The sequence below is a fragment of the Micrasema longulum genome, unplaced genomic scaffold (genome assembly GCF_059751315.1).
Source record: "Micrasema longulum isolate JH-2025_06_02 unplaced genomic scaffold, ASM5975131v1 h1tg002342l, whole genome shotgun sequence".
Taxonomy (NCBI): domain Eukaryota; kingdom Metazoa; phylum Arthropoda; class Insecta; order Trichoptera; family Brachycentridae; genus Micrasema; species Micrasema longulum.
In genome coordinates, this window is record NW_028279492.1 from 1 (window position 1) to 144,179 (window position 144,179).

Genomic DNA, 144,179 nt, shown 5'->3' on the forward strand with positions numbered 1-144,179 from the left:
TCCCGGACACAAATGAGGAACTTTAGTGGTTTTTTTCTTATTTTTTATTTGTTTATGGACTATAAAACTAAGCGAATTAAAAACATATGTTTTCATGTATCGTATTATCAGCGCAACAAGTATATTTTTTTTTAATTACTCCACCCGTTACGTCACAAGTTCTCGTCAGTAAGTTTTGCGGACTGGTGAGTTGGCTTCCTGAAAACCGGAAATCCATCACGACACTCTATCATCGGTTGATTCGGAAAAATTTGTGACGTAGTTCGAAGTAGTTCGTTTTTATTTATGATTTCATAGATTTTCAAGAAAATTCGCAGTACAATTAAAGGCTCTGTATTGCTGTTTGCCGATGACATGAAGATTTTTAAAGTTATAAATTCCGTAAATGATTGTATGACTCTGCAACGTAATTGAGATAAAATGTTCCAGTGGTGCTCCACCAATAAACTACAATTAAATATTAAAAAATGCCACATAATGAGATTTTTTAAATAAAGAACCCAATTTTATTTGATTATTTGATGGGTAATATGCAATTAGGCTCAACTTCTGATGTGCGCGAACTGGGTATCGTTTTGATCAAAAATTATCCTTTATTAAGCACATAAATAATAATTCTAGTAAATCTCTAAAAATGTTAGGCTTCATGTTACGTGTGACAAAGGAATTAAAAAACATAGGCACTTTGAAGTTGATGTATACTTCATTAGTGAGAAGCCAGTTAGAGTATAACTCTACAATATGGACTCCTTACTACAACTTTCACCAAAATACTCTTGAAAGAGTCCAAAAAAAATTCTTACGGTATTTAAATTTTAATCTTAGAATCAGTCATGAATTTTTAAATTACGATTTTTTACTAAAAACATTAAATTTGTTAAAACTTAACGATAGAAGAAAAAATATATACCTTTAAAATTGATTCAAAATTGTAAATTCAATATGGGATTGCCCTGAACTATTATCTCTCATCAACTTCAGGGTTCCTGGAAGAATGACTAGACAGGTGTCACCGTTTTGTAGCAACAATTCATGTACAGTGTATACTTGTAATGCCGTATTAAATAGACTTCGTGAACTCGGCAATAGTTATTTCCGCGTATCTGATATATTTAGTGTAGGGTATTGTTCCTATAGAACGAACCTTTTGAACTTTTTAGAAGATGGTGAATGGTAATTATATTTATTTATTCATGCATTTCAAAATATATACAGTTTTTTGTTCACTTTGCCCAGCTGTATGAAACAGTACTTATGATTTTCTTGTTGTATTACTCCTTTAATCCTTTTTACACCGTTTTTCTGAAAGGTTTTTACGTTATCATGACACAAGTAGGCATTTCTGTTCCGATTCTAAACGTCTAGCTGGCGGTCGAAGAACGACTAAATACGGTACGCTCTGGGCATGTCTGTGTATTAATATGTCAATGGTTCTCTACTGTCTTTGCTTTATGTGATCATGCCAAAAGAATGTGTTTTTGTTTGATACATAATTCGAAAAATAAACGAAGATTTCGTAATAGAAACTTTGTTGAAAATATTTACATACAAGATGTCATTCGTCATAGAAAAGGAGACTGCGCAGAGTCAATTGTTTACAGGTGTGGTACAACGTACAGCATATTTGGTGAGAGTATTCATTGTTTAAATTTACATACGAATTTAAATAAATAACGAGAATTCCGCGCTTAATGTTTTTCAGTATGTTTGTTTTTGGGTCCCTATGTAAGAGTATCTACCTACGAAATGGTTCCGGGCATTTTCATTGCGAATACAGGTGGAACCTTTTTCGAAAACGAAAGTTCAGGGCTACGGGAAATTGAATAGAAAAAAAATCTTTCACGCAGTAAAAACTATAGTATTTTTTTAATAATACATTTCATAAATGGTACATGTTTTTTTATTCTGTACAAATCTACTTGTCTACATCCAGTAAATGTTATAACTCTCCAAAAATAGAGACTAAACTCTTGCGCTTGGAGAGTGACTTACACTGTTTTAGTTATTTATTTATTAGAATTTATATAATTTTGAATATACGAGTACATGAGAAAAAAAAAAATATTGGATATAAAAAAAAACAGAAAATAATAATACATTCATACTAATTGAAATTGAATGCACTTTTAACACTTTTCTTTAAATTTACTTTGAACTTATTTATTGATATATTAGTTTTAATAGTTTTTAGTTAATTGTGGAGATTATTATAATTTTTTACACCTTTGAAGACAAAGCTATTTTGACCGTGACTAGGAATTTTAATATTATGTTGGTATCTGAGTGACTTATTCATCTCAAATTATTTCATTTCTTCTTCTTTATAAATTTGTACAGTGAAATTTACTTTATAAATAGTGTTTACTGTATTAACTTTAAATAATTTATTTAGAATTTCCGTATTTCTTCTTTCGTTCTTTAAAATTACTTTAATAATTTATTAACCTTTTTTACTACATTAAGTGGGTTTAATATATTGGCATATGCACCACCCCATCCAACAATACCATATTGTAACAAAGATTGTACAATTGAGTAATAATCTATTTTTTAATTATTGATTTTTAAAATATCCTTTAATCGAATAAATATGTATATACATTTTGTAATACGTTTAACCAGTTCACTAATATGGTCTTTCCATTTTAAGTTTCTGTCTATGTATACACTAAGATATTTAATTTTATCTGTTGTATCAAGTACTGAACACGTTACTTGCAATTGCTTTGGTGAATAATTATTTTTACTACTGAATCTAAATTTGTTTAGTGAACTGTGAAATAAATAAATAAATAAAATTAAAATATGAGTTACTACCATAAAAACACACGCAAGAAACATAATTTTCTACCAATATTTATGTAATGACAAGTTGTGGTCCCGTGGTAACGTCTTTGACTCACAGATCAGCGCCAGCAATTAAAGGTTCGGACTCTGCTCTACCCATAGAATTAAGCAGAGTCCAGAAGGAGCGAAGAATCATATTTGAATACATCGGACTGTGTCCAATAATTCCCCCACTATGCCCTACTTTCGCCGCGCGCACTCGTGAGGTCGCAGCGTAATGTTGCTTGATGCGAAAAAAAATCATAACACAAATGTCAGGGAAAAAAAGCACTCTGTTAATATCCCTGAAATTTTATTGTGCACGCGGAAATATTGATTGACACAACAAAGTAAATAAGTAAAGAGTAATTTAATTAATGAACTTAAAATACAAAATAAATTTTATTTTACATAAAACGGATATTTTTATATCACGTTAAATAGTATTTGATGTTTTAAAGATAATGTCGGTCAAATGTCCACCACAGAGTTGTTTAATCCGAGGTCCAATTTTCGTTAGTTCTCTCATTAGATGACCAAAGTAGTGTAAAAAAATTTACTACCCTAGCAACACTAACGAAATTTCCATTTTGTTTCTTCGGCAATCTGACAGATGGAAAAATAATTCAATTTTTAAGTAATGCATTTGTTATATACACATTAATTTGCTAATTACTTAAAAAATGTGAGAGCATCCTGTTTCTTTAAGATCCTAGCAGTATTTCTACACTTAAAAAGGACACAACACGGCATAGTTGAATTTAAATCAGGAGTTGCGTACTGAGCGACGTCTACAAAGACACTAATGGAACAAAATGTAAACCTTCTCATTTATGAGTAGTTGAGTCGCCTTCTGTTTGATGTGCGTATGCGGTTTCTGGACTATTCTTGATTCTATGGCTCTACCATACCTTGTTTCCAATTTTCTGACGCGATTATTTACAACTCAAAGAAAATTGCAATATGCAATATGTATTCATAAATTAGCCACTGATGTAATTGTAGACGAAGAATTAAAACTTGAATAAAACTGTAGTAACAAGACACAATACAAGAATATCAGAAAAATATTATATCCAATCTTTTAAAACGAGAAAAGGACAATCGAGACTAATAAACCCATGGACTGAAATTATACAATAAACTACCAGACAAAACTAAACAAAAGACTCAGACAACCTTTACAAAAGATGTTAAAAATATTATTATTAACAGTAGAATGTGAATTTTAAAAGTGAAAATATTTTGTTAAATGTATGTAACCCGTAAGGGTTTATCAATGAAATTTAAATGAAAAAAAAAAAAAAAATCATAGGAACGCATTTACGAAATTTTATTTACGATTATAAGAGATTTGATGAATCCTTTATAAATAATAATAACAATAATAATAAAAATAGCAAAACTCTAAACTTCATTGTCACATAAAAAAAAAATAGGGGCTAGATATTGTCTATGCGCTCTGTAGTTGCAAGACGTGCTGGGATATTTATTTATTGTACAGCGCCCTTGAGGTGATTTCCCCGAAAATGGCGCTTTATCAATTATTCAAATATATTTCGCAAAGACAAATAAAGGTAATAAAATAATGGTTTACAATATATTCATAAACACGATCTACTTATAAGACTTTGAGCTTTTTCATGTCAATCCATATTCATCATTTAAAAAATGAAAGCGGGTTCCACAGATACCTATAAGCATTGCGGAAATATTTCTCTGCATTCCAACACGAGATAATTTGCTGACGCAACTGCCTTCAATACAAAAAGGAAAAATGGATATGAGCAACAATAATATTAGGTTGGTAGTTACCACTACAAATATCTACCTTTTCTCGCCTTCAAAATGTCGTCTAATTGGATGAAACCAAGACTCGAACAATGGAAATTATGCAACAATTTAAGCATTAAAAATAATGTGTTTGTTTGAATCCCGAGAAGAGAAACTTGTAATTTTCCATTTATTTAATGCCTTTCGCGTTTATTTTTTATACTTTATTAAGTTACTTCATCATATTGAAATTAAAATAAAACGGCTTTATTTTTAACCACTATTTTTTTTACCGCCCGGTATCGAAGGTACACAAGCTTTCTTGTCAGTAGCTTAATCACAAATAACTATCGACGTGCTTAAAAATATGCTAAGCATTTGAGCGATCACAATGAACAATAATGAACATGCTTAAGTTATCGCAGTCATAAGTCAACGCGTGTGTAATCTCTAAGTCAACGCTCATGTCGGTTTGTTTTTTGTTTTCCTCGTAAATAAATACAGTTCACTGGCGAAAAATCGGTATTTACTATAAAAAATAATACAATATTTTTCATTTGCAAAATACTAAGGAGTATCTAATACAAAAAAGTGAAAAATAAATTACAATTACTATGGCGATTGCTTTTCTTGACATTTGACTACTTGCCAACCGCCGGCTAAATGCAATAAATAGCGTGATAAATAAATAAATAAAAATAGCAGTTTTGGAATATTTTCCATATTTACACCGATGAAATTCAAATATGTGATTGCGCAGCAGGATTATACGTCGCGAAACGTAAATATTTTGACATTTAATATTAGGTGTTCACGGATGTTGCATTGTGATCGCGAGTACGATAAACAACCATGTTGAGAAATTGTTATCACTTCGCTTATTAACACGTCGATAGATATTTGTGATTGAGCTACTGGTTATATTTTACTGACGAATTTTATCCTATACACTCATTGAGGTATATAACTAGAGTAAACATGAGCGTTCCAAATATGTTCCCTCAACCTGCTGCCAATTGACATATTATGTTTGATAGAACGGACTTAAGTCTGTTGCGAGCGTTCACCGGCTACTTTTCTCCTCGCAATTGCTAAAATGCCCATATATACGCTAAGATACTGCACACATCGATTTGGAAAAGCGATGGTATAACCTTTCACCGGTAAGTAATGTTTTTATCTTAATCAATACTTATTTCAAATAGCTATTTAAATGTTAAAAAAACGTTTTATTAATATTTTACCAGTCGTGAGCTATCTCCTGTCTCTGTCTTGCTCGGTTAGTCGGGCGTATAGTGAAACGATAAACAAAGGTGACGCGTATGCGGAAGGGAGCGACATATTGAATAGAACTTACAGTGAACCAATGTAAACAGTCCGTGCTTTTTACTGTACTACGTGTTTTGCTTGTCAAAGTCGACGTGATATGACGTGACGACACTTACTCCTTCTACTGATCATTCCCTTTGCTTTGGGAACGACTTTTTAGCTCAGATTTATTTGAAGTAATTTCTCTTTATATTTAATCTCAATGTATGCACTACTAATATTTAGTAGCAACAACATTGTTAAAAAAATGATAATATTGATTAACAATGTACTCCTTGATAAGGAAGTTTATGTAGCTTCGAAACCGGTCGGTAAAAAAAAAGCTTTTAGTTAAAAACAAAGTTGTTTTATCTTTATTTTTAATTCTAATACATAACCACAAAGTAGTGCTTACAATATAAATTAAATTTTACTTCATAAGATTTTCAAAACATTCAATTTACGTCACACAAAATTTACAAAATCAAGAAAGGCTTGCTGTGTCGGTTAGGAGTTAAGACAGTGGAGCAAATGGACAGCTTAATAACAGGTAAACGATGCAAATGCTGATGGACATAGAAAATGAAGAAGAACGAAAAAGACATGGCGTGATCAAATTTAATAAATATTTGAAGATAGACATGTCATAAGTCGGATTTATCGGCGTGCGTGCATTAAAAATGCCTGTAAAAGACGCAGAAGAAGCGAGGTCTGTAAGCAAAGACAGAGTGATATCATCTCTGCCTACCCCTACGGGGAAACGGTGTGACGATTTATTTGTTTGTTCTCTTTCGTTACTAGAAATATTTGCTTATTTAAAGATGTAGCACACTTAAAAACACCTGTTATAAAATTATTTCACAGAATTATGTATGTCAACTTTCAGCATCTAATTATATATATATTTTTAAAAACATGTGTTTGGAATTTACTTATTGATTGTAAATATTTGAAATGTTGCATTAATGTTTTCTAACCCTGGAATATTTTAAGATGCTACCGAAGTCTATGAAATTGTGTGTTAAGAAACTTAAATTATGCTACGCAAATAAACCCATTCAAGAAACATTATTTTTACAGGTGTCATTTTATTATTTAATTACATACCAAGAAAATAGGTTAGGCAATAAACAATTTATTTGTACACGTCTGTATTCAATAACGACATATCAGCATAGGGTACTGCATGGGTGAGGGTTTTATTAATACACGGCATTTCTGCCATTAACAATGCATGTTGTTGAAAGAGTGCTTAAAAATAATAATACAATATGAAAAATTAATCTGTACCTTAATGGATGGAACACAACAGTCTACCCTTTGACGTTTTTAAGTTTAAAATGTAGAAATTATCGCAATAAGCCACTTTATACTTGAATAAAAGACCGAAGTAAAATAAACCGTAAAATACTGATTAACATCTTAAAAAGCATTGGTATAGGTGGCAACCTGATTGATGTTCTGAAAAACTATCTGACAAACAGAAAGGTTTTAGTTAATCTCAATAAAACATATAGCAATCTTAAATACACGAATGCTGGGGTACCCCAGGGATCCATTCTGGGTCCATTATTGTATATTACTTACGTCTCATCAATGTCAATAATTTTTAAGTATGCCAAACATTATGTTTACGCCGATGACACGGCACTTGTAATTTCTCACAGACATTCATCTATTGCGGAAAGTCAAATACAAGAATACTACAATTTCTTGCTTAAATGGTCGCATGATATGGGTCTTGTAATAAATGCAAAAAATACTAAAATTATGCATGTCAGATCCTCTCATGTACCAGCACTAAATCAAATAAATATAGTACCTCATAGTTTTAACTGTCTTCATAATAGTATTGTCATATTATGTAACTGTGAAAAAATCGGTATAGTTAATAAATATGTGTTTTTGGGCATTATTATTGATATTTTTTGGAAATGGGATTAACATATTACCAAATTATATAAAAGATTAAAGACAGTTATAGGCAGCATGTTTAAAATAAATTATTTTGTACCGCTAAAAACATTAAGACTTATTTATCAATCATTAGCGGAATCAACTATTAGGTATAGTACTACTAGTTGGGGCCTTTCTTGTAAAACCAACAAAAAAATCAATCTTTACCAAACTCGGCTCTTAAATTAATTAACAGATCAGTTAGAATTGATAAGGAAGAGGTACCCGGACTTTTTAAAAAGCCTGTCCGTAAATGCTTTACTATAGCTCAAATTTGTTACTAGATATCGATTTGATAGTAACTACCAGAAAAGGTATATGCATACTTGCATACAAATTTTGTGTAAAAGATACGTATGCTTTTAGTTCTTTATAGTGTTTGTGTTATTTTTTTAATTTAAATTTAAAGGAAAAAAAGAAACCTGCCGACAACCGGTTTCGCAGATTAGTGGGTTTCATTATTTTTCTGTTTATGTTTACCTTCTTAAATAAAAATAAACACAAAAAAAAGTAAACTTCCATCAAAAAAAAAATTCCTAAGGTCGCAAAAATATTCTAAATTAAAATCATCATGTAGCACCTTTAGAACGAAAACGACTTAACTCAGAAAAAAGTTAAAATGAGTCAAGATCATAAAACGATTTCAATGAACATTATCCATCTTTCTGCATTTAAAAAAACGCAACATTCGGGTGGGAATAGGCCAAAACCGTTACATCAACTACCCATGTCTAAAAATGTTGCACGAGAGAGGGAAAACGTTTTTGATGCATTTATTTATGAACGGACATTGGTTTAAATATTACAATACAAGAATAGTTTAAAACATAAAGAAAAGAAGCATTGACAAACACAAGGGACATCAAGACAAGATCTGGACTATTTATTTAGTGCTCGTTTAAATCGTTGTAAACTTAAACCAAAAAAGTCCAGATCATGTCTTGAGTTAAAAATACGACAAAGACGGGTCATTGGAGAATTATGGCCATAGTTTGTTCTATGCTGATCGATGAACAGTACTTCATTGTTTCTCAACTTACGAGTCGGAATATTGAATTTTACTTGTCCCAGTAATGATGGAACATCGATTATACCATTTAGTATGCCGAACACATATATGGAGTCAATATTAGTTCTACGTTTTTGTAGACTAGAAAACATTGACTCTATATCAGCATAAGAATAATTACCTCTCTCTAGTCCAAGCATCCACGCTACTTTTCGAAGCAAGCGATGTTGGACTGATTCAATGTGATTTATGCGATTGACATATAATGGAGACCAGACCACAGAGGCATATTCTAGAAGAGGGCGAACAGTTGAGCAATAAAGAGTTTTGATTGTACGGACATTAGTAAAATCAGAGGATATTCTGTTAATAAAGCCATGTAATTCAGTGATTTATTTACTGTATTATCTATATGCTCGTTGTATGTCAGTTTATAGTCCAAAACAATTCCTAAATCTCAGATGGACTTAACTACATCAATTTTGGAGGTTTTTTATAGGTACTCGAAGGAAATCGGTTGTTTTGTTCAATGAAATTACATTATTTTGCATTTTTCAATATTTAGTTCTAATTTATTGAACTTACACCATTGGTTAAAAGAGTTAATGTTTGATTGAAGAATAAAACAGTCTTGTAAAGTTTGAATTATTTTGAGAATTTTGCTGTCGTCCGCGAAGAGCCAAAAACGAGAGTAAGATAATGATTTAGCAACATCATCAATTAACAAATTGAAAAGCAGGGGTGCCAAATGAGCACCCTGAGGTACACCCGATGTAGCATTAGCACTGGTTGATAAATAGCTATTTATCCGAACATTTTGTTTCCTACCAGTAAGATACGATTCAATAAATGAAAGTAATGGATCTCTTATTCCCAAGGCATGTAATTTATATATGAGAATTTTATGATCTACTTTGTCAAATGCCTTAGAAAAATCTGTATAGAGAACGTCAATCTGCGGATGTTCAGGCGTTTAGATCGAAATAACTCCCTAGGGAGGAAACCAGCCTGTCTGCAAGCATTTGGACATACTCATACATTGTTGATTATCTACATGTATTTAAATTATGCGCAATTAATTTGACTGGTTATAGTTTATTGATCTAGTCTTAACCGTTAGCTGAATTCCTGGTAAGGTATGCAGTTAAATTAATGTTTAGTATCAGAATACTGTAATCTAGTTTATTTACTCGGTCCTAGAAGTTATTGCAATTGTAACATAAAGCGTCCTGGAGATAGAAAATCCATGATTTATTCATATGCGTCGAAGGCAATTATTTCGCTATCAAACAGGTTCGTAATCGTGCTTGATAAAGAAGAAGCATTTCAGTGTTTTATTTATAGGTAGTCAATAAAGAGATGAAGGAAGAGTTAAAATATAAATCATAAAACATGTTAATTTCTCTAGAATTCGATTTATCAAATCGTCATTGTCATTTTGATTCAATTTATTTTGCAGTATCAACTCAATAAACCAGAAGAGTTTTTGACGGTTGCAAATGTTGCAGTTAAAGGCTGCAGTCTGATTTAAAGTTAGAAAATCATTCGATTTTTCCTATTTCAAAACGCCGTTCTTTCAAAATCACGCCATTAAAAAAAAGGTAAATAAACGATAACCCCAATATTTTTTTAAGGTATTTCTGATTGAAAATATGCTTAAAAGTTTATGTAACTAAAATCTGTACCTTAAAGGATATACCAAGTATTTAAAAAAAATGACTTAGTTTGATAATCTATTGACAAATAAAAAAAACACTGAAATTCCTCATTGTAGGATTATATAATTATTTATGTATTTCACAGTTCTAAAATGTACAGAGTTTCACTGTTTCAGGTCCCGACTAGCTAAGAAATTCCTGTGTTTAGGAAGGACCTTCTTTTTTACATGCGTTTTTTTTTTAATTTCATTAAATGATGCTGAATATATTTAAAGAATAATAATAACGTCAAAAAGTTTAATATAAATATAAATTAGAAAACATGCAGGTAATAATAATAAAAATTAAAGAGTAAATATATTTTTATTTATATTTATAAATTAGAAAATATACCATTGATAGTTAAGAAATAAGACATAATTATTATAAATTAGAAAACACGCTGATAATAATAAAAATTGAAGCATAAATACAAATTATAAAATATAGCATTATTAATTAAGAAATTAAACATAAATATAAATTTGAAAACAAACCGATAATAATAAAAATTGAAGCATAAATATAAACTCGAAAATATACCGATGATAATAAAAAAATTAAAGAACAAATATAAAGTAGAGAATATACCATTTATAATTAAAAAATAAACATATCTGTAAACACTAGTAATAATAAGAAAAATAAAACAATTGTAAATAAAATAATGTAAATTATAAAGACAGCATAAAATAATTATCTACGGTAAAATATTTATTTATTGACGCCCCAAGAGCTTTTACAAATACAAATGTTACAAACAATATAAAAATACAATATTAAAAAATGTATAGTAAAAAAGCATATGAAAATGGGTACTGGAAACTGAATTATTATTCAGAAAATTATAGAATAATTGGTTCTTGAAGTTTGATGAAGTTATAGCAAATACATTAAGTTTTTGGTCATAGGTGTTGTTCCGGACGCGCATGAACGCCCATAGGAACGGCCACGTTGGCCGCATTATTTGTATAAATTAAATAAAATAAAATAAAAAATAAAATGTTGCTATCAATAAATATAGGGCCCGGCATAGCTGTAAGTCGAGTGCTGAACCCTTAATAAAGACGCAGTTGTCACTTGCGGGTTCGGCCTCGACCTATGCCGGGAAAATATATAGAAATTTATATACTGTCGATATTTGTTTTACTATGTATTATTGTAATATTTACATGCTTGTTTGGTTACACGTGCTTCGCTCGTCGTGGCTAGTAGCGAAATGGCCCGCGCGCGCATAACGCGCCCGTATTTACGCCGCTCGTGGCTACTGCAGGGCCGGCAGTGGTGGGGATAGCCCACCCGCGCCGCCTCGAGCCAATCTGCGCGGCGCTACGGGGCAACTCGTCTAGCGCGGCGAGCGACGCTTTATAAGCCGTGTAACTTGAAAGAATAGATCAGTTCTCTGCTGTCCTCCGACACGAGTGTTTTATTTCTGTGCTGTGCTCCCGAGTCCGCCGCCGCCTCCCGCTCGGTCTTCGCTCCTTGCTGTGGCCGCCGCCTTGATCGCTCCGACTGCGCTCGCCTCTTTTTACCACTTGGACCGGGTGGAAAGTCCTTTTCAGGACTACTGAGGTTGACCTAGCTTTCGGTGCTTTCATCGCCGCGTGCCGGGTTCCCAGGCCTCCCGTTTACGCCGGGTGGGCCGATTGCGAGGAACCAGGAAGACGAAGCCGCGCCGACCCCCCACGATATTGAGGGCTGTCGGATACATTTTGGTCCTTCGAGAGTCCGGATCGTCTCCTGCCGCCTCCAGTCACCATGCCGGTCGACCGATCTCCAGTCTCGACTCGCTCGACAGCGCGTCGGATCGCCGGTACGGAGCCTGAAGATCAACAGCGGGACAAGGACGGAGATTCCACTTCGTCGGCAGGTACCGTGACCTGTGGTACCCTGCAGCGACAGATGGAAGAAAACACCACAGCACAGCAGAGGCAGTACGACGAGCTGAGGGACATGCTCGCTGCCGTGACGACTGCCAATGCCTCTTCAGGAGAAGGGGCCTCGGACAGCACTCCCAACACCGAACCGCGGGCGGAGGCCTCCGCCGCGGCAAACCCCAGGAAGGACGACATCGAGCCGCTGGCGAGTGAACTCGCCGCGGCGCGCCGTGTGCTGATGGATCGCGACGTCTGCGAACCAGCGCATGTACGAGACGGCCATGAGCGGCCGATCGATGCCGCACCACTGAGGGATGACGTCACCGAGCCGCGGGCGAGTGCGCTCGCCGCGGCACGCCACGTACGCGAAGGCCGCGAGGAGCCTTACCGCTACACGTCGCTGAGGGATGACATCACCGAGCCGCGGGCGAGTGCGCTCGCCGCGGCACGCCACGTACGGGAAGGCCGCGAGGAGCCTTACCGCTACACGTCGCTGAGGGATGACATCACCGAGCCGCGGGCGAGTGCGCTCGCCGCGGCACGCCACGTACAGGAAGGCCGCGAGGAGCCTTACCGCTACACGTCGCTGAGGGATGACATCACCGAGCCGCGGGCGAGTGCGCTCGCCGCGGCACGCCACGTACGGGAAGGCCGCGAGGAGCCTTACCGCTACACGTCGCCGAGGGATGACGTCACCGAGCCGCCGGCGAATGGATTCGCCGCGGCACACCGTGGGCTGATGGATCGCGACAGTCGCGAGCCAGCGCACGTACGAGACGGCCGTGAGCGGCCGATCGATGTCGCACCACTGAGGGATGGCGCCACCGAACCGCGGGCGAGTTATCTCACCGCGGCACGCTACGAACGCGAGGGCCGCGAGCAGCCCTACCACTACGCTCCATTGAGGGACGGATTCGAGCCGCGCACGAATGAACTCGCCGCGGCGCGCTATACGCTGAGAGATCGCGACGGTCGCGAGCCGGCGTATAGGCGAGACGGCTGTGAACGGCCGATCGACACCGCGCCTCTGAGGGACGACTACCTTGAACCGCGGGCGGGTCACCCCACCGCGGCGCACCACGCGCTGAGAGATCGCGACGTCTGCGAACCAGCGCTGAGACGGGATGGCCGGGAGCAGCCAAACCACTACGCGTCAAGAACACCGGGGGGCTTATACCAAGACCCGGTGCAAGAATGGGTCGTCCGAGGGCGGCCTACAGCCTCGCAGCTACCGCGTGCCGGCGAGGTGCACGCCTATTCATCGCCGTACACTGTGAGGGATCATGCCCCGCGCTGTGCGGGCTCACCGCCGGACCTGCCGGCATTCAGCGGTCAGCCACTGGAGTGGCAGACGTTCAAGGCCTCCTTCGATCAGTCAACGGAGCGGTGGGGCCTTGGTGACGCTGACAACATTGGGAGGCTGCGCCGCGCCTTGGAAGGACGCGCGCGCCACATTGTAACGGGTTTACTACTACACCCTCGGAACGTGCCGGACATCCTCCGCCTGTTGGAGGCCAACTTCGGAAGCCCGGAATTCCTCATAAGCGGGGCCTTACATCAGGCCTACAAACTGCCCCGCCTCCAGAACGACGCCTCGGTGGAAGCAGTAATGGACTTCGCGATCGCCATCCGAAACGTCATCACCACCGTCGAAGGGATCGACCCCTACTACCTCGCCGACCCGAAGCTGCTATCAGAACTCGTCGCCAAGCTGCCGATGCCCCTGAAGTGGCTCTGGTTCAGCCACCGGATGAGCAGGCCTAGGAAGGCCAGCATTTACGACTTCGCGAACTGGATGGGAGAGCTCACAAGTGTAGTGCCGTCATCAGGTGGGCTGGACATGCCCGCGCATGGTCAGAACGCGCGAGCGGATAAGCGCGATAGGCGCGCCGAGAACGCCCGGAAGGACAAGCGTACACCGCAACGTCATGTATTGGTGACACAAGAACCTCAGTGCGTGTATTGTGACTCGAACCGCCATAGCTTGGTGCAGTGTCGCTGAGTTCGCGAAAAGGACATATACAGAAAAGTGGGCAATCGTGAGAGACAAAGCAGTGTGCTTCAATGCCTCGAGTCGGGCCATCGTTCGCCCGATAGTGTTGCTCACCAAAAGAGCCGAAGTGCCAATTACATTCAAGGTAGTGCTGCCGGTTACCTTAAAAGGCCCACGGGCACAATAAACATTCACGCATTGATGGATGAAGGATCATCCGTCACTTTGGTGGAAGAGGACATCGCCCGGGCGATCGGTGTAACGGGACCAAAGGAAGAGTTGGTTATCTCGGGCGCGAGTGGTGCAATGGACACTCTGTGTTCACAACGTATAAGTGTCACCATTGTGTCGGGCAGCTGTGAATTCAAAATAAACGCGCAAACATCAAGTCAATGGATCTACCACACCGGAACCGGAGTAGTGCGCAAGCTGCAAGGGAAGCCACCGTCAAGCCGAGAATGCTCATCGGTCTTGACAACGCCACACTCATCGTGTCCACCGGCCCGCCTGTGATAAGGGAGGATGGATTGATGACAGTGAACACCGCCCTAGGCCCAGTGACGTACGGAGGGACCGTACACCCGAATTTCCACGCCGAACACAGTCCAAACGACAATAAGCTAGAAGAACTAGTGAAACAAAAGCTTTGCAGTAGACTCATTGGGAGTCTCTATAGGAGAGAGACGCCGCGTCGTGGACGTGCGCGCGGAGGAGATAATGAGCAGTTCCACCAGACAGCTCCCATCCGGCCGATGGGAGACTGGCCTGCTATGGGCAAAGGACGGCGACACTCTGCCCTGCAATCGCCTAGCGGCCTTAACCCTTTGCGCTCCTTAGAAAGGAAGTTGCGCAAGGACTCCGGGCTGGCCAACGCCTATCGGGCCAAGATAACCGACTACGTAAACAAGGGTTACGCGATTCAACTCAAACCTGAAGAGATTGACGCGTATCATCCACGCAAATGGTACTTGCCGCATTTTGCGGTAACAAACCCGAATAAAGTGGGCAAAATTCGGGTAGTGTTCGACGCAGCCGCGCAATTTCAAAGAACGTCTCTGAATGAGCATCTTCTCACCGGCCCAGACCTGCTCTCATCCCTGCTGGGTAACCTGATCAGATTTAGAGAGGGCCGAGTCGCCATAGCCGCAGACATCAGGGAGATGTTCCTGCGCATCAGGATCCGGGAGGCCGATTGCCACTCCCAACGGTTCCTGTGGAGACTAGAAGAGGATGAGGACCCATCGACGTTCATGCTCACCTCGATGATGTTTGGGGCCAAGTGCTCCCCGAGCAGTGCCCAGTTTGTGAGGAATCAAGTGGCACAAGCCCACGCCGCGGAATATCCAGAAGCCGCCGAAGCCATAGAAAAACGCATGTATATGGATGATTACTTGGATGCCGTGGATAGCGAAGAAGCCGCCGCACGGCTGGTACAGGACGTAACCCTCGTACTCAGCCGTGGGGGATTCCAGCTCACAGGGTGGGCCTCAAACCGGGCGGCCGTCCTGGACAACGTGAAGCACGAAGACCGCGCCAACACCGCCATCACGATCGGCGACGAGATCACAACGGAGCGTATCCTGGGAATTGTCTGGGACCCTCGGAGTGACAACTTCGTGTTCAACCACGAAGAAGGAATACCTGCAATACCACGGAGGCCCACGAAGCGCGAGATGCTGAGTGCGGCCATGAGCATCTTCGACCCGGTGGGCTTCATAGCCTGCCTTACGATCCGGGCGAAGATACTGCTACAAGCCGTATGGCGATCCAATACGGGATGGGATCAACCCCTGACGCCCGACCACGTGGAGAAATGGCAAGAATGGCTACAGCTCCTGAGCGAGAACGGTTGTGCGATCCCGCGCTGCTCATTGCGCTCTAAAACGGACCCCATAACCCTACACGTATTTTGCGACGCATCGGAACAAGCCTGCTGCACCGTCGCGTATTTTACGAACAACGAGTCAGCGAAATTCGTAATGGCAAAATGCAAAGTGGCTCCGCTGAGACCACTCTCTGTGCCGCGGCTAGAGTTACAAGCCGCGCTGCTAGCGGCCCGTATGGCCGCCACCCTGAAGAAAGAAAGCCGGGCCAACATTACGCGCACCGTGTACTGGACGGACTCCAGCACAGTCCTATGTTGGATCCGGACTGACCCCCTGAAGTACTCCACCTTTGTGGCCAACCGCCTCGGAGAAATCGACGAACTGACGAACCTGACGGAGTGGAGATGGGTCCCAACGAAAGACAACCCCGCTGACCTGGGGACCCGAGACAAGGACCCTCCCGACCTAGGGCCCGGTGGATTGTGGTTCAACGGCCCACGATTCCTACGCAGCCCGGAGGCCCAATGGCCTAAGGAGAAAGCCCTTATCAAGCCGTCCGGGGACCAGTTAGAGGCAAAACCGACGCGCCACTTCGTCGGTCATGCGAATAGGGAAGAGGCCCTTCCCCGGCCGGAGCGTTTTTCCTCCTGGATAAAACTCATCCGGACCACAGCATGGATGCAGCGATTCATCGCACGATGCCGCCGCACGGTCCCCGCAGCACAACCGGGCGGGGACCGCGAGTTGCGCGCCACCGAGACATTAGCAGCCGAAGTAAGCTGGATCAGACGATCACAAGAAACCGCCTTTCGAGAGGAGCTCGAGATGCTTAAAACAAAGAAACCCATCCCACCGGGAAGTCGCCTGCACGCGACTTGCCCTTTCCTAGACGGCGAAGGCATAATCCGAATGGGAACCCGACTGCAGGCCGCAGAGGGCGTCGCGACAGGAAGCGTCGCGCCGCCCGTTTTAGATGGCGATTGCCAATATGTGCGCCTCCTCATCTCGCACTACCACACGACGGGTGGACACCCGGGCGTGGAGAGAACCCTAGCGGATATCAGAGCTCGGTTCTTCATATTGAAGCTCAGAAATAGGACGAAGAAGATAGCGCGTGAATGCCCCGCGTGCCAAGCGGCACGCAGTAAACCACGCGCGCCACTCATGGGTCAACTGCCTGAAGCCAGGCTAGCGTACCGCATGCCTCCGTTCACTCACTGTGGCCTAGACTTCTTTGGGCCTATGACAGTGACCATAGGCCGCCGGCGAGAGAAGAGATACGGCGCCCTATTCACGTGCCTAACGACGCGAGCAATACACATCGAGCTCGCTTCATCCCTAGAGAGTGATGCGGCTATCATGGCAATCAGAAGGATGGCCGCCCGAAGAGGCTGTCCCAAGGTGATGTACTCAGATAACGCCACTAACTTCCACGGGGCCGACAGGGAGCTCCGTGAAGCCGTGGCCGAACTTCTGACGAACCCCAAGCTGCTCACTGAAATAACGAATCGCCAAATGGAATGGAGGTTCATACCTGCTTCATCACCCCACATGGGGGGAGCCTGGGAAAGGCTCATAAGGTCGGTGAAGAGAGCTCTACAAGCGACGCTAAAGGAGCAGACGCCTCGCGAGGAAACGCTCAAGACCGTACTAGCGGAAGCGGAGTATTCGGTCAATAATCACCCCCTGACCCACATTTCAACACAGGCAGACGACGACGAACCGCTCACCCCAAACCATTTTTTACTTGGAGCCGCCAACACACAGCCGACGTTAGCATATTTCGACAAGTCGGAAGAAGGAGCCTGTCTCCGCAAACAGTGGCGTATCTCGCAGCAGATCGCCGATATGTTCTGGCGTCGCTGGCTGACAGAGTATCTACCCACGCTAGCGCAACGCAAGAAATGGCGTGATCCAGCGCCACCCCTTCAGGTGGGAGACCTGGCGATTATCATCGACCCCAACTTGCCGCGGAACCGATGGCCCCGAGGAAGGATAACGCGGGCCGACCCTGCCCGGGACGGGCAAGTTCGTGTGGTGGACGTCAAGACAACAAGCGGGACTTACACCAGACCAGCTGTGAAGGTAGCAGTTATTCTACCTAACGAGGGACCGCGCGGCCGGGATGTCCACAGTGCAGGCGAGCTGCACGGGGGGAGTGTTCCGGACGCGCATGAACGCCCATAGGAACGGCCACGTTGGCCGCATTATTTGTATAAATTAAATAAAATAAAATAAAAAATAAAATGTTGCTATCAATAAATATAGGGCCCGGCATAGCTGTAAGTCGAGTGCTGAACCCTTAATAAAGACGCAGTTGTCACTTGCGGGTTCGGCCTCGACCTATGCCGGGAAAATATATAGAAATTTATATACTGTCGATATTTGTTTTACTATGTATTATTGTAATATTTACATGCTTGTTTGGTTACACGTGCTTCGCTCGTCGTGGCTAGTAGCGAAATGGCCCGCGCGCGCATAACGCGCCCGTATTTACGCCGCTCGTGGCTACTGCAGGGCCGGCAGTGGTGGGGATAGCCCACCCGCGCCGCCTCGAGCCAATCTGCGCGGCGCTACGGGGCAACTCGTCTAGCGCGGCGAGCGACGCTTTATAAGCCGTGTAACTTGAAAGAATAGATCAGTTCTCTGCTGTCCTCCGACACGAGTGTTTTATTTCTGTGCTGTGCTCCCGAGTCCGCCGCCGCCTCCCGCTCGGTCTTCGCTCCTTGCTGTGGCCGCCGCCTTGATCGCTCCGACTGCGCTCGCCTCTTTTTACCACTTGGACCGGGTGGAAAGTCCTTTTCAGGACTACTGAGGTTGACCTAGCTTTCGGTGCTTTCATCGCCGCGTGCCGGGTTCCCAGGCCTCCCGTTTACGCCGGGTGGGCCGATTGCGAGGAACCAGGAAGACGAAGCCGCGCCGACCCCCCACGATATTGAGGGCTGTCGGATACAGGTGTGTTTGTTCCCGAGACAGTGAATTCTCGGGAACAGAGAAGTGCCGTCCAAAGGTAAAATTAACGTAGTTATGCAGAAAGCAGCAAGCCACAGAAAAGGGAAACTGAGATGATAGCACTTTTATGAAAAGAGTCAATAATCAAATCTACACAACAGTTAGAATGCTTTTGACTTTGACAAATGATGAACAATGAATACATTCGTTTTTTATATATTACAAACAAGAATATTATTATGTATTTGACCAGCTTTAATGATTTTTAAAGAACATTTTATAATGCTGTGGGTGTTTTCTACAAACTGAGAAATGCCGTTTTTGTGATCGACACTATTTTCAGAAGGTGATTATTACAGTTTTTTGTATGGAAGCGGTCTGGCTGTTTTTAGCGGAACATAGAATTGACCTTACTGCACCCGATAAAACCAATATCTAATTTTTCAAAATTGTGGACTGGCTGCTTTCTGCATAACTACGTTCAAATGTAGGTGCCTCATATTGAGGGGTATCCGAATCACCCCATGTATGTATGTATTTTTTGTAGTTTTCGAGATATGCTTTGTTTAATGGGTTTTGAAAATTTTCGACCGGATCGGTTTTTTATTTCTTGCATGTTTTTTCAGGATTTTTAATTTGTAAATCATTTTTTTTTTATTATTCTTTCACGTGATAACTACAAAAATTTGGACTTAAAATGCCGAATTTAAGTTTGAGTGAGTCAGATTTGAACTTTCAACTTAAAATAAAAAATCTAAAAAGGACATTTCTTCGTTTCGTAGTAACTTTAAAAACTGCGCTAGACTCTAAGCGTTCGTAGTAAAAAAAAAATAGAACATGATGGGCCATTATTCACTGAAATCAGCCTTCAAAGATACTAAGGCAGAAAATTCCTGTCTTTTTGACCTTGTGTTTACTGCTACTCGTGTCGTTATTTTATCTCTAACAGTTTTTTTTGTTGATTTATAAACTTTACATCATTGGCGGCCTCCGTGGTGTAGTGGTCAAGACGCTTGACTCACAGACGGAAGGTTCTGGGTTCGATTCCCGGTGAGAACACAAAAATTAAGTGTGATTTTTCTCAAGCCTTGGTATTCTGTGATGTAATTCACCGCTGTAATTGGGCCTCCTGGCCTGTTGTGGTGCAAAAATAAAATAAAAATAAAATAAAATAAAATAATTATTTTCAGGATTTTTCCACCTCAGTACCTTAGAAGGGTGATTTCAGCAAATAGTAGCCAATTAAGTACATTTTTTTTGTATTGCTACAAAAGTTTAGAGTCAAGCGCAGTTTTCAAAGTTATTTAGAAACTAAGGAATCGCCTTTTTAGATTCTTAATTTTATGTTGAAAATTCTAGTCTGACTCGCTCGAACTTAAATTCTGCATTTTAGGTCAAAACTTTTGTAGCTTTCATTAATGTCATAAAACTGATTCTGATTACTTTATGCGTGAAGTAAAACAAATACATTCGATGAGTTTCAAAGAGAATCCCGAAAAAACTTCTTAAAAATTAAAAAATAAATAAAAAACCGATCCGGTTGAAAATTAAAAAAAAGTCATGACTCAAAAACTACGCAAAACATACATGGGGATGATTGGGATACCCCTTAATATAAGGCACCTACATTTTACCTTTGTACGTCACTTCTCCGGCCACACTGTTTATACATATATGTACATCTCAATAAAAAATATATTTTGCCTTACTAGTAAAAAAAATGACAATTGAAATAGATACATTTGACTAAATCAGTAACATCAAAAATATTATTTACAACTTTATACTTTTATTGTAGCATAATCTAAATAAAGTGCGCCCCTGTTATTCTAATAGCAGAGTTTGACATTTGCAAAAATAATTCTGAATTTAAAAAAATGTTAATTTTATCCTTTGGAAATGCACCATAAAAAAGTACATTGATACCCACTTAATTTCAATATTTGAGTATGAATAATTTAAAGTTTTGGTATTCAACCATTAACAAGTACCTAGGTACCTACTTATCAATGGAAAGTCTATTTCAAAGCTAATAGCAGGCAAGCCAACGTTCAGGCAGGATAACGTCTGTCGGGTCCGCTAGTATGTTATAATAAGTTACAGTACATAACTCAATAACTATTTTAATATTATATGAACAGTTAAATGAGAAGAGAATAGAGAAAAGCTTCACCTATTTACTATTTATTTGATTGGAGAGATTCTCTCCTGTGGCCCTTTTTAATGCAGCTGTTATCAATTTACTCCATTAATTTGATTTTTGTCTTCAACGTTTTTAATTTTAATAATGCTATTGGATACGAGTAGATACTCGTTTTATACATATGGAAAATATGTACGGCGTTTTTGAAACATGTTAAGAACTTTCGACAAAAGTAAGAGTGACAAGACAGCCTGCTCAAATACCGGTTTGTTTGTAAATAACATGAATTTTAAATGCAGAGACGCGTGAGTCACTTCCATGTGTGTTTTCCTTTGTAAAAAGAAATAGTATATTGAATTATGTACATTGTATAAGCAAGATATGTAATACTCAATAAAAAGGCTGAATGATGAATGTTACGCAGCGTGAAAAGTGGCCCCTCAACTGGCCAATGACAGGTCGTAAGCCGGAATATTACGGAATAATCGGTGCGCGTGCATGAGATCATATATGAATTTAGAGGAAGCGATGTTTGCATACAACATAAGTTTCTATCCTCTCTGTCAGCTTCTTCGGGGAAACAGCGTGATGATTTGTTTGTTTAAAATTATTTTCACAAAAAAAATCTTTAATTCGGAATAATACCAAAGAGTATAAAAAAATAACTACCCACAGAGCATGCGCGATCCGTCCATAGCTGCACGGAACTAATGCTTAAAAAATCAGTACCTACCAATTTTTTTTTGCAAAATAAAGCGGTAAGTTAACCAATCATTTAGCATTTTCAAGAAATATTTTTAATTAGTTTGTTGTTAATCTTAGTGATTTCAAATAGGTTCAATGTTCATTCATTAACTTCTTCTAAAAAATTGCGATAAACCCACTCCTCACCTTTTGCCTGCGCAGTCATGCACGGACTGAAGTAAAATTCACTGCCCTCCGTCTAATTCTGAAATAAGGAACTGCGTAAGTCTGTTGGCTCTAATGAAGCGGTCGCCTAGTACTGATTCATAAGTCTGCACATGCGCAAATTGAGAGCTTTAGTAGTTCTTTGGAAGCAATTATATATTTATTGTAAATTGTAATTATTTTATAACAAATTTACCAATTAAACCGTTGACACGGTGGTATTATGATATTAAACCATGAAATAATAACTCTTTTATTTTGAAATTATGGCAAAAAATTGCTTTGTTAGAATTAATTCGAATTACTGTGTTAGTAATATTAGGCACATATATTTTGCCTATGTACCTACCTAGCAGGGGCGAACCGTGTATAGAAGCGATTATGCCCAGCTTACCATTAAATTTGAATATCCATAAAAATGTTTTACAACAACTTTTTTTACAGAAAAACAAATATACATTGCCACCATTAGTATTTTTCTCCAAATAAAAATATTAATAAATCGCGCCCAGCGCCTGCAATGAGCCAAAGAGCTAGCCGATTACTCCAGCTTATTTCTTCATACAAATAAGTCTACTATATTTTGAACATCTCAAACCCGGGGGGGGGGAGGATTTTTCTCTTAGAGTAAACTTGCAGATTACATAAAATTTTTGAAGATTCTCGATGTGGGAAACAGTATTTTTAACCATTATTTTTTAAGGACTATTTTTCTTTGAGATGATGCTTTTGACATATGACTCGCAACACATGTGGCGCTCGACGCGGCCGTTTTTGGCATTATTCATTTCTAGAACAAATCGGCCAGTTGACATTTCAATCTTAATGAGAATACCTAATACTGACTGAATTTACTGTGATATTTTTTTTATCTTTTGTGTTAAATTCATGAATAATATAGCTACACAATACAATATATCACAAAGTTACGTCGTTTGAATTGATTTCATGGATGGGAGTTGTTGTACCACCACGAGAACAAAGAACCTGCTAAGAACATCGGAGATGGTCCTCAGATCGATTACCGGAAACACTCTGCGTGACCGGGTCAGAAATGAATTTACACGAGGTACGTGCGAAATCTAAGATATAGTGCACTGAAGCAGATCCCGTAGAAGATTCTGGAGAGACCTCATAAACAGAATGAGAAGCGATAAAACTGGTGTCTACAGCAGCCAAAGAATTGCCTGATGGAAGAATAGTTAGGCCTCATCACAGGAGACTGAGTAGTCTAAGTAGAACGGATCGTCAGATCTACAAGAAGACAGAGAAGAAGAAGAAAAACTAATAATGGGTTGAAATCCAGTCCTTGTTTACAAAAACTTTTTTTTTTTTTTTTTAAAAAAAGAAATATTTGCGTTCTTATGATTTACCCAAATATTGAATTTTGAGGGCCATTTTCAACGAGTTGTAAATAACTCACTATTAGAAAATGGAATCAAGTTGGGGTAGAGTGGGATTCGAACCACAAACCTTTGGTCCGTCAGTCCGAGACACTAGCCACAGGACCACAACCCGATCTTAACTCGTAAAAGACTGTCGTAAATAATTCCTTTGCGCGCGGTGATGAAACATCGTGTTGCCTCAAGCAGAAGACGGAATATTCTAAAGTTCAGACATTTGAAGAAAAAAAACATGGAGACACACTGTTCAATAAGTCTTTTTCCAAATTTCATAAAAGTAAACTTATAATTTAGCCCTGTTTTAGAAAATAAATTAAAAATCATAAATACGCCGTTCATCTTACATGCGTGCGTCCCCCATCACTGTCAACAACCGACTGAATATGTTTTACCACCGAACAGCTTATCTTCGTGCTTTCTTTTATACAGATGTATTGCTGTATTGGTGTGATGGCGTCACGAGTCACACTAATTATTTTACGGAGTTGTACAAATTTTACTTTCCAAATCCAGTCCAAAAACTTCAATTTGAAGATTGCATGAAATACAACTTCATCATTTAAAAAAATAAGAGAGATAAAGGCTATAAAAAATGGATAATGGAGCAAGGTAGAAGTAAAACGGATTGTCTCATTTGCTCAAACCAATATTGAATCAACTGCTCCACAAATGTATAGTTTATGTTATGTTTTTGTTCTTTAATTGGGCGTTTTGTAATAATAATATAGATGTACGTAAATTAATTATAAACATAAATTCGTTGTGTTTAAAACTGTCTGTACATTTTGTTAATTATTTCTGTTTATTGAGTTAGTCTTCTTTGTTTATTCTCAAATGTGAAAATATTTAAAAACAAGTTTATTGTTAAGGGTCCTCGGCACGGGAAACTCCAGTGAGGTCATATTATGTTAATTATTTATTAGGGTTTAAAATAGAAAAAAATGAATAAATAAATAAAAAAATAAATAATAAAACAATTAAAAAAGCGGATAATATTAAGTACCTAGGCATTATAATTGATAGTAATTTGAAGTGGAAAGTACAAATAGCCACTATGGTCAAAATAATTAGGAAACTTATTTATGTATTCATTAGACTAAGAAATATTTTATCTCTAAAACTTATAAAAACAGTATATTATGCTTTAATACAGTCAATTATGCAGTATGGAATTAAAGGCTGGGGAGGAGCTTATAGGACAAACTTAAAATCACTCTCTATTATTCAAAAAAAGATTGCAAAAATAATTCTTAAAAAGCCCAGAACTTACCCATCAAAACTAGTATTCGAAGAACTTAATATACCAACAATTGAAGAAATTTTTAATAAAGCCTCTATCTTACAAACTTTTAAAGAAAAAACAATTGAAGTGCAAAATTCAAGTAACTCTAGATTTTCTAATAATTTAATTTTGCACAGATTTAAAACAACAGCAGCGTTATACCATTATACGTACATAGGTAAGAAAAACTTTAATAAACTTCCGGAAAACTTAAAATCTATAAAAAATTATCAAACTTTTAAAACTAAAATTAAAAAACATTTAAGACTCACCCCTTCCTAGACTCCATACCAAAGAATGTTTATTTTTTATTTTTAATTTACCTTGTTTATTTTTAATTTTCATTTGCTTTGTTTTAATTTACTTTGTTTATAAAAAAAAAAAATATGAAACGAACTCCCTCTCTAAACACAAGTATCTACTTTATTAGAGAGGTAGAAACGTTATATATAAGATGTTCTGTATATTTACCTATTTTGTATTTCAAAAATGTATTTTGTAAAAAAAAAAATATTCAATAAAAAAAAAATATTCAATAAAAATCAAGTCTAGTATCGCATGTAGACTAGTGTGAACCACACAAGAGTTAAACAAACGCAAAATACATATGTTCTATGTAGGCACTTTTGTGATTACTTCCGCTTAACTGGTATCTACTGCCTATTACCTATTCACCTCTAGTCATAATTGCAATTTTTGCAATATCTACCTATTTCCTGACATTTTTAAGACTAGATAAAAAGATACAACCAAGAAAACATGCCTTACCAATTAGTTTCAATGCATTGTCGTTTCACAAAACATTTTTAAAAAAAAGAGACTTAGAAAAGAAGATTTCCTATTCAATGTCTTCTAAGAAGATTCATTTATGATAAAATAATATAAGATGTACAACACGAAGAGTTACAAAACCAGGTAATTAAAAATATAAATGGCTTTGATCCCTTTGGTTTGCCAAGGTTACCTTTAGCATTTGATTGGATTTTTATCTGTTTAGCGATGATTCCGCCTACTTGAATCGTGCAGCAAAGATTAAAAAACAATTTAGTTGTTAAAAAAAATATATTTTACCCAGTTAAAAACCTACAAATAAATAAAATTTTCTGTGTTATTAGGCCGAGTGTCTTTTGTACTATTTACCGACGTTAATCATCGGGGTTGAAGTTATTTGTGTAGATAGATGTGTAAGGTTAAGTACACTGGATTTGTACCGTGTCTCAATCATTGCTGTCTTGTCAATTTGAAATCTCTGGCGCTTCACAATCTACGTTTTTATGTGACTTCTTTATAACTGAGAACCAGGATAATTTTAAACGCATCCCATAATTTCTGTTTATATTGTCGGGATGTTTGTAAATCTCGATCGCCTCTTTTACCAATCGAGTTTGGTGACTCTTTATAAAGATATACTTATTATTTATAAATCACCAAAAAGCGTAGGCTGTGAAGCACCTCAGATTTCTAATTGACACGCTGTATACAGCAACTACAAAAACAAAAATGATTTATTTTACAGAAACAAACAGTTGACAATGACAAAATAAAAACGATACGGTTTAAAGACAGACCAGCGAAGTTTGTAAATAAAAATCATACATATTAAATTGTGGTACAACAAAAAGGTTTGTTTGTGTGTATTTTTATGAGGGTAAGTGTAGAGGTGTGTTTGTGTGTATTTGTGTGGGAGTAAGTGTTCATGTGTGTGTGTAAGCGTGAGCATCATTAAATAGCAAGCGGGAGCGTATCGCAGCCAGAAGGAATGAGTCTTAATTTATTTTTTTTTAAATTCAGGGGGATGTTGAATATATCAAAAGATGAAAAAAAAAGCATTATAGTTTATTTATTTATTTATTCAACTATTTGTACATAATGTTATTTGTACATTGGCGGGCTTATTGCCAAATGGCAATTTCTTCCAACCAACCAATAAAATACAAGTTTAAGTTTAAGCAAGAACGATAGAGGAAAGAGTGTTGTGCATAGTTAGTGCTACAGACTGGCAGGTAGAATAAAGACTTATTTCTTGTCACACGAAAGGGGACATTAAGATTAATTTTGGAGAGTAGGTTAAAAAAGTCTACTTTATTATTTAATAATTTATATAAATAGCATAATTTAGATATAGTGCGTCTATTTTCAAGGGTAAAAAATCCATTTTGTTTCGAAGATTGTCTGTACGAGCAGTGTTTTTTGTTTTTATAATCTGGTGTTTAAAAAAAATTTTTTGAACATTTTCAATCCTTTCAATATTTGTTATGTATTGTGGGCTCCTCACAATGGATGCAAACTCCAAGTTACTGCGTAAAAAAGTGTGTAAAAAAATTTAAGTCCAGTAATAAAGGTCATCACTGTTAACAATTAAAACCTGGAATTAGTAGATGAATTTTCTTGGACAAAAGATAATACTGGGCAAAGAAAATCGAACGGCAGAGCTGCAAGAAGAGTAGGAATGAGTTTTGGCAACTTTTGGAAAACTAAGACACGTATTAGATAGTGAAGAGAATCTAATTCTTCTGAAAAGGAAAACATGAATCGTGCATACTGCCAGTGACTACATACGCATTGGAGACCATAGACCTCACAAAAAGAAATGTAGAAAAGTTCGAATGCACACAGCAATCCATGGAAAGATTCATGCTTGGTATTAGCCTAAACGACAGAGTAAGAAATAAGTAAATAAAAAAAAACAGAATAGCGGATATCGTGGATCGCGTAGCAAGAGAAGCAAGTAGCAATGGGCAGGACATGTTGCGAGACAAGACCCCTCAAGATGGACCCAATTTTTTTTAATTGCGACCTTGCGAGAATAAGAGAGGCGTTGGAAGACCTCAGGGGGGTAAAAATTGGCTGCGAGCAGCAACCGAACGAAAGGAATGGAAGGATATGGAAGGGGCCTATATCCAGCAGTGGAGGACAGAGGGCTGAAGAAGACATCAACAAAAAGAGGGTACAACCCGCTAAGCCCCTATTTTAGAAGCTTGTCAGCAGGTTGAAAAGAGAGGACATTGAAGGAAGTTATGAAAATTACACAACAATGCCAAGACCAACTAAGCAAAAATCTTTCTTGGATTTTTTCTTGCAACTGGCGGAAATTGAACCCGCGACGCTAGTTTCACGGTTGGTCGTCAGACCAACTGTATGCATTAGTAATGATTTATTAGCCACGGTAAGAGATCACTGCTGCCAATTTGCTCTTATTCAGAATAAGCCAACTTCACTTACGCTTCACTTTATATCTCATAAAGAATAATCTTCGTAATTACACTTTTTTAACATTTTTACAGTAATAAGGGTCTATGAAAAAATATTTTTATATTTGTAATTTTTAATTCCCCCAAAAATTATCATCGTATTGGCCACGCCCCTAATGCGTCACGATTCATGTAAATTTTCAACTTTGTTCCAAATTATTCCAATTTGTATAGAACATCGTCACGAATCTTGACGTCACATGTTGCGTTTTTTTTTGTGACATTATTTTCAACATTTTCTTTTTTAAAGTAATATACGAAAACATTTCTACACAATATCCATATTTATTTGCAAATACAATTAATTATTTTAAATCCATTTAATATATTTTTATCGGTATTCGTAGTTCGTGATATTTCCCTGTGGGTCGATTGGCCACTTTGCGACATATTAATTGAACCAAAATTTGCAAATCATTGTGTTTTTAAATCTTATTAGCCAATGATAGGTACGTTTATCGCTTGACTGCTTGGTTACCTGCTTGAATAAACTTTGCGCCTGTGTAAAATAAATTTTTTAAAAAAAAACGTCATCATTACACCCATATCTGTATAAAATGATGCTCTTCATCAGTAAATAATTATCAGTAACAGCGCGGATGAAACAGAAACAGTATCTTTCTGTACGTGAAACGTAAAAAAGATATCCTTGACGAGTGTTTATACTCGATGGGTGTTCTCAGGTAAAAATCCTTAAAAACAAAATAGATTGGAGATATGTCGGCCTTGTGGTTTAGTAGTTGATGCATTAGCCTAACATGCTCTAAGTCTCGGGTTCGATTCCTGACAGAGTAAACGTGAAATACTTGTTTTAAAGGTGGTTTTACACCGCAATGTATGATTTTTCCTGGACATGAAGCGTTAGACTGATCACCTCGCCTTTGATGTAACAAAAAGGACTGAGATGCGCTACAGTAAGGTAGTTCAGTAGTTTGTTTTGTTTTATTTTATTTGTTAATGAACTATTAAATTTATTTAAAAAAAAAAATATTTTTATGATTTTTTTATGTTTTGCAATTTTGAATTTAAGCCGCCCGCAATGTCACGAGTTCAAGTCAATGAATTTTCCTGATATTTAAAAGTAGAACCCCGTACCCATCAAAACACGCCTTATATTAAAAAAAAAACATAGCTACCCGGAAACCAGAAATCTATCACAACGTCATAATTGATTAGTTATTACTCAGGCGAACCTGTGACATATGAAAATAGTTCTTTTTTTTTAACCATTATTAAAAAAAAAATATTTTTGAGAAGCTTCGCTTTACAATTAAATGCTCCAATGTTTTCCATCCAATTTTCCGTAGCACTAAACTTCCTCATTAGAGTGCTACCCTATACACCACTGGATGCTAATATGGTAGTGATGATGATGTATTAACATAGTTTCAAATGTGATAATATTTTTTTCGAGAAAAATCTTTTTTTTTTTTTTTACCAAAACATAGACTGCAACAACCCCAGAGGCCACGAACACACTGCAACAGAGGAACGTCCTCACAGCAGGCTTCATCATGAATACCAGATTCAACTGCTTCGTATTCTGGTCTTCCGCATCCTCAATCCCAAACGGGCACCACTCCTTCCTGAGCTCCTGGCACCATTGAACAAAAACTATCACCAAAACCAATTATCACGTCGAAGCAGACACCTTTCAAGGTGTCTCTGCCGCCAATCAAGAAATCACTCACACAAATCACGGATTCGATGTCGCCAATAACGAAGCCACCGCTAATTAAGGAATCACTAGCTTCAAATTTATCAGTGCCACCATTTAGGAACTCACTGAAATATTTGAGCACCTTTTGATACAACGCCACAATGACAATGCGCATAAGAACTAGTACTGCAGCAAATTAATTCATATCCCTTTTTCAGATTGCACAAGTGGTAATAATTACATCTGAACCTGTTTTTCCGATCGAGAATTGGTCAATTGCTTTGTCATTCGAAATAAATTTTAAACGTTAAAATTTAATGAAATACGTTGATAAAACCACGATTTACACACGTTACTACGTTTAAAATTCAAACGTGTATTTTCTTTAAAACTTTTGCGTAATATTTTGCTGGATTCAAAACAAGTTTCGCATAACCTTCACATTTCTCAATTATTGTTTCACTGTTTATGGTTGCTTTAGCTTATGGCACTAAGGGTCTTGCTTCCAATGTTTGTTTTACATTTTCGTCGAGTTTTCGTTTGATTTTGGTTTCGTCGGTTCACGTTTCGATTCGCGGTTCGAGTCTCGCCCACCGGCTTCTTGCGAGGAATAATGACGACTGAAGCAGCTAAGTGTTCTTGTCCGATGTTGGAGTAATGTTAGCGTGCCACTCGCGGTGAGATCACAACTGGTGGAGGTAGTCTTGAGGTAGAGAGGTGGTAAGGAGACAGAGCCGGCATTAGAGACCTTCGTGCAGAACTTGATTGTAGGAACAAATCAAGCGAACACTTCAAATGATCAGATTAATAGTGCAAAGATAGAAAGTTTTACAAACGCCGACTAAATTTATCATTTTGCTATCCATATTTTGTCTTCATAATATTTATCTTGTTTTGAAAATTATTACCATAATACAATTTGTAAACTTAAGAAATGTTTTAATCAAATTTTCGAATCAAGCGCGCAAGGGGGTAATTTTTAGCATATTTCGTAGTGCCTGTTTTTGAGTGAAGAAGATTAAGAATTACATGATGGCACTTTAAAAAAATGCATTTGATTTAAATATAAATCAACAATATTTTGAGTTTGCCCAAATTTTTGTAGACAAGGACTGGATTCAACTCCCTGGGGAGCTGTTAATATTAACATATTACAACAGAGATGAAGAACATTTTAAAGACGGTAATATAGAAGTCTATGCATCTACAGGGCTTATATCCTGTCATTAGCTGATTTAAATGGTCACTTTACACACTGTGTAACATTCACCATTCTGCCCTTATTTAAACATCTATATCCCTTCAATTCTTTTTTCTGTTGATGTTTGATTTTCAGGCGTTGCCTAGTATGTAGGTGAAATAATTCAATTACATGAATCTCACCCGCATAAATAAAGGTTTCAGCTCTGTAACTTGACGAACATTGACAGATGAAAGAATTGAAGGGATACATATTATGTTCAAATATGGACAGAATGATGAATGTTACACAGTGTGTAAAGTGGCCACTTAAACCAGCCAATGACAGGTCATAAGCCCTGTAGATACCTTAACTTTTATGTTACCTTCTCTTAAATGTTCTTCATTTCTGTTGTAATATGTTAACATTGTATTTTTCCTATTAAACACAACCCCTAATCCAAAACGGATTTTTTTTTAAAGTTTTTTTTACATTTGTTTTAAATTTGATAAAACCTTTTTTAAATCAACAGCCTATATATTTTATATGCGTTTGTGTAAGTTTTGCGAACGCGCCAGTTCTAGTTAATCGATACAGGAACAAATGAAAGCTAAAACAGGAAAAAATCACAGGTAAAATTGGTATTTTGAATACGTGTCACCGTTGCATTGTGGTCAACAAGACGACTGAATTGAATTGAAGAAAACTTTTTATATAGATCCTTCAATCTCCGTGGTCCTTAATTCGCCTCTGTTCGCTAACTGCTATTACCAATTTGGTATTCATGCCACCTTACCAAGTTACCGAGTACACAATGGTAATGTATAATCATATCTTCGTCTCCAACTTCAACCTTCTAACTACTGCCTGTGTGCCAGTGTTAGTGTACACCTATTCCCCTATCTACAAAACACACACATGCGTCCAACCTGCACGCCTATCCGCGCACATGTCCGAACAACCGTATTTTCTTTCACTGTTATACGCAAATACCGTTTTTGTGACTTGTGACTTGTGACGTCAATAAACACATTTTTTAAAACTAAACAACACGTGGCTAAGCTTCCAAAGTTGACAGCTATCTCAACAGAGAAGAAGAAACTTTTATGGAAACTCATTATATATTTTTTAATATGTATATTTATTTATTAGCATAGAAGACCTGCAATTCTTGGTAACGAAAGTCTACGATGTATGCAAGAAAGGCGATTTGTGATTTGAATTGAAAGCGATGGTTTTTGAAAGGGAAGAAAATATAACTAAATGTGAGATTTGTTTTTTTTTTTCACTTTATTAACTTTATTCACTTTATTCTCTTTATTAACTTTAATCACTTTATTCACTTTGTTCACTTTGTTCACTTTGTTCACTTTGTTCACTTTGTTCACTTTGTTCACTTTGTTCACTTTGTTCACTTTGTTCACTTTGTTCACTTTGTTCACTTTGTTCACTTTGTTCACTTTGTTCACTTTGTTCACTTTGTTCACTTTGTTCACTTTGTTCACTTTGTTCACTTTGTTCACTTTGTTCACTTTGTTCACTTTGTTCACTTTGTTCACTTTGTTCACTTTGTTCACTTTGTTCACTTTGTTCACTTTGTTCACTTTGTTCACTTTGTTCACTTTGTTCACTTTGTTCACTTTGTTCACTTTGTTCACTTTGTTCACTTTGTTCACTTTGTTCACTTTGTTCACTTTGTTCACTTTGTTCACTTTGTTCACTTTGTTCACTTTGTTCACTTTGTTCACTTTGTTCACTTCTCGTGTATTCGTTTTATTCGTTTTATTCCTTTAATTCGTTTTTTTCGTTTTATTCGTTTTATTCATTTTATTTTAAACAAAACAGTAGGTACAAAAATATTTTCTCGGAATATTAGTGTAGGACACAAAATAAAAGTTCAAAAATATTTCAAGGCTTTTAAAAGGTTTTGTAATTATTTCGGCGAATAAATCAAGTACGATGAATTGAATCCCATTCAGTGAAGGATTTCCTTCCCTCTTTTCCTCAATCGAATGGAAGTACTCGTTTGGCAACAAGAAATTTTTCCTTGTAGATCCAATGTTCAAAACTCATTTTTCCATAGTAGCCGCTCCAAATTTAACTTACCTACATATGTTCTCGTTCAGATAGTTTTAATAGGTACGTAATTTTACGTCTTAAAAATAATGTTTTATCTGTTTAAACATGAACTTTTAAATATGTTTACGTTATCCATAAGCCCTTTTCACACATGCCACGCCAATCCATCCGGCCCGGTAATTTTACCGGGTTCAACCTACAAAAGGTGTAGGTGACACATTTTGTATGCGTTTGTAGGATGTACGCGGAAACTTACCGGGCCGGGTGGATTTGCGTGGCATGTGCAAAAAGGGCCATATACTAATTTATTTGACAGATAATCTTGTGGCATCAATGCTCGAATATGATTTCGGGCATGTGGCGTAATCTGGTCGTCCAAGTTTCACACACGCTTCGCAGTAAATCGGGCTGTATTTCTGCAATAACGCGTCGAATGTTGGCTTCCAAGTGCTCAATTGTTTCCAGTTTGTCGGCGTAGACGTGCAATTTTACATATCCCCTGAGAAAATAACCTAATAGCGTCAAATCACACGAGCGAGGCGGCAAGTTAACAGGTCCATTTCGTGAAATTAATCGTTCGTCAAATGTTTCTTTCGCTATGTGGTATATGTTACCGCCCTGTTGAAACCACATGCCTGCATTTGCAACATTAATGCCTTCCAATTGAGGCACGTAAAAGTTAGCAATCATGTCTATACCGCTCACCGTTGACTGCAACGTTCTGACCATCATCACCAATATATATGGATCAATGATTCCACCAGTTATCATAAAAAATCAAACATCTTCATAAATTTTAACCACTGCGCGTTAGTGTTAAATATTAACAGCAGGTGTCATATTAGCACGTTGGTTTTATATTTTTGTGCAATTACTACTATGGTGAGGTGTATCAGTGGGATTTGCATGTTAATTCAAGGCTTTATATTTATTTTTATATTATGTTAATATTCTACTATTTAAATTTTTGTATTTATATTTTGTGTAAAAAATACGTATGCTTATCCTTTAGTTCTGAATATTGTATATATTACTTTTCAAATTTATATAATTTCTTCAACTTTTTTCTTTGTAAAGGAAAAAAAATAAACCTGCCGACAAGCCGGTTTCGCGGTTTACTGGGTTTCATTATTTTTCATTTACACATTTTAAAAATTGACAAAGGAATTTAGTGCATTCATGAAATTTAAAAAATAAAATAATAACAAGAAGTATGATTAGAACACGTCTTGCAGCTACTAACCGTGTGGACGGTTGGAATTCTAGACCCATTTACAAAATTTAGGTATTTTATAGTTGACTAGCGGACCCGATAGACGTTGTCCTGCCCGAACGTTGGTTTGCCTGCAATTAGCTTGGAAAAAGACTTTTCATTGATAAGTAGGTACCTAGGTTCTTGTTTATGATTTAATTCCAAAACTAAAAATTATTAGTATTCAAATTTTGAATTTAAGTAGGTACCTAGGTACTTGTTTATGGTTGAGTTCAAAATATAAAATAATTAATTTTCAAAATAAAGAATTATTTTTGCAAATCTCTCCGCACTAACAGGGGTGCACTTTATTCATAAATGTGATTTTAGAAAATGTATTGAATGTCGGTTAATATAATTTCTAGCATTGCCAAGAATCCATTAAAAAGAAATAAATAGGTATAAATTATAAAGAATTTAAGGAAATAATCTTATTGGTATCCATAAAAAACTAAACATTCGAAAACAAACTTTTCTTACACTAAAAAATTAAATCTTCCCATTTTTTTATTATATGCATTCTTGTCGAATGCAACCCTAATGATGGATAAAAAAAACATTTCAGCTCCCAACTTTTTTTTACTGAATAAATTGAAGATTTGAATAGCTATAAATACGCTCATTGCAAAGATCTTCATTTCGCTGAAAACCGCACAAAAATCGGTTAAACAGTTTAGGGGGAGTTTAGTGACATCACACGTCCAGAAGAATTACATATATAAAAAAAAAGATAACATTTAAATATGGACGCTAGATTACCAACCATTCATTATTGACTAATTATAGTAGGGCCAATTTAATACGTCACATTTGACACTTCATCAAAATTCAACAACATAACCTTGTAAGGGCGGCTATAAAATATTATTTATTTTTTCGAATTTAGAACTGCACAATTGCTTGACTTTTTTCAATTACAATTACATATTTATTGTAATAATGACAAAAGAAGGTAATTTTACGATTTACTTTCACTAATAAACGATTCTAAACATAATATTTTTTTTCTGTTCTTAACGTCGTTACAATGTTGCATCAGTGGAACCTTTTTCTTTTTAAACACTAGGGATTTTACCCAGCAAAATCGAATGTTGATAATTTTGTTAAATTATGTACTTATCTTATTTTGTTCCTTAAATTTACGATAGAACTTAATAATGGGACAGGGATTTGACTTATGATTTTAAAAATAAAATTACAGTACATATAAGTACTTCTTCATAGTAACTGAATTCAATTCACATATATTATGTTTGAAGTCCGAATCGATTCATTAACTTTAATCGATGTTTTTAAGCAGGTCACCTCACTATGAAGCTAAAACCGACAAATGTCAAATGTGACCTGTTAAATTGGCCCTACTATAGTTGTAATTTTTCTTGGTTGACATTTGGATAAAAACGGACACAGCTTGTACAATTATTTAGTAACAATTGACTACGAGTTAATGCTTAATTAATAAAAAATACGTGTATCTGTCTATGACGTAATGGTGAAACATCTACCAGGAAGCTAACATAATCACTGTATACAATAGCAGTAAAAGTCGGTGAAGAATCTCACGCTTCTCCGAAGAAGCGTGCACGAACCAGTTTTCTGTTCAAAGTTTCCCTTTCTATCCACAATGAGAGTGAGAGACGGGAGGGACGAGGAAGGAAGAGATGACAGTACCTACTTGTACATATATTGGTTGCTTTTTTTAGTTGGTCTCAGGTCTCAGAACAGAAGTGCGGATCTTTTATTGGGACGGGTCATGGTCGCGGACGTCATGGTTGATGGTTGTCTGTCAAGTAAAGTGGTTAAATTTATCTGGCCTAAACGTTTTTATTCTCAATAAAATAAATATAAAAGAAATTTTATTTATTTTTACCAATTATTAACCGGTTTCAAAGCTACACAAGCTTCTTAATCATGGTAAGTACATGTAGTTAACTTATAAATTCTATCCTGTTTTATTTTAACATCATCATCATTTTTTTTTATTTGCAACCCTTACGGATTATTAAATTCATTTTACTAAATTCATACATCATTTTTTATTCATATTTTGTTGTTGATAATTATATTTTTTTACGCCTTTAGAAAAGTTTGTCTGAGTCTTTTGTCTGGTAGTTTATTGTATAATTTCCGTCCCTGATTTATTAGTCTCGATAGTCCTTGTCTTGTTTTGGAATTTATTCATTTATGTTATTTTATTTGGGATTTGTACAGCTATTGCATAAAACAATAAGTAGACATACATTAACAATATTAGAGCTAACTAAAAAATCAACTGTAAATCTAATAATACAAGAGTTATTACGTTATTGTATGTGTGTGACGTTTGTATTCATGTGTGTGTGTATATGAATGTGTGTGTGTGTGTGTGTGTGAATGAAGGAGGGAGAGGGTGCGTGTGTGTGGGTACGTAAGTATGAAAATATAAATAATTCAAAACTTGTAATTATATTGAAAAGTGTACAGGAAAGAGATTGGTTAGAAGTTTGATTATAAAAAATAAAATAAAAAACTAATAATTTATGTTTACTTTCAAAACCTTTTTGTAAATATTTAAGTCAAGAAATGTTTTTTTTTTTAAACTATGGTAAATTTTGAAACCTTGTTCTGAAAAAAAAGCATTTTATTTTAAAATTTAATTGATACACACTGAATGAATAATGTGCAACGAGTCCCATACAATACGAGTACGGTAGGTAACCACAAAATGCAGTGAATACAATGTGATGTCAACAATAAGACATGGTAGGTATGACAGTACGCGTACGTTAATTCAAAACGAACATACAAATACATTTATGGACCTACATAATATATAAATAAGAATAACATATAAAAATTGATAGAAATGATTTGAATTATAAAAATCAGGTGGCACAAACAGTTGGCTCGCAGTACGGGGATACATAATTATGCTAAAAGATCGTCTCACTATAAAACTTATATATATTCAGGAACAGGGAGAAACGGAGATGAGGATCCTGACAAAGACAATTTGTTACCTATGGCAGTTTTGATAAATTTAATATTATTTGTAAATATATCTATGTCGTTAAATTTCCTGTTATAAGTATCCATAATACGGTTAATCGTAGCGTTTTTTTGTAAAATTTGTTCTGCATTTAGGTACGTGGAAAAGTTGTGTATAACGCGTTTGTCTCTGTGGTACCTTAAGATGAATGCGGGTAATCGATTCAGGGGAATCTATTGTATTAGATATTATGTTGGTGAGTAACATTATATCAGCCGTGGTTCGTCTATCAGCGGGAGTTTGAATATTATGAAAAATGCAAGCTTGGCGATAATCTGGTAAATTGAGATGTAGTCTACGGTTCAAGTTTTTTATAATCATTTTTTGAATTCTTTCAATTTTGCAGGAATGAATTTTATAAAAAGAAGACCAGACAGGGGAAGAAATTTCAAGTAAACTACGAACATAAGAAAAATATAATTTTTTAAGAGTATCGGTATTTTGAAATGGTTTGCCTGTGCGTTATATAAATCCTAGTGTTCTAAACGATTTTTCAGTGATACTATCGATGTGACGATTAAAAGTTTATTTTTTGTCTAGGAGGATACCTAAATCACGTACCGTTTCGACAGATTTAATATTCGTATCATTTAATTTGTAATTGAAAACGATAGCACTTGTCTTTCTTTTGAATGTTATTTTTAGACATTTTTCAGGATTAAACGATAGTTTATTATTTTTACAATACACTGACAGTTTAATGAGGTCCTCCTCCATTTTATGACAGTCATTGGTATTTCTAATATTAAAGTATATCTTCATGTCGTCTGCATACATAATGCATTTAGGGTTTTTTAAAACAATCACCTATATCATGAACATAGACATTGAATAAAAAGAGTCCTAGATGGCTACCTTGAGGGACGCCAAATGGAAGCAAGGAAAAGTCAGAAGAGTGCCCGCCAACGACGACTGCCTGACTCCTTTTACTAATGTAAGAACCAAGCCAACATAAAAGATCTCTATTAATCCCGATTGCCATTAACTTTTTTAAGAGGATTGAATGATCAACACGATCGAACGCCTTTGAATAATCAATGTAAATAACGTCAGATTGTAACCCCTTGGCCATATACTCAGCAATATTGGTTGTAAAGAGCGTTAGATTAGAGACTACTGATCGTTTCCGCATAAAACCGTGCTGTTCATTTGGAATGTGTGAAGCCACTTCAGATAATAAGTGATTATAAACTAACATTTCAAATATTTTGGTAACACCGATTGAGACCTGTCAATAATTTTAACTTTATTTTTTTGGCCACTTTTATGAATAGGAATGATGAGTGCTCTTTTCCCGTGATCTTGAAAGACTCTGAAGATATTTTAATGAGTTTAAATATTGTTAATATAGATTATTTCTTAAAAAATGAACGCTTTGAACTCTAAAATTCATCGAATTTTATAATTAAGATACCAGTCTAGAAAATGTTGCGAAAGCGATGAAATCTGTCTTTTATTTCTATGATAAATTAATTTTCTTTATTTTTTGTAATTTAAAAAAAAATATATATATTTGTTTATTTTTCCATACACATATTATTTACATAGAAATATAATTACAAAAATACACTTTAGAAAAATACATCTTAAAATTAAGCTAGAACATGAATTGGAAAAAATGCCCACAAAGACTACAGTGTCTGAGCTTGGGCCATTCCTTTTTTAATAATCAAAAAGTTTATTGCACATATGGTATGACAGGATCGTGAAAAGAAAAGAAAATAAAAAGAAAAAGAAAAAGAAAAAGAAAAAGAAAAAGAAAAAGAAAAAGAAAAAGAAAAAGAAAAAGAAAAAGAAAAAGAAAAAGAAAAGAAAAAGAAAAAGAAAAAGAAAAAGAAAAAGAAAAAGAAAAAGAAAAAGAAAAAGAAAAGAAAAACCAAATTAACATATGCTGAAATTACAAATATATGATTTATTTGCAGTATGCATTTATTTTTAATTTAATTTTTTTTTTTTTAAGAATGTGTCTATCTGCTCCTTCCATGCTAATCCAAAACTTCAAACCTACTTTAAACTGTACCAGTGATTTAATGTTTTGTAGTTCCTTGGGTAGAAGATTGAAGGATCTTGGACCAACATGTAAGGAGTGCCTCTGTGCGAACTTAGTTCTGCATCCTGGAACTGACAGTACACTATCAGATCTATTACTAATACGATTTAAATTATTACTAAACAATTCACTATTCAAGTAAACATATTTCAGGCACTGAAATAAATACAATTTTCTAAAACTAAGGAGTCCACTTTCTACGTATAAGTTAATTTAATTAAACCATAACTTGTAAAATTAGCTTCTAGGTACGTACTGGAAGGAAAATAAATGGTTATTTATTTACTACACCTCAATGTAAAGTTCAAGTAAGACAAGTTTGCGTTGATTTTATGCCCAAATCTAGATTTTATCGCACGGCAAGATTTTCCCATGAAATAATGTCGACCTCGAGCCAAACTACAATCATTAAAAATAATGTTTAATATTGTTTGGGTGTGAGAATAATCATTGTTTTATTAATTTAATAGGCAACACTGCTGATTTTAAAAGTTATTTTTAGTAAAAAAATAGCACAATTTGTAACCACGCATAACATGGAAATTATTGTTCCAAGTATAAGCTAAGCTTGAATGGTCATTTGCGGGACATGTTGCCAGACTAAAAGACCAAAGATGGACTCAAAGGGTAGTAGAATGGAGACCTCGCCGAGAAAAAAGAAGCAAAGTGAGACCCCCGCACTATGGCCCCGATTTTTTTTTTTCTTTTAATAAAGGAGTTGTATATTTTTTGCCTTGCTTATTATGTACAAGGCTTATATTAACTGCAAAAGGTATGTTCCTTCTAATTTTATTTTTTTACTATAGTGTGAGGATCTGGTGGTGGAAACTTATATAGGAGAAGCCGGACTATTGACGGGCATAAGCAGATCTTCCGTTCCACTTTGAGGGCGTTCGGCATTTCGTGTCCTATTTTTATTTATTTCAACAATCACCTTTACTATTTTTACCATGTATGATATTACCTCATTCGATAAGTCCTTATGACTTATTACTGTTACGATATATTCTAGGTCCTCATCCAGACTTCTGCATCGAGCCTCCAGCTACGTTCGCTCTAAGCTGAAAATGACACAGTGCATTAACAAATGAGGGACATCTTGGGTGTCTCATCATCACATGGACAGCTATTAATTTCTGAGAGCTTGAAACGGTGAAGGAAGCTCATAAAACATCCGTGGCCTGTAAGGATTTGAGTCAGTTCGTAGCCAACTCGCTGCGTTTTCTTGAAATCGAAAGCATGAAAGATTGTTGGAATTTTTTTTTAGTTACCTGTCCAGTATTTTCACTTAAATACTGGTCGTTCCAGAGCTTAAGAGTTCTACCTCTTATTTTCTTTTTGGCAAAACAGGAAATCTGTCAAAATTAGGAGCTGTTTTCTTGAGAGTAGCTTCTCGAGCCTTTTCCCCGATGGCCCCGATTACAATGGGAAGTTAACATTTATCTTCAATTTTATCTCTTCTTCTTCTTCTGGCGGTGCCGTATCAGGTCTCCCGACGTTGGCGATCACTATAGCGAAAGCATCACGGTCCTGCGCTACTCCGAGGCCAGGACAACTGTGGATTGTGGATGTACTCGCCATAGTGATTCCTGGGAAAAGACAACCAGAGTGGTTTCCCGTTGCCTTCTCTGGAGGATTTTTTCGTCGGGGCTACTTTCCTTAAGCTGGTTGGTTCTGGTTTGGAGGCGCCAGAAACTCGCCTTTCATCCTTTCGTTTTCTGCTGTGATCACACCGTTATGAATTTTATCTACAAAGTAAAATTAAGTTTTCTGTATGAAAAGCAGAATATGCAAAAATTTTTTTTTTTTAAACATGTTCAATTATATGTTACAGATAAAGATACATTAAAGGTTCATGCAAATATACTCATTTTCGTATACAAATATAGATTTTTCTTTATAGACAGTCGAAGATAACTCTGTTTACTTCCCATTGCAATCGGGGCTCTGATTATGTTGACTTCTATGACGTAACACGAGTCTGCGTAGGAAACAAGACTTAACATATCGCTCTTATTTATTCAAATGATGAAGTTGTATTTTTTGTGATCTTCAAATGGACATTTTCACACCGGATTTGGAAAGTAAAATTTGTATAAATATGCTGCTATGCGAAGAATGATTATACGAATGAAAGTAATGCCCATACCACAATAAATACAGACCACGAGAATACAAAGAAGACATAGACGCTGTTCTGTGGCCGGTATTTGTGAGAAAGACACGAAAACAAAAGAAGAAGTCCATTTAATCAATTGTAAGTTCATTTAATCAATTGTAGGCAGTAGGTAAAAGTACACGCTAGTTACATGACCGGCGTTTTAATGATTTTCAATTTATTTTGCTAAAACGGGCTTATTTATAATGTTTTTTTTTAAATTATGGCAAAAGAATTATTTAACGGAATGTCCCCATGTTTTTTTATTTTTCAAATGTCTGAACTTTAGAATATTTCGTCTTTTTCTTGTGGTAACACGATGTTACATCACCGCATGTAAAGGAATTTTGTAGTGCAGCCTTTTAAGAGTTAAGAGAACTGCTGGTGACTGGATGCACAAAGCCCAAGACGGGAATATTTGGAGGAATTTGAGCAAGCAGTGGACAAAAAAAAATCAAAATGGTATATCTCTGTGGCAACGTCTCGGAACAATCTTTTGTCGTGCAAATTCCTATTTACACGTGGACAGCGGTCGAGTCCTGGGACAAAACAATATTGTTTCAATATGAGATCAATCTTTCACTCAGCTTTTTCGACTGAAATAGGTATATTATCTTAAAAAATAAGATATTCAATTGGGTTTGCAAGATATAAATAACACAAAATGTGTTTTTTATAGGCAGGCGAAAATTTAGACGCTTAACTGGTAAACTTAATCGATAAACATCCAACTCGACCAACTCGTATTAATCAAACAATATGATTCACGAATTTGGCATGTCTTTAGACGTCGTAAATGGTATAACCGGAAACACCATTAATAATATATGGTCTGTGAATTACCTATAGTGCTACCTGTAGTGATGGCAGAACGTATTATTTTTTTATTTACTTCATCTTCTTTCTTCTTCAGCCTTATTTTCTCCTTCTTCTTCTAGTGCCTTGCCGGGTCCCCCCGACTTACGCGATCACTACTGCGAAAGCTTATGTATCTGTCCTGCGCTAATTTTACATTTCGCAGCCAGGTCGATTGCTTATTGACGTACTCGCCGTAGTGATTCCTGGGAAAAGATGACCAGAGTGGTTTCCCGTTGCCTTCTCTGGTGGATTTTCTGTCGGGGTTACCTTCCCTTAGCTGGTTGGTTTTGGTTTTGAAGCGCCAAAAACTCGCCTTTCATCCTCTCGTTATATGCTGCGATCACACCGTCATGAGTGTGATCCCATTGCCCGGGGTTCGCGACGTGGACGCTAACGAGTTGGACTAGTCAGTAGTGTTGCCGGTGGAATGCAACTGGGCGTTTGCAGCATTTTATGGAATCACATCCTCCAGCAAGATGTGACTCACTGCGACCCTACTGACAGTTCGAACCCCCGTTATTTTCTCCACTGCTGGATAAAGGCCTCTTTCAAACGTCTCCATTTCATTTACTTATAAGTAGTACATTAGTATTACATTTTTCGAGACATAAGTCCCAACTCCATGGAACTTAAAGTCCTGTGTTATACATACTATAGTTCTTAAATTGAACATGATCAGAATGACAGTTGTCAGAAAAAGTGACGACATAACTTTGTAGTAACGTCAAAGGAGTTATTGACACACGAAAAATCATTTGTATCTGGCGTGATAATTTATTTTTTTCAATACAATGCTTGAAAAATGAACCAACATTACTACTACTACCATCACGCCATTTCCCCGTAGGGGTAGGCAGAGAGAATGGACCGCCACACACGTCTATCCTGGCATACAATCCTAGCCTCTTCCACATTCATACATCTTGTCATACATGCCCTTCGGTTCTGTCTGCTTTTGACATGACCAGACTTAAGATTTTGGTTTATCTGATCATGCCACGTCTTCCTTGGTCGTCCTCGTCTCACGTTGCCGTTCATTTTCGCCATATATACTTGTTTTACCATTCTTTCGTCGTCCATTCGTTCTACGTGACCAAACCATCTCAGAGACCCTTTCTTAATCTTATCAATTATACTTGACTCAGATTTACACTCTCGCCTGATTTCATCATTCGTAACCCTGTCATACATTGATTTACCACACATTCGTCTAATAGATCGCATTTCAACCGCGTTCACTCGGCTTTCATCCTTTCTCTGCCAGTTCCATGTTTCACTTCCATACATAAGTGTTGGGACTAAAACTCCGTTGTGCACTGCCAGTTTAGCTTCGATTGACATATTTTTATTAGAAATTCCTGTGCTTAGTGCTCCGTTCATTTTTTTGCCCGCATTCACTCTTCTTTCAACATCTTTTTCTACTCTTGCATCTCTTGAAAACATGCTTCCCAGATATTAATATATGGAAACAGCTTTAAAACTAAAATAAGCCTAATTATTAACGAAGTTCTTACAAGGTTACATCATTTTGCAAAAACGTTAGAGATGGGACAAATTGATCAATGTAAATTGATCGAATAAAAAAATAATTCGATTGATGTTGTTCATGAAAAAAGTATAAATGTCTCATTTTTGGTGAATAATTGTGTTAAACACACTACAATAGGCTTTTTTTGCGTTTTTTATATCAATTTTCGGAAACTGAGTTTTATGATTGCATGAAAAAACTGATAAAATCGATTTGATCAGTGATCAGTTTTTAAAAAATATTTTTATTTATTTATTTTATTTATTTATAAGGACTTAAGTATATCACCACTAATATTAATATTATAATATTATACTCGAAAAATAGCGTGGATGCTTGGACTAGAGAGAGATAATTATTCTTATGCTGAAATAGAGTCAATGTTAAATATTTCTAGTCTACAAAAACGTAGAACTAATATTGACTCCATATATATGTTCGGCATACTAAATGGTATAATCGATGTTCTATCATTACTGGGACAAGTAAAATTCAATATTCCGACTCGTAGATTGAGAAACAATGAAGTGCTGTTCATCGATCAGCATAGAACAAACTATGGCCTAAATTCTCCAATTCGCCTTTGTCGTATTGTTAACTCAAGACAGGATCTGGACTTTTTTGGTTTAAGTTTACAACGATTTAAACGAGCACTAAATAAATAGTCCAGATCTTGTCTCGATGTCCCTTATGTTTGTCAATGCTTCTTTCTTTTTTAAAAAAATGTTTTAAACTATTCTTTTATTGTAATATTTAAACCTTATAAACTGTATACATGGACAATGTCCGTTAATAAATAAATAAATAAATAAATAAATATTATATTGCATCAGAAACATAATTAAAGAATTTAAATAACGAATTGAAATACAATATATTACGCACTTGATACTTGTCTATAACACAATTAATTTAACGTCATCGGTGATACAACAATTTTATTTCTAAAAAGATGGAGGCCAGCCATTGCACTGTAGGTTTGTTCGTAATTTTGTAAATGACAATATAATGAGGATGTGTTTACATGGTATGATCGTTTGGCATATGGCTCAAGTCGGAAGAGCCGTTTCTTCATATTCCTGTCCTTATTTTAAACACTGTGGGAAGAATTATGATGCAAAATGATAAGACTCAGATGTAGATAATAGCATCATTTTACAGTGTACATTGTGCCACTGACAGTGCTAAAATGGTGACCAAATTAGATGGTAAGACGGTGGGACCATTTTTAATCATTTTATTAATAAAATAAAATGGTTTTACAACAACGACGACAACAAACCATCATGCCGTTTCGCCGTAGAGGTAGGCAGAGATGACAGAACGCCATATCACTCTGTCTTTACATAAAGACCTCGCTTCCTCTACATTAATACATCTACCGTATTGTATGGGACTCGTTGCACATTATTCATTCAGTGTGTATCAATTAAATTTTAAAATTAAATGTTTTTTTTTCGGAATAAGGTTTTGAAATTTACCATACATTTAAAAAATACAATTTAAAACATTTCGAATACAATTTATAGCAATAAAGGTTTCGAAAGTAAGTATAAACTATTTTATTTTTTTAATAATCAAACTTCTTACCAAGTTCTTTTCTGTACTCTTTTTAATATAATTACAAGTTTTTTTTTCTTTTATACTTACACACCCACCCACTCATTCATTCACAAACACACATGCACACCCTCCCTCACTCATTCACACATACACACATTCCCATACACACATTCCCATACACACACACGAATACAAACGTCACACACATACAATTACGTAAACTCTTTTCTTATATATTATGTATTATTAGATTTACAGTGGAATTTCTTAATCAGCTCTAGTATTGCTAATATATTTCTACTTATTCTTTTATGTACTTAATAGCTGTAAAAATCCCAAATAAAATAAAATAAATCTTAGCCGATTATTCCTACTTTTGTTGGATTTGGTCGTGCCATATCTTTCTTGGCATTTCTCGATTTCTGCATCCATCAACATTCGCATCGTAAATCTTTTTAGCCGTTCTTTCGCTGTCCATTCGCTCTGCTTGCCCAGTGCCCAGACCGACGCAGTACTTCTTTCTTGATTTTGTCGATAAAGCTTAAGTATCTCGGCCTTACATAATGTACGGATCTCGACATTTAGGCGGTTGGAAATTAAGAAACCCGTTTTCTGTTGAAATGTAAGTCAGTTATTATTTTATAGTTAATTTCATTTATATTGTAATTGCCTTTAATCCGCCAGCGCCTAGAATCTTCTTGGGTTATCCCCGATCGCTGGACTACGCAGTTTTTATCAGGTCATGGTATATTTATTCAAAAATTATTTGTTTTTAATATTGTTGACTCCCCTTCGTGCTGCTGCGGATATCCTAACCAATCTTCTGAACACATCCTGTGATCTTGTCCCTTTGCCCTTCTTTATGATTACCGAATGGAGCTTCTCGCTACTATCCGTGGCCCCGTTATAGGTCCTGTCGGATATACAGATCTGGTGGCTTCCAAAGAATTTCAAGGCTTTTAAAAAGTTTTGTAATCATTTCGGCGAATTGATCGTGGCCAATCAATTTAATCCCCATCAGTGAAGAATTCACTTCCATCTTTTCTCAATCTAATGAAGTACATATTATGTACTTCTGGATTACTTTCTTTCAGCACAAAGATGCTAAGGCTAAGGCAACAGAGAGGGAAAACATTTTTGAGAAGGGAATATGGAAGTCTAGGCATTTTCAGAGCTTATGACCTGTCATTGGCTGGTTTAAGTGGCAACTTTACACACTTGGACAAATGCTCGCAGACTGGCTGGATTTTCTTCTTAGGGAGTTATTTATATTCAAATTTATTGCAACAGAGAGCGAAAACATTTTTGAGAAGGGAATATGGAAGTCTAGGCATTTAAATGGCTTATGACCTGTCATTGGCTGGTTTAAGTGGCCACTTTATACACTGAAAAATGTTTTCCCTCTCTGTTGCAACGATATAAATATGAATAACTGCCGAGGGAGGAAATCCAGCCAGTCTGCAAGCATTTGGACATACTCAAACATTGTTGTTATATTTTATTTAATGTTTGGTCGCAGTGGGCAAATTATAAGTTACAATACATTATTCATCTTACTGAATATACAATTTATTGTCATCGCGTAGGTACAGAGAGTATTGACAAACTTCAGTGGAAAAATATACCCATAGTGTGTGGGTCTTTCAGCCTTCTCCAAGAACAATAAATAAGTGATGCTGATGGTATTGTAATTACTTCGATTTCATCAATAATAGAAATATATTTTATATTAAATAATTTTATTAGTATTTAAATATTTATTAAATAATAATTTTAAGCAAAATAATTTTATATATTTATTAAACTTATTTTATTTTATTTTTATTTTATTAACATAAACGGAAAATCTGCCTTTTACAAACATTTATAATACTAACATATTTGGCTTAGTATTTTTTTTTTTAAAACATAAATTTCCTTATACCCAAGATTTATAAAAAAAAAATAAACCTTAAAATTATACAAGATTTATATTAAAAACAATAACTTAAAAATTATACAGCATATTCATTAGAAAGTTTAAATAATAAAACATTCTACAGTAATGAACAAATTGAAACTATAACTGCAAAAAATAAGCGCTTAATACATTTTGTATCCCACTTAGAAATATACTTAAAGTCCCGGACATTTTTAACGGACATTGTCCATGTATGCAATTTATAAGGTTTAAATATTACAATAAAAGAATAGTTTAAAACATTTTTAAAAAAAGAAAAGAAGCATTGACAAACACAAGGGACATCGAGACAAGATCTGGGCTATTTATTTAGTGCTCGTTTAAATCGTTGTAAACTTAAACCAAAAAAGTCCAGATCTTGTCTTGAGTTAACAATACGACAAAGGCGGGTCATTAGAGAATTTAGGCCATAGTTTGTTCTATGCTGACCGATGAACAGTACTTCATTGTTTCTCAATCTACGAGTCGGAATATTGAATTTTACTTGTCCCAGTAATGATGGAACATCGATTATACCATTTAGTATGCCGAACATATATATGGAGTCAATATTAGGGACATGAAACACCTATACCATGCACTGGCAAATTCTGTGTTGACTTACGGTCTAATTGGTTGGGGAGCTTGCGCAAAAACCGCCCTTGAACCTGCAGCAATTGCACAGAAATCTTTAATCCGAGTAATTTTTTAAAAAACATTTCGTTATCCAAGTGACTTGCTCTTCAAAGAATTCAGAGTACTGAATATTATTCAACAGTATGTATTGAGAACGGTAGTGGTTACACACATAAATAGAGACATTTACCCAAGCGTCAACCACAACCATAATACAAGATACTCTAATAGGGATCTGATACTAAGTGAAGGGGTCAACACTGTTCTGGCATCGAGATAACACTATTACGTAGGCAAAAAGGTCTATAACCTTTTGCCAGAATCATGCAAAGACGGGAGTGTTATCAAGTTACGGAAGGTGTTGACCTCGCTCTTTCATGACATTGGTCGTAGAGAGTCAAAAAAGTTGATGCATGCCACGGATTGGAGATTCTTACTGGATGTCGAAAATAAAATATAAAAAATTAAAGAATAATTGAAAAAAAAATATTTATAGATGACAACCATGAAGTTTTGCATAAATACATTGTCCATGTTTTTATGAATGTATGTGTTTGCGCATGGATGTGTGTACGTGTGTGTGTATGTACATGTGTATATATGTGTATATATACATATATATGTGTGTATATATGAGCGTGTCTGTATTTATATGTATCAAAATGTGTATACGAATAAGTTTATATTTTGTTTGTCTGAGCTCTATATTAATTTGTTAACTATTATAATATATTAAAATGTAATTTCCTAGCTTGGAACGGGGTATGTACCCTTGTTAGCTGGGCAAAGTGAACATGGAATTGTATTTTGATAAAGAGTGTAAATAAATCAATAATACAACAAGAAAATCATAAGTACTGTTTCATACAGCTGGGCAAAGTGAACAAAAAAGTGTATATATTATGAAATGCATGAATAAATAAATATAATTACCATTTACCATCTTTGAAAAGTTCCAAAGGTTTGTTCTATAGGAACAATACCCTACACTTAATATATCAGATACGTGGGAATAACTATTGCCGAGTTCATGAAATCTGTTCAATACGGCATTACAAGTATACACTGTCCGTGAATTGTTGCTACAAAACGGTGGCACCTGTCTAGTCATTCTTCCAGGCACCCTGAAGTTGATGAGAGATAATAGTCCAGGGCAATCCCATATTGAATTTACAATTTTGAATAAATTTTAAAGGTCTATAATTTTTCTTCTATAGTAAAGTTTTAACAAATTTTAAACGATTTTAATAGTACAAATAGCGCGTTCGCAAAACTTACCCAAACAAATTTTTAATGTACATAATATTGATTTTAAAAACATTCAAATTCAATTTAAGTCAAATGTGTAGTGTTTTTCAAAAATTCCTTTTGGATTAGAGAAAAAAAACAATTCAGGTGAGTTCATATATTTATTTAAGAACGTGTCGCTCCCAAAAAAATCTGCCGAAAATGGCGACAGAAAACTAGCCTGTTTATTATTTAGGTCGTCAAAATGATGAACGCAACATATTATTATAAATAAATAATGGACTTGTGTAAAAATAAATGAATATATTACATTTTATTAACCCATCGTATTTTTTTTCATATACACAACCCTCTAATCTAACACAGATTTTTTTTAAATATGGCATATTTTGTTAAAATTTAATATAACCTTTTTAAAATCAACAGTCTGTAGATTTTAAATGCTTTTGTGTAAGTTTGTCTAAGTACTGCGTAGGTTGAGCAGAAAAGCTACTTTATTATTGTAAAAATTCTCGAACGGTAGCTCAATACTATTCATTTATGAATAAAGTGAATATGCCTCATATTCTGATATATTTCATTTATCACTGCCCAACTACAAAATCAAAGTTACCAATATATTCTTTGCAAAAAGAGGAAATCAACTTCGATTGGTCGAATCAAAATAGTTATCATTTGTATAATGTAGTAAAATTTTATTAGTGATCATTATTTCTAAAATCGCTAAAATATAAAATACGCAGTTTTTTCTTTATGTATGTGATCATTGCATTATTATATTAAAAACACACTGAACAGAAAGTTCAGAGCTAAATTAATTTGGATATACAAAATCTTTTCTTACACGCGGTAAAAATTAGAGGGTTTAATTGTACGGCAAAGTTTCTCGAAAATGTATGAAAAAATTAATAAAAATAAACTACTTTGAATGACGTCACAAGTTCTTCTAAATCTACCAATGATAGAATGTTGTAATATATTTCCGATTTTCTGGAAGCCAATTCGCCAATCAGCAGAACTCACCGTAGAGAACTTATGACGTCACAGGCGGAGTAATTTCAAAACTACAAAACTTTAAAAAATCATAGCGCTGAAAATACGATACGTAAAAATAAAAATGAAAAAAAAAACACAGAAATTCTTCATTGGAGTTGTGTTTTTACAGGTTGATGTTTTTTTGTAATCATTTTTATGTTTTTTCATTATGTATTTTTGTATTTTTTAATTAAGTTACTCTCTTATTTGGCATATTATTTAGTACTTCAATTTCTTACTGTATAGAGTGAGTTTCTAGAAACCATATCTCAATTATCATTTCAATTATGTTTTTATATAAATATATTGTTTTTCTATTAATTTCAATAATACTATTATTTTGTTTTTTTTCAATACTACTATATTTTAATGTTATACTTTTATTTTGTGGATTCCAATGATACTATTATTTTGTTTATTTGAATATGTATGAATGTAAATTTGTATAATTTATATTTTAATATTTATATATGTATGTTTATCTTTTTTATATTGTATTCTTTAAAATGTTATTATTTATAAATTTTACTTTGTTTTTCTGGATTGTTATTCTATTGCATTACATGTCATTATAAATTAATTATAATTATTTTACTATGTATTTTTAATGTTAATTTTTATGGCTTGACACGGACACAGCCTAAAAAGCTTTAATAAGTTCATTAATATTTTGATGAGCGTAATTTTAAATGAAAGAAAAAATTAATAATAATATGTTTACCAACACAGCACTGTGTGCACAAAAATAAATAAATTGGTTGACAAGACAAACTGTAACATTGTAATGATTTGTAGACGGCTGTTATCTGCTAGTCGACATTATTATTTAATATACTTTCTTTGATTACTTACGTTATCAAAAAATAACAGAAAGAGTTCTTGGTGACATGAGACATAAAGTGTGTAAAGATTCGTGTGTATCTGTGGTAGGACGTGTTTTTGTATGAAAATATTTGAGGAAACCCTTACAAATTGATTATATTTTATACTACTGGTAAGAATATATTTATTTTACTGCTTATTTATATTACTGTCATACCTAGTTTGTATCATACAAAATATTACTTTGTTAAAATATTCTTAAAGTACTAAAAAGGAACTTAGGATTTATTCCCGTATTCAGAGACAATACTTAAGGTGAGGCAAGTACATTCTATTGTCTTCACCTTCGGGTTATTCTCTGCATATGAGATTAGAATGTAATTTCCTCACCTTTTATTATTGTATCGGAATACGGGTATTTGTCTCATATGCAGAGTTCATCGACCTACTTATATTTCACCCACTAGCCAGCAAATAATTCAGTCAGATGAATCTCACCTACGTCAATAAAGGTTCCAGTTATTTAACTTTTTAAAAATCAACAGAGGTGACAGTTGAAGAAATATGGATGTTGAAATATAAGCGAAATGAATGTTGTAAAGTGGCCACATAAACCAGCCAATACAGGTCATAAGCGCACAAATCACTAAAAAAATCGGGCTGTAGTTCCGTGGCTTATGTTGCGGATTCTCGGTTTAGAGGTCCGAGGTTCGAACCCCACCCTACCCCAACTTGGTTCCCATTTTCTTAGAGTGAGTTATTAACAACTCTTTGAAAATGGCCTCAAAAATTGGGTCGAAAACATTTGGGTCGATCATTAAAACGGATTTCTTTTTTAAATAAAAAAAAATAGTCCTGGATATTCGTTTTTTTTGTGAATGAAAATGTGTTTTTACAATATTTTTTTGGCGTAAAAAACGTATTAAGTAAAATTAATGCATAATATGCTATATTAGAGCCAATTTCCAAGGCGCAACGACGATATAACAGTAGCTCAATCACAAATAACTATCGACGTGCTAATAAGCGATAACAATTTCTCACCATGGTTGTTTATCGTATTCGCGATCACAATGCAACATTCATGAACACCTAATATTAAATGTCAAAATATTTACGTTTCGTGACGTATAATCCTGGTGCGCAATCACATATTTGAATTTCACCGGTGTAAATATGGAAAATATTCCAAAACTGCTGTTTTTATTTATTATTTATCATGCTAGTTATTGCATTTAGCCGGCAGTTGGCAAGCCAAATGTCAAGAAAAGCAATCGATATAGAAATTTTAATTTTATTTTCACTTTTTTGTATTAAATACTCCTTACTATTTTGCAAATGCATTATATTGTATTATTTTTTTATAGTAAACGCCGATTTTTCTCCACAATGAACTGTATTTATTTACGAGGAAAACAAAAAACAAACCGACACGGGCGTTGACTTATAGATTACACACGCGTTGACTTATGACTGCGATACCTTAAGCATGTTCATTATTGTTCATTGTGATCACTCAAATGCTTAGAAAATGCGAGAAAAATTGCAATTAATTTTTGTGTTCTTCCGGAAATCGAACCCGAAACCTTCCGTGTGTGAGTGAAGCGTCTTGACCACTATACCACGGAGCCTAGCCACCGTTATGCGTATATTTGTATTTTTTAAAATTTTGTTCGCTAAAAAACCTTGTCAAATGTATTTCTCGGCACGGGATTTCCCAGTGATTATAACCAAATCATGTATATTTTTCATCAACGAATTACTCAATAAATAAAAATAAATTATAAAAATTAAGGTAGAATCTACCTTGCTAAAAATATTTATTTATTCCTTTAGACTTCATTACTTTGTCGCCATTTTTTTTTTGTAATTTATTTTTTATTGGTTTGCGATTTTATACGTTTAAAAAATATGTATCTTTGTTCGTCCAATAAAGTCAAATTTACCCCATAAAATTCTGCCAGTGTTTGCCCCAAGCTTCCCAACGTTAAAGCTAGGGTTTCCTAGGACAGCGGTGCCCGTATCTTAACGGCCGTAGTGAACGGTGATGCGGTGGACAGCCGTCGTAGTGGTGACTAGAGAGTGGTTTTATTTTTTAGCGGTGTTATCAACACCATTTTTATAGGAAACCACTCTCTAGTCACCGTTACGACGGCTGTTAACCGCATTAATGTTCACTACGGCCGTTAAAATACGGGCACCGCTGTCCTAGGAAACCCGAGCTTAAGTCATACTTAGCCAGAGCGAAAAAGTATGTACGTTAAATATCTAAAGCGCTTAGTCCGTTTCGGTGGTATCGGACAAAAACGAACTGAAGCGACGATGGGCAATTATTTCATAAAGCGAGGTTTTTTCTTTATATTTCAGAATGTAAATTATGATGGTTGATTTGCAAAGTATATCTTCAGATCTGACAGAAGGCTTCTTAAGTCAGCAGCTCAGCAAATGGTTTGACAAAAATGTTCTCTACACCAAACATGAGGTATTTTAGAAATTTTAACAAAATGTGGTTGTAAATTATATACTGTATAATATTATTAGGAAAAGAAATTAGAAACAAAATATATATCAATGTTTTTTTCAGGTTTCCGAACTATCTGGAAAAGGCGATTCGTATTTGAGTGAAATTTATCGAATGCGTTTTCACGGGACAATTGTCTCTTCTGAATCAGATTCTAATGTCTTTATTAACGTAATTCTCAAATGCATTCCAAAGAATATAGGCCGAAGAAAAACTTTCAGATGCGCAGATTTCTTTCAAACTGAAATATGCTTTTATACTGAAGTGCTGCCTGTACTAATGAAATTTCAATCAGAAAAAAATATATCCGACCCTTTTTTAAATTGTCCAAAATTATTTGGCGCAAACACTGACGGAATAAACGATTTTTTAGCGCTTGAAGATTTACATTTTACTGGTTATAGAAGCGCCGTGAGACAAGAAACCATTAATTATTCGCATTGTAAGAAAATTTTAAAAATATTTGCTAAATTTCATGCGATGTCATTTGCGTTTAAAGACCAGCATCCGCAACGATACAAAAAGCTATCTGACAGTCTTCCAGAATCTTCTTTCGATTTGAAATTCTGGGATTGGTTTAGGGGTTTTTGGAATTTGGTTTGCATTTCTGCAATAGACGCCGTAGAATCCGAATATCCAAACACAGTATATTCCAGAAAAATAAAGAATTTTGCTACGGAGGCAACGTTTAAAAAAATGATCTCTACGACTAATCCTGATATTAAATCGGCAGTTATAAGCCATGGAGATTCTTGGACACCAAATTTTCTATTTAGGTACGATGATGACGAAAGTGCTCCGAAGGATATTATGTTCATAGATTTTCAAATGGCGCGATCTGCCTCTCCAGTTATTGACCTCTCGTTTTTTATTTATGGATGTTCTTCCGAGGAGTTGAGGAACAATTATTACGAAGACATGCTGGTGTATTATTATAAAGTTCTGTCGAAGCAAATCCAAGCAATGGGAAGTAATTCTGACGAAGTATATTCCTGGAACACATTTATAGATGAAATAAAAAAGCTATCTTATTTTGGAGTCGCTTTGAGTATGGAATCTACTCCGTTGATTGTTCTGGAGGCCGAAGAAGCTTTTGATGTGAACTCAATCAAAGTGAGTTAATCGAATAAGGCCCATTTCTTACGATCGTAAAAACCCACACCCCACGATTACTTAGGGTGGATAAATTAAAATTGTATTATTATACTGATACGCACTAATCAGAACATCATGGGGGCAGTTAATCTCCACTCTATTTTCGTTTGCAGGATTTTAACCTGAAAGCAGCCAATAAACCTTTTTTTAAATTAAAAAATAGTATAATAAACATCAATCCACCCTAATTTTACCGCGTCCTGTGGATTTAGACGAAACGTGTTAAATGGTCTTAACACGGAAAATTGCCTTAAAACAATGGATTCTAAAAAGTTTCACGTGTAAATTATTGCACACGGCAATATAATTATTTGTGATATTTTTATTTCAGGGGGAGGACGCTATTCGATTGGAGGACGTAATGAAAATAAAACCAATTAAAACAAAGCAAGGAAGAAAAAGAATGGCTTCTGTGATTAAACATGCTGTAGATTATGATTACATTTAAAAAAAGGTATACGAAATATAAATGTTTGTGAGATTGTATCTGATTTTAACGTCATATAAAATTATATACGCATGGCATCATAGAATTATAAATATATTATGATTTTATGCAAGGCACTAAATTTGTATAGTTAAAAGTCAAACGCGAAAGCTATAATGACTAGTTGTTCGTTTACCTAACAGAAGATTTATGCTAGTTTATTTTTTAACATCATAACGGGTATTTTTAGCTTTATTGTTTTAGATTTTGTATTTCTAGCGAAAACATGTACATTAAAAACAAGACAAGAATATATTTAGTATACTATTGTGTTATCGCATACCAAAATTATTATTTACAAAGTCATCAGAGAAGTATCCAACTAATAATATATTAAAAAAACGTTTTTTGTCACGAAGATCAAACGTCTCCCCTTTTTAACTGTCAAAATCATAATTTGAATCGCATTAAAAACAGTAAACATTGATAACCGGTCATAAAATAACAGATTTACTAATAACATATCGATTAGGAAGTATTCAGATGTTTAAAATAATCGGTTATTTTGATTACGATCAATTTATCGTACCTAATAATTATTACTTGCGTAAACACTAAAAAATACTATACCACGTCTGTTTTCGGACTTCAACGTTGAAACATAATATATAAGCAAAATACCCAAATTTGCCTCTTCTTCACACTTACGTTTCCTGGAAGGCTATCAACTGTGATCTTTCGGCTTTATTCGGCGGAACCAAGGGACGCAGGATTGAGGTGGAAGAAGGTGAGATTGCTGGCTGGCGATAGGGTCTCCTAGAGGCGTCTGGTGAAGCCCACATGCTCTGCTTAGGAACGTATGTGGAAATGAAGAAGAAATAAACTAAAAAGTGTTATTAAAGACCAATAATGTTGAATTTCCATAGATAGAATGTGGACACAAATCGCTCATTACAATTACTAGGTACTAAAGAAACATACGTTTAGCAATGCAAATAACGATTTTGATAACGCTTTCATCGGTATAAATATTATAATTAACCGAACAATGAACGACGTATACATATAATGGGGGAAGGGGGGGTCAGGGGTTCAAATTTTCAAATCATCTTCATCAAAAACTTGTTTACCATAGACATAATAAATTTTTAAAAACCTAACAGATACCTGTTATGAATTTTCGATCTTTACGTTAAAGTGAGATAATTTTTTTTAAAGGCTAGGCCAATATACATCGATGGAAACACTAAGCTCCTAAGGAGCCATTATTTATTTCTGTAGAACACCTCCCATGTGGAAGTTACAAATACGCCTGTGTGTACAATTGTTATACTTTATCTTATTGATATAATTTTCAGAACTGTGTTATATGTATACCCATGTTGTTTTTGTATTATTTTACAGTTTTGTAATAGAGCACTGTTATGTTTAATGTATATATGTTTATAAAATACATTTGTGCCGTGTACACTAATAAAATAAAATAAATATGATTAGTCTTTTCACTTCAAACCCATTTCAGGGACCGTGAAACTCACTCGTTAAAATATATTAATATTTTCGATTGACTTTACAGTGAATCTAACCCGGGACCTTAAACATTATAGGCATAAGTTCTAATCAACTATGCGGCCGACCAATCTCCACTTGATTTCCTTTTTTAGGATTTTTCTCATAGATTAACCATCCTGTCAAATGGTTAGCGCGTTTGCCTAACATGCAAAAGATCTTGGGTTCCCATTCCCCAGATGGAATATTAACAAAAAAAAAAGTTGAAGAATATTATTGGTCCCTAGACTGGCACCTGAAGTGAAGTACTGATCATTTTACTTTAAAGGATCATGATTGTAACAGACGCGGCGGATCACTGGCTTCCGTAGCAATCGCGCGTAGGCGGGCCTCGGCCGACGAACGATAAGCTCCGGGGGAGGTATCGCTGCCTAGAGATCCCTTGCGGGGTCGCTAGTGAGTAGCACTGGCGGCCGCAATCCTGAATCAGGCAACCGGGTTGTTAGGCTGGTATCTCTCCGTCGGCGGGAACGGCGGGGTGTGTTCCGGGGAAGTAGCCAAGGGTCCAAATTATCCGGGGTCCAAAATCCAATCCAAAGAGTATCCGAGTTCCAAGTCCAGGGGGTAGCGGTGTTCGAATATTCCAGGTGGCGATGAGGTCCGGTTTGAAGCGAGGCAGGGAGACGAGGTGGAGAGTAAAAGCCCTTAGTAGCGTGACGAGTTGACTAGTTTATTATTTGCTCGGTGGGGCTATATATACAATATATTTTGCCGTGCGGCGGCGGTGCTAGGGCAATAGCGGGCGGTACTAGGTTGACCAATCACGCGGCGAGAGAGATAGCGAGCACATTCGCCGGCTCTATCGGTCTCTCTCGCGCCACGTATAAGGGCCCCTCCCTCCCGCTACCCGGCCGCAGTTCCCCGCCGACCGCGCGGCGATCAACACTCATACAGAATAATCGATAATTTGTAACATAGGCAGACAATAATATTATTTACGATTCCTGATCTATATCTGCTTCAGTATGGCGATGACCACCCCCGAAAGCGACAAACACCGGTCTTTATTGGGGAGGTAGTACCTCGCTTACACAGTGGCGAATGCTCCTTATAATCGATTACATGCAGCTTACCATATTTTTTTGACATCGTAAGTAATGTTTTATAATACTGTAGTATTATTAGGAAAAAACACATCACCAAAAAAATATATTACTTTTCTTGGGTAAGTAAATTTATATATTCCTTTATTCCATACAGCGACCAGTTGCGCCTCTATTGGCCAAAATTATAACTACTGGATTACACGAGATTACTCTGCTCACTTTAAAATCACTAATTCAAATACGTCTTTAACCTAAAAGTGTAGAATCTCGTTCGAAAAATTACACTTGCGATTACAGTAAAATCTTTCAGCTTTCATTAATGCAATTTAGTCTTTCAATACTTTTTCATAAGGGCTAGTATTCTTTAAAATACATCAATTTGACTTACGACAGTCTAAGGGAGGTGACAATATACGCACTCGTTGTGTGTAAGAAAGAGATAACGAATATATTTTGTATGTCGTAAGTAATTTATCAATCTTATGTTTCGGTGGTTTGAAAGTAAATTTGCTTTAAAATAAATAAATATTTTGATATTTTAATCGAAACGAATTAATATTTTAATCCATAATATAGTATAAATCCTTTAGTGGGTTTTAAAAAACAAAGATTCGCTTATTGTTTTTTAATTGTAATTCGTTTTTGTGCATACGATGACGGTTGAATATTGTAGGTTATTCTTCACTATCCATTTAAACTTTTAAAATTTAGTTAGAGTTATGATAAAAACGTTACTAGTGTATAGTGTTAAGAATAAATATATATGAAGAATTATAATATGTATAACTTATGTCGTTTTGTGAATAATAATGTGATATAAAAGTCGATGAAACAATGATTCTTAAAACATAATTTATGTTTTGTTTGGTGAACTATCGTACTCGGTAAGGAATACTTTTAAATTATTATCATTTATTAAGAAATAGTGTTTTATTTCAAGACAAGTTATAATAGTCTGACTTAGCCGAAGATGCACCGGTGCGCTAATGAATTATTTAGTTTATTAATTACTTTTTCGACGCTTAGCGCAAAACGCGAAATAGCTGCGCGGATGGGTCGTCGCTTTCTAATGACTTAGGCGGAGGTTCGAATCCATAGTTGTTCGTTCCAATTTTTTTTTTTTGCAATTATGTTTTTTTAAATTGTATTTTTTAAATCAAATGTTTGTGCTATATTAGAAAATATTTTTACTGAAACTATTAGCCGCTGGAGCCATTTGTTATGAATTATTTATTAAATATACAATAGACTTGTTTTTTATATGCCATACTACCGCTATGGACATTTTATAAGAATTTTCATAGCTTACCAATTTAAAAACTCACCGCTCGCCACTGGCTTACACATACTGAAGCTCCTATGCTACATTATTTTAAAAGCCCCAGGAAGGGCCGCCAAGTTGATATAGGCGCTTTACGTCGGCAACAATGATCAATATGTGGTCCATTAGGTCCGGAAAGGGAATAATAATAATGATAATGTAGCTAACACGCTACCGACTAGTTAGCGGGTCCACCATTCTTCACGAGGTCATCCCTCCCGCTGTTTGTAAGGCAGCGGAAACCGAAAAACGAAGCACATACTTAATTTCACTGGCGGCGGGAACCGAAGGGCGAAGCACAAGCACTGGTTCACTGCAGTAAAAATCCTATTTGATCAGTAGTCCTGAAAAGGACTTTTAATTCCAAGAGAGCGCCGCGGTCGGGATCCGTAAGGTGAGAAGTCCAGAAGTCGAATCCAAGGGCAGGCGAAGGTCTTGTAGCGTAGTCGGTATCGGCGGAGAGTAGAGCGGGAGATGATTCTAACACGAGTGAGTGATGAAGACTGATATATTTGACGGCGCTGCGTCCTTTTATTCACAACAAATCTGCGCGGCTGACACCGGCCGGCCAATGGCGGGCGGGAGTAAGCCAACCAATCCCGTCGCGAGAGAGATAGCGCGCGGTCACCTGCTCTATCTATCTCTCTCTTGCCACGTAAAACGACTACCTCCCCCCGCAGACCGCGCGGTAAGAAACATGTACAGAGATAATATTATTATTAATCAACTAAGGGCAATGCAATATATTTATAAATTTAATAATAAAATCTTAATTCTATAGGCCTCGGTATAACAAAAGCCACCCCCGGAGGTAACAAAATAAAGTATTTATTGGGGAGGTGGCATTTCGTGTTACATATACCGAGGTTTCTACACTATTCATTATTGAAGAGGCCCCAGGAAGGGCTGCTGAGTCTATACAACGTCCGTAACAGATAATGAATACGAATACTAAGCGAAATACTATTTTTATATTGTGTTATAATATAATACGTACTTTACAATACATTATATTGTATTATTTAAAATTATTATTTATTCATATAATTATATATATATATAATATTATATTAAATTGCTTTCATATGTCAAATTATTAAAATAGCAAGTAAACGTAGTTAACGTAGTAAAGTAGTTAACCCAGTGCCCTATGCACCACCACGTGGGATATGAAAATGAAGCTGATGATGATTATTATGATTTTTTGTTAGTCAATCAAAGTTGTTTAAAGCAGTCCTTACCCAATAAAAATTAATTAAAAATTTTATGTCAGTATCTAGTTACAAATTATATTAAGTTGTTAATAAGGTATATGAAAGAAAAACATTATTAAGTGTCTTCGGCGCGGGTAACTCCAGTGAGGTCACATTATTTTTATTATTATGTATAATGTGATAAAAAAGTATAAACATTTGTATTGTATTCAATATTAAATACTGACATATTAACTTTTACATAGTACTAACACGAGTGTAAATATTTAAATAAATAAATATCTAAAACTCGACACTGGCTAGAACACTCCAGTCCGGTGGTGAAAAATGCCCAAAAAAACAAAGAAGAAGAAGCAAACTGACGGTTTCTGTAATCGTTAATAATGTGATTTCGTAAAATAATTTTCGTAGGTACCTATTAAAATAAGTTTGAATAATCGATTATGAACTAAACTAAACTATTCGACAACCACAATATTCGATTTACATTTACCAATATATTACAGGTATTTTTTTACTTGCATCACTACAGTTTTCCTTTTGTCTTCTGTCAATCAGTTTTCATTTATCATTGATTAGATTTGTCTGTTATCTCAATTGGTCTTCACTTGTGTCTTCTGCTTCAACTAGTCTCTATAATTTGTGCTACTGGTCGCTTGTGTATACTTCAGTTACCAGTCAAACTGTCATGGCTATGTAACCATCTAGTATTTGTGTATTTTTATATCCTCTACTTCTATATTATTGTCCAACCACCAGTAATTTTACGTGTAGTTTGTCAAAACTACTGCTTAATTTAATGCTGGCAACATCAAATAGCAAGCGGCTTGTTTTGTGATAGGCTGTGACGTGGGCTGTGACAAGGGCGTGGCATTATATTTTAGTACCCCTAGTACAAAGTACAGAAGTGTTACCATAAGCACAGACTACAGACCATAAGAGGAGGACAGAAGAACACCAGCACCCCAGTTATTTTTTACTCTTTATTTTGAGACTGTAGGTATTTAGATTCGATACTATTTTTATGATAATCATAATTACATACCTATCATAATAATTACAAATGTGTATAGTAGAGTGAGCCGATGATGTATGAAGTTATTTATTTTTTTAGACATTATTGTGAAAGGGGTCTAAAAAGTTGTATTTTGGATCACATTGAATGTAAAAATTATTTTTTTAAATATTCCATACTACTTTTGGCCCTCAACCAAGGTTTGAAGTTTATCACTGCCTGAACATTTTGTTAATTATCTACATTGATAAAATTATGTTTTTGCTTGTAAATATATAACTTAATCACATTCCAAATTCGAACACGTTTTAAAACTACCTAAATGAGAAAAGTTTACACTCCGCGGAACTGATTCCATTGAGCGCCTGGCTAATATTGACGAAAACAATGGCCCATTAAACAATGCTACCCATTTATTACAAAACAAAGTGCAACTCACGCCATTAGATGCTTATTCAATAAGGTTTAATGCACATTATAAAATTTAATTGGACTGATTTTCTTACTTAAATACGAAATTGACAGCCGGTTTAGCGTAAAAAATCTACTTTTTCGAAAACTTCAAGCCCTGGTTGAAGGCCAAAAGAAGTATCGAATATTTTTTTTTGGTATTTTCTGCATTCCGAGTAATCCAAAATGCAACCTTTTAGACCCATTTCAATTGAAAATTCAAAGGAAAAAAAATATATCGGCCCACCCTATTGTATAGTGTCATTTATTTATAAATTCACAGTACAACTTTTTTACAGTTATTGAGACATATGTTCCAACTACACAGGTTGTACTGTGTTAATTTGGGACAAATAATATATTTAAATTATGCAACACAACAAAAATAATATATAGGACAAGAACATCATTATAAAATAACACATAGCACTTAAAAAGAAGAAACAATAACAAACATTTGATTAACTTGAAATAATTAACTCAAATATTAAACACTCTCGATGCAATGACGGAGACGTACCTCTAAGCAAAAAGTGAGGGTTTTGGGGTATAACATAATTCATATTCGAGGAAAATCTCATATGAAAATTTTGCTGAGACCTCTCCTTATTGTTCGACCAGAAGTTTGTCGTTTTCATAAAAAAGCCTCTCAAATTAAATGCTTCATTGAGTAGGCACACTTAAAATTTTATAACCATTTCCAGCATTACAGTTAACTAAGTTGTGCCTTATCAGTTGTAACAGAGGATTACAAAAAAGAAATTGGTTTTTGGATATTTATTTACATTTACACAGATCTACATGTTTGTTGGCCTCATGGTTAGCATGCTTGCATACCATGCAAGAGGACTCTGGCTCGATTTCCGACATGATTGACATAAAAAATATTTTAATTAACAAGGTATTTTTGCATGGGAATATTTTGTGGGGTTTCCAACACAAGTTAGTAACTGCATTTTACTAGTTGTAAGATTTTGTACTTTTAAAATTAAAAGCTCTTCTCAAATCAACAAGTCAGATAAAACTGCAACAAATGTTTTTTGTATTTATTATTTGTGAAATATTTTTTTAACTTTTTAAACAAAGATTGTTTGATCACGAGGTTGAAAATGACGAGGCGGGCATAAATATAATATTTATTTTTGTAGCCAAGTAAGTCATTTTATATCAATTATCATTTGATTCCAATTGGTACCTTCTCAACTGCAAGACAGTTCCTTATCAATATTAAAAAAAAAAAATGTTTATCCTAATCAGTATTTTTAATGCTTACAAAAAATGTGCAAATAAAAAAAATTCATTTACAGAAAGAACATGGCGGATTTGAAGACAATATCATCAGTTTTGACTAATGATTATTTGAGTAAAAAATTAAGTGCCTGGTTCAAGAAGGATGTTTTATGCACAAAACATGAGGTTTATTAGCTAAAATATATAATTTTTAATTATTATTTTCATAAATTGCTTTCACATGATATTTGTAATTTTATATTTAAAATTCTATACCATTTTTCAACTAATCGTAAATATCCGGGCTCGGAAATTTGATTGATATTGTGTTAAAGTGGGGATTGAATCATTTATCCGAAGCCCATAACATTATGGTTATTAAGTTTATTATCTGTGTGTTTTAAGGTTACCGAATTGTCAGGAAAAGGAGATTCCTACCTAGGTGATTTATACAAAATACGCATTTATGGAAAGATTCTGTCGAACGATAGAACAGACTCCGAAGTTTCCATCAGAGTTTTCCTCAAAAGTTTCCCAAAAAACATCGGCAGAAGGAAAACTTACAGATGCTCAGATTTCTTTCGAACTGAGATAAAGTTTTACAAAAAAGTAATTCCAGTTCTACTGAAATTCCAATCAGAAAAAAGTGTTACAGAACCATTTCAAAACTGTCCTAGATTGTTCGCTGCAGCCTCGAATGATATAGATGATTTTGTAGCCTTGGAAGATTTAAACGAACTTGGTTATAAATGTGCTGTGCGACAGCAAAGTATAGACTACGTCCATATCCTGAATATATTGGATAAATTTGCTAAATTCCACGCTCTGTCATTTGCTTTCAAAGACCAACACCCAGAAATGTATGAAGAACTCGCTGAAAGTGTCCCAGAAACATATTTTGCAACAAAATTCTGGGGCTGGTATAAAGACTTCTGGAAGTCATTGTGTATTTGCGCCATAGACGCCATTGAAAAAGAATTACCGGACAGTATTTATGTCGAAAAAATAAAGGCATTTGCCACAGACAAGACTTATGAAAGAATAGTTGAAGCTACACACGCCAAAACTAAATCTTGTGTAATCGGGCATGGGGATACTTGGACGCCAAACTTTTTATTTAAATACAAAGAAAATAGTAATGTTCCAATAGACTCTATGATTATTGATTTCCAATTAGCTCGCTCCGCACCAGCTGTTTTAGATGTGGCCTCTTTCATATATGCCGTCTCTTCTATAGAAACATTAAACGAGCACTATCACGATATGTTGAAATATTATTATGATATTTTAGCAAGACAGATCAGGGAATTGGGAAGTAATTCGGAACAATTGTATTCCTGGGATACATTTATGGAAGAAGTTATAAAATACTCTTATTTTGGTGTTGGATTTGGTTTAGAATCTGCACCAGCAAGTATTATAGAAACAGAGGAAGCCCCTGACTTAAATTCTATCAGTGTAAGTTTTGACAGAAAAAATACTACATTCCGTACACATTCTTTAAAACTAATTTAAGATAACATTTTCTTATTTAAATCCGGATAATAAAAAAAAATGTAAATAGCGCTGATTAAACTACAATTTTATCTCTTTGATAAGACATTTGTATCACTATCATCATACCCCTGTCCTCACCTGATAACGCTTAGGGCACTGCATCGGTACACTAAATGCAGATCATCGGTTACATGAAGATAAGGTGATCAGCCTTACGCTTCAGGTGCCAGTCCAGGAACATAAAATAAAGCAGTATAGACCACCCTTTTAATCAGTATATCATGTCGACCTTCCCAGGAATCAATCCCGTGGCCTCCTTTCTGTTTCTATTTCACACACAGAACTGTATTCTTAATCCACCTGGACAGATGATTAATTCAGTTTGAACATTTTTTAAGTATTACATTGTGTCTTTATAACACTGAATAGGTGTATTGTGAATATGTGAAGCAAATACAAAATATATTATACAAATTCCTTATCGTTGAATTGTTTCTTGTTTTTTATTTTAACTCGAGTCTTTCTAATATTTATTACAACTTAATCTGTAGTTATGAATTTTATTAATTTATTATCATTTCTAATAAAAAAAAATTGTAACAGTTTTTTACAAACTTTATTAAAAGCACAACAATTTGGTTCTAATTAGGTAATGTTCATTTAAATTATTTATAAACAAAACTAATAGAAATATTTGTGTACATTTTTTTAATAATATCTTTTACTATGTTTCTTACATTGTATTTTGCTGGGTTTTTAAATATGTCTTTTACTACATTTTTTAGCATGTATTCTACTATATTTGTGACTAAATTTTTACTGTCTACTACCTTTATTTTTTTGTTCTGTGTGTTGATTACTGTTTTTTTATATATTTTTTTTACTCCTTTGGAATGGGGTAAATAACCCTAGATAAACAGTCAAAGCAACTGTGTATAAATGTGTAATTTTATGTGTATAATTTGATAATAAATAAATAATAAGTGTAATATTTTCAGGGAACAGAAGCGATCAACATGGCACAAATAATGAATGTTAAACCAATAAAGACAAAAGCTGGAAGGCAAAGATTGGCCGGAATGGTGAAACATGCAGTGGACAATGGCTATATATAACATTTAATCTGAGTTTTAATTACCATTTTATAATAAATACACAAAACATAATATTTTTTGATTATGCAAAAATGCCATATATATTTGTTTACCTATATATATATATATATATATATAGCAGTTGGATTGCCATTTCAGCCGGAATACATATTAACTAGCCAAATTACGAAATTGCGCTGTGTTGTAAAAGGGCCAATCGACCATTAGCCGTATTGCATTTTGAATGGTATATTTTCACATTCTTTCCAGCTGACCGAACGATCAGTCATAAAGTTTATTATGTAAAATAAGTTGAAGTTTTTTGGCTGAAAAACAAACATCCACTCAATACTACACGGAGAAAAAGTTTGACTTAATGAATATAGCCAATGAGTATTACCTTTTATTAAGAAGAAAATACCTAGAGGTCAATATTTTGAGGTGTTATGTAAAGTTAGGTTAGGTTGGGTTAGGTAAAAAAAAAATGGTTTATTAAAGTTAGCCGGAAGTACAACTAACCTAACCTTCCTTAATAAATTACTAATAACTGTTTCCTTTTTAAAATAAGTATATAATATTATTATATTAACTCTTACACATATACCTATGAGCGCCTATTACAGCACTATTACGCGGTGCTCACAGCATATGTGAGTAATTTATTATTTATTTATTTAGTAATTTATTATTTATTTATTTATTTATTTATACTTTTACAGTTTTGTATATTTTTTTTTTATACAGAATAATGTTCTCTCATTGGGGTGTCCCGTGCTGAGGGAAACATTTTAAAATAAAATTAAACATGCCTTAAATTAGTTATTTAACATAATAAGAAAATAAAAACATAATTGATCTAATTAACCTAATTATCATCGTAAACATAATAAGCAAAATAAACTAAAATAATCCTAAAAAACATAATGAACTCAAATAGACTTGTAGACAAAATTTCATAATCAGGAAACAAATTTTTACCTATTTGGCTTGATCCACTCATCGATCCGTGCGCATCCCACCTCCACTATCCATTTCTTAATAGCAATTTTATATTGTGAGTACTTACTAACTATCCTTATGGACAATGGAAGTAAATTGTACACTTTAACCGAATAGTATCAAAAAGGTTTATAGTTTAAGTATCAATAAAGTATAGAGTCCATATATTCACGACAACTAACAAAATAAGTGTTTAAATTATGTAATATTAAATTAAAATATCCAAAATTTTTGCCAATTTACAGAGCGGGTAAATGTAGCTAGCCAAATTGTAAAATACCTTTGTAATATGGCTAATAGCCGATTGGCATTTTTACAGCACAGGGCTGTTTTGTAATTTGGCTACCCAATGTATTCTAGCTAATATAACAATCCGGCTGCGACAGATATATTATTTAGAACTATTTATTTTAAGTACTATGATTAAACTGCAAATAAAAGTTTTGTTTTCATTTTTTTTTTTTTTTTTTTTTTTTTTTTTTTTATTTATTATTATTTTACATATTTATTACAGCAATATACAAGTAATTATTTATGAAACAAATTAATTCAGTAGTAACAGTAAGCATACATATTTTTTATTTTTGCTGTTGGTTCATCTAAACTGCCTAACTAGGGATAGCTTCCCCGTTCTAAGGCAGTAAATTATGTATTTTACAATGATATTTAAAAGTATTTACAGTTTTATCATAATGTGTGCTTTTTCAGTCTTAAAGGTAAACAATGAATATCCAGAGAAAACATAAATAATACCAAAATCTCTATATCCTAAGTCTCAAGTCATTACTATTAAAACAAGCAACCAGCTTACGTCCTTCTACATCGGACAACAAATTCTCTGACTCCCTCCGACCAATATGGATTAAGAATGCAGTCAACACCTTCCTCAGCCTGGCAATCCCACCACATTTCCACGAAACTGGGATAAGGTTATATACCCTTGGGCCTATATAATATTGCTGCCTTTGAGCTAAAAAAGTATTGACTCCTCTCTGTAGAATCAGATCCTTATTGGAGTGTCTAGTATTATGAACATGACAAACCCTTGCGTATTTTTCCCTGTTGAGATGTGTGACCGCTACTGACCTCAATATATACTGTTGACGAATATCCAGCACTTGAAATTCTTTGAAGAGCGAATCACTCGGGTATCGGTATGGTTTTTTTAATATAACTCTTAACACTGATTTTTGAGCTATAGCTACTGAAGCCATAGTCGTTTTAGTGCAGCTTCCCCAGCCAATCAGACCATACGTTAGTATTGAATTTACCAATCCATGATACAATTGTTTTAGTTCTTTAATCCTTATTTTGTCTTTTATGTTACCTACATTAGCAAAATATGGGTAGCCTATGCATGTTGTAGTCATCATCAGTTGCTCTACAGTCTGTTGTCAGCCCTACAGAATCTGTCTCTATTCCTCCCTGCACCCGCGGTCCTTCTTCAGTTTGTCAGGCCAACTACTCTCGTGTCTCACTCCACATTATCCAGCCATCTCAATTATAATCTGCCTCTGCTTCGTCTGCCTTCAGGAGTGGTATTAAGGGGGTACGATCATCATTAATTCTGCGGACATGGCTCACCCATTGTATTCTCGAGTTGTGGTCCCGTAGCTAGTATCGCAGATTTAAAATGTCATTTATTGATTTACTTGGGCTTTTATTAGTTAAAAGGTATAATAAGAATATATCTATCCCATATAATAATAGTATTATGATTATTTTACGTAGTAAGTAGTATTATTTTACATAAGTACCTACGTATAAATATGTAAGAGTTATATCAACATCATCACCGCTATTTCTGTCCACTACTGAACATAAACTCCCCCCATAGTCTTCCATACATCCCTGTCTCGGTCTTACTGCATCCAATCACCAGCAATTCTCTTACTATCTGACCATCGTGTGGGGGGTCTCCCTATACTTCTTTTCTCTTCGCAAGGTCTTCACTCGACTACCCTTTAAGCCCGTCTTTGGTCTTTTAGTCTGGCAACATTTTATTTAATATATTTATTTTATTAACATAAACGGCAAATATGCCTTTTACAAACTTTTATAATACTACATATTTGGCTTAATTTAAAAACATAAATTTCCTTATACCCAAGATTTATAAAAAAAAAATTAAACCTAAAAATTATTCAGCATATTCAGTAGAAAGTTTAAATAATAAAACATTCTACAGTAATACAACAAGAAAATCATAAGTACTGTTTCACACAGCTGGGCAAAGTGAACAAAAAACGGTGAATATTATGAAATGCATGAATAAATAAATATAATTACCATTCACCATCTTTGAAAAAGTTCAAAAGGTTTGTTCTATAGGAACAATACCCTACACTAAATATATCAGATTTGTGGGAATAACTATTGCCGAGTTCATGAAGTCTATTTAATACGGCATTACAAGTATACACTCTTTTAACTTTGAGGTTCATTAATTAAATTACTCTTATTAAATGACCCTTTACTTATCTACTCTGTTGTGTCAATCGATATTTCCACGTGCACAATAAAATTTTAGAGAAATTAACAGATTGCTTTTTTTTACCTTACATTTGTGTTATGATTATATTTTTTCCCATCGGCGACATCACGAATGCGCGCGGCGAAAGTGGGGCATAGTGACGGGATTTTCGGACACAGTCCGATGTATTCAAATATGATTCTACGCTCCTTCTGGACTATGCTTAATTCTATGATCGAGGCTTTACTGACAGAATGTGTTAAGTCATTTTGCGGGATAATCACATTTAAAGCTTTTTAATTAATTCAACATATTATTTTCCTTCAATTTTATTTTCTTTTAATTATTTTTAAAGCTGTAAAAGAGTAATCTTTATTCTAAGCATAGTATAAAATTTTTAATGAACATCTTGCACCTATATTTAAAAATATTTTAAATATATCAAGGCTATACTAACATAATGCATTACGTCAGCAGTCTTTATATATTTCAAATATTTTAAAATATAGGTGCAATATGTTCATTAAAAAGTTTATGCTATGCCTAGAATAAAGATTACTCTTTTAAAGCTTAATTTTTTTTTTTTTAAATGCGAGATATAATGTGTTGAAAGAATAATAAAGCTTTAAGTGCGATAATCCAGCAACTTGTTTTAATGACTTAATGCATTCTGTCAGTAAATCCTCGATATATTTTTGTAGCTTAGTAAGCCACTTTATATCAATTATCATTTGTACCTACTTGACTCCAAAACAGTTTATTATCATTGCAAATAAATGTTTATCAATTTTCTAAGCAGTATTTTTAATGCTTACACGTTTTCACGTCTAAGTAAAAAAACTTTTAAATTACAGATAGAAAATGACGGATTTGAAGAAGATATCATCAGTTTTGACTGATGATTATTTAAGTAAAAAATTAAGTGCCTGGTTTAAGAAGGATGTTGTTTACACAAAACATGAGGTTTGTTAGTTAAAAAAAAATATTTGATACCTTTCGACACTTGTTCAATAATATACACACACATTTCCACCCTCATATCATTATATCATCCACTCACCCACACCCTCGCACACTTACACACTCGCCCTCATAACCAATCTCTTAAACATATTTATACACCTTAAGATTTTTTTATATTTTTTTTATTATTATTGTTTTATTTTTGCACCACAACAGGCCAGGAGGCCCAATTACAGCGGTGAATTACACCACAGAACACCCAGGCTTGAGAAAAATCACATTTAATTTTTGTGTTCTCACCGGGAATCGAACCCGGAACCTTCCGTCTGTGAGTCAAGCGTCTTGACCACTACACCACGGAGGCCGCCAGGATGTCTATTTATGTATATTTCTGTGGATATCTGTTATTGGTTTTATTCTCTGTGTATTTTGTTCAATTTTTTTTAAACCGTATTACTGTTGATATCACCAAAAAAAAAAAAATCAGTGTTATTTTTTTAACCACCTATGCTAGAAAATTTAACTGAAATGGTGTTGATGTAGAGATTAAATATTTGATCTGAAGGCCACAAAATTAGCCTGGGACCATATCTTATCCAAGTTTTTAATTGTGGTTATTATGTTTGTTTTTAGGATACCGAATTGTCAGGAAAAGGAGATTCCTACCTTTGCGATTTATACAAAATATGCATTTACGGAAATACCGAGCTTAACGATGGAACAGACTCCGAAGTTTCTGTCAAAGTTTTCCTCAAGGGTTTCCCAAAAAACATTGGCAGAAGGAAAACATTTAGATCCTCAGACTTCTTTCAAACTGAGATAAACTTTTACGAAAAAGTCATACCAGTTCTACTGAAATTCCAATCAGAAAAAAATGTTACAGAACCGTTTCAAAACTGTCCGAGATTGTTCGCTGCAGCCTCGAATGATATAGATGATTTCGTAGCCTTGGAAGATTTAAACGAACTTGGTTATAAATGTGCTGTGCGACAACAGAGTATAGACTATGCTCATTGCCTGAATGTGTTGGATAAATTTGCTAAATTCCACGCTTTATCATTTGCTTTCAAAGATCAACACCCAGAAATTTACAAAGAACTCGCTGAAAGCGTTCCAGAAACATATTTTGCAACAAAATTCTGGGGCTGGTATAAGGACTTGTGGAAGTTATTATGTGTCTGTGCCATCGATGCCATTGAAAAAGAATTACCGGACAGTATTTATGTCGAAAAAATAAAGGCATTCGCCACAGACAAGACTTATGAAAGAATAGTTGAAGCTACTCACGCTAAAACTAAATCTTGTGTAATTGGGCATGGGGATTCTTGGACACCTAACTTTTTGTTCAAATATAAAGATAATACCAATGTTCCGATAGACTCTATGATTATTGATTTCCAAATAGCTCGCTCTGCACCAGCTGTTCTAGATGTGGTCTTTTTCATATATGCCGTTTCTTCTATAGAAACATTAAACGAGCACTATCGCGATATGCTGAAATATTATTATGATATTTTAGCAAGACAGATCAGGGAATTGGGAAGTAATTCGGAACAGTTGTATTCCTGGGATACATTTATGGAAGAAGTTAAAAAGTACTCTTATTTTGGTGTTGCATTTGGTCTAGAATCTGCACCTGTTATCATTCTCGAACCAGAGGAAGCCTTCGACTTAAATTCTATAACTGTAAGTTTTGACAGAAAAAATACTACATTCCATGCAGACATTCTTTAGAACTAATTTAACAGAAAATTGTCTAATTTAACAGAAAATTTTATAAATGTAAATAGTTTATTCTCATAGGTGTTCTCCATATCTGTTGCAATATAATAATATTTATAACTCCCTAAGGGGTTGAATCATTGGCATGAAAACATGTTAATGACAGGTTAAAGCCTCGTAAATGCCTAGACTTCCTTATTCCTTTTCTTAGATGTTCTCCGACTCTATTGTAATACATTAAGTTTAAATATATTTATGATTTCAGTTAAAATAGCACTAGTTTTTAAATTTAAATTGATTTTTTATCAGATTTTTATAATTTTAATCATTCGTTCATATTGATTTACCTAGTTGAAATATTTTGAAAAAAAATACATTTGAACGTTATTATGCAGAAAGCAACCAGTCCACAATTTTGAAAAAATGAGATATTGATGTTATCGGGTGCAGTACAGTCGATTCTATGTCCTGTTAAAAACAGCAAGATCACTTTCAGACTGAAAATTATTTTAGTCACCTTCTAAAAATAGTGTCCATCACAAAAACGTCATTTCTCAATTTGCAGAAAACACCCACAGCACCAGAAAAATCTTGATGAATTTTAAAAGTTATTAAAACTGATAGATACATAATTAAATTCTGGTTTGTAATTTAAAAAAAAACTAATATATTAATTGTTTATCGTTTGTTAAAGTCAAAAACATTCCAACTTTTGTGTATATTTGTTTATTCACTCTTTTCACAAAGGTGCTATTATCTGAGTTTCACTTTTCTATGGCTGGCTGCTTTCTGCATAACTACGTTCATTTTGTGTTTATAAAACTGAATAGTTGATTTGTATCTTGTTTTTCGTTATGACTAAAGTCTTTCTAATATTTATTAAAAATAAATTGATGGTTATTAGTGTACTACTTTTATAAATCTTATTTAAACTACTTTTTCTTGCAAATTTGTAAGTTTTACTCAAACAATAACTATTTAGACAATCTTATTATTCATTCATTTCAATCGTCCTAGCGGGCTTTTACATTTTTAAAAACATGAATCGTAGGTTTACCTATTATATTGGTAAAGTTTAATTTAAATTTTGTACATAAGCAAAACTAATATCCAAATAAATGTAATGTTTTCAGGGAACAGAAGCAATCAATATAGCAGATGTCATGAATGTTAAACCAATAAAAACCAAAGCTGGAAGGCAAAGATTGGCCGGAATGGTGAAACATGCAGTGGACAATGGCTATATATAACATTTTAATCTTAGTTTTATAATAAATGTCTGGGTTTCATAAAAAATGACAGGGTGCCTGGAAGAATTACACTACATTGATTTCTCACACATTCATCTAAGAGATCGCATTTCAACCGCGTTCTCTCTGCTTTCATCCTTCCTTTGCCAGTTCCATGTTTCTCTTCAATACATATGTATTGGGACTAAAACTCCACTATGCACTGCCAGTCTAGCTTCGATTGACATATTTTTACTAGCAATTACTGCTCTTTGTACGCAGTTCATTTTCGTGCCGCATTAATTCTTCTTTCAACATCTTTTCATACTCTTCCATCTCTCGAAAACATGCTTCCCAGATACACAAATTCTTCTACTCGCTCAAACATTTGTTGTTTGCATTTATTATTCAACCGTTATAAAATCTAAAATGAGTGATTTTAGTAAAAAGCAAGAAAAATAATGTAGTTCTTAAATGTAATTGATGTATCAATTTCACAATGATATGAATTTGATTAGAAATAAATTATTGAAATATATAAATAACATGTTTTGATGCATAAATCCAATGAAGTAAATACCAGATAAGTACATCAAATTTGAATGTACCTTACATGTTATCTGTTATCAATATTATTATGTTATCAAATTGTCGCATTCGTCAAAATTTTACACGTAGAGATATTTAAATAACTGAATCCACATCACCCACTAACTATTTCTGGTTCATATCATAATTATGTGATAAGGTATGCAGGTAATAGGTAACTATTTAACCCTTCCGGGTCTAAGGGGTACCTAGGGTCCCCCAGGTAGCATATTTTTTTCAATAATTTTGTTGTAATTGTTATTTTGTAACCCCACCCCATCCATAATCAAAATGGTTTAAAATAAATTCTGACAATTTTTTTCAATAATAATTCATATTAGTTTTTGTTTTTCCCCTGTGCAAACATCAAACATTATAATTCTTTACCTCGACAGTTAAATACTCTTTGATACGTTGGTCAGTTCGCAAGTGTGCTATTTGGTCGCTTATTTCCAGCAATAACCACAAAAATCTGGATTTCGTGTCTTAGATTTTACATGCATTCCTCCTCCCAACTCTCTGCTGTACCTTCCCTGTTAACGCAAAGCGAGACTTGAGATCAGTTTTATTCTAAATGTAGCAGCAAGAGGAGCGAGGTATTATATGGCATCCGTCGTAGCAGTATATTATAAAAAAATTAATGAATTTTGCAGAAAACTTAAAATATTATGAAACAGTTATGTAAACACTAAGTAAAACTATGATATTTAGGTGAGACTGTTAAGAGAAAATGTATCAAAGAGTGAGATTCATAATGTGAAACGATTGGGCGAAGATGTGTATTTTTAATTATGTAATACCCTGCTGGTAAAACAATGTTTTCACTAGAAATTGATTGTAGAAAACTTTGTTGATCCGGAATATAAAATAGGAGTTAGTTACACTGTCTTCATAAGCAAAAAGGCAGCTATTTGCAAAAGTCATATTTTGAGCTATGACACTTTTGAATATTTATCAACTTTATGCAAATGATCAAACACCGAAAATAATCATTAGAAAAAACAACATTTGTCAATTCTTTCTAAGCATAAAACCAGTTTGTATCATATCTACACCGGGTTTTTCTTATGAATCTCTAGATACTGTATTATTGCTTAAAACTAAAAAAAAAAATGAAAACCTATCCTTATTCACACTGAAATATTTTTTATTGCTTTTTGCTTAAAGGTTCAAATTTTGTTGTAGAATATTTAACTCATTTTGTAATTTTTGACAAAAAGCTGCCTGTTTGCTTATGAGGGCAGTAAACTCATAACATTCGATTCAAGCCAGCAGATTTCCCAATCATTCTTGTCAAACCCAAAATTATTATATATTACAACAATGGCAACACAGACACTTCCACCGCCGCTAGGGTCAGCACTGAAGCCTGAAGCTCTACCCTCTTACTCTCCTCCTGCAGAACTCACCGTGTACGCATCGTTGTTGTGTTGCTCCATCCATGGTTTCTCTTATTGAAACAAACTGTGTTTTAAGAACTGCCAGTTTTATTAAATGCGATAGATCTTCCTTTTGTTTACAATGTATGTTTTCCCCTAGACTATGTAGGTTTTGAAATATAACACTTATAATTATTGAACTGAATGTTTATAACAAATGTTGGCAATACCCGTCAAATGGTGTACCGATGCAGCGCCTTATGCAGCATTAGCTGTGAATTTTTCAATGACTGAATGATAATGATAGCCGATGATAACAGGTTATTTTCTTTCGAGTTGATTTATTTTATTAAAAACTTAAACTTGAGACTATGCTCATAATAATAATAATTACTCAAAATAAGTACCTACTTATGGAATGCATCCAACTATAAAGCCTCCTCCATAATGTATCATATTTGAATAAATATCAAATTATATATTTTGTATCAAATTTAACACATTAGCGTAGATTTTTTTAAAAAAAATTTCACAGCTGTTCATCTAAACGTTTGCATTCGTGTATCAGCACAATGAGTTTTTCGGAGTTATTATGTCGTTTGTCGTTCCCACTCTTCCGACTATTTGAGCTAATAATTGTAGAGAGATCGAAGAATCACCAAAACTCAATTAATAAAAGAAGCAATTGATATCTACAAACATCCCGATAATATAAACAGAGGTGATGGGATGCGATTAAAATCATTTTGGCATACAGTAATAAGTATGGGTAGCTCAATTTTGAGCCGGTTTAAAAGACGGTTCGAACGCTTTGATTTAATACTTTTAGAAATTCATCTAATAGATATGAAGAAATTATTAGGAATGCAGAAGTCTAGGCATTTACAGGGCTTATTATCGATCATTAGCTGGTCAAAGTTAACACACTGTGCACGATCACCATTTTGCCTTATTCACATCTTTACAATTTCGTAAGCTTTGTATATGCCGTCAATATTGAATGTCATGTAATGTAGATATTTTAATAAAGTATATTTAGTTAGCTATATCCTTTACTTACAAAAGAATTATCTATATCATCTGATTCAATCACATTAATCACAAATACCGCATTTTTCGGACCATAAGACGCACTTTTTCACTGTGAAAATCCAATCAAAAATTGGGGTGCGTTTTATGGTTTGAAGCGTCTTATCGTCCGAAACGTTTTATCGTCCAAAACATTTTTTTTTCTAAAAATTGATTGATAAATTTTAAGATGCGTCTTTAGGCCCAATGCGTCTCTTTGTCCGCAAAATACGGTACATTTAGTTACAAATATTTGTAGACACATTTAGTATTTCATTTAAATAAAAAGATACCACTTTTAAGTGAAGAATTTGAATTAGTATGATTATGTTATTTTCCGATTAAAATATTGAATAATATTAATAGAGAGATAACCTTTGTTTGGCTTGTCGTGGAACGTTTACCTCGCTATCTAAAACGTGTTGACAATAGAATTCAAATTTTGACAGTCGCAATATTTCTTACCTCTTTCCGCGTATCTACTGATACTGGTTGGGCAAACATTGTTGGGCATTGGATCTACAATAAACCATTTTTCAACGTTCTTTCTTATTATTATGGTGTACATGTGGATGATGCTTTATGTTTTGCATCTATATAATGTTTATGGTACGTTCGCGGATTGTCATTTTCATGACGTTTGACATTTAATCACAGACTACAAATATCTTCATTTAATCTGACAGCTGTCATTTGAAAATAAACGAGGAATTTTCGCAGTGTGAAATTGTTACTATATTATTTCTCAAATCAGTTTTTTAAATAATAATTACACTGTGTATTAAGATAATTAAAGGCAACCCGCATGTTTATACATTGTAAGTCACTATTATCAAAATATTTTAAATATCTACTATTTAGATTTTCCAACCCTTTTTGAGCAATGAAGAAGTTTAGTGGTATTTTTGTATATTTTTATTTGTTAATAGATTATCAAACTTAGCCAATTTAAAAAAAAATCATTTTATGTGTATCGTATTATCATCGATACGATTTTTTTGAGTTTTGTAAATTTTTAATTACTCGCGTGAGGTCCCTAGTTCTATTCGGTGAGTTGTCCTGATTGGTGGGTTGGCTTCCCGGAAACCGGAATTCTATTTCTGCATTCTAATCATTGGTTAATTTAGAATAACTTGTGATGCCATTTAATGTCATCATTTCCTCTCCGCAACTAATGGTGCATAGGGCACTACATTGGTACACCCATCGCAGCGTATCTTGATCATTTTTGTTACATGAAGGTAAGATGATCAGTTTTACACTTCAGGTACCAGTCCAGGGACTAAGAAATATTCTGGTGTAAAACACCCTGTTAAATAAAAAAATCATATAAACCATGTCGGTAATCGAACCCGAGACCTCTTCATTTTAAGTAGTTTATTTTTTATGAATTTTTTCATGCATTTTAGAAAATCTTTACGGTACAATGAAATGTTCAAATTTAAAAAAAATAAAAATTATATCCAATTTCCCGTAGCACTGAACTTCATAAAAAAAATATGACATATTTTTTTAAAGATTGAAATTAAAATGCATAGTCCAAACTGAAATGAAAATGGGAGATTTTGAAAGAATCCCCGATCTTTTGATGAGGAAGAAATGCCACTTTTATTAATATTGCAGCATTATTTTTTATTGTTCTTTCATCACCCATTAGAATATTCAATTATATATTAATGCTTAAGGTTTTTTTATATTTTTTATATGGGAGTTGCTTTATTATTCACCGTGCTTATACAGGGTGTTCTTCAAACCCTGTCATATCCGAAACCACGATGATCTACATGGACAAGAAGACATAGTATATTTAAAAAAATATTTAGAGCGAATAAATAAAATATTAATAAAAACAAATGGTTGCTTACTTCTGCAGGGGAGAAGCGAGGGGGGCGCGGCTGCATGGTTGGTGCAGTATCAGACTCCCTCCCTCCCCTCTCCTCATTTCTCCCCTGCAGAAGTAAGCAACCATTTGTTTTTTTATATATTTTTTTTGTAAATTTTATTCATTCATAAAATTTATTTTAATGTGCCAATATGTCTTCATACTCATACTGATCATCGTGGTTTCTGATGTGACAGGGTTTAAAGAACACCTGTATAATATACAAGGTTTATATTTCAAAAAGTGAATTTTTCTCCAATTAAATAGCTTTAAATGTATCTAAACTATTGGGATAAGAAATTAAAGCCACACTGTTACACTCAGCGACACAATTAAGCGTCCGTAGGCACTCCAAGGTTAATTTAGAAACAACATGGACTCTGTAATATAAGTATATTTCTATAATTCGTTGAGTGATACAAATTAGGGATTTATATACAAAACCATCACTGTCCTTAATATGTAACATGTGCGTTGTATAACAGGTAGTGAAAATACTATTAAATTTAAGTTGAATGTGTACATTAAACTTAAAAGAAATAGTAATTTGGCTACTGGTTTTGTTGATCTTTACAAAAACAGTGATCATGGACAGTGGCGGTTTTGCATTTAACCCCCTCAAATAGTATAAGTTAGTTCTAGTAGTATAAGTAGACCCATTTCTGTCCCATCTTTAATGGTTCAAGTAGTGTGTTTGGAATATTCATATTATTTGTATAAACTACTCGAATGCGGTTACACAGATGAAATGATCTGTAAATAATATCCTATTTTGCATAATAGGAGTTCTGTAGCTAAATAATCAGGTTTATAATAATTTTAAATAGTTTTTTGGTTCTCCTAAAAAGTTACACGTTTGCCGTTATGTTCGGCCATCAAACATATCCAATGTGAAATATAAATATGTATTTAGAACTGTTGGTTTCCCAAATAAAATAAAATAATGCATTTTTTCGTTTCAGGAAATTAAAAAATGGATGATTTAAATAAAATATCCACTGAATTAACCGAGGATTATTTATCCAAGCAACTGAGCAAATGGTTTCAAAAAGATGTAGTGTATTCAAAACACGAGGTAGATTGTTTTATTTTTTAATTTAACCCCTTTCTAATTCATTATTTTTTTATTACTATTGTCTTCCAATCTCTTAACTCTTAAAATACTGTGCTAAAATATCCCCCTGGGAACGGTACTGTAACATTGTGTGATATGAGATATTTTATGAGATATTTTGTAATACAGGTATTTAAAAACAAAAATTTAGCACATAATATACATATGTACCTCAGAGGCAGACGGATGCAAATCCAGAATTTGATGAAATGACATTTCAATTTTCGTATCCAGTTTATGACCATGTCCATTGATTTTGAAGAAATGCCAGTCTTAGGCGTCATGGCGCAGTTGGTTAGACGGCCGATTCTGAAACTGGCGCTGCGGGTTCGATTCCCGCCAGTTGCAAGAAAAAAATCCATGAAAGATTTTCTTCTCAATTGGTCTGGGTGTTGTGGTGAATTTTTCACTACCTCCTTCCAAATCCCCTCTTTCCCATCTGCTGACAAGCCTCTAAAATAGAGGCTTAGCGGGTTATTCCTTTTTTTAATTAAAAAAATTAACCAATGTATTGAGATACTAAAAATACAAATTAATGTTATAAATTATTAAAAATCACTTAGAGAATGTAGATTCTTTAGGCTTATGTTAAACATTTGACATTTGGATTTGCATCCGTCTGCCTCTGAGGTACAGATACGTACTGTTTAATAATCTGTTTTCCATAATTTGTAAAAAATAATCATATAATTCGAAAACACGGGATTAGGACACGAGTGGTTATTATAATCACGTGTTTACAAGGCTTCGGGATACAAAGCACAAGGAGGAGTGAGACCCTGTATATGTGCGAACATTGCAATGTGGCTCTCCATAAAGGCCAATGTTTTCAAAACTATCATACAAAAATGACTTATCAAATTGTTTTAAATAAATCTGAGAAGTTTTAATTGATTTAACGCAGTATTTTTGTAATTATGACACTTTTAAGAAACCCTTCACAAAGCATGAAATTTCACGAAAATGGGCTGGGCACAGGGTTAATTCCATGTGTATTCGGCCGGTGCTCAAAGTTATTAAGTATTTATTTCAACAGCGTAGTTATACACTCGCAAATGTTTTCTCTGTGTCCAGGCAGATGAAGAATACATTTATGTGTGTGAAATAGAACCAGAACGCTGAACTAGTGTTTTCGACTCGATGGCTGCTCTCAGGAAAAATCCTGGATAAGGAAATCGAGTTGAGTTCAGTCCGCCTCTTGTGTAGTGGTTGGTGCGTTTATCTACCATTCTTGATTCGATTCGGGTTCGATTCCTGGCAGGGTGGGCGTGAAATATTGATTTCAAAGGTTGTTTTAACTGCAATACTTCATTGTTCCTGGACTGGCACCTGAAACGTAAGACTGATCACCTTACACTCATGTAACAGATAAATGAACTACGTTGCATTTAGTTTGAAGGGAAATGATTTTTAAATGTGTTTTTTAAAATATTTATTTTAAGTACCATAAATTTAAACAGGATGAATAATATTCTTAAAATTAAATTATAAAGTTTTACCCACAAGAATTACATAAATGTTTGCGCATTAGCCTTTCTTTTCAAGATATTTTTTTTTTCCATTATAAACAAAGATTAATAATGAAATAATGCGACCTCACTGGGGTTACCGTGTCGAGGACACTTAACAACATACTTTAAAAAATATATTTTTACATGTGAGAATAAACAAAGATGACTTAATATACAGAGATACTTAACAAAATGTTCAGAAAGTTTTAAACACTACGTATTTAAGTTTATATTTCATTTATGTACACCTATATAATTTATATTATAAAACGTACAATAAAATAACAAAAACATAACATAAACTGTACATTTGTGAAGCAGTTGATTCAATATTGGTTTGGGCGAATGTTACAATCCATTTTACTTATACCCAGCTCCACTATCCATTTTTTTATTACCTTTTTGAACATTTTCTCATTTCTAATTGTTTTAATAGACCGTCGAAGTAGGTTATAGATTTTAATTGCATAATTCTCAAAATCACTTTATCGGAAAGTGGTTTGCCCATACATTTTAATGATATAAGCAGGTAATTGCATATAATTGTTTTAAAAGTAAAGGCAAAGATAACAACAGCTCTTTCTATCTTCTACATTCTACATCGGCCGGATAGATTGATATTGTTTTAACTCTGGTTGACTAATTTTTTTCTGTAATTTGTATTGCATAGTGATATTTTTTGTTTTGTTATCCACTTCTCTAGAAGGTAAATATTAAATTAAATAGAAGGTAAAAACTGCTCTTTCTTTTTTATTTCAGTATGTTGGGGGCACAGGAAAAGGAGATTCTTATTTAAGTGATCTATATCGCATAATATTTTATGGTAAACTAGTTTCCCCTCAAGAAGGAGATGTTCCAGAAGTCTCCATAAAAGTAATTCTCAAATGCTTTCCTCAAAACATTGTGATTAGGAAAACATTTAGGTCTCACACGTTCTTTAAAAATGAAATATTGTTTTACGAAAAAGTTCTTCCAGCTATGCTTAAATTCCAATCGAGGAAAAAATTAGAAAATCCATTTACAAATTATCCGCAAGTTTTTGCAGCGGTCACTAATGGTAAAGATGACTTTTTGGCTTTGGAAGACTTGGGGATTCACGGATTCGGCTGTGCAGTGAGACAAGAAGGGATCGATTATCCGCACTGTCAAATAATTTTGAAAACCTTCGCCAAGTTCCACGCCTTGTCTTTTGCGTTTAAAGATCAAAACCCGGATGATTTTGCTAAAGCTGCCTCAGTACTAGAGGAAAATTACTACCACCCGAAGCATTGGGATTGGTACAAGGGTTTATGGAAACTGCTTTGTGCCTGCAGTATTGATGCAGTAGAAAAAGAGTACCCCGGATCTATTTACGAAGAAAAGATTAAAGATTTTGCAACACCTAAAACATTTACACGAATGATAGAAGCAGCTCGAAGCGATACCAAATCTGCTGTTTTTGGGCATGGGGATTCTTGGACACCAAATTTCTTATTCAAATATAAAGAGGGAACGATTTTCCCTACTGACACAATGATGATCGACTTCCAATTGGCGCGGTGTGCTTCTCCAATTCTGGACATAGTTTTTTTCATCTACGCTTGTTCTTCTGAAGAATTAAGGGAAAGACACTATCACGACATGTTAAAGTATTACTATGATGTTCTGTCTAGGCAAATCAAGGCTATGGGCAGTGATCCTGATAAACTGTATTCATGGGACGACTACATGGGCGAAGTGAAGAAGTATTCGTATTTTGGAGTTGCTTTTAGTATGGAGTCAACTCCTTTTATTATATTGGACCCGGAAGATGCTTTCGAAATGGATTCCATGGAGGTAAATCTTGATTTATTTCAAACTAAACCTTTTCCTATTACAGTTTGTAATTATCAGCAAAGTTGTCAATATTCAGTTTATTTGAACACTTGAATATGAGAAAGTAATTTTTTCACTTTATGGAAATGAACACATGGAAGTATTGAGAAAATGCATAGTTCAAAGATGGGTAAAATGGTAAATACGAGATATGTTCAGAAAGTAAGTTTAGTTTGACTCTAACTATATGAGAAGGAGTTAATGCCATTATGAGTTAGCTGACTGTTGTGTACGCTTCGTGGTGCTTGTTTGAAATGTTGAATAAAATGTAATATTCTGCCACCTGCGAGATAATGTCTGTATTTCATTTCCTTAAGGTAAAGAATACTACACCAGTCCACATTTACTTATTTTCTTTTTTATTATACCTTGTATTACATACATTGTGTAAATTTATCACTTTAATCAGCCGCGCAAGTAACTAGTCATAAGCCCTGTCAATACGTAGACTTCCTTTCTCATTAAAGTATTCACCATCTCTGCAGAAATCGTTATACAGAATGATTTTTAAACTGTTATATTTATGAAGATAATATTTGAAATGTCATATTCATTACTTTTGTCAGATTTAAAAAAAAAGTTTTTCTAAATCAATTTGCGTTGCTGTTATTACTCGTATATTAAAAGAAACCTAAAACAAACATTTTATATGCGTAAAAATTAAGTGTAATTCATTGCAGAATATTAAAAACATAGGATTGATGTATATTTTATATAATATATCTTAACTTTTTTAATAAATTGCATTATCTCAATAAATAAACAATCATAATCGTTTTGAGATAAAGCCACTTTAGATATAAATATTTATTTATTATACATTGAACTGATAAAGCATAATTATTAAATCTCTTTTGAACTTAATAAACTGCATAATAACTATTTGTATTCAGTATTTTATGAAAAAAAAGGATTTAAACTCCTTTTTTATTAGAGTGCAAAATATTTTAGAAGATGTGCAAACAATTCGATGATACCTACTGTTGGGATTTATTTATTTATATTTTATTACTTTAATAATAAAGTTGTGTTTATTTATTTTTTAATAGATTATCAAACTAAACCAATAATATTTTATTTTTTATGTATCGTATTATCATTGCTGCAAGTTTTGTAATTTTAAAATTACTCCGCTCGTGACCTCACTAGTTGTCGTCGGTGAGTTGTCCTGATTGGGGAGTTGGCTTCTTGGGAACCAGAAATCTATTCAACGCTGTAGTTGACTGGTTGATCAGCAAGAACTTGTGATAGTTCAAAGTCATACATTTTAGAGGAACTTCGCCTTACAATTAAATGTTTTAAAGAAAACATTTATTGTATCCAATTTCCTGTAGCACTGACCTTCCTCCTTATTTAATAGATAGCTTGATATTTTATTAAAAATATATATTAAAAGAAAATAAATTGTATGCAGGTGTTCTTTAAACCCTGTCACATCCAAAACCACGATGCTCAGTATGGGCAAGAAGACATATTGGCACTTTAGAACGAGTAAAATTCAAAAAAATTGAATATCAAAAAATCAAATGGTTGCTTACTTCTGCAGGGGAGAAACGAGGAGGGGGGAGTCTGATACCCCGACAACGGCCGCGCTCCTCTCGCTTCTCCTTTGCAGAAGTAAGCAAGCATTTGTTTTTATAAATATTTTATTTTCAAAAATTTTCTTTGTTCTAAATATTTTTAAAAATATGCAAATATATCTTCTTGCTCATACTGATCATCGTGGTTTCGGATGTGACAGGGTCTAAAGAACAACCTGTATATCGAACATGGATAAGATTTTAAAAAATAAGTACATTGTTCACACTACTGATTAATAAATTACTTGGACTAATTTAGGTCAACCGGCCTATCTTCAGGATATAAATAATGTAATAACCGATTCAAATAATTATCTGTTTAAATACGCTGTAATAAATATGGCAGAGAAGTGATAAAGTAAGCAAAAAATACAGTAGACATATTTTTTAAATTTAGCTTAAAGTTATGTTAAATTAATTATTTATCATGTGGTACGTATGAAGATTTTGTTGCTATTCATAATATCTCAATTTTTTATAAATTTATCAACACAATTCCCACTCGGCAACTAATGGCGCATAGGGCACTGAATTGGCACAGCAATCGCACCGTATCTTGATCATTTTTGCTACATGAAGGTAAGATGATCAGTCTTACGCCTCTGGTGCCAGTCCAATGACTATAAAATATTCAGGTGCGAAAACATCTTGTTAAATATTTCATATGAACCATGTCGGGAATCAAACCAGAGACCTCTTCATTTAAAGTAGTTCATTTTAAAGAAAAATTTCATACATTTTAGAACCATGCAATAAATTGCTCGAATTTCAACGAAATCATGAAGAGATCTCGGTAGTCAGATGGCAGAAGAGACTATCTTTAATTTTCAAAAATGATCAGGAGAGCTGAAATAAGTCTCAATTTTAACTTTAATCCATCTTCTTCTTCTTATTATTATCATTCTTCTTCCCGACGGAGGTTGAAAATCATCGCAGCAATTCTCACTTTGTCGGCAGCTGCCCTGAACAAGGACTGAGTGCTGCAATGGAACCAGTCACGCAAGTTCTTTAGCCTAGAGATGCACCTTCTACCTGCACTGCGTCTTCCTTCAATCCTTCCCTGTAGAACGACTTGTAAAATGTTAAATTTTTCACCTCTCATCACATGTCCAAAGTACTCAAGTTTTCTTTTTTTTATGGTCTTTAGTACCTCTTTATTTTTCTTCACCCGTCGGAGTACGTCATCGTTTCGGACTCTGTCAACCCGAGAGATTTTTAATATCCTCCTGTAGCACTACATTTCAAAGGCTTCGATGTTTTTTAAAGTGTTTTGGGTGAGTGTCCACATTTCGACACCATAAAAAAATACTGACAAAACGTAACATCGTACAATGCGCATTCGGAGGTCTATATTAAAGTCTCTACTGCAAAGAAGGTCACGCATCCTGAAAAAGCAGTCTCGCGCCATCTCTATTCTGACTTTGATCTATTACTGATTGGCGGGTTGGTTTCCTTGTAACCACAACACTCTGTCATTGGTTGATTTCCACACATCCAAAATTTTGAAGAATCGGAGATGTTCATTATGCTTTATTTGTTTTCAATCTGCAGGGTACAGAAGCCGTAAGAGTTGAAGATGTTTGGACTGTCAAACCGATCAAGACCAAAGCTGGACGCCTGAGAATGGCCGGGATCATTAAGCATGCGGTTGATAATGGATATTTATAGATTAAATATATTACATATCTAACTATGTATCAAACAGCAAAGTATAAATTATATTAATATCTATGACAGTCGTAATAACAAAATTGACAATAATGCGGAATTCCAAATCCTGTTTTTTGTATTATTTTCATTGTTTTAAAAACGGATAATGAGTCTTTCTCTTATCAACGTGTGTTTCAGTTTCAAAATATAAGGGATTAAATATCTTTGTGGAATCTATAGTTTATCAATGACTACATTGTTAGACACTATAGTGTATTAAATAATATGTGAATTCACAAAAATATCCATTTATGTACTGTAAAGATATGTTTTATCATATAACTGGGGGGTTTTTGTTAAGATTTGTTGTTAAAAATTCATAAATAAACTCAACCACGTATTGCATTTTATGTTCCAGGCATATTGGGTGCATTTTATGTTCCAGGATGAAGTTTTTTAAAAATAACTTTAGTGAAACACAATTTCAGAAGAATATTCTCATTCAAATATTCCCCCCAATTAACGTTTTTCATAATCCTGGTTTTACGTCGAATTTTTTTCATAACTAATTCCATCTGTCAAAAGACGAGCCGTGCTAAAAACATGTGTAAATTATTGTTTGAAACTAAATTCAAAGTAGGTGCAGTGTAATTGACCATTTTGTTTAAGTGTCTAGTTTTGAAATTTTACTAAATAGTGTCATGCAGTTGACGCATTTTTAGGTAGAATAAAGTATTTACATCATTAAATTACGGTGCAGAAAGTTAAAAAAATTGGCAATAGAAATATTGTTTGATGTTATAAACATAATGTGAAAACAGTTATCATAAAAGTGTGAAACAGTTTTGCCGCGATGTAAATGACAGTTGAAGTTTTGTAGCGCCATACTAATAAAAGTGATACCATATAAATAAAATTTCCCAATATTTAGGGAAAATATTGTTGTATGCATTTAATGCAAATTCAAATTTTTATTTTACCTAGATAAAATTATTTAAACATGTATTTTTTAATTTAAAAAAATAACACATTGTAGAATTGCTTGAAAAGATACAACATATTGTTGATTAAATCATCGATAAATATAAATAATCCCCAATCATGACAGTTCTTACAATTTTTCTGCAGTATATTTAGTATAGAAATTTCATTTTTCCATACATTTATCATTTCCCCACTTTAGCGTTTTCTCAGTTTTACACTTTTTTGTTGCTCCCTTGCAAAATGTAACACAGGGGTTTTACTGTAATAAGTATATTTATATGTAGTAGTTGGCTGTAATAGAAATAAACATACGTATTACTAATGTAGTTTTAGCGAATGTGATACAATTGTCCAAATCAACTGTCTTGTACTAACAATATTATCTTTCCTACATGTCTATTTAATTTATATGAGCTTTTAATAATTGAAATCGGATACTTTTTTTTAAATATCAAAAATGGTAATGGGAGTTTTGAGATTTTAATTTATTTTTACTTTCAGAAATCATTTTTAAGTTGCTAGAACTTCATTTGTCCATACATTTTGTAGCTGCAAGACGTTTGGTAATGTTACCTTCCATATTGTGGGGTAATTATTACAACTACAACTTCGAAATCGGTATTTTTGAGTTACCCATCAAAAATGCACATTTTTATCTTCCTCCATGAATGCTAGAACAAGCATGTTGTGGTTCATTATAATCATATTATGATGATTTTAATGCATGACTTGTTTATTTGTTGCATTTATAGAGGATGCCAAAAAATATGTGTTCTATGTTTGTAACTCACAAATTTTTTAATTAAAAAAAAAAATATATTTTAAAGAAATATTTTCATTCTTATAATTTACGCAAATATTTAATTTTGATGGCCATTTCAACGAGTTGTAAATAACTCACTATTAGAAAATGGGAATCAAGTTGGGGTAGAGTGGGATTCAAACCACGGACCTTTGATCCGTGAGTCCGAGACACTAGCCCTGGGACCACAACCCGATTTATGCCGATTTTGAAGTTGCCTGGTTGTAGGAATTACTCCGCGATATTATGTTAACCTTTCCCTTACTGTCAAAAAATGAGAGATTTTAATTATAATAATAAAAATACTTTATAGTTTTATTCCACTTTTATTTATAATTTTTTTTACCAGTGACCGGGTTTCGTCGTGACCAAATTATAAATAAAAGTGAAAAAATTATAAATAAAAGTGGAATAAAACTATAAAGTATTTTTATTATTATAATTAAAATGCAGTTTCACCAAGAAATGTCAGTAGAAAAACTCAATATATTAAGAGATTTTAAATCGTAAAAGTGAAATATTCATCGAAAATTGCTTCAATTATTATAATTGAAGTCAAAAGTGATGGTATTTTCAATCTAATTGCTAAAAACATGAAAAAAAATATTAATTCATGCTCTCAGTGCGCGCAAAAGAATCGCCCCCAATAAAAGCTGAGCAGCTACTAACTACTAACGCAGCTAACGGGTGTCTAGGAGAAGTACAAGAAACTTTGTCTTTGTCTGCGTGTGTGACGCATAAAAATGATCTATCTCGCTCCCAAATATACTCACCCGTATTATCGAGAATGAGACGTTATGAGTGTGCGAGACAATTATTTATTAAGATTACTCTCTACAAACGCAAAGCTGTTGTATTGGTGATATCTCCGATTTTTGATAAAACGCTTTTTATGTTCCCAATAACCATTAGTTATTTAATTTTAAAAAAACGTTTTTACCGATACGTGAATGTATAATGAAGTAATATACCAAAAATCTCAACCCATCATTTAATACATTTATGGAGATATTAAAGTTATAAGATGCAATGTGTACTAGCAACACATCACCGGCAAGGGAGAGTTAATGAAATTTAATGTGAATGGAGTCTAGATTTCTAACTGCCCATGCGCTCTGTAGCTGCAGGATATGTTGTAATATATCAAAATTCTATTTGTAACTGTTATTTTTTAATTAAAAACACTTCTTTATTTTTTTTTTTGTAAAATGTAAATGGAGGCATAATTTCTAGCAAGACGTGTTGTGATCCAGCTCCTATGTAATTAAAACTTAACAGTTTGTCAAATGTATAGGGCTCTTTGTGAAACCATGAATTTCCTGCCTGACTTTGGCAACAACGTTATTGTCATAAATGTTCCTGTTAATTAGCCTCCATGATCCTATGATTTGACACCGTTGGATTATTTCCTATAGTGTTATGTTAAGTTCATGGTCTATTGAAACGAAGCAACAACTCGTGAAATATGGGAAACCCAAATTGGAATAACGCTGTAAATGAGGCGTTTGTTGGATATATTTAAAAAAAAAAATGTGAATTTTATTATTTCAAACACAATAAAAACAAAGTCATTCCAACAAACATTCGCTTATTTTATTTAAATTAAAAGTTACTTATCACACTTCAAAAAACATTATTCGTGTCAATTCAACATAGATAATTGTAAAGACGATCAGGGCATAGAGAGACAGAGAAGAGCCATCAATGTCAGGGCCTCTATGCTAGCGAGACGCTTCTTTCAATGCAGTAACGAAGTGAAGAAAATCATATTTACTTCGTATTTGACGTCCATGTATACAGCGGAACTTTGGAACGACTATACGCAAGGAGCGTGGAATAAATTAAGAATAATAGAAAGAAAATTTAAAAAAAAAAAAAAAAAAAATAGGACTTAAGTACCGTGAAGTTAGTTAGTTGGTAAGAAGAAATTGCTATTTGACAATAAGCCTGCCAGTGTACAAAAAGTTATTGTATTCACACAAACATAAATGACTTATTTATAAATACAGTATTCTCTCAGTAATCCGCTGCCTGATTATTTAACAACTACTATTATCCGCCATTATTTTTACTAGTTGAAGGCACAAAACTGGCTGTAAAATTCACCCATCCTATGTCGAATTCAGTAGACCGGCACATGCCTATAGACTCGACTTAGTTCCTTTAAAAGAATTGATTTAGAGGGCGGCTGAAAACTCAGAACTAGGGTGTAATGTTTTAAAAGAATGGCTAGCAGAAAGTTCTGAGGAATATGCGTCACTTCTTACTGAAGTCGACCCCATAAACATATCAATAGGGATTCTGATGAAAAAGACAATAATTTTTAACAGACTGCAACTCATACAGTCAAACCCTCGTACAAATTCCTAACAAAAACTATTTTTACTTTATTTTTATTTATTACAATCCCCCGTTTTCCCTAATTGGACACTTCCCTAGTTTTAAGGGTGGCAGATTACCGAGAGAGTATTGTAAATAAATAATAATTGAAAAAAATTACCTTCCATTATAATCTGCTCTAAGGCTTTTAATTTTATAAACCTGCTCTAGATTCTAATGTGTATTTTGCCTAGAAAATCATCAAATACTATGTGGGTTTTGTTCATGAAATTCACCCAATCTTTTACTACCTTTAACATACCTATTTTATTATTTACACTATTTATGACAATGTTGTTTATTTATATTTTTAAATGATATTAAAAACTATTATGATAATATATTTGGCACAAAGTAAAAAAAAACACAACGGTTATGTTGTTTTTTTTTCATTTGGTGTATGACACATACTGTTTTTGTTATTTAATTAATATTTTGATTGCTAATTTGTGATTTTAGCATTAATTTTTTTCACAAACAGGTGTCTTGGGGCCTGCTAAACACTTTTTTATATTTTAGTTTACACTTTACAAATAATTATGAGTTGAAATAAAAAGTTAGAACGTCACAAAATAACTTTTTATGTTTGATTGAAATTGTATAATATAAAATTTCTGTTTCTAATCAATTTTACAGTGTTGATCATGAAGATTGTAATTTTTTATTTTATAAATATATTTTTTTGTGATTTTTGTACATTCTAATGATTAAAACTATACTTTCTAATATGACATTGATTTTATTTTTACTGTTCATAATTTTTAACACTCATACACGGATTTTCAGGACCATACTGCAAAGCTTCAAAGGAACATTTTTTATGATGTTTTTTAAAAATATCGTAGTAATTTTTTTGGAAAATCGCATATATATATATATTTTTTAAATTGTGATTAAAAGTGTATTTGACCAACCAAGCGATACGCACCGGAGGCAGACTAGGAAGCGGTTGTAATATGGTTATGTACCATTTAGCTCTTTTACAGAAATAAAAATAAATTTACTAAATTAAATTACGAAAAAACTATAAAAAATATTTTATTACCCTTCCTAGCATTGACTGGGGTTCAGAGCGTCTGTAGGGTCGCAGTGAGTCACATTTTGCTGGAGGGTGTGATTCTTTTAAATTCTGCGAATGGCTAGTTGCATTCCATTGGCAACACTACTGACTTGTCCAACTCGTTAGCGTCCACGTCGCGAACCCTGGGCAATGGGGTCAGAGTTTCTGGCGCCTACAAACCAGAACTAACCAGCTAAGGGAAGGTAACCCCGACAGAAAAATCCACCTGAGAAGGCGACGGGAAACTACTCTAGTTATATTTTCCCAGGAATCACTATGGTGAGTACATCCAACAAGCAGTTGTCCTGACCTCGGAGTAGCGCAGGACCGAAATGCTTTCGCTCTAGTGATCGCCAACATCGGGGGGACCTGATAAGGCATCGCAAGAAGAAGAAGCATTGACACATAGACATACTCCGAGCCTTGAAAAATAATGAAATGATTTAATAAAAAAAATTGTGAAAAGTTATTTGTTCATGCAGAAACAAAATTTTAAAATAAAATTTTCACAAATATAAAAACATGTACTTGGTGACTTTGGTGGTGTAACGGCTAAGATACTTGACCCAGGCACGGAAGGTTCTGGGTTTGATTCCCGGTGAGAACACGAAACTGAAATGTGATTCATCTCAAGCCTGGGTGTTCTGTGTAATTGGGCCTTCTGGCCTGTTGTGGTGCAAAAAATGCAGGTTAATTAAAAATCTCCTTTCAATAAATTATTTTTTTAAAAAAGTATTTTCACAAAATTTCATATGGTGCAATTTATGAATAACAATCACATTTTAAAATATAGCATTTTTGTATATTACTTCTGTACATTAAAAATATTTCCTTTGTTCTAAATAGGTAAGTAATCATTTACTTATTGATAAACTTATCTTATGAGTATGACATCAGCAATTTCATAAAGATTTCTGATGTTTGGTGTAATGAAATCAGTTTTTTATTCCTCTGTAGTATGTATTATATTTAAGCCTTTAAGTCCATTAAAACAGATTGTGCAAATTTGTTCAAGACCATAAATGTACCAAACTCAGAAAATGGTGAAGTGTGTTTTCAGTGATACTTGAATGGTGGATATGATGATGAAGTACAGGAAGTTGATGATAAAGATTATAAAAAAAGAAGAAGTTAAATGTGTTGATGAGGAAAAAGTAGATGTTGATGTTAAAGTAGACTATGATAAAGAATATACAGATAAAGACGATGAAAAAGTAGAAGATATTGATGTTGAAGAAAACAATGATAAAGTAAAAGAAGAAAATGATGATGGTGAAAAAAATAATGAAGAAGATAATATGACGATGAAATAAAGTAGAAGATTTTAATGGCGAAGAAGTAAAAGAAAAATAATTGTAAATTTAGATTCGTAAATGATCTCACTGACGTTTGTAGTAGGGGGTATATTTTCGAGGGTGTAATTTTACGGAAACAGACTGTTTAAAACAGTTTAAAAACCTTCCATACTATTGTAATAATGGTTTTACTAACATGTTATCATCATTTCCCTATTCGCACCTTATGGTGCATAGGACACTGAATCGGCACTCCAATTTCAGTGAATCTAAAAAACTTTTGTTGCATGAAAAGTAAGGTGATCAAGAAGATGAAAAGGAAGAAGTAGAAGAAGATATGGATGATAAGAGAAATAAAGAAGATAATGATGAAGAAGAAGAAGATGTTGATGGTGTAGAAGAAGTAGAAGAAGATGTTGATGATTTTGATAATGTATATGAAAATGCAGAAGACGATAAGGAAGAAGAAGTTTAAAAAGATGATGATCATGAAGGAGATGATGAAAATGAAGAAGATTATGATGATGAAGAAGAAGTAGGAGATGTTGATAATTATGATAATGATCATGAAAATGCAGAAGAAGATGATCAAAATGAAGTAAAATAAAGAGACGAAGATGGTGTGGATGATAAAAATGATGCTGATAAAAATGAAAAAGATAATGATGTAGAAGAAGTAGAAGAATTGGATGATGAAGAAGGAGACGAAAAAAATATGGATGATTATGATGAATTTAAAGAAGAAGATGATTAAGATGAAGTAAAAGAAGATGTAGATGATTATAACCATGATGATGCAAATGAAGAAGATGATAATAATAAAAAAAACAGTTGAAAAAGATGATGATCAAGAAGGAGTAGAAGAATATGACTATAAAAAAGAAGCAGAAGAAAATGTGGATGATTATGACGATGATGATGAAACGAAGAAGATTAATATGAAGAAGAAGGAGAAAAAGATGATGATGAGGTAAGAGACAAAGAAGGTGTAAATGATTATGATGATGATGACATGAAGTGAAGAAGATGATGATAAAGATTTTAAAGAAGAAGTAGATGTTGATGATAAAAAAGAAGGTGGTGATAGAAAAAAATAATAAAACGGGGTGAAAAAATTGTAAAAAAAGGAGGAGAATCAAAATAATTAGAAATTTTGTAAATAAGTTAAATTTACATAATACATTGTGCAATGTAGACTAACTTATACCAGTACATAATACTTCATCCCAAAACAACTAATTCTCGAAAATAAAAATTCTAGGAACTTTCTTTGTAAACTTTGCATGTGCAAATAAGAGTAATATTTCAAATCAGGTGGTTTAAAAAAGCTTAAAAATTGACACGTAAATTTGCTTAGTGTCTGTGCAAAAAACAAACCATTATATAATGTTTTATAGAATCAATGGCAGAAAACTACAATTAAGTTTATTATTTGTAATAAAAACACACCATTGAATCATCCCAGAATTGCAGAATTTCTGGGATCCACTGGTTCTAGCATTGCGGAGTATCTGGATCATTTTTGTTGCAAAAACTATGTAACATTTCAAGTCGACTCTGCCAGGAATCGAACCTGGGACCTCAAGTACGGAACTCACTTTCATTTAGAAAAAAGGCAAAGTCACAAAATTCAATTTTATTTAAAGCAATTAAAAAGTATTACGAAATGGAAAAAAATATTTATGAAGAAAAAAACATATCAAAATTTAAAATAATGGTCAAGACATATGTGATAAACAATTTATAAATTAAATATATTTTCAATGTTATTATTAGAACGCACATAACAATATGTATTATATGTGTTCCCTACTTTAAGATTTAAATAAAAATAATCCTGCTGCACTAATCATTACACTAAAAGACTTTTATCCCTACTCGATTTCCCATTTCCGGATTTTTATCGGAGGGTAGCAATTGCGTTGAACAACCCTTGTTTATTTTTACACAAAACTGTATTTTTCATCATCATCCTGGGTACGGAAAATTTCACCTTCCTAACAACGCTTGCTTTTTATTTATTTTTTAGTAATAACTCAACAAAACTAAAAAGTATGGTTTGTTACTTATGTTTCTATACAATTCAATCTCAGCAACTGTGTGTGACTTTTTCAACCAAATGATTTGTTTGTTCAAAGATTATTCAAAGTCTACATCTTTATAAGATTATATGAACAGCTATCAAATTGACTTACACAAGGGGAATTCATGTTGTAAAATTATAAATTATTTTAATTTTTAATGTGGGATGCTTCAAAAAATATATTACAGTTTTATTATATAAAGATTTGAAAATATAAATTGAAACATTAAAATGTCTAAATGTCGAGAACGGACGCAGCAGCCTCGTATGCCACATGCCTCAAGAGAACCTAAACCCAAGTAGCCTCTTCTTTACACCTGCGGGCTCCCGCCGTTCTGGAAGGCCGTCAATGACGATTTACGACTTCATTTGGCGGAACTAACGGATGCAGGATTGACGTGGGAAGAGGCGAGATTGCTGGCTGGCGATAGGGTCTTTTGGGGGCATCTGGTGATGTTCACGTGCTCCATTTAATTATATTAAGAATGTTTATCTTTTTTTTTCTCCTCATATTCGAGTGTGTATTTTTTCTTTTTTTTCCATTTTAATTTTGTTTCTCCTGTGAGGAAGTTCAGTGGATTTTTTATTTATGAATAGACTTTTATTCATACAAATGTTTATTTATTAAAATATATATCAAAAATAAAATATCCCTAACTACATGAGGCCATGAGCCCTGTGTTGAGTTGGGATTCAACATAGTGGAAATTACAAGCATGCACATGCATATGCACATTCACATTCAATGCGCGTTTGCCTACCATGCAAGTGGTCTTGCGTTCGATTCCCGGCATGGTTGGTATGGAATACTTCTTACCTTCATCTAACAAAAATGATCAAGAATGACAATTAGTGTACCAATGCAGTGCCCTATGCACCATTAGTGCAGAAAGGGAATGATGATGATGTGTATTTTATAAAAGGTGGTAAGGCTCAGATATTAAAAAAATAATAATGAAATAAAATAAATGTTTAGCTTGGAGAAATCCAAGCCATCAAGGATAAGCCGAGGTCGGAAATCGACTGATAAGCTGATGCCTGGCCAGCAGAGCCGAGCCCACTGTGCTAGTCTGGATTCCTGGTGATAATGGCAAAAGGACTGAGTCACATAATAATAATAATAAAACCATATTTACCGGTCAAATCTATTTTTATTGGTAAGAAAATCTGTTTTTAAATTATCACAATTCACCCAAAAAACTGATAACTACTAAGGACATTTTTTAAATTGTAGTGAAATAAATAAGAAAAGAAAAGTATTTTATAATGATAAATACAAACATGTATTTTGTCAGAAAGTTTTTATGATAGACCCTCTTGTCCATTAAAACAACAGAGTTCGTAAAAATGACGTCTATTCTGGCTAATTTTATGATTTTTGTGATAAGAGATAATTTTGAAAGTATATAAATTCAGTTTACTCTAGTACATTAGCATCAGAAAAGTTTAATTTTGACACTGACTAAATTTGGTTGCAAAAATGAAATTTTGCAGTTTACTAAGTGTTTTAGTCAGCTTCCTTCTGCTGAATGTTCCGGGGAATAGTGTAAATGGCGCTCCAGGTATTAATTAGTGTTTGTTACATTCCACAATCCAAAGAAAATATATCATGTTTTGATGTTCTTAAGTCCATATCAATTTATTAAAATTAAAATTATCATTAATATTTTTTTATTTATTTATTGAAATCTACACAATAATACAGCTATAATATTCATATATAGACTAAAAATGATTTCAAACTTTTTGTTATACGAGAATAGAATTTGGATACCAAAAAATTAAGTTTTGTAGAAATCGTCAGTATAAAACCTTCTAAATGACAACATTATAGAAAACAAAACAACCCAATCAAATATCATTTTTCGAGCTTTATCAAAAGACAAAATCATCTAAATCCTCTGAGGTTTAGTTTTAAGTCATCATGTATAAACCCACTATTTTTTTTGTATGTTTTCTCGTGAAAACCACTGTTTTCATTTCATATCATCGTAATTCCCTTTCCGTACCTAATGGTGCATAGGGCACTGCATTGGTACACCATAATTAAATCAGTCTTTCTCAAAGTGGGAAGTGGGTGACAACGCCCCCATGTTGGCGCTAAAGGCCTTCAGTGGAAGCGGTAGAAGGCCCAAAAAAACTTGGGAGGCGTTGATTCTATTGCTGATTTAAAAAAAGGCTAAATATTATATTTTCATAACACTAAAATCATTTTTTTTCTTATTCCTACCCTGTCTCTGTTTTATTTTTATTTTATCACGGCTCAGAGTCTAAAAAGTTTTTGTCTTTATCCTTCATATTAAATAAGTTTTAAAATGCTCTTTTAAATTTTTGATTAAAATACTTTTAAATATGGATTTTAATCGCTCAAAAAAAAAGCTCCTTTAAAATATAGGTTTATACTCTAAATATGGCTTGTTTGAAATTCTTAATTGCAATAGTCGTTTTTAAGATGGGTAACAGATTGTAGGTTCAAAAATTTAAGAGGGTGATGGAATTTTCTTTACTCCTAAAGTGGCCGAAATAAATTTGAGAACAAACCAACAATAATTCTCATGAACTGTGTTGTTGTTTTATTTCAGATAAAGTGGTCTGCTATGTAGGAACGTGGGCAGCTTATAGACCAGGAGATGGTAATTATCCGCTGGACCAAATACCTTCTGATCTTTGCACTCACCTGGTGTATTCATTTGTGAGTGCTAACAACAATGCTGAGCTCGTTATGTTGGATTCGTGGCTTGATATTTCACTTGGTAAGAAAACTTGTCAGCATACAAAATATTAATGTAAACAGTTTTATGAAAAAAACTTTCTATTGAGTTGGGCGGGTTGAGATATGGAGCAATTTTCTATTCTTCCATAGTTTGTTTAATATTTTACAATCGAGTGAGTATTTTGTAACAAAGTATTTAGAAAAAGTAATAACATAAGTCTAGTATGGGCACATGCAACACTGGACACATGAAACTCCAGGTGGACCGGAAACTTAAACCAGACACTCTTCGACCATCATTGATTCCAGTTGCCTTCAAAATGACGTTGCTACTCACTTATAATATTTAACATTAAATTGTTCCAATTTCCAAGGCTAGGTTCAAACAGTATTGTTCGGAGTTCATTTGTTACATTTTTATTTATCAATAGTCAATTAAGTTGTAAATAAAACTCCAGACAAAAGATGTAGTAATTTGAAATCTTTTATTTTATACATCTTTATTTTGCTACAGAATATTGGTAAAATATTAATTACATACAATTATCATAACCACACGAAACAGATTCAACTACACTACTTACTAAATTCAAATACCTAGGCAGTTAAATCACTTTTGATCTGAACCCAGATAGGAAGATTAGATGCAGAATAGAGATGGCTTGATCTGCATTTAGTGGCATGAAATCATTATTCTACAACAATAGTCATAACTTAAAACTGAGATGGAAGATGGTCAAGTACTGTGTGTGGTCAATATTGCTCTATGGGGTTGAGACATGCACTCCCAAGGTGAGCTCCATGAACCAATTAGAAGCTTTTGAAATGTGGCTTTACCAGAGAATGTTGAGAATTCCGTGGACAGTATTGATGATCAACGCAGAGGTGCTGAGATGAGCCAGAGCCGAAAATTCTAAATAAAGCAAAGAAAGGTCACATATCTGGGCTACATCAAATGCAGAAACAAATGTGTGCTTTAACAGCTTATTATGATGAGAAAGATTGAGGGAAAGTGTGGAGTTAGCACCAAAAATGTACCATTGTATGTTATTTATTTATGTATTTAATAAACACCCAGAGAGCTCTTACAATACACAGTTAAAAGTACATAATGTATTATAGAATATAACAAAAATAAAATCATAACTATAACACTAAACACGTAATTAATCCTAAAAATAAGATAAATAAAGTTAAAATGAAACACATTAAAAAGGGGAAAATTGAGGGTATGGCCATTTGATGAATAGGATAGCTGATTTGATAGCAGCAGGAGTGGTGTAAAGCAAGTCCAACAGCTCAGCATATTTATTGGCTGTTCTGTGGATGCGTGCCAAGAGAGAATGGTGGGTAATGTTTGGCCTATTGTACTCACACTGGATCATGTGTTGGAGTTTGGTGATCTTTATGGGTACACAAAAGTTTATCAGGGACAGTTGTTTTCGGCAATCTATTATGGTTATATTATGTGGTTCATTTGAAGACGATAAATGTTTGGAAATAAATCAATTAATATTTTTTACATAACTAACTACATTTATTGGCACAGGTGGATTCCAAAAATTCAACAATCTCAAAAAAAGTAATCCAAAATTGAAAACCTTCGTTGCCATGGGCGGCTGGAATGCTGGTTCTACTCTTTATTCAAATGTAAGTACCTATAGTATTTAAATTTATTTTTAAATAAGTTGTTAGAAAAATATTTTATAGGAGTAAATGAAATTTGTTGGCATTTTGAGGGCTGATTCAGTAAATTAATCAATCTCTCCCTTTCCTCATCCAGTGGCACATGGCATTGGTAAAACAAATGCCGCATAAGCATATTGTCACGGCCCATTGCTTTGCTGCAAACTGTAGCTAACTTTATCTTTAACTGAAGCCATGCTTCATTTTTTGTGCTTTTGAGCGGGTCTATACGCGGTAATGTGAGTGTTATTATTCTGAAGTTACACATATTGATTGGGAATAAATACAGAATTGGTTTTATTGGTTTTTTTTTTCAGCTTTTTAGCGATGCTGGCAGGAGGCTAACTTTTGCTAGAAATGCAGTTGCATTTATGAAGAAGCACAACTTCGATGGCTTGGACTTGGATTGGGAGTACCCCGCACAGAGGGGAGGCTCTGCTGCAGATAAATGGAACTTTGTTGAGCTCTGCAGAGTACTGAAGGCTGAACTCGGGAATGCGGGGCTGCTACTGACAGCAGCTGTCGGAGTCTCAGAATACACCATTCAACAGTCATACGATGTTCCCAATCTCGTCAAGTAAGTACTCGTATAACCTGAAATTTATTGCAACAGAAAGAGAAAACCTCTATGAGAAGGAAATATGGAAGTCTTGGCCTTTACAGGGTCGATAACCTGTTATTGGCTGATTTAAGTGGCTGTTTTACACACTGAATTACATTCACCATTCTACCTATGTTTAAACATCCACATTTTCTCCATTCTTCCGTCTATTGACTTTTGTGAAGTAAAAGAGCTGAAACTTTTAATGATGTGGGTGAGATTCATTTGGCTGAATTATTTCAGCTACTAGGCAACTCCTGAAAACACTTTAAAAAATTAAACCACCTGGCTCAATTAAAAATGTTTTGAGTACGTCCAAATGTTTGTAGACAGGCTGGATTTCACTCCCTAGGGGATCTAAATTTATTGCAACAGATAGGGAAAACATTTTTGAGAAGGGAATATGGAAGCCTAGGCATTTACAGGGCTTAGGATATGTCGGTTGGTTTATGTGAACACTTTTACAAGCTGTGTAACATTCTCCATAATTTCGTGGATATTTATTCATGGAAAACCAAATGCCGCCTATATAACGCCTGCATATCACCTATTCACCTCTACGGATGCGAATCGTGGCACCTCACTAGGACCCAACAGCTAAATTCTGAGTTTTGAGAATAGGTGTCTCAGAAGAATCTTGGGTGTGCGGTAGTTTGACTATGTGAGGAATGAAGTAATAAGAGAATGGACGCAGCAAACTCCGGTGACAGCTGTCACTAAGCGGAGGCGATACGGTTGGCTTGGCCATGTGCTGTGGATGTCTCCTGAGAGCCTTAATCACGCTTGCCTACTTTACAAGGCATCAGGTTCTCGACGTCCTGGAAGTCCACTGTTGACTTTTCGTCGGCAGTTCGTGTCAGAACTACGAGATGTGAACCTGACTTGGGAGGATGCACAGGAGCTTGTAGCGAACAGAGATGCTTGGAAGATCTTTGTGGACACCATATGCTCCAGCTAGGGAATATTTTACTAGCTTTTTTATTACAATTTTATACTTATGTTACTTTGTATTTTGCATGCACCAATGTCCCAATTGTGTCCCATTGTAAACTTGATATAAGATCTGGACTTTTTTGGTGAAAGTCTTTCTACATTTGAATCCCTGTTGCTTGAAAACAGGAATTGATTTTGAATAATTTGTTTTTGTTTAAAATATTATCTATAATATTTGGATTGTAATCATTATTGATGGCAATTGCCTTATTTGGGTACGATCAAAGTGATTTTATTTTAATACATCAAATAATAATATTGCACAAAGTAAGTGCTTCCAACATCAAAAATAATATATGAATATTAGTTTAATATCTGAAAGTTTAAAAAATGACAAACACAAATCTTTATAATACATACAGGCACAATTGAAATAAAATACAAATTAAGAAAATTAAAGCTAGGACAAAAAATTAAATAATAATTACTTCTTCAAGACAAGATCTGGTCTATCTTAGTGATTGTTTAAATATTCATAGACGGTGAAGATAATTTTTATACATTAACAATCAAAAAAAATTTTCAAAGATTTACCGGATGATATAAATCAGCATTTTACACAACCAATAATATAGGAAGTATACTAAAAAACACCAAACAAAGAACTGATAAATTAGATCAATCAGGCATTTACAAGTTGATGTGCCATGACTGCAAGTTTTTTTTTATATAAGAAAAATATCAAGTACTTTTAAAACTAAAGTTAAAGAACATATGAGATGTCTCAAAAACAATAATTTTTTGGAGTTTGCTGAACATATCCTAACAAATAGTTACTCATTCAACTTTAAGGATGGCATCGAAATTTTACGTACAAACAAAAAAGGATATACACTTGATTATTTTGAAATAATGGAGATTAGAAAGGCTGCAAATGAACATTAAAATATTATTAATAATCAAATAAATCTTAGTAATGGTCCTATTTTAAATATGTTCCCTCTCCCTAAATCCACACACAAACCCCCTCTCCTCTCTACTCCCGTAGCCACGCCCACTCTACCTTTACTGTGAAAATTTCATACATGTTATGTTAGTTTGTAATTAACCCTGAAGAAGGCATAGTGTTGCCGAAACTAGTTGGTTGTCAGATTATAAAAATATGTAATCATTTCATTTATTTTTATAATCAAATTAAATATTTATTTTTGATTACTAGGTATCTGGATTGGATCAACTTAATGACCTATGATATACATATGGATGGGCCAGTGACAGGCCACAATGCTCCTCTATACATGTCCAGAGCTGAAGCAAACACTGGCGATGCTACTTTGAATATTGTAAGTACCTATTCTTAAATTATTATTTTATGATTTTCACACAATGAAATATAAAATTAACGAATAATTTCCAATATGTTTCTTTTTTGGGTGATACATCCATGACACAATTTACCCTGAAGATAGTTCCTGCAATGGTAGCCAAAACGATGGAACAAATCCAACACACACGGTATCAACCAAAAAAAATATATTGATAACTGTGACTATGAAAACCTATGCACCCATTTTGAATAATGTACATTTTGCATAAAAAGATGCCCATTTTTGCAACTGAATGGGATTTTAATTGTAATTTTTCAAAAACTAATATTTTGTGCTTACTCTAAATTACTCACAAAAAAATGCTTAAAAATTGGTTCCATCTAGTGAATTAAAAATACAATACAGGGTGTTCTTAAAACCCTTTCACATCCGAAACCACGATGATCAGTGTGGGCAAGAAGACACAATAGGATATTTTTAAAAATATTTAGAACAAAAAACTTTTTTAAATAAAATATTTAAAAAAATAAATGGTTGCTTACTTCTGAAGGGGGGAAGTGAGGGGAGCGCGGCGCAGTGTTAGACTCCCCCCTTCCCCATTCTCGTTTCATCGTTGCAGAAGTAGGCAACCATTTGCTTTTTTTTTTTTTTTAATTTTATTTGTTCTAAAAAATATTTTAATGTGCCAATATGTCTTCTTGCTCATGCTCATGGTTTCGGATGTGACAGGGTTTAAAGGACACCCTGTATAATCTAATTATATTTGAATACAAATGGCCTCCTTGGTGTAATGGCAAAGATGCTCGACTCATAGATGGAAGGCTCCGGGTTCAATTCTTGGTGAGAACACACAATTTTTTTTTTCTCAAGGGTGTTCTGTGCTGTAATTCACCACATTAATTAGGTATTCTGGACAGTTGCGGTGTAAAAAAAAATAAAATAATAATATTATCTTAAATTATTCTTAATATTTAAAGCATTAACTTTGTGGCCAAATATTTAATTGAATTTTAGTAAACAATTATTACATATAACCATTTAACAACTTTTCAATTCCTATCGGTTTTGAGACATACCCGTCTCTTTGTCAGGACTAACATGCACGTTAGTGTTAGCTATTAATTGCACATGTCCAATCGGCACTTTCGTTTGAATTTTTTGTGCAACTATTATGGTGAAGGTGTATAGTGAGATTTGCATGTTAGTGTAATTAGTTTTCTGATGAAACTGGTAGACAAAGAAATGTCGGTAAGTGGTTATATACAATTATTTATTAAAATTTGATGATAAATTATTAAATTCCGATTATAATGTTTTCTTAAAGTATGATGAGAGGTCAAATAACAGTACTCAAGTGAAGTAATAATCAAATAAATTTTATATTTACTTTTATTTTAATAAGATAGTTATTTATATAATAATGTAAAAAACAAAACACACTAATTTAATATCAAAGAAAGAAAGTAGGCACATAAATACTTAATATTTATAAAGTTTTATAAACCTTAAAAAAATACACAATCGAAATTGAGTGCTCATTTGAAAAGATTTGGAGATCTTTAAACTTAAATACTTAAATTAAACTTAAATTAATTTTGTTTATTATTATTTCTTCCAGAAAACTTGTCTCGATGCCTGGATCCGAAATGGAGCACCCGCTTCTAAACTTGTTCTTGGAGTGCCCCTGTATGGACACAGTTATGCTCTCAGTTCCACATCTTGTACCAACCCTCGCTGCCCATCTTCAGGAGCAGGAAACGCAGGACCAATCACTCAACAGCCCGGTTATCTTGGATACAATGAAGTAAATTATTTAAACTATTTTTATTCTTCTGAGGTGGGGGTCAGTGCTATGCAAACTCCTGACGTCACTGCGACCTGTGAAGATCTATTGTGACGGGTCCCTGTGAATAGTTCTTGCCCTCCAAGCCCAGGTTTATAAAGAGCCTGGCTACTGTGTGGAAGGCGAGAGTTCTCATTTTGATAAATTTCCCCTTCCAAGCCCAGATCCATAAAGTATCAAGCTATTTTGTAGGGGGTGAGCTCTTCAACATCCTCAGGTTTAACCAGTGGTCCCCCAAAAATGAGGCTCCTTTTATGATGTAAAGCATCACATTCACATACAATGCGGATAGGTGTTTCTCCATCTGCACTGCGAAACCTGCATCTAGAAGTTTCAGAACAGTTCATTCTATCAAAACTAGCCCGGAGTTTCATAAATTTCCTCAATCATAAATTATTATAGGTTTAAAAATATTTCTTTATATTATTTAATTCAGTATACTATCTTTTATTTCTTGATGTTTTCAGTACCTACCCATGTTTCATGTCATTTATGATATTGTGTAAGGTGTTGAAATTGTTTTTTTTATTTTTTTTAATTCTGTTGTTTTCTTTTTAAGATCTGCCTAAATCTCAAGAATGGAAATGCCAGAAAGTTTTGGGATAGTGAAGCGTACGTTCCATACTACGTCTTAGGAAACCAATGGGTTTCTTATGATGATAAGACTTCCATTGATATTAAGGTAAGAAAGGTTCCCATTAGTTTTTGTAATACTAATTTGCATCTACATATGGCTATTTTTAAAATTGTTCCAATTACTGTTCGATAAGTTACGAGGTATGCCTCATATGCACATTTGAAAAAATCTTTTATTGAACTTCAACTGTAAAAAAACAAATCAGATGTATCGTTTTATTCCTGAATACAATCCAATTGATGGAATAAGTAGATAATTAGTCGTATTTTTAAGTACATTTTTTGTCTAAAACACCCCAGTTGGGAGGTGAAAAGGCCCTAAAAAACGACAAGAACCACATTTTTCAAAAAGTTGCCAAGTAGTGTAGTCTATGGTAATGAGTTACAATCATTGACACATCAATTCATAGACGCGCCCTGCAGAGTAAAATATTTTAAAAAGCAGTGACACGAAAACGTGCCCATATTAACTAAGTTTGTCAGGGCTGCATTTAAAAAATCATGCATGTGCTACCAAAAATGAATATCCTCCAAGCTGGTATTTCAAAATTAACAATCAGCATTTGTTTTGGGTTGATTCCAATCAGATTCTTCCCCTAAATTCCTTATAATTTCGAGCCATTTATTTCTTTTCACTGGATTTTGGGGAATGCAAAAATAATATTAACTCTTGTTTATTATATTTTAAAAACGTATTCCTATCAGTGCATCCCTGTAACTTAAAAGAGTTTCGCAATTGTGCCGCAAAGCGTAGATTGAAGTTTACAAAAAAATTGTATTTATTTATTTATTCATATTTTTTTCTCTTACAAGCTATAATTAATAATAAAAATAATGTGACCTCACTGGGGTTACCTGAGCCGAGGACACTTCAAAATATACTTATTTGAATTATTTTTCCACTTGAGAATAAACAAAAAAGACTAACTTAAATATATGTATATTTGAATATGATTTTTTTCTTCTTTAATTAGGAAACATACAGTACAGTTACAAAGTTTTATATTTTACACAGTTAGACTTAAATCTAATGGACCAGCGAAGTTTCCATATTATAAAGTAATTATATGTAAGGTTATTAATTAAAGTACAAAAAAGAAAAGGAAAAAAAAACATAAATAGAAGTTGTTTAAAAATTAAAATTAAAGTAAAAAAATGAAGAAAATTTGTAAAAGTAATTAAAAGTTTAGAATTAAAATAAAGAATGAAAAACATGCTCAGATGTAAAAATAAAATAAAATAAAAATAACATTTTTTAAAAAGGAAAAACATAAATATACACATACATATATTAAGGGATTCATAGAAACGATGAGACAAATCTTTAAATAAGAAAATAAATTTAAGTCAATTTAAAAACATCTTCGGAATTGCTTAAGCATTGTTAATTACTCATGAACAAATATTTACCAATGAAAAGTGTGTGTATTATGATGTGTATTGTAATTTTTATTTCTTGTTTTCAAATTGTTAAGTGCAGTGCAAAATTTGCTATATTTTAGATGTAGCTAGTGTATATTTATTACACGTCAATGAGCATAAAATGGCTTTGTTTTATCAGCTGGTTTGAACAATGACTATAATTTAGTATTTACTTTTAGGCGAACTTAATAAAGGGTTACAATCTTGGGGGTGGAATGGTGTGGAGTTTGGAAACAGATGATTTCAGAGGAAATTGTGGAGAAGGAAAATATCCTCTTGTCAATGCTCTCAAACAGAGTCTTTTGAGTTCTACGGTAAGTTATTTTCTTAAGAAACAATAAAATATTAATAATTAAATACTTTGAGTGGTATTCCTTCAATACGCCAGAACACTTAAGTTAAGCGTTTACACAGAGTTACTCGGTTTTGGGGTAGAAGCATTTCCAACTTGAGGTACCCAGATGACACAAACCTTGTCGCTGAATGGCTGAAATAGCTATATAAGAAAGGCAGAGGTTAGATGGAGAAATGTGGTGCTAAAGCAGTATGATATACTAGTCCGCAGCATACTAGAATACTGTTCCATAATTTGGGATCCTTCTGAATCAAACCACATCCGTATCCTTAAAATAGAGAAAGCTCAAAAACGATTTTTACAATATCTACTTATTTCTTTAAAAAAAAAATATCCATTCTTGTATCCAACATTATTTTTAGCAGGGATGCTGAATTACAACTCCCTCAAATCTCATTGCTTAATTTTTTTAAGGAAACATTTCTATAAGCTGATTTCTGAAGGTATATATAATCCAAATAAACCGAAAGAGATCAGTTTATATGTTCCCAATAATTATACTAGAGCGAGATCTCATGCACTGTTTTACGCACTCAGAAACCGTACAAATACAAGTCAGAGTTCACCCATTAATAGAGCAATTTGTTTGCGGGATGCGGCTTCTGCGGATAATTTGGATTTATTTTTCTATACATATTGGAAGTTTAGCAGGTATCTGCGTTCTATTCATTAATTTTTGACTTAGTAAAGTAAGGTAGACTACAATTGTCAAATAAATATTTTTTTTTTTTTTTAATCTTTTGGACTATAAGAAGTACAAATATTTCCATTTTAAAAGAGCTGAACTTAGATGACGATGCGGATGACCTGGTTTGAAAAAAGTTCAACAATGTTTTGAGTATGTCCAAATGTTTGTGGGCTGGATTTCTTCCCCAGGGAATATACAGATGGAAGATTTAGGAAAATGTAGATGTTTAAAGATAGGCAGAATGGTGAATGTTACACAGTGTGTAAAGTGGCCACTTAAACCACCCAATGACAGGTTATAAGCCCTGTAAATGCCTAGACTTACATATTCCCTTTTCCCTCTCTGTTGCAACAAATTTATAAGTCAAAATAGTTTGAAAAGTAATTGTTCATTAATTTCCATCATTAATTTGAGCATTCTGATTATTTATAGCATTAGATGTTATTTTATCTGCATATGTATTAAATAAATTAGTATTGAAATTTGGAATTTCAGCAAGTGACAACCACAACTACTGCTAAACCTGTTCAAACTACAACTGCTATAGTTCAAACTACAACCCAACCTACTCAAACTACGACCAAACCTACTCAAACTACAGTGGGACCTTCCGGACTAACATGCAACAAACCGGGATACATCCGTGACCCGGTAGACTGCTCATATTTCTACCAGTGTTACTTGTCTGGCAGTACGTATGCTATGGCCAAATTCTACTGCGGAGCCAGCCTTGGTTTCGATACAAACTTAAATGTTTGCAACTATAAAAACCTCATTGGATGCTGAAACAACGATGTGCCTTCTCTTTATGACGAATCGATCTATACTTTAGTACCTAAATAAAATTAACAGCAAGAACATTTAATTTTATTTTATTGTCCCTATTTTCCTTTCCTAATTTAGCCTATTCAAATTTTTTTCATCTTCTTTCATTCGGCACTGCATTGATATGCATCTTGATTCTTCTTTCAAATTCAAATTTATTTTATTGGGCCGAAATGACAATACCCATAAAACAAAATATTTAAGACATTAACAACCTATCAGGTTAGGAACCCTTGAGCAATGGCCCAAAATTATAAAGGCATTCTTCTTCTTCTTCTTCTTCCCCCGACGTTGATGACCACTCGGGAGAAAGCTTCCCTATCCTGAGCAGTGCAAAACAGCTCCTTCACCGTTCTAATCCTGGTTCATGCTCGGATGTTTCGAATCCAGGAAAGCTGTTTTCTTTTGACCCCTCTACGTCCCTCGATCTTCCCTTTTGTAATAAAACTTTCCTTATATCAACATATTTACTTCAGATACAATTTTTTCTCAATTTGGGAGATAAATTTGTGAATTAAAGTATGTTTACTCTTGATAATGACAGTTAATTACGGGCAATATGTCGGGGCCGCACTAGGCATCCATATAAAATTTGAGTTTTTATCGAGTATAGGTCGATTCAAATTTTACTCGAAAATAGCAATGTTAATCTTAAAATCGCATCTAAAATGAAGTATACAAATTTCAGGCCGCTACGACTAGCCATTTCGGAGATTTATTTATTTATTTATTTATTTATTTACGGACAAAGTCCATTATAAACATTACAATTAAAAGAAATTTTTACAAAGGAATAAAAAAATATAAGGAACAGAAATAAGCAGCAAAGACAGATGATAGATTTTTTAGATTAAGTAAAAAGCATAGGCTAACTATACAGATTCTTTAGCTGATTTGTAAAGAAAGACATCCTTACACCATAATAATCAAGATCTTGATGATCGTTCACCCGCCTGATCATTCTGGGCAAAGGCGACTGTGCACCATAATTGGTCCTGTAGTGACCGAGGAAAAGCATTTCATTATTTCTTAGTCTACGGGTGGGAACGTTAAAAAGAATCTTTTGCAAAATTTCAGGGGCATCAATGAGACAGTTCATAATTTTATACATGCAGATTATATCTGCAATGCATCTGCGTTTTTCAAGACTTGATATGCTTAAAAACCTCTCCATATCAGAATATGAATAGTCTCCTCTTTCCAATCCCATCTTCCATGCAATTTTTCTTATAAAACGATGTTGAACTGATTCAAGGCGCTTGATATGAACAGCATAATGAGGGGACCAGATTACAGATGCATATTCAAGAATAGGGCGAACTAGATGTGACGGACAAACAAACAAACTCATCGGTTGGGATTTATGTTTCAATAAATGTAACATAAGTATATTGTGAATAAAATTAAAAAATAAATAAGAAAATAAACACACACATGTATTTTCAGTTTTATAAAATAAATATAGGCGAATTATAGAAAAATAAATTGGAATAACAAATAATAAATACACAGGAACATATTTAAGAATATTTACAATGCAAATTAATATCCATTTGGCAATTCTCGACCTGAGTACGGCCGATTGTTTTGCTGCGAACTGTAGCTAACTTAATACCCAATAGTCATAGAATGGTTGTCCTACGTTTGGGCTCCTCTATAGCTTGGCACATTATTACTCTGAGAAATTCAGGATACATTTTATACCAACCTAACAAAAATAACTCTATTATATAGTAGACACCATCAGGACACAGGTAAATTATTATTTCTTTCTGCAGTTAGGTACCCGTTTACTTGTGTGTCCGCACTTAAAAAAAATTCCATTTTCAAAAAAAAATTGTTTTCTTTGTGAAAAATAATAGGAAGAAAATATTTTTTTATTGTTCAAAGTGCTGTGACTCTGCGCAGACATGTTTGGTGAGGGAGGTGAAAAATGTAAAACATGCTAGTAAAGCAATAAATTAAAAACAATAAAACCCAAAAAAAGTGTTCTTTCGGCCCTAAATTCTCTGTAACTTCATATAAAAATATAAATTAAGAAATACCAAGATGGGCAAACCAATAGGTGAGAACAATTTGATTTTTTATCTTTGAAAAGGGGAGATAGCATCTATAACATCTTGCTTTTCAGCATTATGCCAACATTGTATTATTTAAAAAAAATAAACTTATTGATAATTGATATTCTGTATCCGAGCGGATGTAGAATACAGTTCTGCGAGTGAAATAAAACCAGAACCCTGGATGTGTTTTGGACTGGATGGCTACTCGAGGTAAAAATCCTGAAAAAGGAAATCGAGAGGAGATAAGTCCACCTTGTAGAGTAGTGGTTGGCACTTTCGCCTACCTTAAATATTTGTTTAGAAGGTATTTTTACACTCTAATATTTCACTGTCCCTTTTACAAAAGGATTTTGAGTATTATGCAATTAAAATCTATAACCTAAGTGGTGGAAGTCCACTGTCCATTAAAACAATTAGTAAAGAGAAAATGTACAGAAAGGCTATAAAACAATGTATAGTGGAACTAGGTAGAAGTAAAATGGATTGTCTCACTCGCCCAAACCAATATTGAATCATCTGCTCGACAAATGTATAGCTTATTTTTATTATGCATTTTTTAATATAAATAATATAAGTATACATAAATGAAATATAAACTTAAATACGTAGTGCATAAAACTGTCTGAACATTTTGTCAATTATCTCTGTATATTAAGTCTTTTTTGTACATTCTCAAATGTTAAAATATTTAAAAAAAAGTATATTGTTAAGTCTCCTTGGCTCGTGGTAACCCCCCCCAGTGAGGTTACATTATTTTTATTATTTATCATTGTTTATTATGTGGAAAAAAAATGAATGAATAACCGCATACCGAGTGATACTTATCGATAACATGATATTTATCGATAATTTTTTATAATTCGTCAAGACCGCCATAATATGAAATGTGGCAGGCATAACATAATTATGAAGTGTCAAAATTAACAATTAAATATATTTTTTTGATAAATAATTATTATTATTAAATGTGTATAACAGTATAATTATATTGAGTAAATAAGGACGTTCAGTGTTTTTTTTCATTTGTTAATAGACTATCATATAATATAATAGAAAACATTTTTACATCTAATTTCCCACAGCACTGAACTTCTTCATTGTTTTATATTGATCTGAGGTCGAAAATTGCAAACGTCAAAATCTTCAAAGTCGTTTTTCTCAGTGACGGGGGATGCGATGTATGCTACCAGAAATAAGAGCGACATTTTGAATAACACATTGAACTTTTTAGGTCCCGGACCCGGCAACTACAAACTTCCCAGTACTGTGGGTTACCCATCTCATGACGCCACCAAAAAGAGAAACCCCCAGTACTCTTTTGGAGTGAAGGGGGGGTTAGGATATAAATTGGTATGAGTTTTGATTATGTTTTTTAAGTACAAAAAAAAATTCCTTTGATCTATTGCAAGCAACATGTCTTAAGCCTGGATTCATGTACTGAAACAGATTCACACCCAGTTAGAAATCTTTTGCCTTGATGAATGAAGAATATGTAAAATCTTAAAATACTATAAAATATTTCATTGGTTCAGGCAGTATGAAAGAAAGCCTAGGTGCCTCTTTCTAAATCACTGTATCCAACTGAATTTCATATTGGTAATTAATACCTACTTGCTACAATACTTTTTTGAATTTCAGTTTTTTTCTTTCAAGATTTGAATATGATTTTTAAAAAAAAACCTATCTAACAAATGAAACTTACAATACAGTTACTGTAGTTTTGTATCAATGTCTACCGTACATTCACGGAGACTGGACCGCTGTGCATGTGCACATCACAAGCCCACTGCGTGATATCGCATGATTGGCTCATTTAACACCACGCCAAAAATCTATACGGCACGATAAAATACAATACGGTGGATCGATATTTATTGTTCTACTATTTTTTACTTATTTAACACCTGGCAAACACGATAACTAGTACATCATGAGACCGACTAATCTTCAGTTGATTTCCTTTTGCAGGATTTTTACCTGAGAGTACTCGCTAAATTTAAATAATGATTTTGATGAAATTAACGTTAAAACTAAAAATGTTTTTTGAAGTAATAAGACAGGCGCCGTGGCGCAGTCGGTTAGACGGCCAACTGTGAAACTCGCGTCGCGGCTTCGATTCCCGCCAGTTGCGAGGAAAAATTTCTAAGATCTTTTCTCAATTGGCCTGGGTGTTATGGTGTTTTTTTCATAGCCTGATCCCATATTCCCTCTTATACATTTGGAAAAATTGGTAATTTTTATGTCTTGTTTCGTAAAAAACTATTTTTAGAGTAAAACTGTGGCAACCCCCTCTCCCCCACAAAAACAAAAAATCACGCCGGCAATGTGAAACTATTTCCTAAAAAAAAGTTTTTAGAGCAGTGTGGAACCTTCCCCATGGAACTCCCCATGAAAATGATAACGAATCTACCGATTAATTTTCAAGAATCCTCTAATTTTAGCTTAATGAAGTTTGGCAACGCAGCCAAGCCTCTAAAAAGAGGCTAAGTGGGTTATTCCTTTTTAAAAAGTCTCAAGGGATTGAAAATCTTTTACCAAAATTTTACCAAGAAGGCTTGTCAAACATATGGAAGTAAAATGTGAATTGACAAAATAATGCTATTTCCAGCTTGGCCCAGGTCCGGCATATCAAATCAAGAAAATAACACAACATGGACCAGTTACTGAACCGGCGTGGAGTTTTGGGCTTAAAACAGGACTTCGTAAGTTCGACTAAATTTATTTAAAAATATATTTCTCTTTTATTTTAGGTTAACTATTAGTTTTATTATGTAAATAAAAGTTGAGTGATATGTGAGTAAATCCACAAATTCGGAATAACCAGTGAATGTTGCACAGTGTGTAAGGTGGCCACTTAAACCAGCCAGTGACAGGTTACAAGCCCTGTCATTAAAAAAAATGGTAATATAACATTCATACAGAAGTTTCTCGAAAATTTATGAAAAAAAAAAAACAACTTTGAAAGACGTCACTAATTCTTCCGAATCAACCAATTATTGAGTATTGTGATAGATTTCCGGTTTACAGGAAGCCAATTCACCAATCAGCAGAACTCACCGAAGAGAACTTGTGATATCACGCGAGGAGTAATTCCAAAATTACACAAAAATCATAGCGCTGATAATACACTACATGAAAATATTTTTTTTAAAATTTGGTTTAGTTTGATAGTTAATTCAATTTTTTTTTTTTTTTTGAAAACCACTGAATTTGATTTCTTGAATCAAATCAAGTCTTTCATTCATTTTTTATATTTTAATCGGAACGTGAGATCACAAATGAGTAAATAAATGTCCATTCTAGGGGTACTATTTTAGGTTTATCCAACCAATGGAAGCCAAAGCTTGTACCAACTCATGCACCATAAATTTTTGTCTTTGTCTGGTGCAAGAATTTCTTTGTCTGCGCCTACCTCACTTTTGTCAATTACATTGTACAAATAATCATTGTTTTTTTTCATTTTAAATTAGTTCTACTCCAATGCAATCAAGAACTTTTGATGTTACCGAAAAGCTCAAAGTTCAGCGCTGTTTCGCTGTTTTTTTTTTTAATAAACCCATTGATGACTTTGGTTTTGATTTTCGAGTAGTTACAACTGGAACTTGAAGATATTTTCTCTAATAGGGTTTAAAACGTCAAACAGAATGGGTTTTCCTAAATGAATGAACAGTGAATAAAAACCTCGATACTGATAGTTTATCTATATATATATAATTATCTAAAGAAATTTAGAAGCCGTAGTCATGCGGGCTTTGGTACTGCAATGACCGGCAAGATGGGTATCACTGAAACATGTCTTTGAGGGCTTTGCGAGCAAGAGAGACCAGACACTAATATCTGTTTTTACTCATACCCTTTGTAGCAGGGGGAAAATGTCCATATAAGCAATCGCTTGCAAATGGTAAGCTGCACATAATCATGTGCAGCTTACCATTTGACTGTCGATAATAATATTTGATAGTAACTATACTTATAGAAAAATTAGTAAAATAATTGTTACTTATTTTAAATAATATTCCATTCCTATTGAAAAAAGAACTTGCCGATTATTCCAGTTTATTTCTCCATAAAAAGAACATGCTATATTTTACATCTTAAGCGGTTGCAGTTATTTTCTACTAGAATAAGAATGCAGATTAGAAGTAATATTTGATAATTCTATATTTGGAAAATAATATTACGAACATTTTCTAAACACTATTTTCCTTTGATAATAGGAAAAATAGTGAGCAACCAGTGAAGGGTGGAAGGAAGAGATCTAGTTGCTTGACTGAGCGAACATTGTTCTATGGTCGCCTGGCGGTTGTTTAAGTTTGTCAATTCTCGGCCAGGCTATCCAATATATTTATCCCGATTTCTAGGTCCCTTCTCTGTACCGGGTCCCGGGGTGTACCAGCCTGAGAAGTGTCCCCCGATGAAGACCAAGCGGGCTCCCGTATACAGTTTCGGAGACAAACTGGCCAAAGACCTCAAGACTCTAGGACCTGGCCCTAACGCCTATAGCCTCAAGCCAATGTTCGATGCCCAGCAGTGGTCCATGTCAGTATTACAAAATATTTACTTGCTAATTTTGAATACCAGATCCCGGAAATACCACTTCTTTTTAAGTATACTTGATGATCACGCAAAGGAAAAAAATACATCAAGTGTACCAGCTGAGTCCTGTTAAATTGTAAGAAGTATATAATATGTATTGTAAAAAAAAATGTTTTGCAGAATAAAGTGAGTGAAAGTCTGAATACATTTTTTTTATTTTATAATTTAAATATAAACACAAACATTACATACGGTACATTTTTTATGAATGTCTTTTAAAGTTGAAATTGTCAATGTTTGAACACGTGTTTATTATTTTATACGCAAAATGGTGTCAAATAAGGATTTTTGCACTAAAATATTTAATTTCGTAAAAAAAAGTCTTCACTTGCAAATAATGGTAGGTAATTGGTAGGAAACATATCTTTATTTGTAAACAGTTCCAAGAACTTTTTAAAACATTTTCTGTAAAAGGGAAATATATATATATATGTATTTATTTCCAGGAGCAAGCGATTGGATCCAAATACTAAGCCCAGATCCCCCGGTCCGGCTACCTACTTCCACAAAGACATTGAAGTGTACAAATTGGGGTAATTTTCAGAGAAATACTACATATTAATAGTGTGTCAGTTCATTTAATATAAGATCATTATGTGTGCATTGATGATTTCTAACTTGGCCCTAATAGAAATAAAAAAATCTGAACGACAAGTTTAGCATAGAAGCCTAATTTTCTTACTGCTACCTCACAAGACAGACAGAAAGCTTTTGTTCTAAAAAGCAAAACTAAATCAAATTACCCAGAGTTGGTACATAATTATTTTTTCAAATGAGTGATCTGTAAAATAATGAGATTTTGTAGGCTATATATGTTACAAGTGCATAATAGATAGCATTTTTATTTGTGGGTAATTACATTTCTTGCCATTATTATTAATGAACTAATTCTGTCGCATGTGATGAAAAAATACTATAATTACAACTGTGTAAAACATTATGTATATATAATTTCAAACCAATTTGTATTTATTGAAAAAGTAGACAATAAATTATGTTTTTCACAATTTTATTAGTAGGCACATAAATTTTTGTTTTATGTCAGTGACAATATACAGTCTTGAAACCATGTCAATCACTGTCAGAAGTGTCCACAAAATAAGGAACAGTCAGCGGATCTAAGGAGACATTTTGGGTGTTTTCTTAAGAGACCGAAGAATAAGGAATGAGGAAATGAGACGCCGTACAAAGGTAATCGATATCACAGAAAAAGTGGCAAAACAAAAATGGCAGTGGGCGGGTCATGTGGCGAGACAAGACATTGCTAAGCAGACCCCCAGAATACTAAATTGGAGACCACAGAGGAGACGAATTGATGGCATTGTTGAACTCGTGGGACATGCGTGGAAACAGCGTCTAGGGCAGAGCAACATGTGAGAGAGGGCAGCAGTGGAGAAAAACACGCTGATAAGAAGAAAAAGAAGGCACATCAAAAATAACATTGACATCTGTCAGCTTGTTACAGTCGAGGAAATAAAAGGCACCTATGCAGAAATATGAACAAAAGAAATGTGTATATCTTTCTCACATGAGTATTAGTATGTGTGCTATGATTTGCTTTCTCTTTTCAAATTGTTGAGGGCATCACAATATTTGATATATCTAAGAGGAAGTACGTATGAAAATAATGTGTATTTATTATGGCGTCGACGGCAATCCATCACCGCATATGTAGTATCACCGCCTAAGGCATCTAGTTATAATATTTGGTGGTAAATATATTCAAACATTGCTCGTAAAAACAAAAAATTGTAAAGCACAATTCAAATGTTAGATCATTTTAAAACGAAGAAAACGTTTTAATCTCTCTCCTCTAAAACGGTCAAATTTGAGTTAAGTGGTGATGGATTGCCGTCGACAAGTGTTTGTAGGTGTTTATTTTTCAAGTACGAAGTAAATATTTATGACAATTTTTTATGCGTAATTTGTTTAGTTATCCGAAATATTCCATGCGAGGGAGACATCCATCAGACAAGGCACCCGCATCTCCCGGCCCGGCAAGATATGGACCAGATCTCTACATGCCTGGAGATGTAAGTCAATTATTTACTGACATATTTTTCCTATCATAAAAACAGTCTTAGGCTCGGAAAAGTCCTAAAAAATATAGTTTACCCATCATCCGTGTTGACCATTTTCACAACGAAGGCTTCAAACCACAATAGGGAAATATCATATTTTTTTAAACATTTTCAAAGTAGTAAAGGTCTATGAAATACTGTCCAGTAACAAAAATAGTTTTTCTGCTAATTATTAGTAGCAAAAAAGTATTTTTAAACTTGAATTCCCCCAAAAAGGCTTAACATGTCGCGTTTTTCTAGAAGCACATTTTGATTTAATTTCTTTTTTACATTTATTTATGAAAACGTTTCTCCACAATATCCATATTGATTATGAAAATACAATTAAGTATTCTAAATCCATTTCATATATTTTTATCGGTATTCGTAGTATGTGATATTTCCCAATTCTGGAAAAATCAGTCTCATTTAAAATGTGTTTTAGACAAATTGTGTAGGTCTTATACACATCCTGGCAAAAGGATTTGAGTCAATAGACGTTTGGGTTCAAATTATTTTGCCAGAATATGTATAAGACATATATAATACATGCCCAATGACCATTTTTGAGGACATATTTACACATTTATATATGTGTGCATGTACATGAATACATAAATAATAAATGTAGTATTATACCCGTATGCAGAGACCAACCTTAAGGTGAGGAGAGTACATTCTATTGTCTTCACCTTCGGGTTATTCTCTGCATTTGAAATTAGAATGTACTTTCCTCACCTCAAGTTTTGTCTCTGCATACGGGTATTAGTCTGCCTTAGCACGGGTCTTCTCCTACTAGGCATTACTCGAAACTATGATTACAAATGAATAAAAATAAAAATAAATCAGTTTAAAACAGATTCAAAATAATGAAATCGCTTTTTCCAGAATTATGGTTTGAAGTCGTTGTCCCTAGCATGGTCTCTGATTAAGGCGCCAGTTTACACACTGTGTAACATTCTCCATTCTGCCTATATTTAAACATCTACATTTCCTCAACTCTTACACTTTTTTGTGTGCAAAGTGGCCACTTAAACCAGCCAATGACAGGTCATAAGCCCTGTAAGTGCCTAGACATCTATATTCTCTTCTCAAAAATGTTTAATGACTCTGATCTTGATCATTTTTGTTACATGAAGGTGAAATGATCAGTTAAACGTTTCGGGTACCAGTCCTAGGATTATTAAATATTCTAGTTTAAAACACTTTTATGAATAAATATTTCATGTCGGGATTGAACCTGAGACCTCTTGCATGGTAGGCTAAACGTGCTGACCATTTGATCGCAAGGCGGACACACATGTTAGCAGATTTATTTTAGGCATCTGCTTGTAATTTGGTGTTTCCTTTGGTAAGATTGAAAATATTTAGTGTGAGTTTATTTTTAAGCCTTGACAAAGGAACAGTCATGTTCTGAAACCGGTCAGAATATTAAATTTATGATAGAAATTTTACACAAATGAAATGCGTGGTTAAATGATGAAAATAATTATTATTTAAAATTACTTTCATACTAGAAAAAATTACCTATTAGATACTAATCTACCAATTGACCCTTATAGATTTGTTCTACAAATAATGTGAAATCGATGTGTGGCACAATTGAGTTAATTTACATTCATGTAGACTCAGCTATATAATTTTGTTTCTTCCTTTTTACAGGCATCCTTCAAGTTTTCGTTTGGTAGGAAACACTTCGAGTGGTCGCCACCTCTCTTTACAGAAGCTGACAATGTGGAATGTAGGAGCTGAAGAAACAAACTATTTGGCAAATCTAAATTATTCAATTAATAAAAAATACATTGCTAATTTTGTTTTCATTCTAACAACTAAAGCCTGTCTTCTGCTCATCTGTACCTTATTTATATTCAGATAATGCTGTGACTCGCCTTATGTACCAATAATAATGATGACATCTTATTTGGTATAGAAAGGTCACATTTACTTAGTACATCTAAAATACAATGTATTACATTTTTTTTTTCAAATTTATCCATTACTTTAAATTGGGTGTTAACAAAAGTTTTTTTACCAAATTATAAAAAGATCACAAAAAGTAAAACAAAATGGTAAAGGTTATGTGTCTTTCGAAAGAAAATTTTCTGCTCTACAAAATATTATGTTGCTTTTACGCTAAGTTTGATTACAAGCCTATAAAATGGAATGTTAAGTAGACAAAAGGTGGTTTGAATATGTTCTAAATTGAAATAAAAGAACACATTTTTTTGTAAATCAGTACATTTCAACAAATTGAATACACATTTTTATAATAAAACTTACATAACTACTTTTAGTGCGGTGAATGCAATGACACTTTATAAAAATCTTCTAAGCTTTCTAAGCCTGTTGTTTCTTCTCATTCCGATGGTGCGTACTTTTATCCAATATTCTTTGGTAGTAGGATCCATTTCTTCAAGAGTTTTAGGCTTCGTGGTTCGAAGTTCCCATAGCCAATCTGGATATTCACTATCGGGTTTAAGCTGAAAATTAAAGGATAACTAATTAAGAGTCTAAACTAAATAAATAAGGGTTTCAGCTTACTTACAAAAATCAGCACATGGAAGAGTCGAAGAAATTTAAAAAAAAATGTAATTAGTTCATCATTTTTTTTTTAAAACCACTGCACTTACTCAGTGTCGTAGGATAAAGTAAAACGGCATTTTTTCCGCCGACATAAGAGCGGCTATTGTTCTACTGTCCTGCCCTAATTCAAAAGAGGAAAATGCGGCTGCATGCGGTGGTGGGGGTGATCCATTGTTCTGCAGGGATATCTCGGGTACAATGTCTCAGTTTATTGTCCTGTCCTCAAAATTTCTGTTCACTCTAGGACAATATGAGGACCTATTGTCCTTGTGTGAACGCTATTTAAGAGGATATGGAGAGAATTATGATGAACAGTTATTTGAAAATAGTTTTTCCGTCACTCTCAGATGCAGCTCAAATCGACAAAATCCTGGTTTCGTCGTCCCATTTTCTGCACCCCAAACTTGGGCAATTTTTTTTTTAGAGAAAAAGTATCGGAATTAAATTTTCTGTGCACGCGGCGACTTCACGAATGCGCGCGGCGAAAGTGGGGCATAGTGTATTCAAATGAAAATAACATTTTTATATGTATAAATTGTATGTATTTATTTGATAGGTAATATATTTTCTTTACTAACTTTGTATACTATGTGGAAATCTGTTATTAGTTCTGAGTTTATACACTATATCTGTTTGTTTACTAAAAATATGTATGTAGAACTGTTGATTTCCCAAATAAAATAAAATAAAATATGATTCTACGCTCCTTCTGGACAATTCTTAATTCTATGTTAATAACATACCTTGATATCTTCACCTGTTTGGTAAATGTTGCTACCGCAAACATAATTGACTAATTTTGAGGCATCGGTTTCAACAGGAATAATAACTTTTTCTACGACCGCCCCAATTTTACCACCGAGCTTCTTTTTGCCTTTGCCAAGACCCATTATGGCTGAAGACAAAAGAGAATTATTAATTTAAAATGAGAATTTATATTATATTTATATAATATAATCATAAACAGGTCAAATGAAAATTATTACCTCCAATATTTGTTTTAACCGCATAGTGACGAGCACAAGAGTAACTCATAAGAATTCCCGGCTTTATGGCAGAGAAGATATAAGAAGCCATATTCATTAAAAACTAAAATATCAAGAGCCAGGCAACAAAAACTTATGACATTTGAAGTGCTTTTTGAGGTTACATTAATTTTCAAACCTGGTGTTGGTAGCAGTAAAAATAAAGTATAAAGTACATATTTTTTTGCTCAGACGTCTGTAAAATAAATACACTCGCTAGCTCTAATTTATTTAAGAAGTATGTTTAGTTTCAATAACCAAAAAGCTTAAGTGATTTTTGGCGTTTTAAAAGCAACCTTATGCACTTTTCTTTTAGGATCACTTTATTCGATATTGAGAAAATCCCCTAGTAGTTAGAAAGTCCAATGACAGCTGTCATTTAATGCAGAAGAAAATATTTGTTGAGGTATCGCGAAAACGTATTGCGCATATTTGGTCAAAATCTTTCCAGACACTTAAAGGAGTTATTTTTAGTGGTTATCAATTACATAAATTCGTTGTCGCTTTGGGAATACAAGACATCCATTTTCCAGTTTTCTAATTTGACGCAACATATTGTAAGTATAGAATGCAAAAATCGTTTTCTTCACGTCACGAAAATCCCAATGTCCTTTATTACTCAGCGAATTCTCTCAAAATGCAGATGTGTTGGTGTTCCGACAACCTTTCTCATAGTTAAACCTGTGTTTCACTTGAATAAGGTAATGAAACGCATATAAAACGATTTTATCCGAAAACATATTTTTCCACCCATATTTCGTAGTTCAATTTATTTTAAATTACATAAAGTCATATCTAATTATATGTATAAGATGCCACCTCTTGAAATAAATTTTAGTGATGCAAATTCTGTATTTTCAACAAAATTTACTGCATTCATTTTCATTGAATGTATTCTCTTGTGACTTTGTATGTTTGTAACATTGTATGGTATCTTTTCTCATTTAAGTATTTGCTATCTTTATTTATGTTACATATTTGAAATGTGTTGTTCGCAATGCCTTGTACAAGATATTTTTAGTGTCTAAACATTAAATTATTATAGAAAGTCTTACGAAATTTTTAGTTAAATATTTCGTAGAATTTTAGAACTGTGTCTTATTTTACGTTTGACATAAATTACACAAACCTAAAACCATATGTTAACTAAATCATTTGAATAAATCTTTGGATCTATGTAATTACAAAATAATCCGTTTTGCATAAATTTAGATTAAAATTAATTTCAACATTCCATAGGGAAAGGTTTGAATTATTCCCAACTGATCCTTAAACCACCAGCTATTTATTGTGTATGCAGTTGATCAATAAAATTCCATAAGGTGTCCAAAATAACATACTTTATTGGACTAAATTCTACTTTACTTTTTAAATATATACAAGAGCGTTTGTTTATATTGTGTAATTTTATTTTATTTATTATCATATTTTTTGTTATTTTTTACATATACATAAGAGGTAAAACAGTATTAAAAAGAAAACATAACATGAAATACACATTAACAGTAAGAATAATAAACAAAAAATCCAACAATATACAAGAAGTACACAAGAAATGTTTATGATTTTTGTTCCTATAATAGACAGGTATAATATTTTTATATAATATAAGAAAGAGAAAAGAAAATATTCTGTAAAAGATCAGGAGGCACTTTATGATGATGTTCTAGAATGTCCTGGGGGGATTTGCCTGTTCTGCCGCTGTGCAGGATATACGAGTTCCTTCCCCACAAGGACTGCCTCTCCGCATCCTCAACATGTCGTCAGTGGAGATACTGCCTCATGTTCTCCAAGATCAGACGGTAACTTTATTTGACTTATATCATTAAACAGAAATTCAACATTTTATATTTGTCGTTAATTTGATGCATCTTAGAATGTTGTTTGCTAATATATCAAGTGTGTTAATAGATACACTTTTATAGAACTTATATTTTAATACTAAACGGGACAAAAGTGTCGTGGATTTAGGACAAAGTATGTTTTCCTGTGTTATTTTTATGTTTTAAGTGTATAATTTATTCATTTAAAATAACATTTGTTTACAAATTCATGTACTCATTATGGCTATTAAGGCTTTGCCCCGTGGTAAGCCATAATAATTATACAAGCAGAAAAAACACATAGTATTATAAATTAAATTATAATAACATGTGATGCAATAAAATAATACAGAAAAATATTTTTTAAATAATGAAGAATATGAATAAAACAATAAATAATCGGGTTGTGGACGGACCAACGTTCCGAGGTTCGAATCCCACTTTACCCCAACTTGATTCCATTTTCTAATAGTGAGTTATTTACAACTGGTTGAAAATGGCCCTCAAAATTAAATATTTGGGTAAATCATAAGTAATCAAATATTTCTTTTTCCCTTAGAAAAAAAAAAAAGAATTTTACAATAAATAATAATAATCAAAAAAGTAACCAAAAATAGTAAAATATAAATTCTAACTGCTAATAATTTCATGTCAAAATATTTGAGTGGAAATCTTGTTTTGACAGCTAGCTCAATTTAAAAAAAACTCATGGCTTCAACTGATCTTAACATAATTATTATTATAATTATGCTGAGCTGTTGCACTTGCTCCACACCACTCCCGCTGCAATCAAATCAGCCATCCTATCCATCAAATGGCCATCTTCTCAATTCTCATCTTTTTAATGTGCTTCTCTACTCATCTTCACTTTATTTCCCTTTTCTTTTCTTAGAATTAATTACATGTATCGTGTAATTGTTCTGATTTTATTTTGTGTTATTTTCTATAATGCTTCATATACTTTTAACCGTATATTGTAAGAGCCCTCTGGGCATTTATTAAATAAATAAATAACATCTAACTAATGCCATCTAGGTAGTGGAAACCGAATTAGTAGCACAATTTAATCACTGTACAGTCCTACGCAGAACAGGTTTCTCTAGTAAATAGGACTCTTAAATTACCTTTGTGTATAAAATATTAATTAAAAAAGGCCTTTGTTGCCATTATGCAACCGTGCTAATTTTACTTCTGGGGTAGTTTTATATGGACTTGTTCAGTATATTGCATTGCAACACAGCACCGTGAAGAGTTTATTTTGCTTAAAACCCTCTGGAGCAGTTGTTATGTCATTTAAAAATAAACACCGCATTTCAAAGGCTTGAATAATATTGTAGGTTTGTTTATAAGATAAGAAACATTAATTCAAACTGGCCATAATTCGCATATCCGTATTCATCCGTTCTTCATTCCAATAAAACATGCAGCCTCACCATCTGCCATTTTTGCATTTTCTTTGGTTATTTTCAGGGAACTTCTCCGTTTAAGAGTAAACAAAAACTGCACAGAGAAGAACATTTTCCTGACTAAACTTTACCGCCATAACCTGAAAAAGTTGGAATGTGTTCTCGCAAGTTCGTCTGAAGAATATTCCAAGTTTGGGGAAAATGTACTCGAGAGGTCAGTACTTATTTTTCATAATGAAATTTTATCAATAATAATTAACTTAATTTGAGTAACTAATCAATTAGCACTTTTATTATTATTATTATTTGTATTATATACACCGCACCTGATGCGTGTACATTGAATGTATTTTGAATATAGAAAATATAAATAGAAAACATTATAAATTTATGTGTTCGTCTAGGCGGTTTTTTTACTCATCACAAATCGGTTTGTCAGGAAATTCTCCATACTCCAGTAGGCATCTCCAGACTGTTAAAAGTTACATTATGTTGATCTTCTGATTCATTAGTCAGATATCTCCAAATTGCATGCTAAAATATACAGTAGAACTTCGATTATCTGGACTGATTGGGGATGTGGGTAGTCTGTATAACCAAAAATCCAGATAAATTAAAAAATATAAATATCGCCAAGAGAAAGAAAAATATTCCCATATTGTCTACATATTATTGGGAATGTTTTTATTGAAATACGTACACGCACATATTATGTAGATATAAAACTTTAATTCAAAATTATTGACAAATAAAAAAATTAAAAAACTGATTTTTGCTTAATATTAGCTTTCCTTTTAGAAACTGCCAAATCACATTTATTTTTGTGACATACAAGTTGTCTCGAGTTACATTCTTCCTGTCTCTCATACCACTTCATGACGACATCTAAATACTGAAAAGTGGAAGCGAAAAAGCTTTTCCCTATGTATTTCACGATCTTTAATAGATATCATGTTACCCTTTAAATCTTTCGAGCCAACCCAAACTTACCTTGAAATTTGGATCTCCATTCAAACTTGCGTTAAAATATATAGATTAAAAATAAAAATATTGGCTGACCAGGTGATCGCTTTTGAGTGAACCACATGAAGAGACACTCTTCGGCGTCATTTGTAGATACTCGGTCGTTTGGGAATATTCAGACAACTAATTTCAATATATGGTGCTGTGCAAATTAGTTAAAAAAAATATATTAAATCCAACCTGGATAATCGTGGTTCTATTATAGTAAGAAAATAAATATTCAAATAGTAACCTACAATTGAATATTCTTGATTTGTGCTTAAAATTTTTGTGTATTTTATCAACAGATGCAAAGTGTCTGCTTTATCATTTGAGCATTAAGGCTGTAGTCGGGTAAAACGAACCCAAAATTGGGAAATCATACAATTTTGCCCTTTTAAAACGAATGTATATTTAAAACAATATCTTATTGCCTTTTAGACTGACCTTCAGACAAGCCCTAATCCCTTTCCGAAGGGCTGGTCTGAAGGTCACGTAAAAGTCAATAAGATATAGTTTTAAATAGAATATTACAACCAGAATTATACTTTAAAAAAAAAAAAAAAATTCAATCCTATAAAAAAAGGTTTCAACTAATGTATTTCAATATTTATTTTTTTAAGTATTACTGAAGGCATAATTTTAAGTAGAAATAAAAGAAAATGTCACAAAAATCTATTTTTTTTTCTAAATCAAAAAAAAATCAATTTGGCCGCGGCCACTTTTATGTTAAATGTATTATCTTCAAATTATTACAGCAAATTTTTGTTCAATACTTAGTCTTTATTGAGCTCCCAGATACCTAAGTTGAGTCTAAATTTGAAATGGCGTAATCTGCCGGTCTAAAAGTAATTATTTTTTAGTTACATAAAACTTTTAAGTATATTTTTTAACAGAAATACCTTTAAAAAATATTGTTTTTATCTAATTTTTTTTATTTTATTTTTTATTATTGCGCGATTAAAAAAGAAACATTCGTTTAAAAATGGCAAAATCGTATGATTTCCTAATTTTGCATTTGTTTTACCCGACTACAGCCTTAAGGAATGTTTTTGAAATGATCCAAGAAATATAGCAAAATAAGTAATAAGTCAGTCTTTATAAAACAAGATTTCTATTTATTATATTTTGCCAAAACTTTAAACCTCTGAAATGAATATTAATTTGAATAAAATACTTGCAATTTTAGTCAGCTATTGGTAATTTGCAATGCAGCCATGCAAAATTAGAGCATTTAATTTTACAGCGAAGTTTCCCTAAAATGTATGAAAAAATTCATATTAATGAACTACATACTTTAAATGACTTGTTTAGAATACACTCGCTCTTATAAAATCACTGAGTAAATATTTTAATTTCAGTGCTGAACCAACTCGTTTCATGTGTATCATTTTAATAGACCATTGTTCTTCAAAACACTGATATTTCACTGTAGTAACGAAATGTGTGTGTGTTTATTGTATAGCTCTGTTTGGGCGAAGTCATTACGTTAAAAAGTATTTTCCATTCCTATATGCATACATATTTGTTTTTCATTTTCAGCTTTTGCAATTCCAAACTCCTTAGCAGTATCACCTTTGTACCGACAAGAGAGTTTGTTTCAATGGAAAGCACAAAGTAAGAATATTACATAGACATAATTATAAACATTTGTACAGCCTATAGATGGATAAAGATCGCGCATAATATACCTTTGATTAAAGATTATTAATACTCTTCCAAAAAATTGCTATAGTAATTGTTTTTTTTCATCAATGGATGTTTTTAGTATATCCCTTGATTATTGCTGTTCAATAATTGAAGACATGGTGTTATATGACAAAAACAGAAAGTAGGGATATCTGGTGTTAAAGTTTTGAACACAAATTCAAATCATGGATAAAAAAACACCCTCATTCGCTCTCAAAATCATTTTTTACTAAAAAGTATTTTTAATATTTAGTATTTTGATAAAATGTTTTCATATTTTTATGTATAATGGGTAATTCTGAACACAATTTTCTATTAAATTTGGCAATGTATCCAAAATAGTTTATTGGATTATAGTTCTACTTTATTTTTTATAAAATATACAAAGGGTATATTGTGACGCGTTTCGTCTTGTTAGGACATTTTCAAACAAACTAACTTAAATATTTACAAAGTTTCTTTACACACTAAAAATAATTGCTGTTTTATGTTTGTGGATTTCTATACAAGCCAAAATAAGTAGAGTAATTAAAAATCAATTAGGTTATACTGAGTATATTTTAGAGGAATATTTTGGTTATATTGGGGAAAACCTTTCATAATTTAAAAGTATTTGTTTAGGGTATGAATTTAAAATTAATATAATAATTATGTAAACATTGATTTCATTTATACATGTTTATTTTGAAAAATATTGTTGAAACTCTACATTGGTGTTTTATACAGGTTTCATTATATAACTAGGATTTATGTTTAATGTCAACTAAGGTAAAAATACATTCAGATTTTATAAAATTATTTCATTTTAATTTAATTGATTGGGAACATTACCAAATTTAATATGGAATTCTACCAATTGTCCTCATACACGATAAACTATTTTCTTTCACTGGACATGATATTCTAACAAGGTTTTGCTCCCCCTGTGTTCGATAAAAAAATTGCTGTAAAATGTACAGCTCGCAGGCTGCAAAAAGTTTCATGGGCCGTCAGTTGGACAGCGCTGCCTTTTATAATTAATTTTATCTATCTTCAGTCACACATCAGTCAATGAACCTTCTTACTTTCGATAATATTGTCAATCAGCATTGGTAAAAAACTCATTAAGGGACAGGGATATTACAATATTTCATTAATATGTTAACTAAACAATTTTTATTTCACAAGTAAAGAGTACTTAAAAATTACAGATTTTTAAAACTTGTTCTTAATAAATAGATAATAATTTATTCGAAGTATTTTTTTTTGAAAAAAGATTCCATCCATGCGTTTGTTTTGTTTTTAAATTGGAAAATTTATCCATCTTGAATATCAGTACATTATTTTTTCATAACACTAGGATCTTGATGATGTATATACTGCAGTTCTGTGACTTGCCAACCCTGACTTGCCTCAATATTCACGGATGTGGAGATCTCACGAGCTTTGCGCCATTTCTACTGAAGAGAATTGTGAGTAATGATGATTTATTTTCATTTCACTTCAAGGTCAATTACGATATTCCTAAAATAAAAAAAATGTGTACATATTTATTTACATCTTAACGGCGATTGTTGTTTACGTTTTGGAAAGCATTACATCAACCCAGGTGATGGATGTCGTAATGTTGGTTAGACGGCCAACTGTGAAACTGGCATCGCGGGTTCGATTCCCGTCAGTTCCAAGAAAAAAATCCAAGAAAGATTTTTTTTAAACTGGTCTGGGTGTTGCGGTGTATTTTTCATTACTTCCTTCCATATCCCCTCTATCTCACCTGCTGACAAGCCTCAAAAGAGAGGCTTAGCGGGTTATTACACATCAAATTTTTTTGTTTTTCTAATTTTTGTTTGGTGACAGTTTTAAATCACTATGGTTTTAAATTAGTAACATTTTTATTTGTCAAGGCGCTAATAAATTAACGCTTTAACCAGTGAACATTAGTAATTTCAAATACATACAGAAATGGTTCAATTCTCTACATCTTATATTACATAAATAAGTACATGCCTAAAAGCATTTAAGAATTTTCCTACTTTGTCGTATGTTTAAAAAACACATTTTTTATTCTAAATTTGAAATGATTGATTATCAATTGTTTTTATTACGTCTGATGTCTTGTAAATATGTAGGTATGTAACCACGGACTTGGTTTCAGAACAATAAGTCTGGATTTATAACTCTCGGGATGGGAGGGTTTCGTCCCCAGCTGAATCTGCCATATTGTCCACAACTTTTTGAGGGTTTCAACAGCTTGCAGGTAAATGTATATTGCAATATTTTAATGTTCCCAATTGAATAAATTAATATCAAGAACCGATCTGCAGTGAGGATAAATTACTCCGATCTGACTCTCACATTACAAACGCAAAGTCTATGGTTTTTCATATTTTGGGACTTTTTTTTTGACGCTGCAAAGGAAAATGTCATCAATTATTTTGAGAAAATACTTTATTGGCTGGTTTTAGTGAGAACTTTACACACTGTAACATTTGCCTTTCTCATTATGTTTGACAAATCCACTTTCTTAAATTATTTGTTCCATCTATTTTTTTTTCAGTCACGTTTAATCACAATTTACTTTGAAATGTTATACAATACATTGGTTTTTATAATATTTATTTTTAAACCCATGCATGCAGATCACCTGTTAGCCTATTAGCAATGGTCTAAAGGCCGTGAGGCCGAAGGGTGGCTTGTCAATAATGACCGCGTACTCTAGGCCATAGAGTTTCCAGGAGATAGATACCCCTCGGTCATAGAAATGGTGCAAGATTGCAGCCTAATCGAACTCCGTTGTCGATTCCAAACCATGCAACAACATCGTTAATTCTAATCCGGCATTCGCTATTTGAGTAAAGGGCTCTCAGTTGGAGGATTTTTATAGCTCTCTATATGTTTTTAGGAGTGTCCTAAAGAAACACATACATATTTAGTTCACTGTTCTCCTTTAGAATACAATGTATGTTGTAGATATGATCTGCACATGATCCACCAGGCAGAAAACGCCCCTGGTTCTCTCTTCATACTCGCATAATTCGGGCTCAAACTCTTTTCAATATAATATAAGCAAGCACCCTCGGTACACTAAATAGTGTAATTCCACAATAGTTATCGCAGTTTGATGGATCACCCTTTATACAACATGGTAATCTCCCCATTATCACTAAAGCCTTCACTCGGAAGTCCGTCTCTTCAAAGACCTGAGCTTAAAGGGCAAGAATTGATTTACGGGGACCCGTCACAATAGATCTACACATGTCGGAGTGTTTTCAGGAGCTTGGCATTAACCTCCTTCTACAAGAATAAGAATCTCCCTATTCATCTAGTCCCTTGGGCACTTCTTAAAGGGCTAAATTTTAAATTTTAAATAAATCGCTCTGTGAAAAATAAATACATCATTTGAATTTCAGAGTCTGTCACTAGACTACAGTGCTCTGGCTGAGGATCTGCTCTTGTTTTACAAGTGTCTTCTGCCCAGTTTGAGGAAGTTGTGTCTGAATGTGTGCGCCCGTCCCCCGAAAGGGTTTCGAGACCTCCATTCTGCCTGGCAACAATGGTCCGACACGCACCCCAACTTGACCGTCACTATCAACTGTGTAAGTATTCTTGTATTTTTATAATTGCAGCATATCCCGACTCTCTGTTACCTGAAGGTAAGGTGATCAAAAACCTGATCTGTCTCAGGTTTTTGGAAGGAATGTTTTAATATCATATTATGGAGCTTCGTAAGTAGTTCTGCATCATCGAAAAGTGAAATTTGAATAAGGCTACAAGGTCAGATTTTTTTTGACGATCTTGTAGCTACGAATTTACTATGAAATTTCTCTCAAATGTACGGAAAAATCTCAATACAGAGTTGTAATGAAAATGTTTGTTTCATAGTCCAGGCGGATACAGAATACAGTTCTGTGTGTGAAATAGCACCTGAATCCCGGATGGATTTCCACTCAATGGCTGCTTTCAGCTGGATAAAGAAAACGAGGAAAAATCCTAAATATGGATCCCATAAATCCTAAATCGAGTGGAGATAAGTCTGTTTGCCTACCATTCTTGAGGTCCTGGGTTCGATTCCTGACAGGGTGGATGTAAAATATTGATTTTAAAGGTTGTTTAAACTGCAATCTGTTCCTGGGTTAGCGCCCGAGGTATTTGGTTTTGCAAATGCAGTGCCCTTTTCACCACCGGGTGCGGAAAGGTGAATGGTGAATGAAACCATTTCAATAAATTTTTAATAAATGTATTTTAAAAATCAATTCAGAATGTAATATTTGAATATATGTTTTTTTACATTTTCAGATATGTTTAACTGCGCAAGTCCTACATGAGTTGAGTCACAGACTTATTAGGCCGACTCTCCCCCTGGAGATTTTGAGAGTTATGTTTTGCAAATCGGTAATTATCTTCTATTTCTGCTACTAAAAATTGACTACTTTTACTCTATCTTTACTGCTAAAAAAAATAATATGTATTCAAAGAAAGACGTAGAGTTGTTGTGAGAGACGTGAGTGGTAGTTTTGCTAAGGAATAAATCATATGAAGACTTTAAGGGAGCTTGCTTCGAGTACATTGGAAGAACAGAGGCGGCATTGAGACATTAAAAATCTTGATAGAATAATATGTACCGAACTTAAAATCAATGAATAAAACTCGGTATATCAGGGGGTCGTTAATTAAAATCGAAAACCCTTCTTTACCTCCAGCCCCAGGAAAAACTTCCTAAAAAACAAAGTTGTGGAGGAAGGAATTAGCCTCTCCCGGAAAGTGATTGGTGGGCGCTTAATATATAATAATAATTATAATAACACGGTAATGTTGATATTTTGAATAACCGCAGGAGAAAATAAATATTTGTTTTTATTTCCTTACTTTAGTGATTTTCTCAGTTTTAAGTTTAGTTATTGTTAAGGGAATTTCACACGTTCTCTCCACTAGCAATAGTTTTAACTTAGTGTGTTATCGGGCACACTTGCACGATTGTACTATATGAAGATAGCCCCACGGCGTAAATTCACAGCTCTAACCTAATAATATACAGTCTAGATTACCCTTATATCAATTAAATAATTTGTGTGTGTGTGTGTGTCATTGATTTATGGACCTTATATCCACGCATTTTTTAAAGACTTAAGACCACCAAATAATCTTAAAACATGCAGCCAGTTATTTTTTTGTTTGTGAGTAATTATTTAACAAAAGTAGTATCATAAAAATGCGTTAAATTTTTTTATATTTGTCACCCGAAATAACACTGTTATTTAGTATATAGAAAAAAAATTATAAATTTTATTATTACTTTCAGCTGGACAATGATATTGTGAGAAGTTTAGTGAATTATCGCAATACGTTTAAAGAACTTATGTGGGTGGATGCCATGTCTACGGACATGTTGAAATATGTAAGTTTAGAAAACAAATAATATTTTTATACTTTTTAGCTGTTCACTATAACTTTTTTATTATCTCTAAAATTTTCTGTGCAAATACCTTCAGTTTATAGCGTGAGTATATTAATACAATTTTTTTTTTAAATGTTTAATAAATTAGATTTCATTTTGTCGTGCTGCAAAATTATTTTATCGTGTACCCTATTTTAGAACTCGAGAATAATTGAAGCAAAACGCGAGCAGTATTTACGTCCTCAGACCACCAATCCTCTAATCATGATGTGCTGGAGGTGTACAAACTTGGAATATATCACAGTTCATGGTAAGTTCAGTGAACAGCATCTTGTTTGTATTAACATTTCTCTTACGAAGGAATAGTACTGTTCTGTTATATGGAATATGTAAGTGGTATAGGCGAATGCGCCAACCATTGCACCAAGCAGTGAACTTATATCTACTTGATTTCCTTATCAGGATTTTCACCCAACAGTGGCGATTTGGTACCAAACACTTATCCACGATTCTAGTTCTATTTCACACATAGAACCACATGATATTATATTATGTTCTTCATTTACTCGGACACGTAAAGGACAATTTAACTAAACCAAACTCTATTGGGTTATGGAGTCTGAAATTGAGCCACTGGAAAAAGTCGAAAGATGTGATACGAAAATCCCCAAACTACTCAAAAGGATGCCCTACCACGGTAGATAACAAGCCCTAGGACTTATCATTGAAAACGGTGGAAGAGATGGGACTTATAAGATACTAAATAATTTATATGACTGCCCCCTGTATGAGATGTATCAAATCCCAACACCAATTTACGGGGTCATAATTGGAAGCTTAATGGTCCCCAATTCCATCACAATCCTAAGAATCCAATTCCTTTCCAGTAGGGTGATTCCAAACTGGAATAAATTGCCAAGCCCAGTTATCCATTCTGTTTCGGTTAACTAGTTCAAAAACCGTTTGGATTCTTTTTTGAAGGAAGAAGAGCACAGACAAAACGCTGTATACAAGATAAAGGCACACCAGCAAAGGCTGCCTGCCTATAACAAAGATAATAAAGCAATTTTTAAACACACCAAAAATTCATTTATATCATTTTAAAATTCTGTAACAACCGATAACTGTTATACCTCCAGGTTACTGGCAGTCTCCTCACGACCTCCTAGGCATGGCGCGACTACGCGGCGACTCACTGAAGGGCCTGGCCGTGTCTGCCCTGATGCCCCCCGGAGTCCCCATGTGCGATCCCTTCTACAAACGCTGGCGCCCCCTGAATGAGCCGCCACACCTGAACGATGCCTACATGCAGGTTATTTCTTTATACATCATAAATTTGTTGAAAGGAGATTGAATGAGAGCACTGATGGGCTCTGAAAATCATAATTTAAATTTACAAACCTAATTCTAGTGTCAGTAAATTGAATGAACATTTGTTATTGCAGGTTTTTTTTCACTGTTGTATGTTTTTTTTTACAAAATGCTGAAAGATCCAGTTATATAAATATATATATATATATATAACTCTGCTATTACTACCATCACTCCATTTCTCCGTAGAAGTAGGCAGAGAGGATGGACCGCCACACACATCTATCCTGGTTACCGTTCATTCTCGCCATGTATACCTGTTTTATCATTCTTTCATCATCCATTTGTTCTACATGGCCAAACCATCTCGGAGACCTTTTTTTAATCTTGTCAATTATACCTGACCAAGATTTACATTCTCGCCTAATTTTATCATTCGCAACCCTGTCATACATGGATATCACACACATTAGTCCAAGAGATTGCATTTTGACCACGTTCATTCTGCTTTCATCCTTTGCCTACCAGTTCCATGTTTCACTACCATACATAAGTGTTAGGACTAAAATTCTATTGCGTATTGCCAGTTTGATTGACATATTTTTACTAACTGAATTTATCTACAAAAAGGAAAACAGTAAAACTTCAATTATCAAGGATCCTGTACTGTTTTTTTAGCCATTTAATGTGAGCTTAATACAGTAAAGTAGTTTTTAAAAAATTGAGAACTTATCTCAATTTAAAAATGAATTTTTATAGAAAATGAAGTGCTCGCTGAACTTCCCTTGGAAGCCCCTTAACGGAAGTGATCTCCATCCATCTCTCGTATCAGACCCCGATGAGAATCCACGACTCGTGCAAGACTACGTAATGAATGCCATCTGTCACGATATTTCCTAACTCTTCGGCCAACCTCTTGCCAAAGGTTTGAGTAAATACTTGTATCTGGGTACTAAAATATAGTACCGCATGTAACAACATTTTGTAACTGACACAGGAAGACATTGTATCCAACAAATATTATCCTAATTCTCATGTTGGGTGTATATACATGTTAGTTATAAGCTTGATGTTTAATCAAGCATGCGTTATGAAAGCTATCAAATGAATGGTGAAATATTAAATATTATGTACAGTATTTTAGCCCATGTGAAAGAAAATTGTCAAATCGTAATTTGAAAGTATTTTTTATGCAATATTTTGAATCTGTTTAAAACTAAAGAATTAAAATTATCTGTCTGAAGAGATAAAATCCAGTTTGTCTAATTTAAACATGCTCACAATATTTATAAAATATGTGAGAGTCATATTGTTTGATTCCACAATGTATATAACACGGATATTAGAAGAGATCGGTGACGAATTTGGCATCGTCGAAATGGCTGTTACGAAATCTCAAAAGATTCCTCAAATATATATTGAATAATTTTTATTTGTAATGTGAATCAAAGCAGTAGTACATCGGAGGATTTGGAAATTGAAGTGTATTTTTGTAACTCTTCATTGTGTAAAAATACTGAAAGGGAAACTTGATTTTGAAAGTAGCTAAAGATTTATTGCAACAAATTACACTGGTCTTCAAAAAACTTTTTTTCGAGCCCTGACACCATTCTTATGGAAAATGACTTCCTGAATCCGAATACAACCCCCGTTTTCCCCATCATTTATTTGATTTGGAGGGGTGAATAGGATTATTTTAGCTGTAAAGAATAATATAGGTGAGGTTGTCGATGAGCTGAATCTGCTGAACACTCTTCATCATCGGTGGACGTATCATTTGATGATCTAGGGTGTGGCTCAAAGTAGATGTTGGGGGGAATCCACTAAAAACGGTGGGTGATAGGAAAATGGAGGTCATATTTGCGCCGATTATCATGTAGACCAGCATTATCAAATGATAGATTTTATATGATTTTTTAAAGAAAAATAAAGTCAAAAAGGTTTTTGCGGACACTTTTCTATGTGCACATATCATAACTTTCTTATTTTTTGGAATATTTCACTTCTGATTGGACCGTAGTTGGTGATTGAAGTAAAGATGCGGAAAACTGTTTTGTTATACTTTCGTTGCAGACTGTTTTTTATGGGGATACAATATCCCCCCTGCCATATAATTACTTCCGTTTCACGTAGGCTGTAACCGTCTTTTCACTGCTGATGTCTTTTGGACTGATGACTTGAGCTGTCATTTCTTATTTAAGAAATTTCTCTCTTTTGAAAGACACTATTTTGACGGCAATTCCAGTCACAGCTGTAAATGAGTTTGAAAAGGCAAACTAAAATATTCTTGAATTCAAAATCAAATTCCTGCCATTCTAAGCACACAAATGTTACATTTTTCGGTAGAAAAACAAACATTAATATATTATTTTTATTAAAAGTGGTATTCTACTTTTCATTCCCATTGCAATTTTTACTGTTAGAAGATTTTGTTTTATTCATCACTCAAATCACATTCAGTACAAAGGTATTGAATTTTTCTTGGTCCTAACAAACAAACGATCACGCCGTTTCCCCGTCGTAGGGGTAGGCAGAGAAGATAGAATGCCATATCCTTTGTCTTTGCATACAGACCTCGCTTCCTTTACATTACGTTGGTCATATCATGTCTTTCTCGGTCTTCCTTGTTTTCTACAACTATCAACATTCACATTGTAAATCTTTTTAGCCGTTCTTTCACCGTCCTATCGCTCTACATGTCAAAACGAACGTAAAATTGCTTTCTGGATTTTGTCAATATTGCTTGATCCCTACTAAGGAAAAGTCGACTGTGTATTAAAATTATATCACATGAAAAATATTACGTAGTTGTTGCAATAAACACAAGTTGCATTTTCCATTGCTGTTAAAATCATGAAGTGAAAAGATTTGTTTGTCTAATGTTCTCTTTATTCTATGATATTATGTACCTACTTATCTATGTTTTATAATGATACTTTGATATCAATTTGTAAATGCAAAATTTAAAATTGCATATTTTAAAATCGTAGGTTAGATTTTTTGTAGCCAGGTGTCAAATTATAATCGGCTGTTAATCCAAGCTGCCAACAATAAAAAAAACATACCATAGACAAAATGTGAAATGTACCTACCTGAAGCCTATGGTATATTGGATCGGCGTTTTTTTAATAGTAGATTGATATTTATATTAGATTGTTCGACTCTGCACAATTGCATTCTTTAGTTTGCAATAAAATAAATATTTAAATAGATTTATCGTAAATATAACATTTGCACCTGTTAATGTAAAATTGAAAAATATGTGTAGAAGGCATCAATAATGTTTATCGGCTTTATATTGTATCCAAAGTCATTGATATTTTTGTGAAATGCTAACTTTTAATATAATAATGTAGATAAAAATTATAAGCTATTTAAACTGTTAAAAAAATATTTGTATGGTCTTTTTGTTATTGGCCATCTTTTATGCTCTCTTATGTGTTAATTTTTAAAAAATACATAATTTTATGCTATTTTTCACCATCCCCGTGATTTATCAAGAATTATAATTAGCAGATTTTTATATAAAGCGTTAATTATGAAATATCAAATAATTTAAGTATGGTTACATTTTTCTTAAGCAGTTGGCGATTGATCTAAAAATCTTTACTCTTTTTGGCATAAGCCATACTGATTTAAAGTTATATATTTAGTTTTGAAGAACGATTTTGCAATTTTCATTATTTGATTAGTTGTAAAAATTATTAGTAAGAAACACACCTATATTTAAAAAAAATGTTTTACGAGGGTTGATTGATATGACCTATTTCAAAGTAGATGATAAAAAGTGTCCTCTATTTTGACATACTGCCCTGGACTTGTACTCATTCTTTCAGCGATGCTCCAACATTTCTATAGTTTCCTGGTTGAACATTTGTCCGACCCCTGTTGACTCCGGCCGACTCATCTACACAGCACATTACCTCATTATTTGCCAAAAATTTGTTTTCCCGTAAATGTTACTTGAGATTTGGAAATAGCGGGTAGTCACTGGGATGAATATCAGTTGAATATTTTATTTTATTTATTTATATATACGCCCAATGGGCATTTTTATGGACACATTTATACATAGAAAATTATTATTAAAAAAGTAGAAAGACTCAATGGTTTATAGTAGACTTTGTGGGAGTGGAAGCGGGAGAGAGATGTTTATAATTGAATTTGATTCAGTGATTGTTTGAAAGAAGACAACTTGTTATCAAAGAAATCAAGACTGGTATGTTTGTTGGCAGACCTAAGAATTCTGGGCAAAGGGGTATGAAAACCATAGTTAGTTCTATGGTTATCGGTATGAAAGAGTAAGTTTTGTCTGAGGTTTCTAGTTGGGATATTTAATTTTACTGAGCTCAGTAGTTCAGGCGCATCAAAGAATGAGTTGAGAATTTGAAATAGGACCATAAGGTCGGATTTATTTCGACGGTCTTGAAGAGAAGATATATTCAAGGTAGTTTCTAACTCATTATACGTATATAGGTCTCTGGATAAGCCCAACCTCTTTCAAAAATCGATGTTGAACTGATTCAATATTCTTTATGTGAACATCATAATATGAAGACCAGAAAACAGAGGAATACTCTAGGTGCGGGGGAACTAGGGAACAGAAGAGAGTTTTAAGGGTATTGATATTTTTGAAGTCAGCTGTGCTTCTGTTAATGAGGAGTGTTCAAACCAAACCCAGCTTTTTAAATAGCAGCCATTGACACTAACGCCTTGTGTGACGTAGCATTGTCCTGATGGAGCAGCATTTCGCAGTGGTCACCGGCCTGTTGTAACTAAACCGTCGCTGGTTTCAACTTGTCCTTCGGTTCTTTACATATAGACATATTAGGCTGTACAATGTTTACATATCGGCTCGACTCAACCCGATGCAGGTCAGGAGTGGAGCATATTGATCAACCTTCGTATTATTTTACATTGAAAAATATGTCGTGTGCAAGAATTTTTACTGAAATGCGTGCCAGAGACACAATATAAATTTATGATTTTTTTTCAATTGAGGTTAATTTGTTTTATTGAAAAGCAGGGAATTAAACTCGGGATTTTATTAGTGGTTGTGAAATATGTCAATCACCCAAATGCAGAAATGTCGACAATTTTCTGTGAGTTTTCACACATTTTTTCTTTGCGTAGCATAATTTTAAAACGTTTTACACTTATTGTATTCAAGACATATTGCTTCTCAACATAAAGATGTTAAGTTTCTAATATGTTTGGTTAGTTTTAGTTTAATGTGTTCATTATTTCCTTACTTATTAGGTTATATTAAATGAATACGTTTGTTGGCACAACCTAGACACGTGTAATTGAATAATGTTTAGAATTCAGTATGCAAATTGCTCATATGATTTTTCACTCGTGCAAAAACATAACTGTAACACTCTATATCTATTTTTTTTTGTATTTTTCCAGAAATCACAATGTGTGTATTTTCTCGAAGTGTAAATTTGTATTTGTATCAAAATTAATACATTAAAAAATATAATAATGTAAATTATGATGTTGAAAGACATCTACTAAAACAAAGAAATATTCAGTAAATTCAGCTTATGTAAATTTTTGCCTTTTTATAATAAAACTTTGGGGATGTAAAATACCTTAAGTAATTTAATTTGTTTTTTGTTCTGCAAAGCTACATCTCCATTGTACATTCTAATTAGGGCAATTACACCAAATAAAATACCATGGCCACAAATATTATTTAAGTTGGCACGGTCCAAAGTGTCTGTACTGGTCGTTATTCATTCGGGATGCTTTGGTATCATTCAGAAATATATCTCCCGTTCGGGATATTTCGGATCCACCTAGGCGCTCATTATTAATTAGCTCTGTTTAATTTTGCAACGCCACAAAATCACCCCTGATCGCCTGCTAACGTCACTCAGCATAAACATTCTCCTTTTCATTGTAGTATCTCGACTACGTCATAAATAGGAATTTGGTTTGTTTCGGTTATTACTGAGGAGGATAACACGTCGGGTATCTCCATCCGCTATTTACGAGCCACTTGTGGATTCCTAAACATCCCAAATTGATAACGCATCAGGTACGAATATACATACTGGTCATCAGTGTAAAAAAATATTTTATCAGAATGCGTTTGTTTCAGAATTCCGAATACTGGTTGTGCTGACAAACAAAGTTATAAAAATAACCTACAAATATGCAAATATTACTTTGTGCGTTAAATATAGATAATCATATTTTAATCATTCTAAAAAATAGTCCCTTTTCTTTTGTAATGCATGTTTTCAGTAAAATCTGAAGCATGGTGTTAATGCTATTGAACTATATTTATAAAACACTTCAATGGCGATGTAATTTTTTTTTTTTTTTAAATTAAGGTAATGCTAACCATATTACATTTAAATTAGTTTCCTTTATGTATGCATGTATTATTTCCTGCAGCCGCAAGTAATGAGTAAGTAAAGTATTTTTTATATTACGAAAAATCTCTATTATTTGTCTATGGCAAAAGAATTTTCGTTTTTAAATTCCTGCATGTTAATCTCTTATGGATGCTTTGCTGGTGGAATAATTGAATGCGAACTGATAAGTCAACAGAACTGACAAACTCATGGGAGCATATTGATTCAGCTGTCACTTACACCCATCGCTAACTTCATTCCATTCAAATATATCAAACAAAAATCTATGGTTTGATATGTCAAAAAATAACTCATTGCATTGTGGTGATTGTAAGCGTCTATGATTGGAAAATTGGCAGGAAAAAAAAAGTCAATGAGATGCACGTTTGAAATGTGTTCAATTTAAAAAAATATATTGCGTACATTTAAGATGAGTTTTACTGTAAAAAACGGCTGAGATTGTCAGAATTTTAATACCTGCTGTGTTTCTTTTAATATGGTTAGCGATTATGTTAAGATAAAATCCTTAATATAATTTATTTTTAGCTATGATTCACACTATTATATTCTTACAATGTCGCTAAAAACTGATTGTGATTATTTTAGCGACAGAAGTAACTGTTTTAATCTTTACTATACATAAAAATATCATCATAACATCTGGTCAAAACCATCTCTAATAATTTTTATTATCAAACATTATCTTAGTATTTCTAGGAATACATTAATTAGAGTAGATTATTGTAATAATTATATGAAAACTGTTTTCCGGCCATTCAAAGTTCATGAAGTTATTAATATCAGCTTATAGATTGAGCTTGTACTATCTGTATTCAAAATGTTATTATTGTAAGATACTGAGATATTGAAATAACTGATGATTATTCATAATCTACAAGTTGATAATTTTTCGTAAAATTGAGTATGTTACTTGTAAATTTCTCCTTTTTCCCAATTACGTATAATAAATAGACACGTTATTCCTGCACATTGCAATCATTCATGCAAGAAAGAGAAAAATATATTTATGTCCATGTAAATCTTTACCATAAAACAACACTAGTTGGCAACTAGAAGAATTTTGAAAAATGTGCTTAAAAATATAGCTTAAGAGAAAACACGGCCTCGCTTTTCTTCATACAAACGATTACGCCACTAGAGTGATGATTTTTTTACGCACTAAATATTTACCTATCGGGTTTTTTTAAAATTAATTATTTACTATGGTAGCTAGAACCATACAAAACCCTTAAAAGCGCCCAGTTTAATCTGCTGTCTTCTGACATTCGAAAATATGATAAGCATTTTTTAAAAACGCGAAAGGTACCGACACAGAAAATTTCATTCTGACACAAAAAAAAACAACAAAATCTGTTTAGTTTTGAGGTGCGGAAAATGGGACAACGAAATGTCAATTTTGTCGGTTTGAGTTAGACATAATCAGTTAAACATGCAGTTGTCTTTTTCGCACAGTATCGGGTTGGCATTTGCGAGAGAGTGACAGAAAAACAATGTCCTATACATAAAATTAAGAACAGTCCAAAAAGAGCGAAGAATCATATTTGAATACATCGTACTGTGTCTGAAAAGCCCCCCACTTTGCCCTACTTTCGCCGCGCGCATGCGTGAAGTCGCCGTGTAATGTTGCCAAATCGCGAAAAATATATTCATAACACAAATAAGATATTTGAAATAAAAAGCAATTTGCTAATTTCTCTAAAATTTTATTGAACACACGTAAAAATTGATTGACAAAACATAGTAGATAAGTAAAAGATCATTTAATAAGAGTAATTTAATTAATGAACATTGAACTTAAAAAATAAAACAAATTTTATTTTATCTAAAACTGATATTTTTATGTCATGTTAAATAATATTTGATATTTTAAAGATAATGTCGGGCAAATGTCCACCACGGCGTTGTCTAATCCAAGAGGTCCAATTTTCATTAGTTCTCTCATTTGATGACCAAAGTAGCATAAAAAATTTTACTACCCTGGCAACACTAACAAAATGTCTATTTTGTTTCTTCGACAATCTGACAGATGGAAAAACAATTCAATTTTTCAGTGATGCATTTGCTACATACACATGCATTTGCTACTTACACATGAAATGTGATCCCGTCCTGTTTCTTTAAGATCCCAGCAGTATTTCTACACTTTTAAACAACATGATGTCTACGTCGTTTAGTCGCCTTCTGTTTGATGTGCGTATGCGGTTTCTGGACTGTCCTAAATTCTATGGTTGTATACCTCTTAATATCTATTTATTCTATAAATTCGAATGCGTTTTGAATGAAATTATATATTTGTACAGTTTTTCACAGTTACAGTTTAATAAAAGCATTTTCTCATTTCGATGAATTGAAATGCCATTTACCACGCGCTAGTAACGTGCCTATTTTATTATACGTCATTGATTATGTGCGTACTGTATTTGAAATTGCCATTATTATTTTTGTGTAAATTCTAACAGTATCTATGGATGAGCAAAAGATCGTTTCATATCATAAATAGCGAGGTGATGATCTCAGGTACATTGTTTCGAATAGATAAAACGAACTGAAAATTAACATTTATATTTTCGCAGTATTATCGTATATTATTAACATATTTATTAAAATGCCAAGCTCAATTATTAACTTCCTTGTAAAAAATAATGCAAAAACGATATCGACATTGTGCATTTTAAAATATTGACATTGTTAAAAATAAAATGATACAGAGCTTTTACCACATTAATCGTCTTACCAACTTGAAAAAAAATATTACCAACTTGAGAATGAAACATAATTATTGACGTCGTATTTTTTTCAATACAGCGGAACCTCTTTTTTACACGGACGATCCGTTCCTCGTAGTACCGCGTAAAAAAGTGTATTAAGAAAGAACAATGATGAATAGGTTTCCTTGTATTAAAATTATTTTGGAATTTAAAAAAAACGTGTGCTATTTATTTGTACTATAATTTCATTGAAAAATACGACAAGACCTGACATTAACATACTTTGAGTGCAACGGCACCACTTCTCTGCGCCTAGTAAGTAAGAAAGTGAATTCCAAAAACAAATAATAAAATTATATTACTATTACACATTGTTAAATTAATGTTAGAATTATTTTTTATTTAATTTTTGTGCTATTTTATTTTAAAACTAAGTAAAAAGAGGTTCCGGTGTACTAAAAAAACTACACCTCAATGGTTTTTCTTAAACAGTTATTAATAGGGAAATATCACATACTACGAATACTGATAAAAATATGTGAAATGGATTTAAAAAAATGAATTGTCTTTTCAAAATCAATATAGATGTTGTGGAATAATGTTTTCATTCATAATTTTAAAAATAAATTTGTTAAAAATATACAAACAGATTCTCCTTGCCAATCGAGACATCAAGATTCCTGAAAAATACGACAGTTTGTTTAAACAGTCATAAATGACTGTATTTTTTTTTTTCCGAATCGTGACATATTAGGCCAATGGAATGAAGCGTTTTTGTGGGAATTTTAAATTATAAATTTAAAACATAATAATGCTACTAAGTTAATAAAAAAAAACGATCAAGATATGCTGCTATTGGTGTACCAATGCAGTACCCTATGCACCATTAGGTGCGGAAAAAAATGTGATGTTTCCCTATTACTGTTGATTTTCATATAACTTTTTCAAGTTATACTAAAATATGTAAGCTCTGAAAATTCTTATGCTATGAAGCTGTTCTTGTTTATGGTTTTTGTATCTCCCCCTTTATAAATAATTGAACCTAGATCTCTTCAAAGTGTTTGAAATACTTTTATAAACTTAAATGCTTCATTGTATGTTTCCTTTTAGCCAGAATATTAATATTTATCTCAGTTTTACCAAAAATTGAGAGTATTTTCGAAATGTATGGGATATCGAAGAGCCACTTTAACCACATGCATGTTTTTAAAATGATTAAAAAAATATTTATAACTTGCAATGTAAAAAAATGTTGTCGTTTCTTTTATTTGAGAATAATACCGTATTTCCTTATTTTACACGCGCTTATTTTTCAAGACCAAAGAAATTTTAAAAAAAAGTATTAATAGCATTCGGTTGTTGCTTTGCAAGAAAATATAGGAACATGATTTATTCTGGAATGACAAATATTCACTTCACTTATGTAAAATTTACGTCCTGCAGCTTTGTTTCCGTGCTATTCTGCATACATAATTACTTTTCTTTTCAATGAAGCATTATAATGTATTTCATTTAAATTATTTATTGACAATTCTTGATGGAATTCCATTGTAATGATGTAATAACTTATATTTACATATAATAATAATAACTTATATTTACATATAAGTTATTAATTTAAAAAATACTTGGTACGCTTCCACTTATTTATTTTGACCAATTAGCGCTTTCACCCTCTAATGGGCATCTTCAGACTGGTGAATATTATACAGTGTAAGGGTAATTTATATAAAACTAAATATTATCTTAAGTGTAGGTACATTTAAAAATAAGTTGAAAAAGATACAATACGCAATATTGCAATGGAACATAGTGAGACAAATTATTGAAACATGTGTTATATGTGTTATATTTAAATATATTTATTGTTTTATTACAATGTACAGGGTCTAACTAAGGGGGCTAATAATAGAATTTAAAAACTCACCCTTATTAGCCCCCTTAGTTAGACCCTGTACGTTGTAATAAAACAATAAATATATTTCAAATAATATAATATTTTCTTAAAGTACACCGCCGCCAACACATGTTTCAATCATTTGTCTCACTCTGTTCCATTGCAATATTGCGTATTGTATCTTTTTCAACTTATTTTTAAATGTACCTACACTTAAGATAATATTTAGTTTTATATAAATTACCCTTACACTGTATAATATTCACCAGTCTGAAGATGCCCATTAGAGGGTGAAAGCGCTGATTGGTCAAAATAAATAAGTGGAAGTGTACCAAGTATTTTTTAAATTAATAACTTATATGGAAATATAAGTTATTACATCATCATTATAATGTAGTTTTCTTACTGTCATTACAGTAATTAGGGACTAATTTTTATTCGCATAGACGTCCCAATAATTTAATAAATCATTGAGAATCTATGCGAATTTTAGCAGTATATAATGAATTATTATACATTTTTATTCTGACTAATGGGAGTCATTTTAATTTAAAAGTGGCAAATTGTATGTTTATTTATATAAAGCAAAGACTGAACACATCTTTCAGTTAGGAGTCCATTCCTTGAACTCGGCATCGTGAATTTCCTATAATGCATTTGTCATCATTATTTTTAAACTATTCACAGCGGATGACTTTAATGCACTTTTATCAGAAAGTAGGGTAAGTTTTGATGACCAGAAATTATATGAACATAGGACCAGATTGTTGTTAGAAAGATTTGTAGAAGATCTATTTGATAGAAATACGTATAGCGAAATCGTAAGCT

General features: G+C 33.6%; 9 protein-coding genes across 15 annotated transcripts; 8 read left to right on the forward strand and 1 right to left on the reverse strand.

Moving 5' to 3' along the window:
- The first annotated feature begins 1,376 nt into the window (after positions 1 to 1,376).
- On the forward strand, positions 1,377 to 74,085 carry LOC148272398 (uncharacterized). 5 transcript variants are annotated; one of them, XM_088240087.1, is made up of 4 exons: positions 1,377 to 1,392; positions 70,107 to 70,215; positions 70,849 to 71,901; positions 73,071 to 74,085. In XM_088240087.1, exons 2-4 carry the CDS (start codon positions 70,114 to 70,116, stop codon positions 73,185 to 73,187), a joined length of 1,272 nt encoding a protein of 423 aa, XP_088096213.1. In that variant the 5' UTR covers positions 1,377 to 1,392; positions 70,107 to 70,113; the 3' UTR covers positions 73,188 to 74,085. The 5 variants fall into 5 exon arrangements, with proteins under 5 accessions (XP_088096213.1, XP_088096209.1, XP_088096211.1 ...); XM_088240083.1 differs by lacking the exon at positions 1,377 to 1,392 and adding an exon at positions 61,014 to 61,490; XM_088240085.1 differs by lacking the exon at positions 1,377 to 1,392 and adding an exon at positions 61,014 to 61,190.
- On the forward strand, positions 14,832 to 18,452 carry LOC148272399 (uncharacterized). The gene has a single exon (XM_088240094.1). It carries the CDS (start codon positions 14,832 to 14,834, stop codon positions 18,450 to 18,452), a length of 3,621 nt encoding a protein of 1,206 aa, XP_088096220.1.
- Positions 51,241 to 56,837, forward strand: LOC148272400 (uncharacterized). The gene is made up of 4 exons (XM_088240088.1): positions 51,241 to 51,413; positions 53,609 to 53,723; positions 53,826 to 54,875; positions 55,249 to 56,837. The coding sequence occupies exons 2-4, from the start codon at positions 53,619 to 53,621 to the stop codon at positions 55,363 to 55,365; spliced, it is 1,272 nt and encodes a 423-aa protein (XP_088096214.1). The 5' UTR covers positions 51,241 to 51,413; positions 53,609 to 53,618; the 3' UTR covers positions 55,366 to 56,837.
- LOC148272401 (uncharacterized) lies at positions 60,852 to 65,852 on the forward strand. 2 transcript variants are annotated; one of them, XM_088240082.1, is made up of 4 exons: positions 60,852 to 61,000; positions 63,267 to 63,375; positions 63,595 to 64,647; positions 65,685 to 65,852. In XM_088240082.1, the coding sequence occupies exons 2-4, from the start codon at positions 63,274 to 63,276 to the stop codon at positions 65,799 to 65,801; spliced, it is 1,272 nt and encodes a 423-aa protein (XP_088096208.1). In that variant the 5' UTR covers positions 60,852 to 61,000; positions 63,267 to 63,273; the 3' UTR covers positions 65,802 to 65,852. The 2 variants fall into 2 exon arrangements, with proteins under 2 accessions (XP_088096208.1, XP_088096206.1); XM_088240080.1 differs by lacking the exon at positions 60,852 to 61,000 and adding an exon at positions 61,355 to 61,494.
- A 1,074-nt stretch (positions 74,086 to 75,159) lies between the features above and the next one.
- LOC148272402 (uncharacterized) lies at positions 75,160 to 86,094 on the forward strand. 2 transcript variants are annotated; one of them, XM_088240090.1, is made up of 4 exons: positions 75,160 to 75,277; positions 79,046 to 79,158; positions 81,468 to 82,523; positions 85,694 to 86,094. In XM_088240090.1, exons 2-4 carry the CDS (start codon positions 79,057 to 79,059, stop codon positions 85,808 to 85,810), a joined length of 1,275 nt encoding a protein of 424 aa, XP_088096216.1. In that variant the 5' UTR covers positions 75,160 to 75,277; positions 79,046 to 79,056; the 3' UTR covers positions 85,811 to 86,094. The 2 variants fall into 2 exon arrangements, with proteins under 2 accessions (XP_088096216.1, XP_088096215.1); XM_088240089.1 differs by lacking the exon at positions 75,160 to 75,277 and adding an exon at positions 76,810 to 77,019.
- Positions 86,095 to 95,827: 9,733 nt separating this feature from the next.
- On the forward strand, positions 95,828 to 107,460 carry LOC148272403 (chitinase-3-like protein 1). The gene is made up of 9 exons (XM_088240092.1): positions 95,828 to 95,957; positions 96,978 to 97,148; positions 98,658 to 98,758; positions 99,112 to 99,371; positions 101,548 to 101,671; positions 103,275 to 103,460; positions 104,059 to 104,181; positions 105,737 to 105,871; positions 107,096 to 107,460. Exons 1-9 carry the CDS (start codon positions 95,876 to 95,878, stop codon positions 107,384 to 107,386), a joined length of 1,473 nt encoding a protein of 490 aa, XP_088096218.1. The 5' UTR covers positions 95,828 to 95,875; the 3' UTR covers positions 107,387 to 107,460.
- Positions 107,461 to 109,289: 1,829 nt separating this feature from the next.
- Positions 109,290 to 117,953, forward strand: LOC148272404 (protein CIMAP1D-like). Its single transcript, XM_088240095.1, has 7 exons — positions 109,290 to 109,490; positions 110,720 to 110,838; positions 112,097 to 112,190; positions 113,850 to 114,027; positions 114,531 to 114,617; positions 116,018 to 116,117; positions 117,807 to 117,953. The coding sequence occupies exons 1-7, from the start codon at positions 109,475 to 109,477 to the stop codon at positions 117,894 to 117,896; spliced, it is 684 nt and encodes a 227-aa protein (XP_088096221.1). The 5' UTR covers positions 109,290 to 109,474; the 3' UTR covers positions 117,897 to 117,953.
- mRpL54 (mitochondrial ribosomal protein L54) lies at positions 117,785 to 119,928 on the reverse strand. The gene is made up of 3 exons (XM_088240096.1): positions 119,714 to 119,928; positions 119,471 to 119,622; positions 117,785 to 118,624 (listed from the first exon to the last, which is right to left on the reverse strand). Exons 1-3 carry the CDS (start codon positions 119,808 to 119,810, stop codon positions 118,460 to 118,462), a joined length of 414 nt encoding a protein of 137 aa, XP_088096222.1. The 5' UTR covers positions 119,811 to 119,928; the 3' UTR covers positions 117,785 to 118,459.
- Positions 119,929 to 120,098: 170 nt separating this feature from the next.
- On the forward strand, positions 120,099 to 133,573 carry LOC148272406 (uncharacterized). The gene is made up of 12 exons (XM_088240093.1): positions 120,099 to 120,309; positions 121,423 to 121,554; positions 123,046 to 123,195; positions 125,526 to 125,600; positions 127,012 to 127,123; positions 127,807 to 127,908; positions 129,062 to 129,247; positions 129,948 to 130,043; positions 130,951 to 131,046; positions 131,245 to 131,356; positions 132,186 to 132,358; positions 133,117 to 133,573. Exons 2-12 carry the CDS (start codon positions 121,424 to 121,426, stop codon positions 133,255 to 133,257), a joined length of 1,374 nt encoding a protein of 457 aa, XP_088096219.1. The 5' UTR covers positions 120,099 to 120,309; position 121,423; the 3' UTR covers positions 133,258 to 133,573.
- The last annotated feature ends 10,606 nt before the right edge of the window (positions 133,574 to 144,179 follow it).

What these genes read in the sequence shown, in the direction of transcription:
- LOC148272399 (XM_088240094.1), top strand. Translation starts at nt 14,832, where the DNA reads ATGGATCTACCACACCGGAACCGGAGTAGTGCGCAAGCTGCAAGGGAA.
- LOC148272400 (XM_088240088.1), top strand. Translation starts at nt 53,619, where the DNA reads ATGATGGTTGATTTGCAAAGTATATCTTCAGATCTGACAGAAGGCTTC. An exon ending in TTCTCTACACCAAACATGAG is followed by an intron (nt 53,724 to 53,825) that starts GTATTTTAGAAA and finishes TGTTTTTTTCAG; the next exon opens with GTTTCCGAACTATCTGGAAA. An exon ending in TTGATGTGAACTCAATCAAA is followed by an intron (nt 54,876 to 55,248) that starts GTGAGTTAATCG and finishes TTTTTATTTCAG; the next exon opens with GGGGAGGACGCTATTCGATT.
- LOC148272401 (XM_088240082.1), top strand. Translation starts at nt 63,274, where the DNA reads ATGGCGGATTTGAAGACAATATCATCAGTTTTGACTAATGATTATTTG. An exon ending in TTTTATGCACAAAACATGAG is followed by an intron (nt 63,376 to 63,594) that starts GTTTATTAGCTA and finishes GTGTGTTTTAAG; the next exon opens with GTTACCGAATTGTCAGGAAA. An exon ending in CTGACTTAAATTCTATCAGT is followed by an intron (nt 64,648 to 65,684) that starts GTAAGTTTTGAC and finishes TAATATTTTCAG; the next exon opens with GGAACAGAAGCGATCAACAT.
- LOC148272398 (XM_088240087.1), top strand. Translation starts at nt 70,114, where the DNA reads ATGACGGATTTGAAGAAGATATCATCAGTTTTGACTGATGATTATTTA. An exon ending in TTGTTTACACAAAACATGAG is followed by an intron (nt 70,216 to 70,848) that starts GTTTGTTAGTTA and finishes GTTTGTTTTTAG; the next exon opens with GATACCGAATTGTCAGGAAA. An exon ending in TCGACTTAAATTCTATAACT is followed by an intron (nt 71,902 to 73,070) that starts GTAAGTTTTGAC and finishes TAATGTTTTCAG; the next exon opens with GGAACAGAAGCAATCAATAT.
- LOC148272402 (XM_088240090.1), top strand. Translation starts at nt 79,057, where the DNA reads ATGGATGATTTAAATAAAATATCCACTGAATTAACCGAGGATTATTTA. An exon ending in TAGTGTATTCAAAACACGAG is followed by an intron (nt 79,159 to 81,467) that starts GTAGATTGTTTT and finishes TTTTTATTTCAG; the next exon opens with TATGTTGGGGGCACAGGAAA. An exon ending in TCGAAATGGATTCCATGGAG is followed by an intron (nt 82,524 to 85,693) that starts GTAAATCTTGAT and finishes TTCAATCTGCAG; the next exon opens with GGTACAGAAGCCGTAAGAGT.
- LOC148272403 (XM_088240092.1), top strand. Translation starts at nt 95,876, where the DNA reads ATGAAATTTTGCAGTTTACTAAGTGTTTTAGTCAGCTTCCTTCTGCTG. An exon ending in GTTCTACTCTTTATTCAAAT is followed by an intron (nt 98,759 to 99,111) that starts GTAAGTACCTAT and finishes TTTTTTTTTCAG; the next exon opens with CTTTTTAGCGATGCTGGCAG. An exon ending in AGACTTCCATTGATATTAAG is followed by an intron (nt 104,182 to 105,736) that starts GTAAGAAAGGTT and finishes ATTTACTTTTAG; the next exon opens with GCGAACTTAATAAAGGGTTA.
- LOC148272404 (XM_088240095.1), top strand. An exon ending in ATTGAAGTGTACAAATTGGG is followed by an intron (nt 114,618 to 116,017) that starts GTAATTTTCAGA and finishes TAATTTGTTTAG; the next exon opens with TTATCCGAAATATTCCATGC. An exon ending in ATCTCTACATGCCTGGAGAT is followed by an intron (nt 116,118 to 117,806) that starts GTAAGTCAATTA and finishes TCCTTTTTACAG; the next exon opens with GCATCCTTCAAGTTTTCGTT.
- mRpL54 (XM_088240096.1), bottom strand. Translation starts at nt 119,810, where the DNA reads ATGAATATGGCTTCTTATATCTTCTCTGCCATAAAGCCGGGAATTCTT. An exon ending in GGTTAAAACAAATATTGGAG is followed by an intron (nt 119,623 to 119,713) that starts GTAATAATTTTC and finishes TTTTGTCTTCAG; the next exon opens with CCATAATGGGTCTTGGCAAA. An exon ending in AAACAGGTGAAGATATCAAG is followed by an intron (nt 118,625 to 119,470) that starts GTATGTTATTAA and finishes TTTAATTTTCAG; the next exon opens with CTTAAACCCGATAGTGAATA.
- LOC148272406 (XM_088240093.1), top strand. Translation starts at nt 121,424, where the DNA reads ATGTCCTGGGGGGATTTGCCTGTTCTGCCGCTGTGCAGGATATACGAG. An exon ending in GGGGAAAATGTACTCGAGAG is followed by an intron (nt 123,196 to 125,525) that starts GTCAGTACTTAT and finishes TTTCATTTTCAG; the next exon opens with CTTTTGCAATTCCAAACTCC. An exon ending in TGAACGATGCCTACATGCAG is followed by an intron (nt 132,359 to 133,116) that starts GTTATTTCTTTA and finishes GAATTTTTATAG; the next exon opens with AAAATGAAGTGCTCGCTGAA.